The sequence below is a fragment of the Protomyctophum parallelum genome (assembly GCF_964188405.1).
Source record: "Protomyctophum parallelum genome assembly, chromosome: 2".
NCBI lineage: Eukaryota > Metazoa > Chordata > Actinopteri > Myctophiformes > Myctophidae > Protomyctophum > Protomyctophum parallelum.
In genome coordinates this window covers 18,223,692-18,367,870 of record NC_139699.1, presented here as the reverse complement: position 1 = coordinate 18,367,870, position 144,179 = coordinate 18,223,692, and the positions used below count along the sequence as shown (strand labels likewise).

At 44.3% G+C, this 144,179-nt stretch overlaps 5 protein-coding genes across 8 annotated transcripts; 3 read left to right on the top strand and 2 right to left on the bottom strand.

Moving 5' to 3' along the window:
* Positions 1-2,617: 2,617 nt before the first annotated feature.
* LOC310855145 (uncharacterized protein) lies at positions 2,618-10,923 on the bottom strand. Its single transcript, XM_083760039.1, has 3 exons — positions 10,835-10,923; positions 5,067-5,225; positions 2,618-2,898 (listed from the first exon to the last, which is right to left on the bottom strand). The coding sequence occupies exons 1-3, from the start codon at positions 10,835-10,837 to the stop codon at positions 2,686-2,688; spliced, it is 375 nt and encodes a 124-aa protein (XP_083616165.1). The 5' UTR covers positions 10,838-10,923; the 3' UTR covers positions 2,618-2,685.
* A 34,292-nt stretch (positions 10,924-45,215) lies between these two features.
* On the top strand, positions 45,216-57,623 carry LOC310855125 (uncharacterized protein). 3 transcript variants are annotated; one of them, XR_014568964.1, is made up of 13 exons: positions 45,216-45,333; positions 46,423-47,078; positions 47,282-47,680; positions 48,519-49,389; positions 51,093-51,177; positions 52,764-53,116; positions 53,680-53,718; positions 53,920-54,163; positions 54,617-54,732; positions 54,877-54,948; positions 55,989-56,125; positions 56,734-56,960; positions 56,996-57,623. XR_014568964.1 is itself a non-coding variant. In XM_083760015.1 (13 exons), the coding sequence occupies exons 2-13, from the start codon at positions 46,430-46,432 to the stop codon at positions 56,955-56,957; spliced, it is 3,102 nt and encodes a 1,033-aa protein (XP_083616141.1). In that variant the 5' UTR covers positions 45,216-45,333; positions 46,423-46,429; the 3' UTR covers positions 56,958-57,623. The 3 variants fall into 3 exon arrangements, 2 of the variants coding, with proteins under 2 accessions (XP_083616141.1, XP_083616140.1); XM_083760015.1 differs by having other exon boundaries at positions 56,734-56,864; positions 56,952-57,623; XM_083760014.1 differs by having other exon boundaries at positions 56,734-57,623.
* A 10,287-nt stretch (positions 57,624-67,910) lies between these two features.
* Positions 67,911-105,865, top strand: pisd (phosphatidylserine decarboxylase). Of its 2 annotated transcripts, none has more exons than XM_083760032.1 (9): positions 67,911-67,938; positions 73,636-73,688; positions 75,643-75,806; positions 90,407-90,541; positions 93,312-93,413; positions 93,846-93,987; positions 94,937-95,080; positions 95,895-96,055; positions 105,460-105,865. In XM_083760032.1, exons 3-9 carry the CDS (start codon positions 75,672-75,674, stop codon positions 105,682-105,684), a joined length of 1,044 nt encoding a protein of 347 aa, XP_083616158.1. In that variant the 5' UTR covers positions 67,911-67,938; positions 73,636-73,688; positions 75,643-75,671; the 3' UTR covers positions 105,685-105,865. The 2 variants fall into 2 exon arrangements, with proteins under 2 accessions (XP_083616158.1, XP_083616157.1); XM_083760031.1 differs by lacking the exons at positions 67,911-67,938; positions 73,636-73,688; positions 75,643-75,806 and adding exons at positions 86,087-86,178; positions 88,484-88,689; positions 89,633-89,756.
* Positions 105,866-111,949: 6,084 nt separating this feature from the next.
* rnf224 (ring finger protein 224) lies at positions 111,950-113,808 on the top strand (the record flags this gene model as incomplete). The annotated part of the gene is made up of 2 exons (XM_083759221.1): positions 111,950-112,183; positions 113,437-113,808. The coding sequence occupies 2 exons, from the start codon at positions 111,950-111,952 to the stop codon at positions 113,806-113,808; spliced, it is 606 nt and encodes a 201-aa protein (XP_083615347.1).
* Positions 113,809-120,285: 6,477 nt separating this feature from the next.
* LOC310876581 (uncharacterized protein) lies at positions 120,286-143,407 on the bottom strand. Its single transcript, XM_083790147.1, has 10 exons — positions 143,290-143,407; positions 141,618-141,906; positions 140,644-140,699; positions 139,791-140,005; positions 138,221-139,440; positions 136,535-136,750; positions 132,293-132,416; positions 129,828-130,061; positions 123,738-124,082; positions 120,286-122,192 (listed from the first exon to the last, which is right to left on the bottom strand). The coding sequence occupies exons 2-10, from the start codon at positions 141,897-141,899 to the stop codon at positions 121,759-121,761; spliced, it is 3,126 nt and encodes a 1,041-aa protein (XP_083646273.1). The 5' UTR covers positions 141,900-141,906; positions 143,290-143,407; the 3' UTR covers positions 120,286-121,758.
* Between the last annotated feature and the right edge of the window lie 772 nt (positions 143,408-144,179).

The following is a 144,179-nucleotide window of genomic DNA, read 5'->3' as shown; positions in this document are numbered from 1 at the left end:
CTGACCACAGTGTTGCAGATGCAGTTAGTATAGTGTAGCAAGCAACTCTGACAATAGTAGCCTACAGTATTACTGCAGACAGCTATACCATTTGGATAGATGCACCAACGCAAAGCCTAGTATAGCCATTTGCCTATTAGATGGGGGTAGCACCCGCAGTTTCATTAAAGAGGATATTTCCAGAGCACTTAACCTGCCAGTTATAGGTAAAGAAACGTTGAATATGTATGTGTTTGGTTCCAAAACACCACAGAGAATTACCTGCAGTGAAGGCTCGTTTGAGAAATATTAAGAACAATCAAAGCATTGATGTCCATTTATTGGATCTATGATCAATCTATGATTAAAGCGCCAAACGGAAAGATAAGGAGGGACTTGGAAGCAAAAGGAATGCCCATAGTATAGTAGATGTACCCATCATTCATAGGGATGGATGCAGTGGAATTAGGAGTCCTAATTGGCGGAGACCAAATTGGAAAATGGTCACAGGAAAAATGGAGAGACTGAATGAAGGACTATATTGCACTGGAAAGTGTATTTGGATGGCTGGTGCAACTTGCAAGGAGAAGTCACCACGTTAAATATCATAACTGAAGTTGTGGAAATTGAAGTGATGCACATCAGCGTCGGAGAGGAACAGGCACTGTCAGATCAGTTACGCAACTTTTGGGAAATCGAATCCCTTGGAATCCACATGAAAGAAATGCATTCTGAGAAGGAAGACATGGCAGTCTATCCCAAGCCGTGCATATCCACGGAATCCCAAACCGTGCATGGCATTGGTACCCCCCAAAATAATCATATTTGAACTGGGGAGTCGGGGACCCCCTGAAATGTGAGGCACTGGATTTATAGTTTGACTCGTTTCCACAGATAAATATTGTAAAATTAGCGTTGTGAGCTTGTTTGCCTCTTTCTTATATTATTTGACAATTTAAGTCAGAAAAGACTTGATGTAGCACAGTGGGCGCCGCTCACTTCACACAAGTGTGATTTCTAGAACACTAATCACGGTATAGGTCTGCTATTAGTGCCTGCGAAGGCATTCTTTGCATTCTTGGGGAGTGGAATAACTTTGGCTACTTTCCATCTTTGCAGACATATATGCCTCCTAGACTCATGTTATATGACAGATATTGCAGCAATGAACTTGGCAACATTCTTTAGTAGTTTACCATCTAGGTTGTCTATACCTGGTGGTTTGTCGTCATTGATTGCCAACAATAACTTCTACACCTCTTCTATGGTCACTTCACTCAACTCAAAAGTACAAGTTTACTTTTTCATTAATATGCATTCTCTAATATTCTTGTATGATGACTCACACCTATGCTTGGGCATCCCTTACCTAAGCTTCTCCACTTTATCCATGAATTAATTATTAAAATAATTTGCGATATTTAGTGGTTTGGTGATGTATGCCCCTTCTATAAAGGATGGTGTTGAGTTATTTTTCCTGCCCATAATATTATTCAAGGTAGCCCAGAGCTTTTTTCCATCATGCTTAATATCGTTTATCTCATAATACATTTTCTTCTTTTTCCTATTTAGTTTGGTCACACTGTTCCTTATTTTACAGTATGACTGCCACTCAGAATGATTGCCTGATTTCATTGCTGCCCCTTTCATTTTGTCTCTATCAGCCATACATTTGTTTAGCTCCTCATCAATCCATGGTGCATTTACTGATTTAACAGTTAACTTCTTGACAGGTGCATTTTTATCCATGACTGGTAACAACAACCCCATGAAAGCATCAAGTGCACCATTTGGGTCCTTCTCTTTGAAATCATCTGTCCAACATATACTTTTTACTTCATCCACATATGGTACAGATACAGCTTTTGAGCACAGTTCACTTGCATTAGTGTATATATGATCAATGCATTTTGATGTTGTTACTCCAGACCTGTTGGTAAACACCCTGGTTGGTTGATTGATCATCTGTTCTAGGTTACATGCACTTGTTGTCATCACTAATTTGTTTCTCAGTTAACAGTTGGAAGAAAAAAAGTCAATAAATCTCCCAGAAAGTATATATCCCTGTTTTCATCACATACCTTCTCAATCATTTCAGAAAACATATCAAGGTAATCGCTATCCGAGCTTGGTGGTAACAACATCCCATCAATAGGTTTTAAGTGGGGTAGGTGAACTTGAAGCCCTGCATACCGTGTTGATATTCATTCATCAACCAACACTCCCCACTGATAGGTAGTTATACCCCCCTTTTGATTTACATCAAAAGGGCATGTGAGCTCAAACCCACAATTTTGTATTCATCCTTAGGACCCCAAATCACACCTTGGAAAGCATGAGTGCCTATTTCAAACAAAGTGTTTTTTGACTGGGGGGTTATATTTTGACAGCAGGAATTGCCTGACACGATTTGACCCCCCAGTATTAGGATGTATTAGGATGTTGATATTCATTCATCAGCCAACACTCTCCACTCACAGGTAGTACCCATAGTAGCTTGTTTACTGGAATTTGGAAAACAGAATATATTGCTATACAGAAAACCTAGTTTTTGTCTTAGTTTGGAGACTAGATCAACAATAGCCCTAGAAAACAGCATACATTTTGTTTTACTTGAATTAAAGCCAATATCATGCATTTTTTGCAGAAGTAGTAGCACATGATTGACTGTGTCAAAGGCTTTAGAAAGGTCCACAAACAGGGACATTATGACTTGTGTGGAACTGTTGTGGGGATGCTTGTAGTTGTGTTGTCAGACTCGAAGGCCATCACAGGGCTGGAGGTGGACCTGGTCACCTCCATGATAATCACCACCCCGATGATGACCAGGAACAAGCCGATAACCACCGCGACCATCTTTCTGTTGTGACTGATGCGGTCCACGATCGACGGTCTCCGCCTCTTCACCGATGCTCGGCTCTGAAATGAAACGAAATGTTCCCTTTTCAACAACACCAAGTATATGCAAGTTTCCTGAGTGTGTGTGTGTGTGTGTGTGTGTGTGGCAGAGTGGCTCACAACCTCAGCCTGATGACCTAAAAGTCTAATATCAACCCCTAGCCGTAGGGAATTATAGTGGTTAAGATGTTAGCTTTCCACGTGGGAGAGTGGAGAGTGGAGACCCGGGTTCGAATCCTGGGGGCGTTACAACATGTGTGTGCATGTGTCTGTAGTTCAGGGATGTCCACACATAGACATCAAAGGGGCCTTCAGCCGCTGCCCTTTTACCCGTCTGTAAAAACATTACAACAGCCCTCTCCAGACCACGAATGCAGCATTTACTGTGGTGAAAGAAATGCAAATGCCACTCCTCTCCTTTCCATGCCATGCTGGAAGCTTGAACACAGCATTTTGCGTTGAACAAATTTGTTTAGAAATCCATGTCGTACACCTCATCTCCACTAGCTATAAAGAGTGCTGGGCTGTGCCCCGAAAATAGCTGATCTACAAGCTCTCAACACGTCACAGTGACTGGCTTGAAGATCTGCTATTTTTGTCCAAAAGTGCCCTCCGAATTTCAGCCCCTGCCTCTAACACTCTCTGCACGTCCCTGCTGTGGTTTCAAACTTGATGGGCAGCACAGAGGATCCGAGTGGGAAGTCGGGTCACGTGATGTCATCAGAATGACATCATCAATATAACTATACACTCTGGCGCCTGCTGGCCTAGTAGTCCAGGCACATGCCACATATAGGCTCGTGCCTGACAGCGCGTCGTGTGTTCGAGTCCCGTTCATGACGACCTTTGCTGCGTGTCTCTCCCTGTAAGGTACCAGAGGTACCTGAGGGAGTTCCAGGGGGTCCCCAGCTAAATGATAGTTTGTACCCAAATGGACCCGTATGGGTCTGTAACTCAGAGAGTGTACAAATGGAACCAAATGATTTGGTTCCATTTGTACACTCTCAGAGTTAAATTAACATTGATTTTACAATATATATTGGGGGTCCCAGAGATAGAAATGCCATTGAATGGGGTTCTGTAGATTAATATGCATGTCAAACTGGGGGTCCTTGAAATTAAAATGGTTGAGAGTCACTGCTAGAGCCGTAACAATATTCTCCTATGGGGGTTGATAGGTATTTTTCTTTTGTAGATCTGTTATTTTGGTGGAGGAGATTGTCATGGGGCCTCTGACCTGATATTCCATAGGTCTTGCCGAATTATGGATTATGAATTGCCCTGTGACTGACATTTGATGTCACGCTGTCCCACTGACTTTAAGATAGTAACACTTCTCCCCTAGCCAGCGTGAGATAAAGTATTGTTTTGATTTGACTGCTTCCCTCTGTGAAACAAGTAACAACATGTTATTTTAGCCTTGAGTGTGCCCGTGCCGACAGCCGGGCTCTGACAATTGGCCTTATCAGCCGGTTGCCATAGCAACCTGCCAGCCACTGTGCTTTCTCGGTCTAGGGTCTGCTGGGTTGCCAGTGACGATTTATGAACTACAAGTCATTCAAAACTACATATCCCACATATCTCCATTTTGAGTAAAAAGTATAAATACCCCGCTCCATTTTAGGACGGGGCTGGAGAGACCATTTTCCACCAGATCCTTTGGGGTCTGGGTGAATCTTATTGTAAATATATATATAATGCTGTATGTTGAATCTTAATTCTATCTCTCATGAATCAAATAATATAATGGCTAAAATCTAATGGCTCTGACTGGACTTCCCTTCTTTTGGTGGACTCTGTTTCTTCATCTTTGTATTTAAAAGGTAATTCTCCTAAAAGTACTCTTGTTAAATCTAAGCTATAAGTATCAACCTTTCATAGTCAAAAATGGTTTTAAACCCTTCTGTTAGGCACTCAGTTTGGTGCAGAGTATATATTGTAATTCGATTACTTTCTAAAAGTATTTTTGGAGTTCCGGAGCTCCCAGTCTCTAGCTCTCGCTATCGAAGCTAATTATAATCCATTTATACAGTCCTTATCCTAATACATATCTAGTGGATTTTTATATCCATCAGGAGTCCCTGGCATATATTTTCTAGTGGGGGTCCAAGGGCTAATGAGTGTAAATTTGGGGGTCCTTGACCTGAAAAGGTTTGGGAACCACTGGTCTAGACCGTATCTTAACTCACCGTATGTTTTGGTCGCTCCGTCTTCTTGTCTATCTTTGAGACATTATCTGAACGCTCCCCTGTCTTGTTCTCCGGTTTGTCTTTCATCAGGCTCTCCTTCTGCTCAGGCTCTCCTTCTGCCTGCTCCTGCACTGTGCTTAGACCAGCTTTACTGTCAGCCTGGACAAGAGGAGTGACATAACTGTTAACCCATTCTGGGCGGGAACCCTTTTTGGTGTTTTAAGCATCATTGAAATGAAATATTGAGCACCACTGATACAGAAACATAGGTATTTCAGAAAACTGTTAAGACATTTTTTAATTTCAACATCAGAGAGAGAGAGAGAGAGAGTTCTCGGATGTTCTCGGATGAATCACAGGTTATCACCTGTGATTCAGCCGATTCAGCCTTTGGCTCAACGCCGGCAAGACCAAGGAGATGGTTGTAGTACGGTAGCTTAGGGCCATATTTTAGAGAAATGTGGACACGGCTTACAAAAGCGCCAAATTTTTTCCACATGTTCTCCATAACCATACGTTTCATTTTGGAAGGGGGGCCACGTCATCAAGATGTCAGAAGGCGGCCATCTTGGCGTTCAAAGATGGCCGCCATGTAATATCTATAAGTGCAGCTATCTCAGCTTCTAAGCCACCTAAAAGGTCAAACTTGGTGTCAATATATACATTTTCCTTGTCAAGGAATGCAATATAACTATAGGGAATATCAATAAGTGACTAAATCTGCCAATAATAGATAATTTCGTTCATTCTGGCAATATATGTACACAATTATGGTTCGTTTTTGGACTTTACTTTGATGTATTCCTATTCTGTTTGGTTTTGGTGCTCATGTAAGTGATGGTGGACAGATTAAAGAGGGACCCGCGTCTGCCACCAACCTCTCTCGGGTCTCAAATCAACCAGGAGAAGAGCATGTTAACTCCGACACAGTCTAGACTTCATCGGTATAACACTATTAGTACAGCAGCTTAGCTCCACTATATCAATGAATCGTTCAGTTTGTGATAAAAGCATGAAATTTGGTACACTTATAGCCAAAGGCATTCTAAAAAGATTTGGATGTGGACCCAACTTGAATTTTCAACATGGCGCCCATAGCAGCCATTTTTCAAAATGGCCACCAGCAACAACCGTTTTCTTATGAGTGATGGATATAATATGATATTCGAGACATATTTGGACATATTTCCATGCATAGTACTTGGTAAATGTTTCTTTTGGATAATATAACATTTTCAATGAAAATTCAAAATGGCCGCCATTTTTCAGAATTATACAGTATTCTTGTGCAGAATTTGAATTAGGAACTTTGTAATTTCTAAGAAGCTTCCTTCTGTCTCACAATACTCATATTACTACAGTGGCTAACAGCCATATTGTGAGAGAAGATGGCGGCCATTAATTTCAAGATGGCCACCAATATTAGACTGATTTTGCATTTCAGCATATATTTGGCTATACCTTTGTGATGTACTGTACCATACTGTATAATACTGTACAGCACTGCAGGGCATCATACTGTACCATACTGTACCTTACTGTATGGTATCATACTGTTCTGTACTGTACTGTACTGTACTGTACTGTACTGTACTGTACTGTACTGTACCTTACTGTACGGTATCGTACTGTACTGAACTGTACGGTATCGTACTGTACTGTACTGTACTGTATCATACTGTACTATACTGTACTGTACTGTATCATACTGTACCATACTGTACTGTACTGTACTGTACTGTACTGTACCTTACTGTATGGTATCATACTGTACTGTACTGTACTGTACTGTACGGTATCATACTGTACCATACTGTACTGTACTGTACTGTACTGTACTGTACTGTACTGTACTGTACTGTACTGTACTGTACTGTACTGTACTGTACTGTACTGTATCATACTGTACCATACTGTACCGTACTGTACCTTACTGTACCGTACTGCACAGTACCATACTGTACCGTACTGTACCACACTGTACTGCACTGTACCGTACTGTACTGCATCGTACTGTACCATACTTTATGGTATCATACTGTACCATACTCTACTGTACTGTACAGTGCCGTACCGCACGTTACTGTACCATACTGTGCTGTACTTTACCATACTGTAGTGTACTGTACAGTACCGTGTGTGTGTGTGTGTGCACACGCAGGGAAAAGGGAGGGGTCGGTTAATGTGGAAATTGTAATGTAATTTGCGTCACAGTGAAATGTTGCGCAATAACAGTATGTCATACAAAAGCAATATTTGTACAGTAAATATGACATGGATGCAATGTAGTGCAGATGGTTTTCTGTGGCATGCATCATTTTTTGTGCATAGAGAGATGTGTGCTAACGGAGTGATTTGGTAGGAGAAGTCGGACGGATAAACAGACATATTGCTTTGCATCCCCTATAGTAGTAGGATCTAGGATGAGCATCAAAACTATATATTTTAAATACTTTTCATTAGCACATGCTTGAATTTTACATTCCATAGGGCTGGACCACACATGGACTCCATTTGGTTTTGTTTTCTGCATCTTCCTCTGTGACCTGCCACCTTCATGTCATCTCTCACAGCATCCTTAAACCTCGTCTTTGGCCATCCTCTTACCTGGCAGCTACATCTTCAGCATCCTTCTCCCAATGTACCCTCATCCCTCCTTTTCACATGTCTAAACCATCTCAACCTCACCTCTCTTGCTTTATCCCCAAACCTTCTAACCTGGGCTGATCCTCTAATTTAGTCATTTCTGATAATGTCCTTCCTTTTCACTCCTTTTCACAACCATAGCATCCTTAATTCTGCCACCTCCAACTGTGCCTCCTTTTCATCAGTGCCACCGTTTCCAACCGTACGGCATGGCTGGTCTCACTACCATCGTATACATCTTCCCTCTCACAAATAACTCCTGACACATATGTCCCATATTCTCAATACACTGGCTTCGCTTGCTAGAACATTTCCATCTCTATACTCACCGTAACCTGTTACACTACTGTCTACTGTCTGGTCAATTGGTACAAATCATTTTCTCCCTCCCTCACCATCTCTCTTTGCACTTACTGTACATCTCATATACTTTATCTTAGCCCTGACCACTTCTTAGCCCACACCACCTGACATCACATCTCTCTCTTCTTACCCATCATCTAAAGAAAACCCAATGGGCATTGCCCATTGACATATATTCAAGTCTGTGTGTGTCTGTACATCTGTAATCCACGTAACTCGAGAACCGTTTGCCCCACCGACTTCAAATTCGACACACACATTCCACACCCCCACAGGGAGTGCAGTGCCCGGTGTCGAGTCGGTCGGACCCACGGTTGTCCAGAACCACCACAAAAGGTGGCGGCCATCTTTGAACGCCAAGATGGCCGCCTTCTGACATCTTGATGACGTGGCCCCCCTTCCAAAATGAAATGTATGGTTATGGAGAACATGTGGAAAAAAAATTGCGCTTTTGTAAGCCGTGTCCACATTATTTTGCTAAGCTACCGTACTATTGTGGATTATCGCAGGAGCAAGATGGTCACTCTGGTCTCTAGTATCATTCGATGGGGAGACGGTGGAGATCATGGGCAGCTACAAGTCCCTGGGAGTGCACCTGAACAAACGACTGGACCTCTACACCAGTGGTTCCCAAACTTTTTCATGTCAAGGACCCCCGAATTGACACTAATGAGCCTGCAGAAACCCCATTTGAAAAGATATGCCAGGGACCCAGAGAATTATTTTACGGCTCTAGCAGTGATTCTCAACCTGTTTAATTTCAAGGACCCCCTGCAGTTTGACATGCATTAGGCTACAGACCCCCATTTAATGGCATTTCTAACTCTGGGACCTCAATTTATATGGTAAAATCAATGTTAATTTAACTCTGAGTGTTGCAGACACCGAAGGGAAGGGTCCTTTTGGTTTCAAACTATCATTTAGCTGGGAACCCCCTGGAACTCCCTCAATTTAGGACCCCACTTTGAGAACCACTGTGGTCTTTCTGAGGAGGCTGAGGTCCTTTGGTGTGTGTAACCTGATGCTGCAGATGTTCTATCAGTTCGTGATGGCTGGCTCTCTGGGTTACATTAATTCCCAGGGACACCTGAGGGAAGCTGACGGGTGGAGGAGGATGAAGATGCATATAGCAAAGAAAGCCGGATGCTATTAGACAACCCCTCTCTAATCACCTTCACTTGGAGACTGTGAGAGGTTTAGAAGCAAGAGTATAGGCCTAATGATATTGTAGATTAATCTTCCCCGTAGGCCTATAGACAACCAATGGTAATTTGTGCCGCTTGCTCGCTAGCTATGAAGATGTATGACGAGTCGCACTATGGTTGCTCTCAGCTCACAGCAACATTTCTCAGAATTTAGTGTTTTAATTACAGCAAGTACAGCATCTTGCAATGGGTCTGGTCCACAAGATTCGATACACGTGTACCTGTCTAAATACTTCCTTAATGTCTGAAGTCCACACCCACAACACCAGAGGGAGTTCAACAAACCATGTGCAACCCAGATTCGGCACAAAGAAGGGACTAAATTAATTTAGCTCCTATGCCACAAAAATGTGGAACGCCCTACCAACTGTCATTAAGACATGTGAATCCCTTGACTCCTTCAAAACCGCTCAAAACTGACCCCCTTAAAATCTGGGATACCCACCCCTTTTTACCTCCTGATTTCCATTTTTTACGGTATATAGAAATGTAAATTTGTACATCTCTAATTGTTATGATGAATTGTAAACGGTGGACCCTCTTGTAAACAAGTGTAATGCTTTATGGTGTCGTCCACTCACAGTTAACAGTTTTTGTATTGAGTTGTGCTTGAAATGTACTGTAATTCTGCAAACTGTTAATAAATACTTCATTCAATCAAAAAGAAACAAGCAGTTCAGTATGGTATGGTGGTACGGACACACATTATTATTAGACATATGTTTACATGTGCACTCCTTTGTTTTTTACTTTGTCTTGCACTATATGCTATATAGCAATGCTGAGAGGGTGTATAGTGTTTGTATGAATTGATATACAGTATATCATTATCTCTTTTTTTGTTAACTTACAGGTGTCTTTCTACCATGCTGTATATACACTAGCCCTGCCCAGTAACCTGTATTTGTAACTAGTGCTGTACTATCTTTGGCGACTTACGATCTTATCTTATAGTCTTATCTTACTACTACTGTTGTATTTCTACTGTTATTACCACTTCAACTTACAATTAGGGGAGCTTTACACTGCTTTCCTGCCTGTCAATTAAGAACTAATTTAAAAATGCTACTATTGGTTTAAAAGCTTTGAATACATTTCAGATCTTCTGCTACATTATGAACCATTCATACTTTTCAGGTCATCTGGGACAGTTTTGCTTTTTGAACCCAGAACTAAATATTATGTATGTACCGTATATCTGGAACAAAAACTGCATGTCTGCTACAATTAACTCTCATTTTGCCGTTGCCTTTTGTTGAGACTTTTGATTAATGTCTTGTGCTGCACACAGTGCACAGTATATTTATTTTGTCTTTTTGAGCTTGTATCCAAATGTTATTGTACAATGTGTTTCTTTTGTACTTTGCCTTAATGCTCTTAATGTTTTGTGTCTCGAAATGTGCTATAATTGACTTGCCTTACCTTAACACCGCTACAACTACTGTACCATGCCATCTAAAAACAATATAGTGGTTCATACATTTATACAATAACAATCTAAGATGGAACATATATATCTCTTTAACATGTCCAATAATAAAAGTCCGGACTCACCATGTTTAATAGACGGTTTCTTCAAGTCTCAGGTTAAAGTCCGAGAGAGAGAGAGAGAGAGAGAGAGAGAGAGAGAGAGAGAAAGAAAAGACTGTTTTGGCAACACGAGAGGCTTATTCCTACAGACAGTGGTGGTGGACAAAGTGCACAACCACCTTACTTGAGTCAAAGTACTAAAGTGTTCAAATTCAAATGTAGGCTACATTTTTCACTCTCTATAACCAACTGCCACATGAATTGCTTTACACAAAAGAAATGGCTGTAAAAACTTCAGCATTGAAAGGCAATAGAATTGACAAAAAGGACAGCCATTCATTGTCATCATTAAAAAAAGAGCATAATACAACACAACAGCACGCACACACGCGCGCACACACACACACACACACACACACACACACACACACACACACACACACACACACACACACACACACACACACACACACACACACACACACACACACACACACACACACACACACACACAACACAACACAACACAACACAACACAACACAACGCACACGCACACACAGTGTAGGAGGCTAGACAGTGGAACTGCTGTAGATGCAGATTCCTGATCAACCACACTATCTCAGTTACACTGTCCCATCATTTAACACTGATAAGTTAACTATAAAATACTGGATTAATTTCCAACCAAAAGCCTTCATACTGTACATATGGGAGCTAGGTCGGGTTTCGATCCCCGGCCATACCAATTAAAGACTGTAAAAATGGGACACAATGCCTCCCTGCTTGGTTACTCAGCAACAATGGGTTGGATTTGGGGGTCAAATCAACTAATCAAATGATTCTCGATGTGGTTCACCGCTTCGATGGGTCAAATGTGGAGAACAAATTTCACTGCGGTAACGAGTGTGACAAATCATACGACTTTGATTTTGACAATCAATATTTAATTTCGATCTGGTGTCATAAATTAAACTTAGTGTTGATATTGCACACTGATCCTATCAAGAAAATGGCACTTCATGAGAAAAAGGTTGCTGACGTGCTGTAGGCAAATACCAGACGAGTCGCCCCGGGGGTTGGGCGACAGCTGGCGGAACTGCGCGGCCTGCAGGTATTCCTAAAGTAACCCAAGTAAATGATGCTTAAACGGTTAAACCTAAACTTATTCCTAACCTTAACCTCAGTAAAACTATGCCTAAATCCAACCCTAACCCTATTCCTATACTATGCATAACCCTAAACTTTTGTCTAACTTTATTCTCAGTAAAACAACATAAAGAATACAAGAACTGAGCGGTCGGCATGAGGTCAGCGGAAAGATAGAGGGGCGAGATGGTTTAGGGGCGACGGTACCTGATACCCTATAGGCTACCTGGCTACTCTGTCCATCTAAAGACCTCGAGACAGACTGTTGACTCACATCAAAAGAAGGCACTGTTTGTTTTGCAGATGGGTATACCCACTACCCAGATTGCAAATGAGGTGACATCTAGGCACTGCAGGGTTACATGTTAATATTCTGTGGTCAAATGCATAAAATGAAAACATAAGAGACACAACTTGTGTCAAATTGATTGATTGATTGAAATATTTATTAACAGTTTGCAGAATTACAGTACATTTCAAGCACAACTCAATACAAAGACTGTTAACTGTGAGTGGACGACCCGCAATAAAGCATTACACTTGTTTACAAGAGGGTCCACAAATCATCAAAACATTTAGAGACGTACAAATAGACACTTCTATATAGCCAAAAAAAAGACAAACCAGGAATTCATCATAAAGGAGGTAAAAGGGAAAATAAACATATACAGTGAGGGGGAAAGGGGGGGGGGGGGTTCAGATTTTACGGGGGCCAGTTTTGAATTGCAGTGGTCCGTAGGTGCCCTTTGAGAGCAGTTTTGAAGGAGTCAAGGGATTTGCATGTCTTAATGTTGGTAGGGCGTTCCACATTTTGGTGGCATAGGAGCGAAAATAATTTAGTCCCTTGTTTGTGCCGAATCTGGGTTGCACATGGTTTGTTGCAATCCCTCTGGTGTTGTGGGTGTGGACTTTGTTAACATTAAGGAAGTATACAGGTATGGGTATTTTGGTGGTGTATCGAATCTTGTGGACCAGACCCATTGCAAGATGCTATACTCTGTCGTAGACCCTAAGCCATTCCAGCCTGTCAAAGTGGGCAGGGGTGAGGCCAAGTAGGAGCCTGACCAATTTGTTTTGGGTCTGAAGTCTGGAGCCTTGTTTTAAGGGCCTTTGAGGTGCTGTGGTATACCAAGAGGTGCATGCATAGTCAAAGAAACCTTGTACGAGGGCTCCTGTTAGGGTCTTCAGGGTGTTTTTGTTGACCAGCTAGATCCTGTAAAGGAATCTTTTGTTGACTTTTTCACCGGAAAGATTAGCCTCCAGGATGGAACCTAGGTAGGTAATTTCATCTTTTCGTGTGATAATATTGTCAATTTGTCACCCACACCCACTCTAACCAAGAAGCCATCTGCCTTGCTGAGATTACTATTTGATCCAAAGAGAAACAACCTAAGCAACCTTTCATAGAAATTGAGTCAAAAGTAGCCTACAATAGGCAAGTAAGAAGTAAAACATTACGGGAAAAAAAGAGTAAAACAAGACTTCTGAATCCTCAGTTTTATGTTGTATATAGCCCAAAGAGGTAGGTTGCGATCTACCAGTAGTTCACAAAGGCTGTGCAGGTAGACCACATGACATGCCCCTATAGGCCTATAGGCTATAATTAAAAAAACAAAAAAATATTTTTGGCATCTGCCACTTGAATTAATGTGACTTGATTGACATAAAAAGGGCCTGTCAGCTCAAACACACAATGAAATGCTTTTTTAAATTGTATTTCTTTACTGTTTTCACAATGCCAGTAGCATTACAAAGTTATACAAAAAACCCTACTAATTTCATTTCCACAGCAATGGGAATATTGTATTGGGATATATATAGATTTATATTGCCCCCCCCCCCCTCCCCCTGTCATTTTGAAAGTAGCTCTCAAGTCAAAAGTGTGGGCACCCCTGCTCAAGAGTCTTGTGTCAAATGAGCTTCAGTGTCCAAACGTTTGGAAACGTGTTATTATTATTATTATTATTATTATTATTATTATTATTATTATTATTGTTATTATTATTATACGAGTAGTAGTAGTAGTAGTAGTAGTAATAATTAGTAGCAGTAGTAATAGTAGACAGTGTTTGTAAACGCGCTTATAATAATATCCTATGATAACGTCACAGAACAGAACTAGGAAATTCGCAATTTTTAAAAATTGCAGAGTGTGGTTGCCGCAGTGGCTTACATATGCCCCTCCCACTAGTATTGCCAGCCAATTACAATTTCAAGTCACGCCTTAGATCATGCGTAAGTCATTCGGAGGGGATTTAACCCCCGAAATGTTTTTGCGACAAACGGTTACATTTCTCGCATTTGCGGCGCCCCCTATGGATGAAAATGGAATTACTTTTAGAACTTGGTTGATTGAACCACCCCGGACATGTGATTGAAATTTGGGATGGATTGGACATTCCGTTCGTGATTTATGGCATTTTTTGTGATATAGGCCCCTCCTACTAACTTCGGAAGACGATTACCGCCGAACGATACGCACTTTCAAAATTCTGCGGCTCATTGGATGGGTCCAGAGATCACGTGTGCCGATTTCTGTGAGATTTGGACAAAATCTGTAGGAGGAAAAGCAAAAAGTGTGTTTTGGACAAAATTCAAAATGGCGGAAAATCTATCATGGCGGAAATGGGCGTGGCCTATATGGGGAGATGCGTCATGACCCAAGGAATCCAGGGAAAAAATAATTTTTATTTTACGACCTACGGTTCAAGAGTTATAAGCCAAAAGGTAAAGTGGGCTGTTATAGCGCCACCATGAGGCCGACCGATAAAATTTTAGGGTTAAATAATTTTAGGGATAATGTTGAATTATCCCTAAAAGTTTTGTAACTATAGTGATTACAGTCTCCGAGGAACAAATACTTTTATGTGAATTTTTGCCTTTTCCCATTCATGTCAATGGGGAAATTTAATTCACTAATAAATTCATATCAATTAAACTATACAACATTTCTCTTAACAAAATACAAGCACACGATTCCCGATTTTTTCGGTCAATTTGACATATGGCTCAAGTGCGTACAGCGTACAGTGTGGGAGGTATAAAGCGTCAAAATAAAGACTACTCCCGTGAAATAATAACTAGAAAGAGGCAATTCTGGGAAATTGCAAAGTGTGGTTGCCCACATCGCACCCGTCGAAAATGGAATCGCTTTTGGCTCTGCGTTGATTAAGCTACCCTCGACATGTGATTCAGATTTGGGATGGATCGGACATTCCGTGCGTGAATTGTGGTGTGTTTTGTAAAGTAGGCCCCTCCCACTAACTTCGGAAGACGATTACGGCCGAACGATACAGAAGATCTAAATTCTGACTGTGCTGTTTTAATCGGATAGGTCCGGAGATCATGTGTACCGATTTTTGTGAAATTTGGACAAAATCTGTAGGAGGAGGAGCAAAAAGTGTGTTTTGAACAAAATTCAAAATGGCAGGAAATCTATCTAGACGCAAATGGGCGGGGCCTATATGGGGAGATGCGTCATGACCCAAGGAATCCAGGGAAAAAATATTTTTGATTTTACGACCTACGGTTCAAGAGTTATACCCCAAAAGGTAAAGTTGGCTGTTATAGCGCCACCATGAGGCAGAACGTTATACTTCTAAGGTAATTATTTTTAGTAATTATTATGAATCTCTCCTCCAAGTTTTGTAAGTATAGCCCTTACGGTCTCAGAGGAAAAAATACTTGAAAGTGAGTTTTTGCATTTTCCCATTCATGTCTATGGGGAAATTTAATGCACAAATTAATTCATATCAATTAAACTATCCAACAAATGTCTTATCCCAATACACGCACACGATTCCCGATGTAGCCCGTCGTTTTGACATATGGCTTGAGTGCGTGCGACAAAAACTGTGGGAGGTATAATGCGGCAAAATAAAGTTTATCTATAATAAAAACATAAACTAGAAAGAGGCAATTCTGGGAAATTGCAAAGTGTGGTTGCCCACATCGCACCCGTCGAAAATGGAATTGCTTTTGTCTCTGCGTTGATGAAACCAACCTCGACCTGTGATTCAAATTTGGGATGGATCGGACATTCCGTGCGTGAATTGTGGCGTTTTTTGTAAAATAGGCCCCTCCCACTAACTTTGGAAGACGTTTACGGCCGAACGATACAGAAGATCTAAATTCTGTCTGTGCTGTTTTAATGGGATAGGTCCCGAGATCATGTGTACCGATTTTTGTGAGATTTGGTCAAAATCTGTAGGAGGAGTAGCAAAAAGTGTGTTTTGAACAAAATTCAAAATGGCGGGAAATCTATCTAGACGCAAATGGGCGTGGCCTATATGGGGAGATGTGTCATGACCCAAGGAATCCAAGGAAAAAATATTTTTTATTTTACGAGCTACGGTTCAAGAGTTATACCCCAAAAGGTAAAGTTGGCTGTTATAGCGCCACCATGAGGCCGACCGATATACTTCTAAGGTAATTAATTTTAGTAATTATTATGAATCTCTCCTCCAAGTCTTGTATGTATAGCCCTTACGGTCTCAGAGGAAAAAATACTTGAAAGTGAGTTTTTGCATTTTCCCATTCATGTCTATGGGGAAATTTAATGCACTAATTAATTCATATCAATTAAACTATTCAACAAATGTCTTAGCAAAATACACGCACACGATTCCCGATGTAGCCCGTCGTTTTGACATATGGCTCGAGTGCGTGCGACAAAAACTGTGGGAGGTATAATGCGGCAAAATAAGTTTATCTATAATGAAAAGAATAAAAGGTCACTAAAACAATAGTATGGTTGCCTTCAGGCAACCACACTAACTAGAAAGAGGCAATTCTGGGAAATTGCAAAGTGTGGTTGCCCACATCGCACCCGTCGAAAATGGAATCGCTTTTGGCTCTGCGTTGATGAATCCACCCTCGACATGTGATTCAGATTTGGGATGGATCGGACATTCCGTGCGTGAATTGTGCCCCTCCCACTAACTTGGGAAGACGATTACGACCGAACGATACAGAAGATCTAAATTCTGACTGTGCTGTTTTAATCGGATAGGTTGGCTGATATAGGCCCCTCCCAGTAATTATACCAGCCAATTACAATGTCAAGTCATCCTTTGTGATCATGCATAAGTCATTCAAAGAGGATTTCCCCCCCAAAATCATGTTTTTGCAACAAAGGGGTATAGGCCCCTCCCAGTAATTTTGCCAGCCAATTACAATGTCAAGTCACCCTTTGTGATCATGCGTAAGTCATTCAAAGGGGATTTCCCCCCCAAAATCGTGTTTTTGCAACAAACGGGTAATTGTTTTTGCAATTGTAGCGCCCCCTATGGATTGAAATGGAATTGCTTTTGGCTCTGTGTTGAGTAGGCCATCCTAAACATGTGATTCAAATTTGGGGAGGATTGGACTTTCCGCTCGTGATTTGTGCATTTTTTTGTAAAATAGGCCCCTCCCACTAAATTTGGAAGCTGATTACGGACGAACGATATGGAATATCGAAATTCTGACTGTGCTGTTTTCATCGGATAGGTCCCGAGATCATGTGTACCGATTTCTGTGAGATTTGGACAAAATCTGTAGGAGGAGGAGCAAAAAGTGTGTTTTGAAGAAAATGCTAATTTGCTGCAAATTCGTTCTAGACGGAAATGGGCGTGGCCTATATGGGGAGATGCGTCATGACCCAAGGAATCCAGGGAAAAAATATTTTGATTTTACGACCTACGGTTCAAGAGTTATACCCAAAAATGTAAAGTTGGCTGTTATAGCGCCACCATGAGGCCGACCGATATACTTCTAAGGTAATTAATTTTAGTAATTATTATGAATCTCTCCTCCAAGTCTTGTAAGTATAGCCCTTACGGTCTCAGAGGAAAGAATACTTGAAAGTGAGTTTTTGCATTTTCCCATTCATGTCTATGGGGAAATTTAATGCACTAATTAATTTATATCAATTAAACTATCCAACAAATGTCTTATCCCAATACACGCACACGATTCCCGATGTAGCCCGTCGTTTTGACATATGGCTCGAGTGCGTGCGACAAAAACTGTGGGAGGTATAATGCGGCAAAATAAAGTTTATCTATAATAAAAAGAAGAATAATAATAAAAGGTCACAAAAACAATAGTATGGTTGCCTTCAGGCAACCACACTAACTAGAAAGAGGCAATTCTGGGAAATTGCAAAGTGTGGTTGCCCACATCGCACCCGTCGAAAATGGAATCGCTTTCGTCTCTGCGTTGATTAAGCCACCCTCGACATCTGATTCAGATTTGGGATGGATCGGACATTCCGTGCGTGAATTGTGGCGTATTTTGTAAAATAGGCCCCTCCCACTAACTTTGGAAGACGATTACGGCAGAAACGATACAGAATATCAAAATTCTGTCTGTGCTGTTTTAATGGGATAGGTCCCGAGATCATGTGTACTGATTTTTGTGAGATTTGGTCAAAATCTGTAGGAGGAGGAGCAAAAAGTGTGTTTTGAACAAAATTCAAAATGGCGGGAAATCTATCTAGACGCAAATGGGCGTGGCCTATATGGGGAGATGTGTCATGACCCAAGGAATCCAGGGAATTTTTTTATTTTATTTTACGACCTACGGTTCAAGAGTTATACCCCAAAAGGTAAAGTTGGCTGTTATAGCGCCACCATGAGGCCGACCGATATAGTTCTAAGGTAATTAATTTTAGTAATTATTATGAATCTCTCCTCCAAGTCTTGTAAGTATAGCCCTTATGGTCTCAGAGGAAAAAATACTTGAAAGTGAGTTTTTGCATTTTCCCATTCATGTCTATGGGGAAATTTAATGCACTAATTAATTCATATCAATTAAACTATCCAACATCCAATGTCTTATCCCAATACACGCACACGATTCCCGATGTAGCCCGTCGTTTTGACATATGGCTCGAGTGTGTGCGACAAAAACTGTGGGAGGTATAACGCGACAAAATAAAGTTTATCTATAATAATAAAAGGTCACAAAAACAATAGTATGGTTGCCTTCAGGCAACCACACTAATAATAAAGTGTTACAATTACTAGAGTCTGGTTGCCCATTCGGGCAACCACACTAATAACAGCAGGAAGGCATGGGCCACAATCCACCGTCTTGGCAAAGACCACACCACCCATAATTCACAACGGTCACAGCAAACTCTATTGCATCACAACTGGTGTAGTTATTGGATGGAGCCCGCACACCACCAAAAAAAGAAAAACAACATACTATAGTATGCCCTCCGTGACCATGGACTTTAGCCTTTCGCTTTTCTGCGATTTAACCTTTTTTCAAATCCTCAACAATGATGAAGAATCGTGCACTATAGCGTGCAACTTAATGACCTTGACCAATATCAATGACCTTGAGCAGTATAAATTACCTTCAATAAGACTAGTAAATGACCTTGACCAGTATAAATGACCTTGACAAGTACAAATGACCTTGACCAGTATAAATGACCTTCACCAGTAGAAATGACCGTGACCAGTATATGACTGTGACCAGTATACATGACCTTCATGAGACTAGTAAATGACCTTGACCAGTATAAATGACCTTTATAAGACTAGTAAATGATCTTCACCAGTATAAATGACCTTGACCAGTATGCGGTCCGTGACCATGGACTATAGCCTTTTGCTTTTCCTTGATTTTCACCTTTAAAAAATCCTCAACAATGATGAAGAATCGCGCACTATAGCGCGCCGCTCAATGACCTGAGACCATGGACCAATGAATGAAATACAACACATTGAGCAGGGCACTGCAGGGAGTTGAACCCCGTTCCGGTAAACCAGAAGTCCGACACCAGTGCCTTAGTTTTTGTGTTGTTGTTCATTTAAAGGTCCAGGTGTGCATATGCATGTGCGCCTGTGCGTGTGTAGGTGCATGTGTGCATGTGTGTGCACGCTTCAATGACCACTGTTGGACCCAATGGCGATCAAGGACCTCAGGGAGCCACCCATAATTCACAACGGTCACAGCAAACTCTGTTGCATCACAACTGGTGGCCAACAGTCGTAACCAACACCGCCACGACCCACAGGAGAATACCATCGCACAGTGGTATCAGACCAACCACAATCAGCCAGCCCTCAAACCAAACCCTTCGACCTAGAAGAACTCAAAACTGCAATGGGAAAGTTGAAACCCGGAAAAGCAGCAGGGATTGATGACATACTGGCAGAAATTATACAGCACCTGGAACCTAACGCAAAGACCTGGCTCGTGGGGATGCTGAACACATGCATGGCACAGAAAACCATCCCTTCTGTCTGGAGAAAAGCCAAAGTGGTTGCAATCCCCAAACCTGGCAAAGACCCATCATCCTCAAAGAGCTACCGACCCATTTCCCTCCTCTGCATCACCTACAAGAGAGGCTGCTACTCCAACGCCTCATACCACTCATAGACACCAAGCTGACTAAAGACCAAGCTGGTTTCCATCCCGTCCTGTGCTGGACAGAGCTCAACCTCACCCAACACATTGAGGATGGGTTTGAGGGAAAACAAATAACTGGAGCAGCAACTGGAGGGCGAAGAAAGCACGCAGGCAGCTTGTGCCTGCCTGCGTGCCTGCCTGCCTTCCTCATGTGGAAGCTGCATAGTTGAGTTTGTGTGTGTGTTTCTTTTTCTGTCTTTCTTTCTTAGGACGAAGATCAAGGTAGACACCGTTGGAAGGCTCAACACAAGCCGATGCCCCTAGAGATCCATCCCAAAGCTTCCCTCAGGGAGTCCAGCAAGCCAGCTAGCCAGCAAGCCCGCCCAGTCAGCCAACGCAGCCAGCCAGCTCCGCCAGTCAGCCAGTGTAGAAAGTCAGGCTGCCAAGCCAGCGCACATCAGCCCTTGCAGTCAACCATTGTAGCCATACCAGCCTTGCTCAGTCAGCTCAGCCAGGCCTCTCTCGAGGCCTGGCTCTCTGTCTGCCTGGCCCGGTCTGCCCCGCCCTGCCTTGCAGCAACAGAACCAGCCTTGCTGGCAAGCCAGCCAGCTCAGAATACGAGCTCAGCAAGCCAGCGCAGCTGGCAAGCACGCAGTTAGTCTAAACCAGTTTCAGACTGGCAGGCCAAGGCAGACAGACAGGAAGACCGAGGCGCCTAGGCAGGCAGACAGGCCAGGAAGGCAACAAAGTGCAGGCAGGGGGACTGTCCGGCCTAAGGCTGCGCTGCAAGGGTTGGAGCCTGGCCAGCTCCTGCTGGTCTAGACTGAGTGGCTGTGGCTGCACAGTAAGGCTGCGGTAACCTAGTCTGGGCTTGCTGCTGCACTGGCTTGCTCAGCTCGCATTCTGAGCTGGCTGGCTTTCCAGAAAGGCTGGTTCTGTTGCTGCAAGGCAGGGCAGGGCAGACCGGGCCAGGCAGACAGAGAGCCAGGCCTCAAGAGAGGCCTGGCTGAGCTGACTGAGCAAGGCTGGTATGGCTGCAATGGCTGACTGCAAGGGCTGATATGCTCTGGCTTGGCAGCCTGACTTTCTACACTGGCTGACTGGCGGAGCTGACTGGCTGCGTTGGCTGACTGGGCAGGCTTGCTGGCTAGCTGGCTTGCTGTGCTCCCTGAGGGAAGCTTTGGGATGGATCTCTAGGGGCATCGGCTAGTGTTGAGCCTTCCTATGGCGTCTACCTTGATCTCCGTCCTAAGAAAGAAAGACAGAAAAAGAAAGACACACAAACCCAACTATGCAGCTTCCACCTGAGGAACCGAGACGCGAGAAAAGAACTGAGCGTCACTTGGGATGGTCACAAACTCTCCAACCATAACCACCCCATGTATCTTGGAGTTACACTGGACAGGACACTCTTCTTCAAAAAAACACCTGGAGAACACAAAAGCCACGGTCAACACCCACAATAACATCCTGTGAAAACTAGTGAACTCCCAAGTGGGGCGCAGACCCACAAACAATCCGTGCAACTGCCATGGCCCTGTCTTTCTCTACAGCAGAGTATGCCTGCTCAAGCTGGAGCCGATCACGTCACACCAAATTGGTCGACACAGCCCTAAATGACACCTGTCGCATCATCACGGGATGGGTCAAGACAACACCTGTCCCGTCCGTGCCTTTATGCGCTAGCCGGCACCTCCCCCCGCACATCAGACGACTGTGTAACGCTCAAGATGAATGGAAAACACAGGAGATGGACAGTGAAGTCTGGAATGAAATGATAGAGAACACCTCACACACACAGTTTCCTTTCGTGGCCGTTTACATTCGAGGGTCGCCGGTCCTCTCGAACGGAACAGTTTAACGTCATGCCCAGGACGAAAAGATATAGAGAACACCATAATGACAAATAACAGCAGGAAGGCATGGGCCACAATCCACCGTCTTGGCAAAGACCACACCACCCATAATTCACAACGGTCACAGCAAACTCTGTTGCATCACAACTGGTGTAGGTATTGGATGGAGCCCGCACACCACAGGTATAAGAAAGACGTGATGCAGAGGAGGGAAATGGGTCGGTAGCTCTTCGGGGATAATGGGTCTTTGCCAGGTTTAGGGATTGCAACTACTCCAGCCTTTTTCCAAACAGAAGGGATGGTTTTCTGTGCTATGCATGTGTTCAGCATCCCCACAAGCCAGGTCCTTGCGATAGGTCCCAGGTGCTGTATCATTTCTGCCAGTAGGTCATCAATCCCTGCTGCTTTTCCGGGTTTCAACTTTCCCATTGCAGTTTCAAGTTCTTCTAGGTCGAAGGGTTTGGTTTGAGTGATGGCTGATTATGGTTGGTCTGATACCACTGTGTGATGGTATTCTATGTGGGTCGGTGGCGGTGTTGGTTACAACTGTTGGCCACCAGTTGTGACCAAGACCGCCACCAACCCACAGGAGAATACCATCGCACAGTGGTATCAGACCAACCACAATCAGCCAGCCTTCAAACCAAACCCTTCGACCTAGAAGAACGTGAAACTGCAATGGGAAAGTTGAAACCCGGAAAAGCAGCAGGGATTGATGACCTACTAGCAGAAATGATACAGCACCTGGGACCTAACGGAAAGACCTGGCTTGTGGGGATGCTGAACACATGCATAGCACAGAAAACCATCCCTTCTGTCTGGAAAAAGGCCAAAGTGGTTGCAATCCCTAAACCTGGCAAAGACCCATTATCCCCAAAGAGCTACCGACCCATTTCCCTCCTCTGCATCACCTACAAGCCTATCCCGTCACACCAAATTGGTCGACACAGCCCTAAATGACACCTGTGGCATCATCATAGGATGCATCAAGACAACACCTGACCCTGTCCCAACACCTGTTTACATTCGAGGGTCGCCGGTCCTCTCGAACGGAACAGTTTAACGTCATGCCCAGGACGAAAAGATATAGAGAACACCAACATGACAAATAACAGCAGGAAGGCATGGGCCACAATCCACCGTCTTGGCAAAGACCACACCACCCATAATTCACAACGGTCAAAGCAAACTCTATTGCATCACAACTGGTGTAGTTATTGGATGGAGCCCGCACACCACAAAAAAAAAGAAAAACAACATACTATAGTATGCCCTCCGTGACCATGGACTTTAGCCTTTCGCTTTTCTGCAATTTAACCTTTTTTCAAATCCTCAACAATGATGAAGAATCGCGCACTATAGCGTGCCACTTAATGACCTTGACCAATATCAATGACCTTGAGCAGTATAAATGACCTTCAATAAGACTAGTAAATGACCTTGACCAGTATAAATGACCTTGACAAGTACAAATGACCTTGACCAGTATAAATGACCTTCACCAGTAGAAATGACCGTGACCAGTATATGACTGTGACCAGTATAAATTACCTTCATGAGACTAGTAATTGACCTTGACCAGTATAAATGACCTTTAGAAGACTAGTAAATGATCTTCACCAGTATAAATGACCTTTAGAAGACTAGTAAATGATCTTCACCAGTATAAATGACCTTGACCAGTATGCGGTCCGTGACCATGGACTATAGCCTTTTGCTTTTCCTTGATTTTCACCTTTAAAAAATCCTCAACAATGATGAAGAATCGCACACTATAGCGCGCCGCTCAATGACCTGAGACCATGGACCAATGAATGAAATACAACACATTGAGCAGGGCACTGCAGGGAGTTGAACCCCGTTCCGGTAAACCAGAAGTCCGACACCAGTGCCTTAGTTTTTGTGTTGTTGTTCATTTAAAGGTCCAGGTGTGCATACGCATGTGCCCCTGTGTGTGTAGGTGCATGTGTGCATGTGTGTGCACGCTTCAATGACCACTGTTGGACCCAATGGCGATCAAGGACCTCAGGGAGCCACCCATAATTCACAACGGTCACAGCGAACTCTGTTGCATCACAACTGGTGGCCAACAGTCGTAACCAACACCGCCACGACCCACAGGAGAATACCATCGCACAGTGGTATCAGACCAACCACAATCAGCCAGCCCTCAAACCAAACCCTTCGACCTAGAAGAACTCAAAACTGCAATGGGAAAGTTGAAACCCGGAAAAGCAGCAGGGATTGATGACATACTGGCAGAAATTATACAGCACCTGGAACCTAACGCAAAGACCTGGCTCGTGGGGATGCTGAACACATGCATGGCACAGAAAACCATCCCTTCTGTCTGGAGAAAAGCCAAAGTGGTTGCAATCCCCAAACCTGGCAAAGACCCATCATCCTCAAAGAGCTACCGACCCATTTCCCTCCTCTGCATCACCTACAAGAGAGGCTGCTACTCCAACGCCTCATACCACTCATAGACACCAAGCTGACTAAAGACCAAGCTGGTTTCCATCCCGTCCTGTGCTGGACAGAGCTCAACCTCACCCAACACATTGAGGATGGGTTTGAGGGAAAACAAATAACTGGAGCAGCAACTGGAGGGCGAAGCAAGCACGCAGGCAGCTTGTGCCTGCCTGCGTGCCTGCCTGCCTTCCTCATGTGGAAGCTGCATAGTTGAGTTTGTGTGTGTGTTTCTTTTTCTGTCTTTCTTTCTTAGGACGAAGATCAAGGTAGACACCGTTGGAAGGCTCAACACAAGCCGATGCCCCTAGAGATCCATCCCAAAGCTTCCCTCAGGGAGTCCAGCAAGCCAGCTAGCCAGCAAGCCCGCCCAGTCAGCCAACGCAGCCAGCCAGCTCCGCCAGTCAGCCAGTGTAGAAAGTCAGGCTGCCAAGCCAGCGCACATCAGCCCTTGCAGTCAACCATTGTAGCCATACCAGCCTTGCTCAGTCAGCTCAGCCAGGCCTCTCTCGAGGCCTGGCTCTCTGTCTGCCTGGCCCGGTCTGCCCCGCCCTGCCTTGCAGCAACAGAACCAGCCTTGCTGGCAAGCCAGCCAGCTCAGAATACGAGCTCAGCAAGCCAGCGCAGCTGGCAAGCACGCAGTTAGTCTAAACCAGTTTCAGACTGGCAGGCCAAGGCAGACAGACAGGAAGACCGAGGCGCCTAGGCAGGCAGACAGGCCAGGAAGGCAACAAAGTGCAGGCAGGGGGACTGTCCGGCCTAAGGCTGCGCTGCAAGGGTTGGAGCCTGGCCAGCTCCTGCTGGTCTAGACTGAGTGGCTGTGGCTGCACAGTAAGGCTGCGGTAACCTAGTCTGGGCTTGCTGCTGCACTGGCTTGCTCAGCTCGCATTCTGAGCTGGCTGGCTTTCCAGAAAGGCTGGTTCTGTTGCTGCAAGGCAGGGCAGGGCAGACCGGGCCAGGCAGACAGAGAGCCAGGCCTCAAGAGAGGCCTGGCTGAGCTGACTGAGCAAGGCTGGTATGGCTGCAATGGCTGACTGCAAGGGCTGATATGCTCTGGCTTGGCAGCCTGACTTTCTACACTGGCTGACTGGCGGAGCTGACTGGCTGCGTTGGCTGACTGGGCAGGCTTGCTGGCTAGCTGGCTTGCTGTGCTCCCTGAGGGAAGCTTTGGGATGGATCTCTAGGGGCATCGGCTAGTGTTGAGCCTTCCTATGGCGTCTACCTTGATCTCCGTCCTAAGAAAGAAAGACAGAAAAAGAAAGACACACAAACCCAACTATGCAGCTTCCACCTGAGGAACCGAGACGCGAGAAAAGAACTGAGCGTCACTTGGGATGGTCACAAACTCTCCAACCATAACCACCCCATGTATCTTGGAGTTACACTGGACAGGACACTCTTCTTCAAAAAAACACCTGGAGAACACAAAAGCCACGGTCAACACCCACAATAACATCCTGTGAAAACTAGTGAACTCCCAAGTGGGGCGCAGACCCACAAACAATCCGTGCAACTGCCATGGCCCTGTCTTTCTCTACAGCAGAGTATGCCTGCTCAAGCTGGAGCCGATCACGTCACACCAAATTGGTCGACACAGCCCTAAATGACACCTGTCGCATCATCACGGGATGGGTCAAGACAACACCTGTCCCGTCCGTGCCTTTATGCGCTAGCCGGCACCTCCCCCCGCACATCAGACGACTGTGTAACGCTCAAGATGAATGGAAAACACAGGAGATGGACAGTGAAGTCTGGAATGAAATGATAGAGAACACCTCACACACACAGTTTCCTTTCGTGGCCGTTTACATTCGAGGGTCGCCGGTCCTCTCGAACGGAACAGTTTAACGTCATGCCCAGGACGAAAAGATATAGAGAACACCATAATGACAAATAACAGCAGGAAGGCATGGGCCACAATCCACCGTCTTGGCAAAGACCACACCACCCATAATTCACAACGGTCACAGCAAACTCTGTTGCATCACAACTGGTGTAGGTATTGGATGGAGCCCGCACACCACAGGTATAAGAAAGACGTGATGCAGAGGAGGGAAATGGGTCGGTAGCTCTTCGGGGATAATGGGTCTTTGCCAGGTTTAGGGATTGCAACTACTCCAGCCTTTTTCCAAACAGAAGGGATGGTTTTCTGTGCTATGCATGTGTTCAGCATCCCCACAAGCCAGGTCCTTGCGATAGGTCCCAGGTGCTGTATCATTTCTGCCAGTAGGTCATCAATCCCTGCTGCTTTTCCGGGTTTCAACTTTCCCATTGCAGTTTCAAGTTCTTCTAGGTCGAAGGGTTTGGTTTGAGTGATGGCTGATTATGGTTGGTCTGATACCACTGTGCGATGGTATTCTATGTGGGTCGGTGGCGGTGTTGGTTACAACTGTTGGCCACCAGTTGTGACCAAGACCGCCACCAACCCACAGGAGAATACCATCGCACAGTGGTATCAGACCAACCACAATCAGCCAGCCTTCAAACCAAACCCTTCGACCTAGAAGAACGTGAAACTGCAATGGGAAAGTTGAAACCCGGAAAAGCAGCAGGGATTGATGACCTACTAGCAGAAATGATACAGCACCTGGGACCTAACGGAAAGACCTGGCTTGTGGGGATGCTGAACACATGCATAGCACAGAAAACCATCCCTTCTGTCTGGAAAAAGGCCAAAGTGGTTGCAATCCCTAAACCTGGCAAAGACCCATTATCCCCAAAGAGCTACCGACCCATTTCCCTCCTCTGCATCACCTACAAGCCTATCCCGTCACACCAAATTGGTCGACACAGCCCTAAATGACACCTGTGGCATCATCATAGGATGCATCAAGACAACACCTGACCCTGTCCCAACACCTGTTTACATTCGAGGGTCGCCGGTCCTCTCGAACGGAACAGTTTAACGTCATGCCCAGGACGAAAAGATATAGAGAACACCAACATGACAAATAACAGCAGGAAGGCATGGGCCACAATCCACCGTCTTGGCAAAGACCACACCACCCATAATTCACAACGGTCACAGCAAACTCTATTGCATCACAACTGGTGTAGTTATTGGATGGAGCCCGCACACCACAAAAAAAAAGAAAAACAACATACTATAGTATGCCCTCCGTGACCATGGACTTTAGCCTTTCGCTTTTCTGCAATTTAACCTTTTTTCAAATCCTCAACAATGATGAAGAATCGCGCACTATAGCGTGCCACTTAATGACCTTGACCAATATCAATGACCTTGAGCAGTATAAATTACCTTCAATAAGACTAGTAAATGACCTTGACCAGTATAAATGACCTTGACAAGTACAAATGACCTTGACCAGTATAAATGACCTTCACCAGTAGAAATGACCGTGACCAGTATATGACTGTGACCAGTATAAATTACCTTCATGAGACTAGTAATTGACCTTGACCAGTATAAATGACCTTTAGAAGACTAGTAAATGATCTTCACCAGTATAAATGACCTTTAGAAGACTAGTAAATGATCTTCACCAGTATAAATGACCTTGACCAGTATGCGGTCCGTGACCATGGACTATAGCCTTTTGCTTTTCCTTGATTTTCACCTTTAAAAAATCCTCAACAATGATGAAGAATCGCACACTATAGCGCGCCGCTCAATGACCTGAGACCATGGACCAATGAATGAAATACAACACATTGAGCAGGGCACTGCAGGGAGTTGAACCCCGTTCCGGTAAACCAGAAGTCCGACACCAGTGCCTTAGTTTTTGTGTTGTTGTTCATTTAAAGGTCCAGGTGTGCATACGCATGTGCCCCTGTGTGTGTAGGTGCATGTGTGCATGTGTGTGCACGCTTCAATGACCACTGTTGGACCCAATGGCGATCAAGGACCTCAGGGAGCCACCCATAATTCACAACGGTCACAGCGAACTCTGTTGCATCACAACTGGTGGCCAACAGTCGTAACCAACACCGCCACGACCCACAGGAGAATACCATCGCACAGTGGTATCAGACCAACCACAATCAGCCAGCCCTCAAACCAAACCCTTCGACCTAGAAGAACTCAAAACTGCAATGGGAAAGTTGAAACCCGGAAAAGCAGCAGGGATTGATGACATACTGGCAGAAATTATACAGCACCTGGAACCTAACGCAAAGACCTGGCTCGTGGGGATGCTGAACACATGCATGGCACAGAAAACCATCCCTTCTGTCTGGAGAAAAGCCAAAGTGGTTGCAATCCCCAAACCTGGCAAAGACCCATCATCCTCAAAGAGCTACCGACCCATTTCCCTCCTCTGCATCACCTACAAGAGAGGCTGCTACTCCAACGCCTCATACCACTCATAGACACCAAGCTGACTAAAGACCAAGCTGGTTTCCGTCCCGTCCTGTGCTGGACAGAGCTCAACCTCACCCAACACATTGAGGATGGGTTTGAGAGAAAACAAATAACTGGAGCAGCAACTGGAGGGCGAAGCAAGCACGCAGGCAGCTTGTGCCTGCGTGCCTGCCTTCCTGCCTGCCTTCCTCATGTGGAAGCTGCATAGTTGACTTTGTGTGTGTCTTTCTTTTTCTGTCTGTCTTTCTTAGGATGAAGATCAAGGTAGACACCGTTGGAAGGCTCAACACAAGCCGATGCCCCTAGAGATCCATCCCAAAGCTTCCCTCAGGGAGTCCAGCAAGCCAGCTAGCCAGCAAGCCAACCCAGTCAGCCAACGCAGCCAGCCAGCTCCGCCAGTCAGCCAGTGTAGAAAGTCAGGCTGACAAGCCAGAGCATATCAGCCCTTGCAGTCCGCCATTGCAGCCATACCAGCCTTGCTCAGTCAGCTCAGCCAGGCCTCTCTCGAGGCCTGGCTCTCTGTCTGCCTGGCCCGGTCTGCCCTGCCCTGCCTTGCAGCAACAGAACCAGCCTTGCTAGCAAGCCAGCCAGCTCAGAATACGAGCTCAGCAAGCCAGCGCAGCTGGCAAGCACGCAGTTAGTCTTAACCAGTTTCAGACAGGCAGGCCAAGGCAGACAGACAGGAAGACCGAGGCGCCTAGGCAGGCAGACAGGCCAGGAAGGCAACAAAGTGCAGGCAGGGGGACTATCCGGCCTAAGGCTGCGCTGCAAGGGTTGGAGCCTGGCCAGCTCCTGCTGATCTCCGCTGAGTGGCTGTGGCTGCACAGTAAGGCTGCAGTAACCTAGTCTGGGCTTGTTGCTGCACTGGCTTGCTCAGCTCGCATTCTGAGCTGGCTGGCTTGACAGAAAGGCTGGTTCTGTTGCTGCAAGGCAGGGCGGGGCAGACCGGGCCAGGCAGACAGAGAGCCAGGCCTCGAGAGAGGCCTGGCTGAGCTGACTGAGCAAGGCTGGCATGGCTGCAGTGGCTGACTGCAAGGGCTGATATGCTCTGGCTTGGCAGCCTGACTATCTACACTGGCTGACTGGCGGAGCTGACTGGCTGCGTTCGCTGACTGGGCAGGCTTGCTGGCTAGCTGGCTTGCTGGGCTCCCTGAGGGAAGCTTTGGGATGGATCTCTAGGGGCACCGGCTTGTGTTGAGCCTTCCAACGGCGTCTACCTTGATCTCCGTCCTAAGAAAGAAAGACAGAAAAAGAAAGACACACAAACCCAACTATGCAGCTTCCACCTGAGGAACCGAGACGCGAAAAAAGAACTGAGCGTCACTTGGGATGGTCACAAACTCTCCAACCATACCCACCCCATGTATCTTGGAGTTACACTGGACAGGACACTCTTCTTCAAAAAACACCTGGAGAACACAAAAGCCACGGTCAACACCCACAATAACATCCTGTGAAAACTAGTGAAATCCAAGAGGGGCGCAGACCCACAAACAATCTGTGCAACTGCCATGGCCCTGTCTTTCTCTACAGCAGAGTATGCCTGCTCAAGCTGGAGCCGATCACGTCACACCAAATTGGTCGACACAGCCCTAAATGACACCTGTCGCATCAACACGGGATGCGTCAAGACAACACCTGTCCCGTGCCTTTATGCGCTAGCCGGCACCTCCCCCCGCACATCAGACGACTGTGTATCGCTCAAGATGAATGGAGAACACAGGAGATAGACAGTGAAGTTGGGAATGAACGAAGGAAAGTCTGGAATTAAATGATAGAGAACACCTCACACACACATAGTTTCCTTTTGTGGCTGTTTACATTCGAGGGTCGCCGGTCCTCTCGAACGGAACAGTTTAACGTCATGCCCAGGACGAAAAGATATAGAGAACACCAACATGACAAATAACAGCAGGAAGGCATGGGCCACAATCCACCGTCTTGGCAAAGACCACACCACCCATAATTCACAACGGTCACAGCAAACTCTATTGCGTCACAACTGGTGTAGTTATTGGATGGAGATGAAGAATCGCGCACTATAGCGCGCCGCTCAATGACCTGAGACCATGGACCAATGAATGAAATACAACACATTGAGCAGGGCACTGCAGGGAGTTGAACCCCGTTCCGGTAAACCAGAAGTCCGACACCAGCGCCTTAGTTTTTGTGTTGTTGTTCATTTAAAGGTCCATGTGTGCATGTGTGTGTGCACGCTTCAATGGCCACTGTTGGACCCCATGGGGCTCAAGGACCTCAGGGAGCCACCCATAATTCACAACGGTCACAGCGAACTCTGTTGCATCACAACTGGTGGCCAACAGTCGTAACCAACACCGCCGCCGACACACAGGAGATTACCATTGCACAGTGGCATCAGACCAACCACAATCAGCCAGCCCTCAAACCAAACCCTTCGACCTAGAAGAACTCGAAACCGCAATGGGAAAGTTGAAACCCGGAAAAGCAGCAGGGATTGATGACATACTGGCAGAAATTATACAGCACCTGGAACCTAACGCAAACACCTGGCTCGTAGGGATGCTGAATACATGCATGGCACAGAAAACCATCCCTTCTGTCTGGAGAAAGGCCAAAGTGGTTGCAATCCCCAAACCTGGCAAAGACCCATTATCCCCAAAGAGCTACCGACCCATTTCCCTCCTCTGCATCACCTACAAGAGAGGCTGCTACTCCTGTTTACATTTGAGGGTCGCCGGTCCTCTCGAACGGAACAGTTTAACGTCATGCCCAGGACGAAAAGATATAGAGAACACCAACATGACAAATAACAGCAGGAAGGCATGAGCCACAATCCACCGTCTTGGCAAAGACCACACCACCCATAATTCACAACAGTCACAGCAAACTATGTTGCAACACAACTGGTGTAGGTATTGGATGGAGCCCGCACATCACAGGTATAAAAAAAACGTTCTGTATTGAAATACTGACAACGTTTCAATCTATTTGATCTTCATCAGGTCATGTGTACACAAAACATACACTTTTATACTAAGGGAGTGCCCCCATCAACCAATCAAAACACCACATTTTGGTGCCCCTCCCATCACTGCAGGTGTGACACGTCAACCCTGAGTGAGTAGGTGGGGACCCAGACATATTGATGTAAATATAGTCTGTTCAGAAATGTTAGTGCCTCTCATAGAGCTTGTAGGTGATGCAGGAGGGAAATGGGTCGGTAGCTCTTCGGGGATAATGGGTCTTTGCCAGGTTTAGGGATTGCAACCACTTCGGCCTTTTTCCAAACAGAAGGGATGGTTTTCTGTGCTATGCATGTGTTCAGCATCCCCACAAGCCAGGTCCTTGCGTTAGGTCCCAGGTGCTGTATCATTTCTGCCAGTATGCCATCAATCCCTGCTGCTTTTCCGGGTTTCAACTTTCCCATTGCAGTTTCACGTTCTTCTAAGTCGAAGGGTTTGGTTTGAGGGCTGGCTGATTGTGGTTGGTCTGATACCACTGTGCGATGGTATTCTATGTGAGTCGGTGGCGGTGTTGGTTACAACTGTTGGCCACCAGTTGTGACCAAGACCGCCACCGACCCACAGGAGAATACCATCGCACAGTGGTATCAGACCAACCACAATCAGCCAGCCCTCAAACCAAACCCTTCGACCTAGAAGAACTTGAAACTGCAATGGGAAAGTTGAAACCCGGAAAAGCAGCAGGGATTGATGACCTACTGGCAGAAATGTTACAGCACCTGGGACCCAACGCAAAGACCTGGCTTGTGGGGATGCTGAACACATGCATAGCACAGAAAACCATCCCTTCTGTCTGGGAAAAGGCCAAAGTGGTTGCAATCCTTAAACCTGGCAAAGACCCATTATCCACAAAGAGCTACCAACCCATTTCCCTCTGCATCACCTACAAGGCTATATGAGAAGCTGCTACTCCAACGCCTCGTTGCCACTCATAGACACCAAGCTGACTAAAGACCAAGCTGGTTTCCGTCCTGGCCGCTCCTGTGCTGAACAGAGCTCAACCTCACCCAACACATTGAGGATGGGTTTGAGGGAAAACAAATAACTGGAGCAGCATTCAGAGATCTCTCTGCTGCCTACGACACTGTCCAACACCGCACAATGGTCAGGAAAAGCCTCCTCAACAACAGGCGCTTCTATGTCCAGTTAAATGACCAGAGGAGTAAATGGAAAGCCCAAAAGAACGGCCTACCACAAGGTAGCCTGCTCGCCCCCTCCTTTTCAATATCTACACAAACGTCCAGCCACTACCCAAAGTAGTAGTACTGGAATGAAATGATAGAGAACACCTCACACACACATAGTTTCCTTTCGTGGCTGTTTACATTCGAGGGTCGCCGGTCCTCTCGAACGGAACAGTTTAACGTCATGCCCAGGACGAAAAGATATAGAGAACACCAACATGACAAATAACAGCAGGAAGGCATTATAAATTACCTTCATGAGACTAGTAAATGACCTTGACCAGTATAAATGACCTTCATAAGACTAGTAAATGATCTTCACCAGTATAAATGACCTTGACCAGTATGTGGTCCGTGACCATGGACTATAGCCTTTTGCTTTTCCTTGATTTTCACCTTTTTTTTAAATCCTCAACAATGATGAAGAATCGCGCACTATAGCGCGCCGCTCAATGACCTCTGAGACCATGGACCAATGAATGAAATACAACACATTGAGCAGGGCACTGCAGGGAGTTGAACCCCGTTCCGGTAAACCAGAAGTCCGACACCAGTGCCTTAGTTTTTGTGTTGTTGTTCATTTAAAGGTCCAGGTGTGCATACGCATGTGCGCCTGTGCGTGTGTAGGTGCATGTGTGCGCACGCTTCAATGACCACTGTTGGACCCAATGGCGATCAAGGACCTCAGGGAGCCACCCATAATTCACAACGGTCACAGCGAACTCTGTTGCATCACAACTGGTGGCCAACAGTCGTAACCAACACCGCCGCCGACCCACAGGAGAATACCATCGCACAGTGGTATCAGACCAACCACAATCAGCCAGCCCTCAAACCAAACCCTTCGACCTAGAAGAACTCGAAACTGCAATGGGAAAGTTGAAACCCGGAAAAGCAGCAGAGATTGATGACATACTGGCAGAAATTATACAGCACCTGGAACCTAACGCAAAGACCTGGCTCGTGAGGATGCTGAATACATGCATGGCACAGAAAACCATCCCTTCTGTCTGGAGAAAGGCCAAAGTGGTTGCAATCCCCAAACCTGGCAAAGACCCATCATCCTCAAAGAGCTACCGACCCATTTCCCTCCTCTGCATCACCTACAAGAGAGGCTGCTACTCCTGTTTACATTCGAGGGTCGCCGGTCCTCTCGAACGGAACAGTTTAACGTCATGTCCAGGACGAAAAGATATAGAGAACACCAACATGACAAATAACAGCAGGAAGGCATGAGCCACAATCCACCGTCTTGGCAAAGACCACACCACCCATAATTCACAACGGTCACAGCAAACTCTGTTGCATCACAACTGGTGTAGGTATTGGATGGAGCCCGCACATCACAGGTATAAAAAAAACGTTCTGTATTGAAATACTGACAACGTTTCGATCTATTTGATCTTCATCAGGTCATGTGTACACAAAACATACACTTTTATACTAAGGGAGTGCCCCCATCAACCAATCAAAACACCACATTTTGGTGCCCCTCCCATCACTGCAGGTGTGACACGTCAACCCTGAGTGAGTAGGTGGGGACCCAGACATATTGATGTAAATATAGTCTGTTCAGAAATGTTAGTGCCTCTCATAGAGCTTGTAGGTGATGCAGGAGGGAAATGGGTCGGTAGCTCTTCGGGGATAATGGGTCTTTGCCAGGTTTAGGGATTGCAACCACTTCGGCCTTTTTCCAAACAGAAGGGATGGTTTTCTGTGCTATGCATGTGTTCAGCATCCCCACAAGCCAGGTCCTTGCGTTAGGTCCCAGGTGCTGTATCATTTCTGCCAGTATGCCATCAATCCCTGCTGCTTTTCCGGGTTTCAACTTTCCCATTGCAGTTTCACGTTCTTCTAAGTCGAAGGGTTTGGTTTGAGGGCTGGCTGATTGTGGTTGGTCTGATACCACTGTGCGATGGTATTCTATGTGAGTCGGTGGCGGTGTTGGTTACAACTGTTGGCCACCAGTTGTGACCAAGACCGCCACCGAGCCACAGGAGAATACCATTGCACAGTGGTATCAGACCAAGCACAATCAGCCAGCCCTCAAACCAAACCCTTCGACCTAGAAGAACTTGAAACTGCAATGGGAAAGTTGAAACCCGGAAAAGCAGCAGAGATTGATGACCTACTGGCAGAAATGTTACAGCACCTGGGACCCAACACAAAGACCTGGCTTGTGGGGATGCTGAACACATGCATAGCACAGAAAACCATCCCTTCTGTCTGGGAAAAGGCCAAAGTGGTTGCAATCCTTAAACCTGGCAAAGACCCATTATCCACAAAGAGCTACCGACCCATTTCCCTCTGCATCACCTACAAGGCTATATGAGAAGCTGCTACTCCAACGCCTCGTTGCCACTCATAGATACCAAGCTGACTAAAGACCAAGCTGGTTTCCGTCCCAGCCGCTCCTGTGCTGGACAGAGCTCAACCTCACCCAACACATTGAGGATGGGTTTTAGGGGAAACAAATAACTGGAGCAGCATTCAGAGATCTCTCTGCTGCCTACGACACTGTCCAACACCGCACAATGGTCAGGAAAAGCCTCCTCAACAACAGGCGCTTCTATGTCCAGTTAAATGACCAGAGGAGTAAATGGAAAGCCCAAAAGAACGGCCTCCCACACAAGGTAGCGTGCTCGCCCCCCTCCTTTTCAATATCTACACAAACGACCAGCCACTACCCAATGCCTAATGCCAGCATTTCATCTACGCCGACAACCTCTGCATTACGACCCAACAAGCAGACTTCCAGAAGATTGAGTCTGTCCTTGAAAGTGCCCTCCAAGAAATGTCAAGCTACTACAATACAACCACCTGAAACCCAACCCATAGAGAACACCTCACACACACATAATTTCCTTTCGTGGCTGTTTACATTCGAGGGTCGCTGGTACTCTCGAACGGAACAGTTTAACGTCATGCCCAGGACGAAAAGATATAGAGAACACCAACATGACAAATAACAGCAGGAAGGCATGAGCCACAATCCACCGTCTTGGCAAAAACCACACCACCCATAATTCACAACGGTCACAGCAAACTCTGTTGCATCACAACTGGTGTAGGTATTGGATGGAGCCCGCACTTCACAGGTATAAAAAAAACGTTCTGTATTGAAATACTGACAACGTTTCGATCTATTTGATCTTCATCAGGTCATGTGTACACAAAACATACACTTTTATACTAAGGGAGTGCCCCCATCAACCAATCAAAACACCACATTTTGGTACCCCTCCCATCACTGCAGGTGTGACACGTCAACCCTGAGTGAGTAGGTGGGGACCCAGACATATTGATGTAAATATAGTCTGTTCAGAAATGTTAGTGCCTCTCATAGAGCTTGTAGGTGATGCAGGAGGGAAATGGGTCGGTAGCTCTTCGGGGATAATGGGTCTTTGCCAGGTTTAGGGATTGCAACCACTTCGGCCTTTTTCCAAACAGAAGGGATGGTTTTCTGTGCTATGCATGTGTTCAGCATCCCCACAAGCCAGGTCATTGCGTTAGGTCCCAGGTGCTGTATCATTTCTGCCAGTATGCCATCATTCCCTGCTGCTTTTCCGGGTTTCAACTTTCCCATTGCAGTTTCACGTTCTTCTAAGTCGAAGGGTTTGGTTTGAGGGCTGGCTGATTGTGGTTGGTCTGATACCACTGTGCGATGGTATTCTATGTGAGTCGGTGGCGGTGTTGGTTACAACTGTTGGCCACCAGTTGTGACCAAGACCGCCACCGACCCACAGGAGAATACCATTGCGCAGTGGTATCAGACCAAGCACAATCAGCCAGCCCTCAAACCAAACCCTTCGACCTAGAAGAACTTGAAACTGCAATGGGAAAGTTGAAACCCGGAAAAGCAGCAGGGATTGATGACCTACTGGCAGAAATGTTACAGCACCTGGGACCCAACGCAAAGACCTGGCTTGTGGGGATGCTGAACACATGCATAGCACAGAAAACCATCCCTTCTGTCTGGGAAAAGGCCAAAGTGGTTGCAATCCTTAAACCTGGCAAAGACCCATTATCCACAAAGAGCTACCGACCCATTTCCCTCTGCATCACCTACAAGGCTATATGAGAAGCTGCTACTCCAACGCCTCGTTGCCACTCATAGATACCAAGCTGACTAAAGACCAAGCTGGTTTCCGTCCCAGCCGCTCCTGTGCTGGACAGAGCTCAACCTCACCCAACACATTGAGGATGGGTTTGAGGGGAAACAAATAACTGGAGCAGCATTCAGAGATCTCTCTGCTGCCTACGACACTGTCCAACACCGCACAATGGTCAGGAAAAGCCTCCTCAACAACAGGCGCTTCTATGTCCAGTTAAATGACCAGAGGAGTAAATGGAAAGCCCAAAAGAACGGCCTCCCACAAGGTAGCGTGCTCGCCCCCCTCCTTTTCAATATCTACACAAACGACCAGCCACTACCCAATGCCTAATGCCAGCATTTCATCTACGCCGACAACCTCTGCATTACGACCCAACAAGCAGACTTCCAGAAGATTGAGTCTGTCCTTGAAAGTGCCCTCCAAGAAATGTCAAGCTACTACAATACAACCACCTGAAACCCAACCCATAGAGAACACCTCACACACACATAATTTCCTTTCGTGGCTGTTTACATTCGAGGGTCGCTGGTACTCTCGAACGGAACAGTTTAAAGTCATGCCCAGGACGAAAAGATATAGAGAACACCAACATGACAAATAACAGCAGGAAGGCATGAGCCACAATCCACCGTCTTGGCAAAAACCACACCACCCATAATTCACAACGGTCACAGCAAACTCTGTTGCATCACAACTGGTGTAGGTATTGGATGGAGCCCGCACTTCACAGGTATAAAAAAAACGTTCTGTATTGAAATACTGACAACGTTTCGATCTATTTGATCTTCATCAGGTCATGTGTACACAAAACATACACTTTTATACTAAGGGAGTGCCCCCATCAACCAATCAAAACACCACATTTTGGTACCCCTCCCATCACTGCAGGTGTGACACGTCAACCCTGAGTGAGTAGGTGGGGACCCAGACATATTGATGTAAATATAGTCTGTTCAGAAATGTTAGTGCCTCTCATAGAGCTTGTAGGTGATGCAGGAGGGAAATGGGTCGGTAGCTCTTCGGGGATAATGGGTCTTTGCCAGGTTTAGGGATTGCAACCACTTCGGCCTTTTTCCAAACAGAAGGGATGGTTTTCTGTGCTATGCATGTGTTCAGCATCCCCACAAGCCAGGTCCTTGCGTTAGGTCCCAGGTGCTGTATCATTTCTGCCAGTATGCCATCAATCCCTGCTGCTTTTCCGGGTTTCAACTTTCCCATTGCAGTTTCACGTTCTTCTAAGTCGAAGGGTTTGGTTTGAGGGCTGGCTGATTGTGGTTGGTCTGATACCACTGTGCGATGGTATTCTATGTGAGTCGGTGGCGGTGTTGGTTACAACTGTTGGCCACCAGTTGTGACCAAGACCGCCACCGACCCACAGGAGAATACCATTGCGCAGTGGTATCAGACCAAGCACAATCAGCCAGCCCTCAAACCAAACCCTTCGACCTAGAAGAACTTGAAACTGCAATGGGAAAGTTGAAACCCGGAAAAGCAGCAGGGATTGATGACCTACTGGCAGAAATGTTACAGCACCTGGGACCCAACGCAAAGACCTGGCTTGTGTGGATGCTGAACACATGCATAGCACAGAAAACCATCCCTTCTGTCTGGGAAAAGGCCAAAGTGGTTGCAATCCTTAAACCTGGCAAAGACCCATTATCCACAAAGAGCTACCGACCCATTTCCCTCCTCTGCATCACCTAGAAGAGAGGCTGCTACTCCAACGCCTCTTGCCACTCATAGACACCAAGCTGACTAAAGACCAAGGTGGTTTCCGTCCTGGCCGCTCCTGTGCTGGACAGAGCTCAACCTCAACCAACACATTGAGGATGGGTTTGAGGGAAAACAATTAACTGGAGCAGCATTCAGAGATCTCTCTGCTGCCTACGACACTGTCCAACACCGCACAATGGTCAGGAAAAGCCTCCTCAACAACAGGCGCTTCTATGTCCAGTTAAATGACCAGAGGAGTAAATGGAAAGCCCAAAAGAACGGCCTACCACAAGGTAGCCTGCTCGCCCCCTCCTTTTCAATATCTACACAAACGTCCAGCCACTACCCAAAGTAGTAGTACTGGAATGAAATGATAGAGAACACCTCACACACACATAGTTTCCTTTCGTGGCTGTTTACATTCGAGGGTCGCCGGTCCTCTCGAACGGAACAGTTTAACGTCATGCCCAGGACGAAAAGATATAGAGAACACCAACATGACAAATAACAGCAGGAAGGCATGGGCCACAATCCACCGTCTTGGGGAAAAAATAGCTGATCAATAAGCCCCAAACGCGTTCCACTGCGACGCGTTTTGAGCTTGTACATCGGCTATTTTTGCTACAACAGTAATATGCAACGTGGCCCTCTGGAGTGAGAGTGGAAATATAGTGGACTGTGGAAATATAGTCTCTATCGTCAAAGTTGCCCACCCCCATTCTAAACACTACAACATGCAGAGGAGAAGTCATAACAGAACCATCTAAACACTACAGCATGCAGAGGAGAAGTCATAACAGAACCATCTAAACACTACAACATGCAGAGGAGAAGTCATAACAGAACCATCTAAACACTACAACATGCAGAGGAGAAGTCATAACAGAACCATCTAAACACTACAGCATGCAGAGGAGAAGTCATAACAGAACCATCTAAACACTACAGCATGCAGAGGAGAAGTCATAACAGAACCATCTAAACACTAAAACATGCAGAGGAGAAGTCATAGCAGAACCATCTAAACACTACAGCATGCAGAGGAGAAGTCATAACAGAACCATCTAAACACTACAGCATGCAGAGGAGAAGTCATAACAGAACCATCTAAATACTACAACATGCAGAGAAGTCATAACAGAACCATCTAAATACTACAGCATGCAGAGGAGAAGTCATAACAGAACCATCTAAACACTACAGCATGCAGAGGGGAAGTCATAACAGAACCATCTAAATACTACAGCATGCAGAGGAGAAGTCATAACAGAACCATCTAAATACTACAGCATGCAGAGGAGAAGTCATAACAGAACCATCTAAACACTACAACATGCAGAGGGGAAGTCATAACAGAACCATCTAAATACTACGACATGCAGTCATAACAGAACCATCTAAACACTACAGCATGCAGAGGAGAAGTCATAACAGAACCATCTAAACACTACAACATGCAGAGGGGAAGTCATAACAGAACCATCTAAATACTACAACATTCAGTCATAACAGAACCATCTAAACACTACAGCATGCAGTCATAACAGAACCATCTAAATACTACAGCATGCAGAGGAGAAGTCATAACAGAACCATCTAAATACTACAGCATGCAGAGGAGAAGTCATAACAGAACCATCTAAATACTACAACATGCAGAGGGGAAGTCATAACAGAACCATCTAAATAGTAATACTACGACATGCAGTCATAACAGAACCATCTAAACACTACAGCATGCAGAGGAGAAGTCATAACAGAACCATCTAAACACTACAACATGCAGAGGGGAAGTCATAACAGAACCATCTAAATACTACAACATTCAGTCATAACAGAACCATCTAAACACTACAGCATGCAGTCATAACAGAACCATCTAAACACTACTCTGTTCACCTCTAGTCGATTATTTATTCAGCCACGGACCACCATTGTGAGCATAGAGTATATTATGAATAGAGAAGGCACCCAGAGGAAACCCTGAGGCGAAATGGACATAGTGGCCGAATGAAGGTATTGCAGCCTGGCCCCAAACACATGAACGCGCTGGTCCGTTGACTATCATTGTGCACGTTCACGACGGCAGCACGCTAGCTAGCTAACGAACTAGCGTGCATCCCAGAATGCTCTGTTCCTACTGTGTTGTGTTCATATATGTTACTACTACTACTTTATAAAACCATGATCCAGTAGCCGAATGGTTAAGCCGATGGTATGTGAACATCCGGGCCCGGGTTCACTTACCAGTCGATGACCGAGTTTATTTTCTTCTTAACAAACACAACACTGTTTGTTTGCATCAAGTCGAGGTCCTTTATTCATTCCGTATCTGAGCCACGGGACCACCATTTTTAGGCTCAAATACTGAATGAATAATGGACCTCGACGAGAAAAGCTAAAACAATTGTGCTAGTTTGGTAAGAATGAAGCTAACTCTCAGTCCTCGATGGGGACTCGAACCCGGGCCCTGTTGTCTACAAGGCGCCGAGAGTAACCATTAGGCTACTGGAACACGGCTTTACAGAGTGGCACGAACATAATATATAAACATCACAACAAGTTAACATATAAAGTGATCACAGATGTTTGAACAACAACAACGTTAAGTATTAAATAACATTGAACGTACCTGCTTGCTGCGGACACGACGACGACCGACATGGTGACGTGGCAAAACAACACTGAGCAAAACCCCCTCCACGCGTCTCTTCCGTATTTGAGGGGGGGCGGCACTTCCTTCCGGGTATGACGTGAGGCCACGCCCGCGAGGACGTGGAGCTTTCTTGATTTGAGGGGGGGCGGCACTTCCTTCCGGGTATGACGTGAGGCCACGCCCGCGAGGACGTGGAGCTTTCTTGATTTGAGGGGGGGCGGCACTTCCTTCCGGGTATGACGTGAGGCCACGCCCGCGAGGACGTGGAGCTTTCTTGAGTAAGACCCGGAAGCGGGTTACGTCACGGCTTATAAATAGTCAATACAGACATGAGTCCCCTTCCTGGCAGCGTCCTCAGTGGTCTAGCGGTTTAGACACCCGACTTTGAATTAAACTTTATATAACTTCACGGGTTCAAACCCCTCTGATGTTTTTCTCAATCATTGATTCACAATACCAGAATGCACGTTTAATCATAGTACATAAAGCAGACAGCCCTGTGATTAAACCTTCAGCATTACACTGCAACCCCACTGTGGCTAATACCTTTTTATTCACAATGCCAAGTTAAATTGTACTCCTAATAATATATCATGGTGTAGTCTAGCTCTGGTTTGATTGATTGATTGAAATATTTATTAACAGTTTGTAGAATTACAGTACATTTCAAGCACAAACTCAATACAAAGACTTAACTGTGAGTGGACGACCCAATTAAGAAATACACTTGTTTTAGAGGGTCCACATTGTTCAATTCATCAAAAGTCCACATTGTTCAATTCATCAAAAAACAACATTATTACAAACCTACATTATGTGGGATCCTTTAGCTTACAAACGGAGTGACATTTCTGGCCACAACGTGGGTGTCGCTGGGCTGTGGCGCTGCCAACTGACTTTTGTGTTTCCCTCTGCTTCATGATCACCTTTTAGTTCCTTTATTACAGCGAATCAAAGGTGTGTGAAATACTTCTGTAATTAATGACTTGCTGACTATCTCGCGATTTTAGCCTGACTCCAGCAGCAGAACTGACAGGTAGGCTACAGTACCAAAAAAAAGCCCTATCTTGACCACAGAAACGCCCCTAAAAGACACGGTATCCTACCGTCGGTATACGTGTAACATAGTGTGTATAAATTGGCAGATTTTATTTTTTATTTTGCACGTCACTTTCTGACTTTCCAAAGGAAACGTTTTAATGCCTTATTGCTGTGTTGTTGGTGATTTGTGGATTAGTTTTAGATCAATCAGGGATCTGTTAATAACTTAATACTGTACTGCAGTCTGCAGTTGTTCCCAAATCCACATTTGTTGAGCCCCCATTAGACCCCCATTAGACACTACTTGATATGTATCAAACAAATTTGGCTAATAATAAATTAATTAACATAATTTCAAACATTAAACCATTTAAACTTCTTCACCTGAACTGACCAGCTCGGTGAAATAACTCAGTACTCAAAACATGTTAATTTATATCAATTTTATTTATAACTGCCAATGTCATGTAAATGTACAACGCACAAAATGTATGTCACCATAACCAAACATGTATTTCTACTTGATAAACCTTATTTATTGGAAGACGGAGCACTTGCAGCATGTATAGATTTTGAGTCTATAATTTTGTTCTAAATACCTGCAAATTGACAAATTGTACATAACTCCTGTACTGGACGCTTTATCGTATAAAGTAAAGAAAATAAAGAACCAGACCATGTGATTAGACAAAAAGTCTCTGCAAAAAAAAAAACAGTTTCTTACCCAAACTTACAAGTGAAACTTCAGTAGTATTTAACCCATTCTGACCTGAGATCAGATTCATACGAGGTTTCCACATGGACACACACTGGTCTGATTAACCCATTCTGACCTGAGATCAGATTCATACGAGGTTTCCACATGGACACACACTGGTCTGATTAACACGGTTCTGAATGTGAAAATCTGACATAACATTTCTATGTTCCGCATCTAGAGCCATACTGTAAAATAGATTCCAGCCTCACAAGAACTATGCATACATTTCACCTGGGCTGGTGGTGATTCACATTAAATGCCGGCAAAGCCATCCATCCTTTAATCACTTGAAACATGTGAAATTATCCTTTACAAATGTTCAAAAACAGCCTCACAATGCTGTGTTGTGAGTTTGTAGATCAGCCATTTTTACAATTGAACATTGTTGTGCGACTAAGTGTATATATTATGTAGGACTTAAGAGGTTAATTACAAAATGATGTAACAATAAGTGTGGTTGCCGCAGTGGCTTACATATGCCCCTCCCACTAGTATTGCCAGCCAATTACAATTTCAAGTCACGCCTTAGATCATGCGTAAGTAATTCGGAGGGGATTTAACCCCCGAAATTCATGTTTTTGCGACAAACGGTTACATTTCTCGCATTTGCGGCGCCCCCTATGGATGAAAATGGAATTGCTTTTAGAACTTGGTTGATTGAACCACCCCGGACATGTGATTGAAATGTGGGATGGATTGGACATTCCGTTCGTGATTTATGGCATTTTTTGTGATATAGGCCCCTCCTACTAACTTCGGAAGACGATTACGGCCGAACACGCACTTTCAAAATTCTGCAGTTCAGTTTTAATTGGATGGGTCCAGAGATCACGTGTGCCGATTTCTGTGAGATTTGGACAAAATCTGTAGGAGGAAAAGCAAAAAGTGTGTTTTGGACAAAATTCAAAATGGCGGAAAATCTATCATGGCGGAAATGGGCGTGGCCTATATGGGGAGATGCGTCATGACCCAAGGAATCCAGGGAAAAAATATTTTTTATTTTACGACCTATGGTTCAAGAGTTATAAGCCAAAAGGTAAAGTGGGCTGTTATAGCGCCACCATGAGGCCGACCGATAAATTTTTAAGGTTAAATAATTTTAGGGATAATGTTGAATTATCCCTAAAAGTTTTGTAACTATAGTGATTACAGTCTCCGAGGAACAAATACTTGAATGTGAATTTTTGCCTTTTCCCATTCATGTCAATGGGGAAATTTAATTCACTAATAAATTCATATCAATTAAACTATACAACATTTCTCTTAACAAAATACAAGCACACGATTCCCGATTTTTCCGGTCAATTTGACATATGGCTCAAGTGCGTACAGCGTACAGTGTGGGAGGTATAAAGCGTCAAAATAAAGACTACTCCAGTGAAATAATAAAGTGTCACAGTTACAAGAGTCTGGTTGCCCATTCGGGCAACCACACTAATTACTGGTAACTTAGCAACAGGCCACCGTAAACCGTTAATACTGCTGAAAAGTGTCGTGGTAAACATTATTTTCGGCATGGGTCCCAAACCGGAAGCAATCCAACGTAAAGTTATTTCACAATAACATGTTTGTTTGATAGTATGTGTAGGGATGCGAAGCTTATTATAATAAACAAAAACTAAAAATATAATTTCGTTTTTTTTGCTGTTGCTGTTTTGGTTTTTTTATTTCGTGGAATTACCCTTTTCAATGGAATAGTTCCTTTTCAATTTGACATTTTTCGTGCACAAATCAAGAGAATAAAACGACACAAGCTCTTCATGAGAAATGAATGAGTTTTATTTTGAAAACAAGCACAGGACGCTCTGAGGAGAACAAGCAGAAGAATGGTGAAGATGTCCCAGAAAATGACGCTTCTTTGATTTATTATCGGAGCTATCATCATCATCTCGCCGCCATAACAGAGGTGTGTATTGTTTCATCGCCACTGTTCGTTGCTCCTTTTAATTCGTGTGTTAGTTTGTGTGTGTCTGCGTGCGCGCCGGGCTAGTGAGTGTTTGTGTTTGTGTGTGTGTGTGTGTGTGTGTGTGTGTGTGTGCGCCAGTGTGCGTGCGTGTGTGTTCGTGTGCAGATTTACTGACTGCTACTAGCGTTTTCTAAAGGCAAACGTTGTGCTTGAAATGTACTGTAATTCTGCAAACTGTTAATAAATACTTCAATCATTAAATACTTCAATCAATCAATCAATCAATCAATCAATCAATCCTATTTATATATGTCCACTATCACACTCCACTAATACTTGTATTTAAAGACCCGAGGTGTTTGTCTGACTCTGATCCAGGATCAGCCTGGCGTACAAAGTGCTTTTTGTGGTGGTACAATGTGCTTTGTTAAAGCATAGAATATCGTGATAACAACAACATGGTGGGATTGGGACGGAAAGCTTTGTCTCATGTTAGTGTGCTCCTGCTGCTAACAACAACAAGCTGTACAGTACAGTACAGTACAGTACAGTACAGTACAGTACAGTACAGTACAGTACAGTATGGACAGCTCTCAGTGGCAACTGGTACATAATCTATAGTGGTGAGCTGAGCTCCCATGCAGTGGACACTGGGCTGGCAGTCTTGTTTTTGGCTGCAAACTTCTATTTTAGTTTCAGTCATAGTCTCTTGGATAGTTTTCATTTAGTTTTAGTCACCTGGAATAGTCTCGTTTTAGTCGACTAAATACCATAAGATTTTTAGTCGACCTACAGAGTCGATTTAGTCGAATGTGATTTTGATGAGTGTCGTAATGACAGATTTTTTACTTGCTGAAAATAGCCGATCAACGCGTCGCAGCGCGACATGTTGTGACCTTGTATATCTGCTATTTTCAGCATGCAACCAAGTGTAAAATTACTTATACTGGATCTCTTGTCCTTGTCATGATAGCTTAGTTTTCATTTAGTTTTCGTCAGGCAAAAAAGGGAGTCTTGGTTTTAGTCGAGGAAAACAACACTTCTTCTCATTCCGTTTTTCCCCCCTCCTCCAATCTGTCTGTCCTCCAGTATCTCCATGCTGTCTCCATCATCAACAGAGTCCGGAGGAGTCCCAAAGGGACTGGACCCCCTACCTCACCCTGCCGCACCTCCCCCACAGATGCACCGAGTGCCACCACCACCACCCACTGTCGTCCGGAGCGACCCTACCTCGCAGGTGTCTTGTGGGACGACACTGCTTTGTCTCCGCAAAGAGTTCCAGGTTCAAGGCTCGGCTCGGCCAAATCTAGTGGAGACCCCGAGACGCCCGGCCGCATCGCAGCCCGCTGCTTGGTCCAGTGAGAAGCCCAAGGTCAAGGACTTCCCACAGTCCAACTCTCGCTATCATCCTTGCACGTCGGAGGCGGTTCCCAGCGGTTCCCACCGGAAACAGCCGGGGACGTCTTCCCTTGATGCTTATGCTCAGACCAAACGTCGGGAAGTGTTCCATAATTTGCCATCGCCCCCCCACGTTCACCATCACCACCTCCTCCTCGCTCCCCACAAAACGCCCACCCAGCGACAAGAACACAGTCGGCTCGGAAGCACTCCGTTGATCCAAAACACCAATTCGTTTTCGGTCCCGGTGGAGGGCAGGTTGCCGCTTGCTGGTCAGAGTGGCCAAGCGGCAAGACAGTCACCCGGTCATTCAGGCAACCAGAAGATGCCAATGTTGGACAGTCAAGGTAAGTGACAGTTCTATACTTGGGGACAACATGATTTAAAATCATGTAGGCTACGTATGATTTACAAAAAATATATTAGATTTACATTTAGGAATAGATTCACGTGCAAAATCAGCCAAATGGCTGTTTAAAGTGTTAGTTATTTAGCTAACGGTACTCTCTCTTCTCCTACCCTTTCCTCCTCTCGTCCCATGTCCTTCCAGGGAAATTAACCGAAGCTCCTCCATGGAATTTCACCTCCTCCTCCTTCTCTCCTCCTTTAACCACCTCATCCCCTCCTTTCCCCTCACCCTCCGCACCTCCTGTCCAGCCTCCTCCTCTGTTGTCCCCCTTCCGTCCTACTTCGCCTCCCTCCTCCCCCTCCCTCCATCAGTTCCTCGCAGCGCAACAGGCCGAGTTCAAGCAGTTCCTGGCGGACGCGCTCGCTCCGCTGTCCCATCGTCTGGAGGCGCTGGACCGCCGCGTGGAGCGCTTGTGCGAACAGGGCGTGGCCCAGGGCAAAGACCTGGCCCAGCTGTCTGACCAGGTGGAGCGTCTGTGCAGCAGCAGCAGTACCCGAGTGAAAACCAAGCGCACGCGTTCCCCTCCTGGACCGGAGAGAGGTGAGCCCATTTAAAGAGACCCGACCGCAGGGTGCTGTACCGCTAATTCCCAGAGTTATCCAATGGAGTTTTCTTTCATAAATGGTATTATTATCATTAATTATGCAACTTATCTCTCTCACACACAAACGCATACACGCACGTGTCACAAACACGTGAGAGAGCGATACATTATTTAACCAAATGGACCCGTTAGACCTAACGGGTCCATTTGGTTCCTAACTATCATTTAGCTGGGGACCCCCTGGAACTCCCTCAAGACGACTCCACTTTGGGAACCACTGCCCTAGGCTATTACTACTACTGCAACTCAACAATACAACAGTGCACATGAATTTGTTAGGTGTCAAGCCGCCATTTTAGGTGCACAGCCAGAGCTTCCTTGTTGTATTACAAGACTTTTGCAGACTCCTGGAGCAACTGGCAGGTATTTGAACAGCAGAGTATACTGTGTACCGTAAAAAAAAAAAACTTGAAACACCAGATTCTCCACACAGAGCAGTCGTTCGTTACAGCTCAACACCGCCAGTAGCAACTCTTCGATCACGCTTCAGTTGTCATCATCAGTTAGATCAAGGATCCTGACAGCTTTGTGACGCCTTGATCACAGCGCTACAGCACCACAAACAGGCAGTTGAACAGAAACAGCAAATGTTATTCCAAACTTCTTTTGATATGCCGTGACCGTGCAAAAACGGAAAAAAATAAAATGTAAAGATATTTTGCATGAACGTGATGCATACATTCAGACAGTAAACTATAGTATACATTAGATCGCATCTGTTCAGATTGAGAACTGCTATATTCCTAATAGTTTTTTGTTTTTGTTGGTGAACAGGCCACCAGGACAATTTGGCCGTGAGTCCAAGCTCCACCCCCTCCTCACACAGTGATCTCGCTCCTTCTGCCGCCGCCGACAAGTTACGCCCGTTTCCTCACCTGGCGGCCCCACGTACTTCCACTCCCTCCCGTGGTGCGGCAGAGGGCAAAGGTCGCTTGGGGGCGGCGTCGTACGCCCCGGAGCGGAAGGGGCGGGGCTTCTCCCCGGTGACGGACAGCGACGAGGACGATGGACGCATGGGGGACGCCCTGGCCTCGCTGGTCCGATCTGTGCTGAGCGACACTGAGTCCTCCTGCGGCTCCTCTGCCTCCTCTGGCGTCGAGGAGCCGAGAGTGGTGACTCCTCCTCCTCCTCCCGTCTCCTGCGCTTTGCCCCTCGCTCCTTCGCTCCCTCAAACCCAGGCGGGAGGAGGTAGTGGGCAACGGGACGACGTACCGCGATCCAGTGAACCACAAGACGGCGGCATCTCGAGAAGGGAAATAATAAGCAGAGGGAGTGGAGGAGGAGGAGAGTGTCCGATCGGGGGAGAAGGGCAGAGGTTTGTGCGATGTATGGGGGTGTCGCTCCCGAGTGGAGGCGGAGGAGACGAGGGCTGGGCCTGCGCTACGCAACGTCTGACCCTACGCAACCTCCAAGGGGAGGAACCAACGCGTACGGCATGTGGCAGCCAATCGTCTTCGGGCAGGGCTCTAGGTGTTTTCGGCCAATTGGAAGGCTCCAAGCTGATGGTCGGCGAGAAGAACGGTTCCTCCAAGAACCTCCTGGTGACGGTGGGGTTGGATTACCCAGAAGGCCACGCTGCACTGCTGCTGCAGTTGGCGAAGACTGCTAGTCGTGTGGTGGGATGCAAGAGCCCGACGCACAGCAGGTACAGCAAAACAAAGCTAGACTAGCTTAACCCATTTAGGCCTGACAAAATGTCTTCTAAATCCTGACAGTTTTCTGAAATACCTATGTTTCTATATCGGTGGTGCTCACTGCTCTGCTCAATATTTCATGTCAAGGACCCCAACAATTATATGTAATTGGCCACCGACCCCCCCCCCCATCTGAAAATATGTTATTCCAGGAACCCCTCAGAAGCAAAGATTTGAGTTAAAAACGTTCGCTCTGAAAGAATATATATTCAAAGATTTGCACCACATTTTCACGACTTTTCAAAAATAGCAGATCTACAAGCTCGTAGATGCGCTATGAGCTTGTAGATCTGCTATTTTTCAATAGCTAAAGTGTAACATAATGCTTAAAACACCAAAAGGGGTTCCCGTCCTGAATAGAGAGACTAGTGCCAAGTCATAGACATAGAAAGGTACATGCCTCTTGAGGCTCTGGGGCGAATGCTCTCAAGCGCAGGGCAAGCTTCCGTGTTGGTACCAAGGAACGTAATTAAAGGAAGGAACGTGAATCACGTGACTGGATGCCACTGACAGTCATGACCATATAACTCTATGGGCACACTTCCATCTATAGGCCAAATGATCAGAGATCTCTGCCTACTGATTACAGCAGTAACAAAGCTACCTGTGAAGGCCTCATAGTCATTGCTTTACCCAGTTTTAGACCATTATCACTGAATTTAAGAAATGTAAGAAAACCTGAATGTAAGAAAACAAAGCAAAGAATCTACTTCCTTCGCCGTCTAAAATCCTTCGGTGCTAGTAGATGGATTCTTCTTTTGTTCTTCACTTTTGTTATTATGAGTGTTCTTCAGTACTGTAGTACCACCTGGTATGGATGTTTGTCTGCAGCCCTAAAGTCACAACTGCTGCAACAACTGAACTTTTTTTTCAAAGAGTTTTGGACAACCACTTAAGAAACTTTATACATCCACGTATACAGCATCCTAAGGTTAGCATTAGCAAGGAATATCACCTATAATACTAAGTATGTGTTGTATGGAGAATATAGGTTGCTATCTTCAGGAAGGAGATATGGTGTACCAGCATACAATAAAGTCAGACTAAAGAGGTCCTTTGTCCACCAGTCGACTTTGTGGCTTAATCAGGAGTTGTAGTAGCCACGGGGTAATCTAGGCGGTGGACATTGCTCTCGTTTCATGTCTTTATGTATGTAAATGGTCTTGTTCTTTGTGTTCTTTGTTGTCAAATGTGTGTATATGTGTTCTGCATACTTGGCTGCTGGATCGCAAGACACATTTCAGTGTGAACTGACAAGGTACTATATCTTATGTCGGCGACATATTTAGATGTCGCCGACCAGACGTATCAGTCAGTCAGCATTAAGGGCTTTGCAAATGTGAAGCGAGGAACGCAGGCGTTGTTGCCTGGATCAACACAGGTCTCCTCCAGGTCTGTTGAAGAGGGGCGCAACAACGCAAGTGTAAAAAAAAAGATAAACAGAATCCAGGTCTGGTGATTTGCGGGCGTGTGCACGTAATGAGCACGCGCACAACAAATTCACGAGTCCGCGCCCACGTAAATACGCTTGCGTTGTCACACCGCGACTTCTCAGAGCAAAAACGCAGGTCTCATTGAAAATGAACTGTAGGCACGTTTTATCGCTCCCTGTTTGCAAGGCCCTTTACTCTTCTTGTTTCCTCTCTCTTTTCAGGTCTCCCTCTGATAGTCTCGTCTACCCTCTGCCCTACAGGAAGAGTCTGTTAAAAGGGAGGTGTCTGGGATTCAGCAGCCTCAAGGTCAGAGTTTAAAAACTGCTTTTCTTTTCAATTTCTTTGTTTTCCACTACTCACTACACCTTCACTGTTTTGTTACTGTGAGCTGCTCAGTACAACCGCAGTCTAATACTGTTTTGTTACTGTAAGCTGCTCAGTACAACCGCAGTCTTCTACTGTTTTGTTACTGTGAGCTGCTCAGTACAACTGCAGTCTTCTACTGTTTTGTTACTGTAAGCTGCTCAGTACAACCGCAGTCTTCTACTGTTTTGTTTTTGTTTGGGAGTGCGATCCCCGTGTGACCCAATGCAAATGTTACGGGTGTGGGCGGTATTTAAATGCCTGCGGTCAGGAACAGGTGGTCAAGATAAAACCAGCAGGCCTCGCAAAATCTCACAGATCCTCCCGCAATTAACCAGATGCAGAGCTTATATACACTTTAGCAAGATATCAATGAGGAGAACGTAATTTCCCCTACTGTGCTGGACATTGCATGTGGAGTTAGTCTCTCTCGTTGAGTCGTTCTCACACTGCACCCTGTGCGCAGCACGTCGAGGCATAATATTTATAATATATTAGCCTGGGTTCCAGCCTGATTCGCTGCGTTCTGCAGATCTAAAAAGGTCACTGCACTACTCAGTCTGAACAGAGGCTGCTCGACTCGCATTTCATAACGTCAACTGTTATGTAGCCACGTTGTTGCTGATACGTCATCAGACAGCGCCACTCTGTCCATGCTTCTAACCGTTGAAAAAAATAGAGCCGTTTGTGACTTGAGAGTAAAAAACGATGCAGTAGTACAAAAAACTGACTGTGTGGGTTGAGTTTGGTGAATGATAAGGGGACGTTGCAGGACAACAGCAGTAGCTGTGTGGGGTGAGTTTAGTGAATGATAAGGGGACGTTGCAGGACAACAGCAGTAGCTGTGTGGGGTGAGTTTAGTGAATGATAAGGGGACGTTGCAGGACAACAGCAGTAGCTGTGTGGGGTGAGTTTAGTGAATGATAAGGGGACGTTGCAGGACAACAGCAGTAGCTGTGTGGTGTGAGGATTTAGTTGACACAATGAAATAAAATGGCGATTATTCATTATTCTTGTTTCCCGGGGGGGGGTTCAAACATTTTCTCTTTGACGCAATTGGTCAGAGCTACTGTCAGTCAAAGGTCTCAAGCAGTGAACCTCACTTTACCAAAGCCCGCCCATATTGCATACCGTGTCCTGGAAAGCGGTAAAATGAGACTTTCGTGGTTGTTTTCGTCTCAGATTTAGTCTGACGGAGCGACGCAGTATAACTCTGTGGGGACACAAAAGCGACACAAATTGGGACCTGGAAGTATCTCTGGAGGGGGCGCTCACGTCACAGCTAAAATACTGAATAGTCACCAATGTACACAGTTTTTAAATGTACAAATATATATATATATATTTTTTTTTTTACATATTTTTTTTTTTACATAATGGGTAGTTATAAGTGAATGCCCTAGTTGCAGCCCTCTAGTGCACAGGTTCAGAGGAAAAGTTATAGAACCGCTCTTTTAGTGCCTCTAGTGAGAGTTTCCCAGCACAACCACATTGGGTGTTATAATGTTGGTTCCTCTCTCTTGTTATAGTCTCTTGGCAACATGGACCAGCTGGCGACCTCCATCCACCAATTCCACACCTCCAGAACTGTCAACAGCCAATGGGAATTGTCCGACCTGTTGAGCGGCAGTTGGAAAGCCTCCTCCTCGCCAGGGCGTCGAGGAGGGGCTTCCATCAAGTTGCGGTCCCTGAAGGCCATGCCGGCGCTCTCTTCCAAGTCCAGGGCGTCCCGCCTCTGGCTCCACCCCATGCTCTTGCGGCTCTCTTTCGTTGCCGTAGAGACGCTGAGGTGTCGCGTCGTGGCGGGGTGTGCGTCGTGGCCGAAGCCCTTCCGCCCTCTCAAAGATTACACGGCTCCACCTGGATTGGACAACGACCACAGGTGTGTGCATTATGTGTATCATAACTAGTGCCTACTACTGCGTTGTCTCTTACTGACCCCTAGATATTTTGGGTTTGAACTTGAACCCATTTTTAGACCTGAGAACTGATTCTTACAGATGTCTTCTAAATCATGTGAGTTTTCAGAAAAAAAAACTATTTCTCTGTATCTGTGGTTCTCAAACTATTTCTAATATGTCAATTATATGTAATTGGCAGGGAACCCCAATTTCAAAATATGTTGTCCCAGGCACCCCAGAATCAAATATTTGAGTTAAAAAAGTTCGATCTAAAAGAATATATATTCAAAGATTTGCGCCACAATTTAAAATGGCACATCTACAAGCTCATACATAGTACATAGTAGCTTGTAGATGCGAGCTTGTAGATCTGCTATTTTTCAATAGCTAAAGTATAACATAATGCTTAAAACACAAAGGGGTTCTCATCCTGAATGGGTTAAAAAACTTGGTTGTTGTTGGAGTTGGTGCAGTTATCATAATAATACAAATGGTAATAATAACAATAATCATGATAATACTGTTGGTTTGTATTCTTTTCTAGATACAACCGGCCGATTGGACAAGAGCCTTCCACAACCAGGTGAGCTTAGTTTGGTCTTCAAATGAATTTAGATTATGAAGTTTATATAGATTAACAGTGTTGATAGGAATATTTCAGATCTATAGGTCCTACAAGAATTAGACTGCCTGCCCTGCAGTGTCACTATTAGCCAGGAGGTGTGTTTGTTGCACATGCATATGAAAAGAAACCAACGACCACTCTTATCCCTGTGTCTCTCAGCTCTGCTGCTCAGTCCCTGACGTCCCGGCGACGACACAGAACCCGTAGTGTGACTCATGAACGGGCCATGAGTCGCAGCAGTCCGGCGGGGAGCGGCAGCATGTCTCCGTCCCATTACAGCACCAAGGCCCTGGTCCAGCTGGAGAGGCTGGAGACGCGGCCCGTTTTTGCGCTGGCCAACACCAAGTACCCTGGACTCCATGGGCGTGGCAGCGCCAGCATGCGCGGCGGCTCTGGAAGAGAGGTACGTGTACCGTACCGTACCGTCAGTGGTGGGGGGGAAAGTACTTACGTTTTTTACTTAACCTATTCTGAACAGGAACCTTTTTTGGTGTTTTAAGCATCGTGTTATACTTTAGCAAAAAAAAAAATTATCGTGAAAACGTGTCGCAAATCATTGAATATATATTCTTTCACAGTGTATATTCTTTACTCTAATATTAGCTTCTGGGGGGTCCCTGAAACAACATATTTTCAGATGGGGGTCCGCGGCCAAATTCAGATAATTCTGGGGGTCCTTGACATGAAAAAGGTTGAGCACCACTGATATAGAAACATAGGCTTTTCAGAAAACTATCATGAGGAAGACATTTGTAGAATCGACCGCAGGTCTAAATGCTCTCTCACTCTCTCTCTCTCTCTCTCTCTCTCTCTCTCTCTCTCTCTCTCTCTCTCTCTCTCTCTCTCTCTCTCTCAGCACAAGCAGCCTGGTTTGATTGACAGCTCGAAGTGCGTATCACAGATCAGGATAAGGAAGGAGGTTCCAAAACCTGACAACAACTTGACACCCATGGGCCTTCCCAAACCCAAAAGGTTTGACACCAACACACAATTTGATTTTCTTTATTGTGTTTTTAATATACTTTAAATATTATTAGACAATAGAATATAAAGCTTGAGACAACAGTATAATATAATATACATTTGCCACAACAGCATTTGTTTTTCTTTCTCCAGATTGAAGAAAAAAGTATTCAGTCTGGAAGAGATTTACACCAACAAGAACTACAAATCCCCAGCGTCCAACAGGTCAGCAAAAAACTACAATGACCAAACTTGGGAAGTCATCAAAGTAATCGTCATTCCATAATGCTGTTTTAGTGTAGGTTTGTTAAGAGTAGACCGACGTGCGATTCATGAAAGTCTATGTAGAGGGTATGTATCAGATGATGAATTCCACCTCTACTCATCAAATTAGCAGTGGAGAAAGAAACCAACTGGAGAAAGAAAGTGCTCCGTAGCCCGATACTTCCAACGGTTTCCTTCGGTCAAAAAGAACAGATCTGCAAGCTCGCAACGTTTCACATCGCAACACTTTGACGGCTTGTAGATCTGGTTTATTTGGCAAGTGAGTGCAGTGCTTCAGGCAATGGATCAGTTGAATGTAGGAATTAATTTAACGTTTTATGTAATAGAATACCAAATATATATCAATAGGCTAATAAAGAATGCCAGGATATTTAAGCCATTTCTAATAAACAGTTGCTCACCTTGGCTGAGCAACTGATGATGCAGGAAAGCAGGACAAGATACACATGTTAGGATAATGAAACTTGCAGGACACTGCCAGAGGCACCAAGAGCTCCCAGCCAGCAGACTGGTGCTGTGGGAACCAACACATGGACACCGGTCACGAGGACGTCCCATACTAACATATGTGGATGTACTCAAGAGAGATGCAAGGAGCGCAAAGCACCAACGAGCTGGCCGGATGTATGGAGAACCGGAATGACTGGAAGCGACGATGGAGGGCTCGTCTGAGGACGACCTAGAGAGAGGACACAGTGGAACACCACTACCCAATAGATTATTATTAACATGCCTTGTTTTTTATCAAAAATCTGAAAAGACTGAATTTGCTTCATACTTCAATCATGCATCCTCACTTCAACAACAATCAATAGATTCTTTAACAGACATTACTATTATTATTATATATATTTTTTTATGTTTGACTTTTGATGTGTTGGGCATATAAATATTTAGTGTATGCGCTTTAGTAAAACTGAGCATACAGTATGCACACTTTGTGAATGAGGCCCATTGGGCCATTGTCTCCTTTTTCTCAGGAGTCTGGAGACCATCTTTGAGGAGCCAAGAGAGAGAAACGGTTCTTTAATCTGCATCGGGCATCAGAAGAGGAAGCGTGTTCTAGATTTCCCGGACTTCACTCTGCCCAGGAAGAGGAAAGCCCGCGCCACCCAAGGCATGCTGGGATTTGTTGTTTAGCACTTACTGTGTCACTAGCCTCGGAGACCGAGGCTAGTGACATAGAAAATAAAACTCATGCCTATGCCATAGAACAGTGGTTCCCAATCCTTTTCATTTCAAGGACCCCCAAATTGACACTTATTAACCCGCGGACCCCCATTTGAAAAGATGCGGCAGGGAACCCCCATAAGAGAAGGTTTTTGCGGCTCTAGCAGTGATTCTCAACCAGCTAAATTTCAAGGACCCCCAGTTTGACATGCAGTAGGCTACGGACTCCTATTTAATGACATTTCTGTCTCTGGGACTCCAAGTTATATTGTAAAATCAATGTTAACAACAAAGAATGATATCAACTCTTAACGGGTCCATTTGCTTCCATTTGTACACTCGGTTACATACCGATAAGGGTCTATTTGGTTCCTAATAATAATTTAGCTGGGGACCCCCTGCAACTCTCTCGGACCCCTAGGTGTCCCCAGACCCCACTTTGCCATAGAAAGCATAGGTCTCTTTCAGACTACTAAGTCACTGACAATGAATGGTTGGGGTGAATAATTGTGTATATATATTTTTTTTCTTTTTACGTGACTTTTCTCTCTCCAGGTATCACTCGAGTGTTGGGCCCTCGGAACCGAGGGGCCCGCAGGTGCCGAGGTGATGAGGTGGACCTCGACGTGATGCTGATCGAACGACTCAGCGAACTGGAAGATTTCCTCCATACGCAGGGCCTGGAGGTCTGACTGGTGCACCAGGGGACCACTGGACCAGGGTCTTGAGGTCTGACTGGTGCACCAGGGGGATCACTGGACCAGGGCCTGGAGGTCTGACTGGTGGACCAGGGGGACCACTGGACCAGGGCCTGGAGGTCTGACTGGTGGACCAGGGGACCACTGGACCAGGGCTTTGAGGTCTGACTGGTGGACCAGGGGACCACTGGACCGGCGAAAGTGAAACTAGATCCCAGTCCAGCGGAGGTTGTTGCCCACATGCCACCAAATGATGATGATGATGATAGTTTCTTGGAAATGACTTGAGGGGCTTTTATCTTTAAGGGGGCTCGAACCGGAAACCCTGTCCGCGATCATTCTTATTGAGCTGTGTCCCCTCTTTCTTTTTTTGCACAAGACAGGACCAGAGCCTATAGTAACATTATACAATCAACCACTTAGTAAGGAGCACAAGGACCAGATCCTATTAGTGGAAATGCAATATTCACGTTTTTAGATGGTTAGATTCCTTGAAAGTATGGAAGGAGAAATGTACAGAACTAGAATAGAAATGAGCGATAATAAGAAAGTAGGAGATCTCCCCACTGTTCCCCCCAAACACTAACTCCTCCTACTGGTTGTGTTGCCTGTTCAGCACAAGGTTAATTAAATAAGGTTAGGAAGCAAGACCGTACGGTGAACTCCATGTTGCTCCCTGGAAGGAAAGATACATGCGCAATTGAGACCAAGATACTGTAGCTGAACGCGGAAGTGTTGGCTGCATATAGCCCCTTGCGCATGTTTCTTTCCTTCTAGGGAGCAACATGGAGTCCACTGTACTGTCTTCGCTTCTTGTCCTCTTTTAATAGTCCTTGGTTCAGCACAGGAAGGGTGACCTCTGACCTGTGATTGATAGCCAGGACCTCAGAGTGAAACAAAACCTATGTATTATACAGTATTTCACTGCTGCTACACTCCGTTAACTAACTGTGATGATGGTACCCTGTGTCCCAATTCCATACTATATACAGTATATATAATTGACCTATAGCTAAGCCCCTCCCCAAACTGCTATGGGCCAATCACAGCTAAGCATAACATGGGTTAGTTAGACAAACCTCTCCAATAGTTTTCCTATATGATGAAACATTGTTTGAAAAAAAAAAAGAAATGCCACGCACATATTTTTCCAGTGCATATGGCAGACCTTGTTGACGGATTTGGAAGAGATTTTGAAGGTCTGTTTCCAAAGATGAACCAGTATTTAATGTGTAATATCCATGATATTTACATTGGAATGAATGAGCCTGGCTGGAAAGTGGGAGTGTCTAAGGGGGAGAGGGCGGGGCTTAGCTAAAAGTGAATTTACTGTATACTAATCCTAGAATTCTATTTTGGACAGGTAATATGAAATGGGTAAATTCAGCTGCTGACAGATACGCATTATGGAGTTTTTCATTATCTGGACTTATTAGCCAATTGCCAACATGGAATTTTAAACGTTTCCTTTGCCTACTCAAAACACGCTTAGTATAAAGTATGGTGTCGGGACACACACAGGTATTGTCCACCTAGCTGGATAGTCCTAGCCTCAAGTAGCGAGACTTGTATCACTGCGTGGATATTAGTCTCGTCCCTCTCAGTGTTTGAGTTTTTTCCTGCAATGTCCCACCCCATATTTGAATACTGGGCCCTGGTTGGTTATAGCCTGATCCTCCCACAATTGAGAGGGGCCAGATTTAATCTGCCTGGGGCAATATGCATTGCAAAGGCACATGAACGCTGGCTATGCGAGGCTAGGTTAGTCCTACATTCAGATTCAGCCTCTGTGCTGAAATGTAGCTGGCTAGCTAACGCCTACAATAAAGATGGCAAGGATGGACCAGCTGACATTGCAAACAATCTAGGCAATCTACATGACAAATCCTCTGTATCTTTAGTCTAAGCTAATGCCAAATTCACTTGATTGGTCCTCTGCCATTTTGCCTTTTTTTTGTTCTGATTGAGAAGGCCGCGTAAGGCTCGCCCATTGATGGCTGTGACGTCGGACCCGACTCTGAGCCACAGAGAACTTTTTCAGGGCAGGACAACTGTGATTTGACGCGCACCTTTACAAGGAATGCTTGGGATTGGGACCAGAATCCGTCAGTATGTGAAACTTTGGTAGATCCTCGGGTTGCAACTCTACCTGGCCAAGACAGAAGTCAAATTGTCTTTTTAGTACCCAATGCTTCTGCGCTCCTTGATGGAGAAACTTGCCTCTCATCCTTTTTAGCACAAACCGAAGTGAATTCTAATGTACATAAAGTATTTTGCCTATATTGCCAGGAATGGCACACTTGCATTACACATTATATTGGTGGCCAATCGACAGAAGCATCAGCTATTTGGACTAGTGATTTGGCCAGATAGCGACGCAGCCCAAGGTTGCTTGGTCTGAGGCAGACCAACAATCAGATGTAAATAAATGTGTGGAATCGGATGCTTTCTCTTCTCACTGAGAACCAAATAACTGTTTGTGTGCGTGTGCGTGTGCGTGTGCGTGTGTGTGTGTGTGTGTGTGTGTTGCCGCCCACCCTCCTTTGGACCTAATTAAAGATAGTATACTCTCCCAAACTAGACACACCAAGTATAGCTTTTCTTCACGTGACTCACAACCAAGAGCCTCTTATCCTACCAGGACCCCTCGTAGGCCCTACTGCTGGTTTCCTATCCTATACTCTTGTAGAACAGTGGTTCTCAAACTTCATGTCAAGTACATTATAGCCCACGGACCCCTATTATATATATATATATATGCCAGGGACCCCCATAAGAGAAGGTTTTTACAGCTCTAGCAGTGATTCTCAACTTGTTTAATTTCAAGGACCCACCCAGGTTGACACGCATTAGTCTACGGACCCCCATTTAATGGCATTTCTATCTCTGGTTTCTTTGGTTCCATTTGTACACTCAGAGTTACAGACCCATAAGTGAAAGATATTCTGACAGGTAAAGTGAGGCTGCTGGCTATAATGTATATACACTCCTATCTGTCAAAGCATGCAATGGCCACAGACCAGGCAGTTCAAGAGTCACAGCAATTTATTCAGTCTTCAGATGTAATGGTTTTGAGGCATGACAATTATGAAATGGTGGATGATGATTTTAACGATTCCTGGAGGCTGGTGGGTGTAGTACTGCTGGGGGGCCCAGGTATGTGTCACTGGATGAGGAGCTGCTAGAGCCCATGGCTACTGCTGCGCTGATGGTGGCGCCAGCTGGGGAGGGGCGGTCTGTGGTCCATATCTGGTGGCGGGGTGTTCCGTGCTCGAAGGACCTGGTGCCGTGAATGATGGATGATGTATGATGTGCATGAAGGCTCTCTAGCACAGGAGCTGAGCTGCCATTTCGGATAGTTTTTTTTCCCCGATGGCTTCCTCTTGTTGTTGAGCTTTTGCTGTAGATTCTTGGATCATGGACTCCTTCTGGGCAGTTTGGTCTTGAGAGGCTTGGTGAGTCTCACCAAGACCTTGGTGAGTCTCTCTCCACATGGTCTGTAGCGTACACCTCCACATGGTCTGTAGTGTACACCTCCACATGGTCTGTAGCGTACACCACATCCTACTGCAACACCTCAAGCTCTATCTGATTGGATGCCACTTTCCTCTCTGCCGCTTCATGCAGAGAGGAAGGTGCATTTTGGCACACTTTAAGCTCCTCCCTTTCTGAGCAGGCAGCATTGAACTTAAGCTGTGATTTCGCTGATGTCTCCCAACAGAGGAGCACGGTTCTGGTCCTTATGGCTCAGCTCGGTACGGAGGTCTCTTAGTTTGGTTGATCAGATCCAACGCAACATCTTTGTCTTGGATCAATTGTCTGCTGTAATCTGTTTTATATTTCCATTGGTAGCTGCCAGATTTAGCTCTGTAGTTTTTTGGGATTGGGATGGAGGTCTGCTGTTGAATTTGCGTTGTTAGATCAGATACTTGTTTTCTTAGCTGCTTGTTCTTCCTCCATAGTCTCAATAAGTTCTTTGGATGACTGGGAGGTTATAGTCTACTTGCCAGCCCATAGAGCCCCATTGTGAACCCGGCCATGTTGAGTCAACATGTCCGGGTTAATATTCTGGCTAGTGGACTATTAGGTTTCTGGTATTCTCCCTTTCAGCCTGTAAGGCATTTCTCAGCTCTGTAATACGTGCCTGCTGGTGAGCAGCAAGCTCCTGCTGTCTGTTTTCTAGCTGCTGTCTGGCCTCGTCAGCCTCAAACTTTGCCTCGGCCTGCAGCTGGTCGAAAGAGTCTTGCAGGGTTCTATGTTCCTCCAGAAATTGCTCCCACTCCAACTGGACTGTCAAGTTGGAGTGGGAGCGCTACACTTCCTCTGCCAACCTGAGGGGGCAGCGGACTGACCTTATGCTTCCTTCTGTGCATGAGGAGTCAAGCTGCTTCTTTTCACCTGACGGGGGAGTTTCCCCAGTCGGACGTAGCACGTGGAAGGAACACGTTATTCCGACCAGTTCCTTTCCCCTCCATCAGGCGCCCCGGCTGGCCAGGGGGAGGCAGTTTAGAGACCAGGATTACTGCATGTTTTTTGTGAGGGTACCTACCCTAGGGACACAGGGAGAACATGCAAACTCCACACAGAAAGGCCCTTTTGCCAACCCCACCTCGGGTATGGGCACTGATGACGCGGAGGAGGGCACACGCCCACAGCTCACCCTCCCTTCATTCTCTCCAAGCAAGAGATGTGGCCGTCGCCGAACTTGATGATCATGCGGCTGGAGTGGATGAACTTCTCCTTCTGTCTCAAGGCCTCCTCCAGCTGAGCCACCTTCTGCAGCAGCACGGTCTTCTCCTCGCCATGTTGCCTCCAGGTTACAACATACAAGTAAGGATAAGACGGATAAAAAAAAAGTACTGTAGTATACAGGAGAAACGAGGCAGAAGGAAAAGCCAGGTACATCAAGACATTTATTAGCTGGCTGACAAACGAGGGCCTGGGCAAGTTGTTCTTTCAGCTTTTTCACCTCAGCCTGCAACTGCCTCAAATTTCCCTGTGTCATTGATCATGGCCTTATTCTTGATTCAGCTTTGCTCTCTGGGCAAACTGCAGAGTAGATGGTGTTTCTCCGAAACACTTTGAGCCAGGATGTATGTTGGCTATGATATAATGCCTTATAGAGAGTCCCTTAGTAAGAAGGTGAGTTTGGATTCCCTGTAGCAGATATGTCTGTTCTTCCCATTGGAAATGTCAACAAGTGCCATGATCACCTGACCGAGGCTCATAAGGGAGCGATTGATGCTGCTGGCCTCCTTCAGTCTTGAACCGTCACTGTGTGTGTGTGTGTGTGTGTGTCTCTCTGCCATCTCCAAATCTCCAGATCCACCAAGTTCAGCTGAGATGTTCACCACCTCATGTATGGACTCCACTGTCATGGTGAACACAGCGTGGGATCTTGTACTCTCGGTTCATGGATGTGGAGGCCACCCTTTGCTTACGCCAGCCCATTGACAGTACCTGATAAGCTTCCACAGCTGATGTGACAAACCTTTCCACAGCACCGTCAACAAACTCGCCCTTCTTGATGGCCTCCCTATAAGGAAAAGCATGGCTGAGGCACTGTCCAGGAGATCATAGATCTGCTCATTGTAGATCTCAATGAATGAACATTTGAGAGCCGGGATTCGAACCGCCGACCCAGGGATCATTGGACGACCTGCTCTACCTCCTGAGCCACAGCCGCCCTTAAGTGCAAGTGGATGTTGTTGGGTGAGGTAACCGTGAGACACAGACTCTGAACTGCATCTGTGGTCAGCCTGGTGCCGTGGGTCAGGGTTGTTGGAAACCAGCAATGAATCGGCAGATGCTTAAATTCCAATTTGCAGCCATCAGAAGTCGCTTTGTTGTAGTTCTACCTCAGACAGGGCATAATCTGAACAGACAAACAAGGCACAAACTAATTTAGGCATAAACTAGAAAAAGTGCCCTTCTGGGCACAGGTCTCCACCAGGATTTCTTCCTCAGCCTAGTGGGAATATGCGTGCACAGTTTCATCGCAATCGGACGCTGCGTTGAGGAGTTGTGGCGATTTGTACAAAGCGGGCTACTCCTGAAAACTGTAGGAGCCAATCGTGGCCAATCAGGATGGAATATGAGAAATCAAACAAACCTGCCTTGATCACATGACTATGGAGATCATGTGTACCGATTTGCGTGAAATTTGGATAAAATCTGAAGGAGTAATAATAGAAAATGTGTTTTACATATGTCGGCCTCCTGGTGGCGCTATAAAGAGCAGATGTGAAAAATTCCAGGCAAAGGTTTTTCCTTGGCCTCTAGGGAGTTGGCATACAAAGTTATCCACAGATCGTGCAGTTAGAGGTAAAAATACTTTTCAGCCAGTTATAGCGCCACCTTGAGGCTGAGTTGAAATTGTTGATGTGCCATTTTGTCCTTGGCCTAGTGGGAATGTGGGTGCACAATTTCACGGAAATCACGCGATGTGTTCATGATTTGCAGCATTTTGTTTGAAACTGAGCACTCCTGTGAACTTTGGAAGCCAATCTTAACCAATCAGGATAGAGTGTGAGAAATCTGAAAGACCGGTTTCGTTGAATGGCTCTAGAGAGACTGTGTACCAATTTGCGTGATGTTTGGACAAAATCTGTAGGTGTACTGTGCAAAAACTTGTTTTGCACAAAGCGGCCTCCTGGTGGCGCTATAACAGGCCGTTCTGGAAAGTTTGGGGCAGAGGTTCATCGTTGGCATCCAGGGAGTGTGTGCAAAATTTGGCATCGACCGGGTTAACGGTGGCCGAGATTAGCTGCTCACGGACGGACGGACACACACACGGACGGACGGACGGACGGACGGACACACGGACGGACGGACGGACGGAGTGCAAAACATACTCTCCCCACATGCCTTCGGCCTGGTGGAGACAACAAGTCAAAGCCTAAATACAAGGACATTCTAACTATAAACTTACTTATAATGCATCCCCCCCAGCACCTCTCCAGTGAGACGACAGGCAAATGTTTGTGGCGCCTACTTGTGTATTATTATAACTAATATATATATATTAGTAAGTGTATTACCTATTATTATTACTTATTATAATGTATATGTGGCGCCTACTTTCTGTGCTGAATTAGTAGCTCCGCCCACCAAATTGACAAGGGCAATTTGCTTACCACCACCACCACTGGTTTTCTACAATAAGGGTCCATTTTGTTTTGTTTCAAACTATCATTTAGCTGGGGACCCCCTGGAACTCCCTTTCCCTCATTTAGCTGGGGACCCCCTGGAACTCCCTTTTCCCCGGACCCCACTTTGGGAACCACTGTTGTAGAGGAATATATATTTTTTGTTTTGATTTCTGAGCAAAATGTGACAAATGTAAACTTTATATCATAATTATATGCAATTTTGATTTAGTTTTGTTTTAGTTTGGTGAGACATATTATACATGTTTTTTTGCAGGTTTTAGAATGGAACTTAGATCTGTTTTTTAAATACTTTACCTCACATTGACTCCTTTGTGTCACATGATGTCATGTTTGTGAATTCTAGTCATTTGAACTGTAATATTTATATTTTTGGATGAATAAAAAATGGTGTTGAAACTAAGTCAACTGAATGCGTGGTTCTGTCCCGCGGACCCCCATTTGAAAATGTATGCCAGGGACCCCCATAAGAGAAGATAAGAGAAGAAGGGGGGGGAATAGATATAGAATAGATGTGATATATCTGTTCTCCATTATTAACCAATGTTGGGTATATTATTGAATTTAAACAATCACTACTTTGTATCCCACTTCACCACTTTTCAATATCTTCATATAATTGGTCCTCACTAATAATCATGATAAAATGACACATTTTTCCAAGATAATAGAAACTGCAGGCTTTCCATAGAGCACCGAAGTCTGATTTTCATTAGAGGGCGCCAGTAGCCTACACGGGTTCATGTATTTTTTTTATTTGCATTAAAATTAAAAAATTTAGGTCGCTTCATATAAGAACTGTGTTTGAAAAATAAACCGAATAACCGATCATCCCGGCCTTTCTGTCAGGGGGGTGGCTGTGCGTCGTTAATGATGTTGATCCAAAAACATTACATCACCTTTGAGGGCACACACACACACACACACACACACACACACTGTATTGTTAATTAAATTAAATTATAATTAATGTATAATTTATATAAATGGTACAATTTTGAGGTATTCTTTTTACTTTATCCTACTTCTTGTCCACTACATTCCGTAGGCAAATATTGTACTTTACTTTTACTAGGGGAGACGGGGGTAATGTGAGACACTTTTTACATTTGCTCCCCTGTAGGCGAGCTAAAATGATATATCAGTCAAATTTACATATTTCCCATTCATTTGGGATGTTTCCTAAAAATGGAAATGATTAGAATGAATCCAAGACAAAGGGCAGTGAACATATGATTGTTTTTAAAAAAGTGGTCAGGTGTCTCACTTTACCCCAGGGCTGGGGTAAAGTGAGACAGACCATCAAAATCAATGGGGTAAAGTGAACCACTTATTCTTTTCACTTTAAAACTACCATAAAAACACTTGTTTTAACAGTTAGAACACTGACAGCTAGCTTGACAACCACACATTCCAAAACTAATGTCAGACTAGTAACAGAATCATGGGAATTGGTCATTAACCACATTTTCTTTCTAAACACTTGAAAGTAAGTCTGAACAGAATCAAAGACAACATTCTGTAATTCAAAATGTTTTAATTAACATTCAAATGATTAGAACACAACACACACGCACACACTTCACATCTCTACAAAAAGCAACACTTGCTAAAAGAGATAAACGTTTCTCTCGGTCGAAGTTTCCCCCCATTTAACCCATTAAGACCGGGAATGTATCTGTGTCACTTTAGCATAGTAGACAGCAATTGGGTTCGGAACACTTGACCCTTAGAGCAGGCTAGTAGGGGCTCAGCACCATCAGAACCAGATAGAACAGCTACAGCTACAACTAGGTCTACTCTACATTCCAGCCAAGGTTACAGTTTGTAAATACATCAACGATGTGATTATAATCCATTTCTAATGGATGAAGCCTTGGCCTGGAAGAGAGGTTATCAGGTGGTCTCCAAACGTCTTACAACTACACTCTCCAGTTGGCGGGTCAGCAGTGATTTGGCCAAGTCACTGCCCCTCCTCCAGGCCCCCAGCTATAGACAAATCTGTGGAGGGGCGCCCCGGGCACAGCCATCACCGAGGTGAAACCAGCTATAGCATTGGCCACACCCGGCCAACAGGGAACGCAGTGACCTGCTGGCCAGGTGCAGCAAACCAGTGCTGACCACACCCCAGCGACCAGCTCGCCCAGGGAACCCCCCGAAGATCCGCCCACTGTCCTTTCTGTCATGCCTGAACCAACAGGAGGCTCCCTCGGCCTTGTGTGTTCTTGGGGGACTGCAGGCACTGAGGTCTCTAGGACTATGGTTTGCCTCATGCCTAGGGTTCTCCTACATCTCACCAGACTGTTCGTCTGTGCGGTGTGCATGTGTCCATCCTTGTCCAGTGTCCACACTTAGCCTTACTCTGGTGTATTTGAGTCAAAGAAGCCTTCTCTGAGTCGGTGTCACTTGTTGTTGTCGTTGAATCTGTCCTATCGAGTCTCCCTTCCTCCCCTCCTCTCGGGAGACTCTGGGGTATTGCTTATTTGTACGTTCTGTAGCTTGCTTGGTGCCCTCTTGCGAGTGCTGCGACAGGGGTTGCTGGCCCCTGTTACCCCGCCAGTCTTTCCGGGAGGTCAGCTGTCTCTCCAGCGTCACTGACCTTCCTCGGTTGCCATCCAGACTTTCCTGGAAGTCACTGGTTTCTAAAGGTGAGGATTTGCTCTCTCTGTGTGGTTCCTCCACGCTGTTTAGGTTGTGGCAGCTTCTTCGCCACATCACATTTCAGAACATGTGCCACATCGTTTTCCTTTATAGCAAATGTGGGTCTCTCCCATGCTTTCGTGTTTCCCAGGATTCTTCTGATAATTTGTGCAATTGTGCATATATTTCTGGTGAATTATCTTCTTTTCTGCCTTGCTCTCAGCGGCTGCCTTCTCCATCTCTACAAGGGCGGTTCCACCCCAGGTTGTCTTTCTGGTGTATCTTGGCATTTTCTACAATGTTTATGACATAGAAAATAAAACATATGCAATGTAATATTAGATTAAAATATGTTTAAAACTGAACTTAACTTGTGCCTCATGGTGGGGTAATGTGAGACAGTGTCTCGCTTTACCCCAGAGCATTTGTCTCACTTTACCCCACACCCACATTTTGGTAAACAGGACCTCTTTTAGCAATTCAGGCTAATCTTCAGCTAGCAGCAATCTCATGGATGTATATGATGGTAGTTCATCAACGTGTATGATTTAAGTTTTTCTACCTGAATTAATTTGCTTTGACACAACAGCTGATTATGTTGACGACAAGAAAATTTACTTTTACATGCAAAAAACATATTTTTGTGAAAAAAACATGCTTACCACAGCACAATAAGGTCCTCTCCTCCATGGCAGGTAGGAAATGGGAGGGGCTTCAACATATAATGGTCACATGACACAAATGTCTTGTGGTCATGTGATACAGGGGGTGTCTCACATTACCCAGTGTCTCACATTACCCCCGTCTCCCCTACACTACATTTATTAGAAACCTAATCCGGGGACCCCTAGGGTTCCTTGAGGGAATTCCAGGGGGTCCCCACTCCCCAATAGGAACCAAATGGACCCTTATCGGTCTGTATAAGTTTGTGGTTACATTTGTACACTCTCAGTCTCATAAATTAACTTTGATTTTACAATATAACTTCACTGCTAGAGCCGTAAAACTCTTCTCTTATGGGGGTCCCTGGCATATCTTTTCAAATGGGGCGTCTGGGGGTCCTTGACGTGAAAAGGTTTGGGACTTTTTCCACCACTGTACTCAACCATGACGACAACGCAACGACAACGAGCGCTCCTTTTTTCGTCACGTGTCGCTGCGGCTGATTGGCTGCGTCCCACGTGCGTGTTGTCGCATCCCCGGAAGTACACATTGGCTTCAAAGATGGCGGCGTCCTTCGGGAAGGTGTGGAGGTACGTAGGAGCGGTTTTGTGTTCATTTGAATCATTATTTGTGACATTTACGAATCACAATTCACTCGACTCGAAAAGACGGCAACTTTGGGAGCCGATATATGTAAATGTGATTCATTTTGAAAGTTCTCGAGGACGTCTGGGGTCGCAGTAGACAGGCAGAGAAGACAGAGAATTGCATCATTGATTTGCCACCATGGACCTGTCAATGTGAATGCAGTTGACTCTCTAGCCCTGAAATATGATTCATAATCAGTATAGCGTTGTGTGAACCATGGCTAGTGATTCTCATGCATTTTACTTTTCATGCCAGTGCCACGGACCCCCAAATAATGTGTTTTGGCCGATCAGGACCACCTTTTTTGAAAATATTTTGTGCCAGAAACTATAAAGACCCCAATAAGAGGGAGAGAGAGAAAAATCAGACCGGTCTGAACTGAGTGGTACTGTACTGTACTGTACTGTACTGTACTGTACTGTACTGTACTGTACTGTACTGTACTGTACTGTACTGTACTGTACAAGCTCTCCTCCCTGGCGTGTGTGACTCGAATGTGGCTGCACAACAGTGACACTTGGTGGTCAACAAACGCTATTTCCAGTTAGCACCACTCGAGAACAGCTGATCTACAAGCTCACAACAGTCGCAACATAATGCTGCCTTCAGTGCATCAACAATATACATTTTGGGTTTTATGTCCTCACATCATTTTGAGATGTTTCTTTAAGATGATGAGATAGATAATAATAATAATAATAATAAAACTTTATTTGTATAGCACCTTTCATGACATGAAATGCAGCTCAAAGTGCTTTACAGAACAATGGAGAATAAAAGAAAAGCAAGGCAACGACAAAAAACAAGTGCAATACAGTGAGGACATGAATAACAAAAAATAAAAATAAAATAAAAGATCAATTAAAAGCAATGTTGTAGAAGTGGGTCTTGAGCTGAGCTTTAAAAATGTCTACAGAGGCTGCCTGACGAAGGTACAGTGGGAGCTTGTTCCATGCCGACGGCCCGTAGAAGCAAAAAGCTGCTTCCCCGTATTTTTTTGTTGCCATTTTTTTAGGCAAAGCGAGCAGGCCAGCAGTGGAAGACCTTAGGGGGCGGTTTGGGACATATTTAGGCAGGCAGTCATGTAGGTAGGAAGGTGCGAGACCATTGAGAGCTTTATAGACAAGTAAAATAATTTTAAAATCAATCCTAAAAACAACCGGAAGCCAGTGCAGTGATGCCAAAACTGGAGTAATATGTTCTCTCATCTTAGTTCTAGTTAAAACTCTGGCTGCTGCATTTTGGACAAGTTGTAATCCGTCAGTTGTTTTCTTAGGCAGTCCTGAAAAATGAGCATTGCAGTAATCAAGCCGAGAAAAAACAAAGGCGTGGATTAGCGTTTTTGCATCGTCCAAGGACACATCTGATTCACAGCTCTGATTCGTGCAATATTTCTAAGGTGAAAAAAGGCAATCTTGGTAACATGATTAATGTGTGAATTAAAATTCAATTCAGAATCAATAATAACCCCCAGGTTCTTTACTGTACTGTTACTTTCTACAGTCAGGTTGCCAAGTCTGCTTAATATTGATTCTTTCTGTTCACTAGAACCGATTATGAGAACTTCTGTCTTATCCTCATTTAGCTTGAGAAAGTTCTCACTCATCCGACATTTGATGCTAGACAGACAGGTAACCAGCGGGTCTAAAGCACAGGGATCATCTGGAGCCACAGAAAGATATAGTTGGGTATCATCTAGGGATACTGATTTCGATACATGTGAGTCCAGTATCTGCCGATACAGAGTACCGATCCGATACCCTATGTCTAATGTATAATGTAATGTATTTAATACATTATTATATATATTATATTATATATAATAATATAATATATATTATTAACACGTGGATTAATAATATTGGTCAACCACGGCGATTTCTGAGGGTTTAACATTCTAAGTACTAATAAAAGCTGTGCAGTATTATGCACTTTCATAGTTTTTAAAATGTTTATTATTTTTATTATTATTAGGCCTATAATTATTATTATAATAATAATTATTATTTTAGGTTTATAATCCATAGTTACTATGCATAATAATATTATGCCTATAATTATTATAATAATAATTATTATTATTTTAGGTTTATAATCCATAGTTACTATGTATATTATTATTATTATTATTATTATACATAGTAACTATGGATTATAGACCATCTAGGCCTACACATAAAAGGAAAGTTGTAAAGCACAACCACAATTTAATTTATTTCTGACGATAGTCAACCACATCATTTTGGTTTCTATTCCTTATTATTTTATAACTCTAGTTAATGTTCTATTCAGATATTATTCAATGCATCATGGCCAGCATTAGCCCCATATGTTCCCTCTCCCTACGTCAATTCTGTAGCTACTAGCTACTGTGGGCCAGCATACTCAAACTACTATTATTATTTTAATATTCGGAATCCCCACACACACACACACACACACACACACACACACACACACACACACACACACACACACACCGCAACGATCCAGTTGCTGCAACGTTAGCTTGCTAGCCTAGCAATGTTGTGTTTAGGCTACTGTTGATAGCTTTAGCAGCTATCTCTAACATGAGGAACAGCAACAACAAGTAGGATGTAATTGAATGGGGGCTTTGGCAACTGTCCTCTTTGGCTCTCCGTGTTCATCGGATTCTTTATCTTACATAAAGAAATACGAGCGACCTGTTAAAGAAGTTAAGAACACAGCGGGGGGACACCTGGGACAGAAGTGACAGAACGAGACAGACTAGTGTAGTGCGCAGTGAGCGGTGACTGAGCGCAGCCCCTCCTCTCCTTCAAGGCTCAGGAGGGAGAGGGCTGAGGGAGGGGGCTGTTTGACTGTGTGTGCGCACTGGGCAGGAGCATGTCAAGTTCCAACGGGAGAACGGAGCGGCATCTGGATCGGATAATGGATCGGCCCATTTGCCACCGATACCCGATCTAGAATTTTAGCCTGGATCGGCGCCGATCTCCGATACGAGTATCGGATCGGCGCATCCCTAGTATCATCAGCATAGAAATGAAAATTGACTCCGTGATTGGCAATGAGTTCGCCCAATGGCAGTATGTACAAGGAGAAAAGCAGAGGGCCAAGAATCGAGCCCTGTGGAATACCAGAACTGATGTCGTGTTTGTCTGAGTCAAACTCGGCTAGATTGACAAAGTAACTTCTATTTGATAGGTAGGAGGAAAACCAGGACAGGGCCGTACCAGACAGGCCTATCCAGTGCTCCAGACTCTGTATTAAAATTGAATGATCAATCGTGTCAAATGCAGCCGTTAGATCTAGAAGTAAGAGAACGGATACATGTTTCTTGTCAGCAGACACCCTAAGATCATTCATTACTTTTACAAGTGCTGTTTCTGTACTGTGACCTTTCCTAAAGCCAGATTGGAATTTGTTGTGCACATTATTGTTCTGTAGAAACGCATCCAATTGATTCTAAAACCTTGCCCAGAAAGGGTAGATTTGAAATGGGTCGATTAGTTACCCAAAACAGAGGGATCAAGATTGTGTTTCTTGAGAAGGGGCTTAACTACAGCAGTCTTCAGTGAGTCTGGGAAGACGCCTGATTGTAGAGAGCTGTTTACAATTTTTAGGATATCTCCAATCACACTGTCTAAGGCAGGTGACGAGAGAACTCGTCGGCTGCAGAAGAGCTAAAATAACGCTTTTTTATGGTATATTCAGTGATGTTTTTCTCTAGATCAGAGACAGTCATATTAAAACACAGCAGATAGTGGTCTGATAGCTCAGGCCTTTCAATAGTCCTTTCCACAGTGATGTTCAGCCCTCTAGAAATCACCAGGTCCAGAGTGTGCCCATGTTTATGTGTAGGCCCAACAACATGTTAGATAAATTCAAAGGAGTGCAATAACTCTAAGAAACCCATAGCCATAGCATCTGTAGCATCATCCAGGTGAAGATTAAGATCACCTGAGATAAGAGTTCTGTCATAGTTAGTGGAGCAGATAGATAAAAGTTCTGATATTTCTGTTAGAAATATTGCTTTACTGCATTTTGGCAGGCGATAAATGCTAATCATTGGCATAGAGGCTTGACCATGTAGTATAGTGGCCTGGTATTCAAAGGATGTAAAGCTGCCAAGGGTCAGAGCCTTGAATTTTAACGTGTCTGAAAAAATAATTGCCAGTCCACCTCCTTTCTTAGCCTCGCGAACAGAGTGAATGAAACTGTAGTTTGCGGGACAGGCTGGCGCTAGGAGAACAGCTCCATCTGAGCCAAGCCATGTCTCTGTTAGAAAGATTATATCTAGCTTCTCTTTACAGATTATATCATTTACAGAGGAGGACTTATTTGTTAGTGACCTGATGTTAAACAAGGCAAGGTTAAGCTTGTTATCACATTTTTGGGGGCTGTGATGCCTGTGAGGTACAGTAACCAAACAGCATTCTCTCTCCAGACCACTCTATTTGAAATAACAGTAGAAATGTTGTGGACCTCAACCTGTGCAGTGATTGAAACACCAGGCTTTCTAGAAGCATGGGGTCCATACATGTTTGTTGCTGCGCATAATGGACCCTGTTCATATCAGTATCAGATGACATTATTGTTAAGCTCTACTCTAATAGGGCTGGGACTCTAATTAGAGGCCTTATAATTAATTCATCTCAATTAATCACATTTTAATCGCATATCAATATTCAATATAACAGTGAGAAACATTTCTTTCAAAGGTATGCCAGTGAATCAATGAATAGTGACTAAAACAGATTATTAAAACATTGTTTTTGAGGGGCGGCTGGGCACTAGCCACTAGCTTTTGTTTTTGCCTCTAGTTGTTTTTGAGGGGCGCTAGCTGGTAACTCCTATACTAGCCATGGTTCACATGGCTTGTTCACAGTCATGTTTCAGGGCTACTCCTATACTTGGAGTCGGGACTCGGGACTAACATTAGCCCCACTAAAGGAGCTCTAATGTAGCAGCTTCAGGGAGAGGTTCCATGGGCTGGACTGGCGTCAGCCTCCACGCTGACTGCCTCATGTCTCGCACTGAACACAGCTTTGCGCTGCGGTCCTCGTCGTGATTTGATACATGTCGAAGCAGCCAGCCAATGGGTGCTGCTACACTATCAAAAGAGCCGCGCACGTTTTCGGCTGTGCACAGCTTCAAAACCGTGTTTTTAGACAGCTGGTGGATGGAAAAGAAGCTCCACTTCCGCGGACGACTTGCGCGACGGCCAGATTCCCGGAAACGCTCTCCTCCGCGTCAAACGTCCGCGGAGGTGGAACTTAATTCCCATCCACCAGCTGTCTACAAACCAGCTGCGCACACGCATCACAGCTTATTCTGTCCACAGCGCAAAACCGTTTTGCGCTTAGGTCTGGAAACGGGGATAGCGTGGAGGCCAGCGCCAGTCCAGACTCCAGGCAGACCCTGAGAGACCCTGATAGACACAATTGTAAAGATACATTGTAAAGCCGGTAGAAGAAAACAAGCACTAGAGGTCCTCGTAGGTAGATAAAAACCAGCAGTACTAGAGGTCCTCGTAGGATAGAAAACCTAGAGTACTAGAGTTCTATAGTAGAAAACCAGCAGTGCTAGACTAGTATTGTTTTGGTAGAAATCTGCTAATCTGAAGATGAATGATCTTTTTGTCCCATCTGTCCATACAGCTCTCTGACAACTTTACGGTTGCTACGGGGACCGCTGCGTCACTTCTCTGCTGGTGAGTCATTTATTTTAAGCCAGTGGTTTTGAACCCTTTTCATGTCAAGGCCCATTTATTTATTCAGCATTTGAGCCATCATGCACGGACCACCATTTGATGACATTTAGCCTCTCAGACCCCAAACTAAAGAATATTTTGTTATCGTTGGATTGATTGATTACTTTATTGAAAATGCATTCAAAATGATAGAGTGACAAGAAAGCCGTTAGGCTTGTTTCTGTTGTGGTCCTCTTGGGGAAAGGGGATGTGGAGCAACAATACAAAACAGACACAAATAAAATACCTTTGTATTTTGCCCTGCCCCCCTTCCTTTTGGGAAAAGTGGGCAGGAGACAAGAAAATCATGAAACAAAAACACAAACAATTTTGTTCCTCATTTTGTTATTCATCTATTCTACACTAAAAGGTCAGTATACATGGATTAAAAAATGTTGTTGTTGTTTAATATCAGCTACAGTTCAGCTACTGAACTGAGTATAGCAATGATGCTTTTTCCCATATTGCTGTGAAAATGTCAGGGTTTAAAATCAGTAGTGCCTGTGAGTATCACTAACCTTTGAAAAATAGTCACAGAAATATTTGGGCGCTACATTATTTCTAATCCTGTGAACTAGACACATTTAAAACCGGGATACTCTCTCCTCCACTTTAAGCCATCCCAGACTGGTGAAGTGGACAGGGAGAAGATGAGTTCTAGGATGCAACTTAAGGATCACTCTAGCCAATTTATTTTGGGAGGTCTGAAGTTTCTTCTTAAGGGTCATAGAAATGCCTGTATACCAAGATGTACAGGCATAGTCAAAGTGACATTGTACAAGAGAGGATACGTTTCTGTCCACAATTCCATGCTGTATTGATGTTGGTACCATTAGGAGAGATAACATGCTGTATTGATGTTGGTACCATTAGGAGAGATAACATGCTGTATTGATGTTGGTACCATTAGGAGAGATAACATGCTGTATTGATGTTGGTACCATTAGGAGAGATAACATGCTGTATTGATGTTGGTACCATTAGGATAGATAACATGCTGTATTGATGTTGGTACCATAAACCATTAGGAGAGATAACATGCTGTATTGATGTTTGTACGATTAGGAGAGATAACAGGCACACCATCAAAATAACAATAATCTTTAGGGATGCACTGATCGACATATACGTCACCATCGAAAGCCGATTAATCCACATCTTCTTTACGTCATCATTGAGAGCTAGTTATACCAGTTATACCTGACGTCATATGCTGCTACGATACATACGCATACGCAAAGTAACCACAGTATACCGCTATTTCAACTTACAAATTACATATACATATACATAGAGGCATTTCTTTAATCCACCCGACACTGATCGACATATACATCGAAAGCCGTCTCTTACCATACTTAACAATACTACCTTTTTACCACCAAAAACTAGGTACGTAGCAAATAGCTAAACCTAATAATTCAATATTTCAAACGTTCTTTCACAGAGAAGCTGAGATTTGACAGTTTGTAGCGGTCGATAGTACTTGTGCACTCTGCTTGCGCACTAGTAGGCCATTTATGGCCTACTTGTACTTGTACTTGCAAGTAGGCACTCGACAGAGTACAGTTCTAGTTATTATTATTATTATTATTATTATTATTATACAGTAGTATTTCATAAAGTCTCAATGGAGCTGCTTTCAACATTTTACGAACTAGAAACCAGTAGTTTCTAGGTTTTGCCTGTAGGGGGCAGTGTTGTCATGACTAATCTCTGTTTTATGCTATTGCAGTGGTTTTCAACCCTTTTCATATCAAGGTCCATTTTTTATTCAGCATTGACATTTAGCCTCTCACACCCAGAACTAAGGCAATGCTTGGGCAATGGAAGTCAGAGAAGCCCCCCCCGGCTTCTCTGACTTCCATTGCCCAAGTATCAACCTACGATCCCTCTCCCCTTTGTATGTTTCCAGGGGGTGGACGGTTTGGCCTCCAGGCCCGCATGAGGCCCCTGCCCCTCCTGCTGGCCACGGGTGGAGGCAGTTACCTGGGTTACGACCAGTACGGGCGGTACCGGGACCGCCGGCTGGAGGAGTTGGGCATCGAAGTGCCGCCGCACCTGGCCAGCAACTCACAGGTAGGAACTAGTAGGGGGAGGCTGTCCTGTCATCAGGTACTCAACTCACAGGTAGGAACTAGTAGGGGAGGCTGTCCTGTCATCAGGTACTCAACTCACAGGTAGGTACTAGTAGGGGGAGGCTGTCCTGTCATCAGGTACTCAACTCACAGGTAGGTACTAGTAGGGGGGAGGCTGTCCTGTCATCAGGTAATCAACTCACAGGTAGGAACTAGTAGGGGGGAGGCTGTCCTGTCATCAGGTAATCAACTCACAGGTAGAAACTAGTAGGGGGGAGGCTGTCCTGTCATCGTGGCTACCGACCAGTGCCGACCGCAAACGCTTCCCTCAATGCCTCTGGATGTATGTGTGTGTGTGTGTGTGTGTGTTGTTGGTCATACATGCCAGTGTGCTTCTCAAACCTTTTCAAGTCAAGGACCCCCAAATTGATCATGTATTTGGCCGGCGGACTATCCCCCATATGGAAAGTCAATGCATACATACAGGACAGTAAATAAGTATACAAATTAGTGCTGTCAGGCGATTAAAAAATGTAATCGCGATTAATCGCATGATTTGTGTAGTTAATTGCGCGATTAATCGCAATTAATCGCAAAACCTTTTTTGCTCTAAATTCAATGATGAACTGAAAGAACACGCTGTATTGTAGAGATGCTCCGATCAGGTTTGACAACATTTATGTTACTTTTTTTATTTACCTTTTTTCCACATGACATATGAAAAGACAAGTGCAATGTGCATTATTTTATGGCTTGCCCATTTTCTCTCTTTTGAATAATTCTGTCCAATTAGCACATTCAACACAAACAACTGTTTCCATAAAACAAACTAACATAGGCTACTTCTCTATAAGCAGAATCATGAATAGGCCCATTTAATTTATACAAAAGGAGAAGAGAGAGAGCAATGTGTTTGTGGCTCAAACTTTGTCTAATATTGTTTTAGAGCAGTGGTTCTCAAACATTTTCATGCCAAGAGCAAAGGACCCCCAATATTTTTTCAATCTACAAAAATAATCCCAAAATCGCTTATAAATTAAATTAAATTACTTACTAATCACTTATTTGGCAACACTGGCCAAAAACGACCAGTGTTGCTTCTTTTTGTCTTATTTTGTATAGACCTAGGTGGCTTGTTTCTGCCATAGTTATACTGGCAACACCTCTGGCTTCTAGCTAGCTGGTGCGTCTGGCTGCTGCTGCTCGACTCGTCTCTGTACTGTGTACTGTCAGTCCCAGCTCCGTGACTGGGAGATGGGACTGTGGATAGCCTGGATAGAACTTTCTGTTACAGTTAAATCCATAAACAAGTACCACACAACTGAAAAGTATCGCGACTGTGACCGCAAGTTAGAAACGTGTGTGGCTATAACGAGGCACAGCTGTTTACAATGCGATGCAGAATTAACAGCAGGGTTTTGCTTTAGGTCTGGATGGATGAATTGCACAGGTTTCTCAAGCTTTTTTGGACTGGAACGTACGATACGAGCAAAACCTTTGTGAAATGTAAATGGAAGGCTGTTACTCCACTTAAAACATCCTAACAAGGGGTCTGGGAAGGGAGTGCATTGCAGGAACCAGTATTTCTCAACATCCCGCCTGCCAATCGCTGTGTTTTTTTTTGTTGCGTTAATGCGATAAAGAATTAGTGCTGCGTTAATGCATTAATAACGCGTTAACTTTGACAGCATTAATACAAATACAATAAAACACCCAGCAAAGTACTAGTAAAATCATTCTAAAGCTATTTAAAATAAAGCAAAGTCTCTCTCCACACCATTAATCACTCATAGTGTGTGTGTGTGTGTGTGTGTGTGTGTGTGTGTGTGTGTGTGTGTGTGTGTGTGTGTGTGTGTGTGTGTGTGTGTGTGTGTGTGTGTGTGTGTGTGTGTGTGTGTGTGTGTGTGTGTGTGTGTGTGTGCATTATCAGCGCTCAGTCCAGTTCATCTGCTTTTGTGTGTGTGTGTGTGTGTGTGTGTGTGTGTGTGTGTGTGTGTGTGTGTGCGCGTGCGCGCGCGAATGCGCGTGCCAGGGGCACTGGCAAGCAGGTCCAGTTGAGGTGAATCAGGTATTGGGGGTTTGTGTTTGTTAAGGAGCCTAATGGCAGAGAGGATGAAACTGGCACTGCCCTTTGCCTTCTTGAATCTCGATGCAGTGTATCTCATACCCGAGGGCAGGTGCTGAGGTTATGAGTTGTGTCTCTGAGGGCAGGACCTTGAAGCAGGTGCTGAGGTTATGAGTTGTGTCTCTGAGGGCAGGACCTTGAAGCAGGTGCTGAGGTTATGAGTTGTGTCTCTGAGGGAAGGACCTTGAAGCAGGTGCTGAGGTTATGAGTTATTGGGTCTCTCGCGATCTTTCCTACTTTCTTCACTGTCCTCTGGTCGTAGAGATGCCGAAGGGCAGAGCTTTAGACCCGTGGGTTACCCTCCGGCCTCCGCAGCTTAGCCTTGTTGGACTCTGAGAGCCCTCCATACTAAGCCAGGAAAGAAAAGGTAAGGAGGCTCTTTATATGGCAGATGAGAGTAAAGGAGTAAAGGAGGGGAAACTAGTGGCGGCACACGCAGTTGCTGCGGCTCAGTGCACTCCCCAGCACATCGACATTCCGTCGTACTTGTACCTGTTACAATGACAATAAAGATCTATCTATCTAGTGCTCAGAAACTACAAGCAGACATACAGGTAGTGAACTAAATTAACTTAGACAAAGACAACTTCGCCCAAGCACAATGTTGATGTGAAAAAATACAGTATCAAGTTCTTGTAACTTGACAAGTGGCACTGGGTATTATTTTGAGTATGTGAAGGAGGGACAAGAGCATTGTATTTTGACTGTACGCCTCGGTGCCTGTTTGGGAATGGGCAGGTTGTGGAGAACCGTTTTGTCCTGTTGATTTAGTTCAGACCAGTGTTGTTTTTTGGCAGCAAATTTTGATTTTAGTTTTAGTCATTGTCTCTTGAATAGTTTTCATTTCGTTTTAGTCTCATTTTAGTCACCTGGAATGTTTTAGTGTTAGTCTAGTTTTAGTCGACTAAATATCATCTAAAATGTATTTTGGCGGGCCTTGATGCCGTCGCAATGACTGTTTTTACACTTGCTGAAAATAGCAGATCTACAAGCTCACAACGTGTCACACTGTGACGCATTGTGAGCTTGTAGATCTGCTATTTTCAGCAAGCAACCAAGTGTAAAATGACTTATAGTGGATCTCTTGTCCACTAGTCCCTTCCTAACATTTTAGTCTAGTTTTTATTTGTTGACAAAATTGTCAGTATATTTAGTCTCAGTTTTAGTCATCATAGCTTAGTTTTCATTTAGTTTCCATTTATTTTTCGTCAGTGGCAAAAAGGTAGTCGACGAACATTCTTCGTCTTAGTTTTAGTCTGCAAAATCAACACTGTACAGCAGCACGCCCTTTGGCCCTTGGCAATGTGCCTGTTCAGAGCGGGCCGCTTCTAGAGAATGGCTGGAGAGATGCAAAGGACACAGACAGACATTCGCATTAGAGATGCTCCGATAATCGGCCAGCGATCAGTGATCGGCCATATCGGCCGTTATTCACTCTAATCGGTAATCGGCATTTACCCTATCTGTGACGTTGGTTTTGACATTTGACATTTTTTGGAAATATTAAAATTTGCAACATTTCACAAGATCAGTATCAGTATCGGACCTATCGGTATATTGGCTGATCATGAGAAAATCTGTATCGGTCCCAAAAAAGATATACAGAGATTCTTTGATTGACATATTTATTTACTGACAAAATGCACAACATTATTTGTACTGTATCTGTCAAAACACAAGAACTATCGAGAGCTTATTTCCTTTGTGGCCCTTATATATATATATATATGAGGACACGCGCACACCGCACACAGTCACACACGTTGCATTACAAGAGTCCAACCTAGTAATACGATGTCTACAATGTTGGACTCTTGTAATGTAATGTGTGTGAGAGAGAGAGAGAGAGAGAGGTTCAAAGTGTTTCATGAATCATGACATGATGTGACAAAGTGAACACCTGACCTTCACCAGGTGAATGTAAACGTGTCCCTGGGTGGACAGCTGTGTGCACAACTTTCTGACACCAGGCAGCGACCGTCAGATGTGCACAAACCAGCTCTTTGAACATCATGGTGTGACACAGTGTCATCGACACTCGCTCGCTGTGATTGGCCGGTGGGGGATGATGAGAGGGTCGCCACTCGCCACAATATTCCGCCTGCATGTCGGTTAACCCATTTAGTACTGAGGCCGATTCTCTTCTAACTCAGTTTCTAACAGTTTTCTGAAATACCTCTGTTTCTATGTCAGTGGTTCTCAACCTTTTTCATGTCAAGGACCCCCAGAATTATCGGTATTTGGCCGCGGACCCCCATCTGAAAATATGTTTTTTAAGGGACCCTCCCCAGAAGCAAAGATTTGAGTTGAAACCGTTCCCTCTGAAAGAATATATATTCAAAGATTTGCGCCACATTTTCAAGATTTTTCAAAGAGTGCTGCGCCATGAACTTGTAGATATCATAATGCTAATAAAGTATATCATAATGCCAGGGTTGGGAGGGTTACTTTTAAAAAGGAATCCCCTACAGTTACAAGTTACTTGCTAAAAAATGTAGTCAGTAACGTAATCCCGATTACTCCATTTAAAATGTAACTACAAGTTACTTTCAGTTACTTTTGTATTACTTTTAAGTAAAACTCAATTTAATTAGATAATACAAGTTTTACCATTGATAGACAAGAATGTTGAGCTTATGAAATTGAAAATGAAAATTAAGGACAACTGAAATATGGTTAAGGTCATTTAATTAAGAATTTGACCTCTCTGAACAGTTACATTACTGTAGAGTCATTGTGTCAACTTATAACAGATCATAAGAAAAATGCATCTTGACCTACAGAACCATTTTTATTGTTTGATTGACAACAACCAACAACTTTGACAACCAACAACTCCATCCATGTGTGGTCAAAGTGGCAAATAAAAACTATTTTTGACATTCCTGGCTGACACTCATTTAGATAGACATGGCATGAGTTTAAAACATTGACTAGACAGTAAAGACTCATTTATATAGTCTACAAAGAACTCAGCCCTATACAATTATATTTATACCCCGTAGGCTACTCTTTAAATAAAAAGCCTCATTGTATTTGACCTAAAAGAGAATACTGCGCTACCCATTATTTATCCCCAATCCAATATATCATATATGCTCTCCTATCTAGTATCTCTGCAGTGTTGCCTGGTCTGATTATTATAAGCCACATTGGGCTTATTTTCCTGAAGTTGCTTATAAATAATGGTAGAACGGTTGTGAGCTTGTAGATCGTCTTATTTTCAAATAGCCAACAATATGCACATTGTTTAATGGACGATATATATAGCTTTGAAGTGCTCGTGTGGCCTTTTATAGTCGCTTCTTTTGGGCTTGTTTTCATAGACCTGGTTGCTTATTTCTCTCGCAAATTGGCAACACCGCCCTGACACCGCAGCAGCCTCCACTGTGAGGAGTCAGAGAGGTGCGCACTGCGCTCAACTTTTTTTTTACTTGTTTTTTACTTGTTTGTAAAAATTAATGAGGGGAAGGGGAGAATGTAATCCTCATGTAACCCCCGTTACAACACCCCTGTTACTGTAATCCAGATTACACATTTTAAAATGTACTCTAAGACGTTACAGTTACGTTTTTTTTTTACTCTGATTACAGTAACGGATTACATGTAATCCGTTACTTCCCAACCCTGCATAATGCTTAAAATGGGGTTCCCGTCCTTAATGGTTTAAGACGGGTACGAGGGCATTGTTGTTGTGGTTACCGTGGTTGCAAAGGGGCTCGAGTGGCCTTGAATCAAAGACGAACTGTGTGAATTTAATCTCATTAACCCGTTTAGCCCTGAGACCTGATTCTGCAAATGTCTTCAATCTAAATCATGACAGTTATCTGAAAAAAACTATGTTTATGTGTCAGTGGTATGTGTCAAGGACCCCCAGAATGATATGTATTTGGACCGGGCTGTGAAAGAATATATATTGAAAGATTTGCACACGTTTTCACGCTTGAAAAATAAATTAAAAAAATAGCAGATCTACAAGCTCGTAGCGTGGCTCGCTGCCGTGCTATGAGCTTGTAGCAAAAGTTTAAAATAACGGTTAAAAAGTGGTTAAAAGCTATGAGGCGACACAGATGCGTCCTCACTCCTCAGGCCTAATTAGGTTAACCCTGGGCAGGCTCCCTGTCATTAGTTTGTAAACAAAAGGCACATGGTCGTTCGTACAGGTCATCTAGTGGACAGCATGTGTTTTTCTGGGGAAAATCACTTAATTGTTGACTCTGTTGAGTTGTGGACAGAAATGGAGCAACAGTAGTGTGTTGTGATTGTAGCTGCCGTTGTTGTGGCTTTGGCGTTCCAACCAAATCCCATGGGCCGGTGGTGGCTCGGGGGTAGAGTGGCCGGATGGGAACCGCAAGGTTCCCCAGAGTTAGTGTCCAAGTGTCCTTGAGACTCTAAACCCCTAATTGCTCCCGATGTGCAGGTTGGTGCCTTGCATGGTTTCCTCCGGCATCAGTGTGTGAATGTGTACGTGAATGGGTGAATGTAATGCACAATCTGTGTAAAGGTGTATGAATGTGTGTGTGAATGGGTGAATGTAATGCACAATCTGTGTAAAGTGCCTTGGATAAAGGCGCTTTATTAATGCACCATTTACCATTTAAATAAGAACAGTGGAAACGGTATGAGCACATCTCATCTCAAGCAGGGTTATTTTATTATAGTTTTTCTTAAATGTTTTGTGTGTGTGTGTGTGTGTGTGTGTGTGTGTGTGTGTGTGTGTGTGTGTGTGTGTGTGTGTGTGTGTGTGTGTGTGTGTGTGTGTGTGTGTGTGTGTGTGTGTGTGTGTGTGTGTGTGTGTGTGTGTGTGTGTGTGTGTGTGTGTGTGTGTGCACGCGCGCGCGTGCGCGAGCACAATAGGTGCTGTGTCGTCTGTGAATGTAGGACGAATGGGTTCAGAATGGCAATGAGGACACACACACACACTAGGAAAGCCCCAGCATGCGTACACAAAACGCTGTGATCCTTGTACCCCTTACTGTAGGTTGTCTGCTGTTATATACAGTATGTAGATAACAAGCAGTTGCATCATTGTCTGAACCCGGAGAACTGGAGACAGCTGCGGGCACGATAATGCCTACGGGCTGGCACCTATAGAGCGTCGTAGTACCGCCCCCTTTCATGACGACGCCAGGCCCAGGAAATAGTTTCCAATGCATTTTTCCCATAGACATTTCAAAACGTATTTATTTAAAGACCTTATAAGCTACAAAGCCAACTCTTGTTGTGACAAATCATGACAACAAACACAATATTTTGGACCAAACAAATAATTACAAAGAAGAAAAACTAAAAAAAAACTGCCGTTTTCTTCTTTCTAATTATTTGTTTAGCCCGAAAAAAATTGTTTGTTGTCATGATTTGTCACGACAAGAGTTGGCTTTGTCCGCGGTGTAAACATCTTTAAATAAATACTTTCTGAAAAGTCTATGAGGAAAATGAACGGGGATTTATTTTCCGGGTCTCTTGAGGGGGCGGGACTGCGACGCTCTATAGTTTAGACTTTATAGCACAGTTTGCCGCCGTAAGCGTCAGTGAAAAAAGTTTAACCTTCAAATGTTTTGCACAGCTTTTGGCTGTGGCTCCATCTCCTGCCACAGTGAGGTTGCACCTCACTTTGAGGTTGCATAGATGGACATCGCATGATGGAACCACGTGCCTTTCTCAGAATGCAAAATATCGCTGTTGGTTTGTAATGTATTTATCAATTTATGTATATATAGATGTCTTCTAGCATCAATATCATGGAAGATCTGTTGGCGTTGAGTGTTCCACTTCTTGTGCTTGTGCTAGTTGCAGGTGGAATAGATGTATCATGGATGTCATATGGAGTTATGTACAGTATGGCTATTATAGATGCATTCATTGACCAGGAGAAATAATAGCAAGAACAATAACCCATTTCGACCTGAGGACAATTCTACAAATATCTTCTAAATCAGAAGTTTTATGAAAAATCTATTTTTCCGTGTCAGTGGTTCTCAAACATATTCATGTCAAGGACCCCCAAAAATATAGGTAATTGGCCACCGACCCCCATCTGAAAATACTTTGTTCCAGTGACCCTCCCAGAAGCAAAGATTTGAGTTAAAAAAGATATTCAAAGATTTGTGCCACATTTTCACGATAAAAAAAAAATAGCAGACCTACAAGCTCATAGCGCGGCACCGCAATATGAGCTTTAGCTATTTTTGAGTGGTGCAACCACTCCTACAACCAGCAATGTCCGTGTACCTGTGTGTGTACCTGTATAAGTGAGCACGAGTATGTGACTTATTTATACCAGTAGGGGGCACCAGAAACAGAGAGATGTTTGTGCCTGCTAATGAGAGAGAGAGAGAGAGAGAGAGAGAGAGAGAGAGAGAGAGAGAGAGAGAGAGTGAGGGGGGGGGGGGGGGGGGAATTGCACCACTCAGTTCACACGGGTGTGATTTTTAAATAGCTAAAGCATAACATAATGCTTACAACACCAAAAAGGGTTCCCGCCCAAAATGGGATAAGCAAGAGAGAATTGACAGCGAGTCATTGTTGAGAAATAAACCCTGACATTCGAAGCAGAGGGCTTTAATTATCATACTGAAGTGGATATACTGTATGTCAACTATGTAAGCCATATAATCCCCTTATTTCATCATAGCATAGGACGAATAGAGAAAATATGTATTTCTTCTAGTTTGGGCTATAATGACATTCCCAGAATAGGGATGCCAGGCCCAGGGTGGTTAATGCTTCTGATGAAAGTAAAAGTATCGAGTGGCAGATCGTCGTAACGGCCGATGACTACAAATGCTGGAATTGTTCAAAACAAAACTAGCTGCTGAAAACCTCGGCAGGGAAGACCATTTGAAAGAGGGCAACAACCTTGGCAGGGAATGAATAAGCACTACCCATCAATAGAGACAGGGTGTGTGTGGGGGCGGTGAGCCCTGTGTGTGTGGCTGTACCACTACCCATCAATAGAGTCAGGGTGTGTGTGGGGGCGGTGAGCCCTGTGTGTGGGGCTGTACCACTACCCATCAATAGGGTCAGGGTGTGTGTGTGACTGTGGGGGCGGTGAGCCCTGTGTGTGGGGCTGTACCACTACCCATCAATAGGGTCAGGGTGTGTGTGTGGGCGCTGTGAGCCCTGTGTGTGGGGCTGTAGCACTACCCATCAATAGGGTCAGGGTGTGTGTGTGACTGTGGGGGCGGTGAGCCCTGTGTGTGGGGCTGTACCACTACCCATCAATAGGGTCAGGGTGTGTATGGGGGCTGTGAGCCCTGTGTGTGGGGCTGTAGCACTACCCATCAATAGGGTCAGGGTGTGTGTGTGACTGTGGGGGCGGTGAGCCCTGTGTGTGGGGCTGTACCACTACCCATCAATAGGGTCAGGGTGTGTATGGGGGCTGTGAGCCCTGTGTGTGGGGCTGTAGCACTACCCATCATTTCAGAACAACAAGTGGCCCAGGAAATGAATCCCAATGCATTTTTCCCATAGGCATTTCTTAATTATTTAATTTAAAGACCTTTTAAGCGTCGTACGAAGCCAACTCTTGTTGTGACAAATCATGACAACAAACAAAAAAATTCGGCCAAACAAAGAATTAGAAAGTAGAAAAAAACGGCAGGTTACAACACTTTTTTGTTGTTTTTCTTCTTTGTAATTATTTGTTTGGTCCAAAATACTGCAGCATACACGCGTGAATACCGTGCGAACTGCGAAGCCACAATGTGTCCCTTCGCACCACATTGCGAGCTTGCAGATCTGCTACTTTTAACTACTGAATGTTTTACTTTTATTTAATTTTATGTAAATTATTTGATTTGTTTATGCACTTTTGGATTGTTTTTTAATTGAAAAGTTGTGATTATTTTGTCCAAACTACTATATATATATATATATATATATATATATATATATTGTAGCAAATGGAAAAAAAGGAGCTAAAAACTGGTGGGTTCGGGGACTTCTCCCAGCTGTCATTTACAGCAGTCGACTCCCTCTTATCTTTGATTATTTGCCCTCCCAATGACTGGAAGCCTCTTTTAAAGGGGAGGCTCTCTGTGTGACAGGCTTCATTGTGTGAGCAACTTAAAGGGGAGGCGATTGGGTCTGGCAGACTTCATTGTGCGAGCAGCTCAGCCAGGGGAAACATCTCCAAGAGGTTCTATTGGAGTTCTATTCCAAGCAGCTCAGCCAGGGGAAACGTTGCTTCGCCTTTAAGGCTTTGCTTTGTTTGTGTGTGTTTTTAAAAGGATTATTGAAAGGAAAGGTAAAGTTGTGTTTTTACTTTCATTATTAGTTAGTGTTATTACTTATTATACTAGTATTGCATTAGGCAGTAGTAGTGTACTGTTACTTAGTATGTATGTACTAGTGTAATGGTATTGTAGTATAGGCAGTAGTAGTATCATTTCGTGGTACTTGTCATTGTAATAATATTGTAGTACAGGCAGTTCGAGTATTGCTTGTTTGTGTTTATGACCTTCGGGGTGAAATTACCATTTGTTTAGTTAGAAATAGAGGAAGAGAGTCAAGTCAAGTCATGCACAGGAAGAAAGCCAGTGATGTCAGAATGACTGAGTGTCTTACCGGCAGCCTTCCACACAGAAGGACAGCTCTAGCGCAGTGCTTCTCAAACATTTTAATGTTAACTTAAGGACCCTCACAGTAATATGTATTTGGCAGAAAATATTTCAGCTGGGACCATCTTATTAAGATGTTTCAAAACACATTACAATTTTAAGTTTAGTTTTTTCTTTGTATTTTTAGACTGAATTTGTAGAACGTAGATCTATTTTCACATATCCAATAGGGCTAAAGTGGTATTTCTGGGTGGGAACCTCTTTTGGTGTTAGCATCATGTTATGCTTTAGCTATTGAAAAATAGCAGATCTACAAGCTCATAGGTCTACGAGCTTGTAGGTCTGCTATTTTTTTTAAATCGAAGAACGACTGACATACTGTAGAAACATAGCTTTTTCAGAAAACTGTCAGGATGTAGAAGACATTTTTTTAATCTGATCTCAGGTCAAAATCACCCTCAGGGACCCCCTGGGGTGTCTCCAGAGTCCAGACCCACTGCTCTAGTGGGTCTGTCTGTCCTGTATATCTGTCTTGCCTTTTCACTAACCACCAGTCTAAAGGTGGTTGCACACTGGGCGAGTTTTTCGGAAAACCGACTGAAAAACGTTGCTAAAAATCCTAAAAACAACAGCAGTGTGCAGGGACCTTTACAAATTATTTCATCAAGGGGGCGTGGCATGGAGGTGATCAGCCTGTGGCACATTTGTATTGTTGAGTTTGTATTGTTGAGTTGTCTCTGTATGTCTCACACCTGGTCAGTTAAGCACAGTAATACCATGGTCAGTACACCAGTTACTACCGGTAATTGTTTTGGCACTGTGGGCAGGTGCCAAATCGAGCTGGAAAGGAAAATTAGCATCTCCATGAAGCTTTCAACCTACTGAAGCACAATGTACTCTAAAAAGATGGCTGTGTTGAAACCATTGTTAAGTTGTCACTGTCTGTGGATCAACACCAGCCGATAACATGGCCTAAATCATCACTGTGTTTTGTCAAGTCCAGAGTCTTAACACAACCATCTATTATATTTTACAGCACTGTGTGCCTCCGTACATTGACAAGCTTTATGTTGATGCTGATCTTCCTTTTCAGGCAGCACGTGGCACCTGCCCACAGAGCCAAAACTACTAGTAACTGGTGTACTGACCATGGTATTACTGTGCTTAACTGACCAGCCAACTGGCCTGAACAGAGGCTCACAGAGAATCTAGGTTGTATTGTCAAGAGGAAGGTGTGAGACATGAGACTGAACAATACAAATTATTAACGGCTGTTATCAAAGCAAACCTGGGCTTCCATAACACCTCAACAGTGCCACAGGCTGATCACCTCCATGCCACGCCCCATTGATGAAATAATTTGTTCAAAAGTAGGCCAGACCAAGTACTGACTGCATACATTAATATACTTTTCTGATTGTCGACATTTCTTGTTTTAAAAAGTCCTTTTTAGTGGTAAATACTTCACTTAATGCACAATTAATTGAGAATTTATGAAAGTTTCACTTTTTGAATTATATCACGGAAGAAAATTTACTTTTTCACAATATTCGAATTCATTGAGATGGACCTGAATATTCGGCATCTTCTGAGCCACGGACCACCATTTGATGACCTTTTAGCCTCTCAGATCCAATACTAAAGAAAATGTTTTGTCCACAATTCCATTTTGTATTGATGTGGTACTGTACCATATTTAGGAGAGATAACAGGCAAACGTTGATCAAAATAACAATTCCTCTACATTCTCAATTTGTGTAGATTTCTTGTAAATTCAGTATATGCAGATGTTTAACAATAATTTAACTCAAGAGTAAAAGTATCTATATAAGGGTCCATTTGGTTACCAACTGTCCATTATTTAGCTGGGGGACCACCTGAAACCCCTACAAGGACCACTGGTTGAAAACCACTGCATTCTAGCATTATGTGGCTACAGTGTTGGCTAAACCAGGCTTTCTCTCTCCCCTCCATCCCTCCATCTGGAAGCAGAGACGAGAGAAGACGGGACAAAGCAGGCGAAACTAACTAAGTGGGCGTGGTTTCAGTAGAGAGGGTGGTGGGGCATCTCCTCGCTCTCTCCATCACTCTGTGAAGACAGAGAGGAGAAGACAAGAAGGATAGAAGTGGATAAACGAGAACAGAAGATTGGCGGCCATGTGCAAGAGACCAAGAAGTGTGTGGAGAGCAGGGAGATGGTGAGATATGCCACCGCCGGGCGGCTTTGCTTCCTCTAGTGTGTTGGAGGTGGAGGCCAGTTTGCTGGCTTTGGGTGCCATGCTCTCAGTATAGCACGTCCGTATATTGTGAGAGTGTTTTTGGCAGGCGTAAAAGTAGAAATGTGTCGTAACACCTAGAACGCCCGGGGGTATTTGTAACCATTAAATCAGGGCGCCCAGCGATTTTTTTTCTTCAGGGCCAAAACACCCCTGAGGCGGGAAGTATGATTACTTCTAACACGACAAGCGACGGTACCGCGATGGGCCGTCAAAAACATAATCTTTGGTTAGAATTGAACGGATTGATTTAGATCAAGAGTTATTCACGTTAGAAGATTTTTCCTCTCATCCACTAAAATGGAGGGGGACCACTTTGGATGACGTCTCAACCGGAAATGACATTGAATGTTGTCCAACAGGCGCTCCCAGCCTGTGGAGCGGTGCGCTCGGTTATGATAGGCCTAAGGCCGATTCTAAAAACACCAGCAGCATCAAAAAAATTACATTTTTGAATACTGTACATACTACATACTGTACAGAACCCAAATATGGGTTCCCGGCCTGAGGGGGTAAGACACCAAAAGGGGTTCCCGCCCAGAATGGGTTAATGCCTTTGGGCATCGGTTTCCCCAGTAGCTTATTTGGGGTGCCAGGCAGGCGTGTACCTACCAAAGAGGAACTTAGCCCTCTCCTCTTTTTTGTGTAGCCAGCCAGGTGGTGTACAGGCTGATGTTAACCACTTTCTCTAGCAGGATCTACGATTTGATCCTTGTACTACTTACTTTTGCTTGGCTGTCATGTCGCTCATCTAGGATCGTTTCTACCCTTTTAGAGAGTGGTCAAATCAAATACAACATATAGTAGCATGTGTGTGTGTGTGCGCGTGCGTGCATGCATGTAACATTGGTCCATCCCATTTCAGGCTCCAGTTACCTCAGTTCTCTCTGCGGAGGCGACTGGGTGAGATCAGTTGTGTCTCGCGACCATCCGGCAGCCTTTCCTTCCTCTATTACTTCCTGTCAGCTGTGGCGCTCCGTCCCTCTAGGGTACGTAGTACGTACTTGTATAGTAGAATACAGGGTGTGTGTATACCTGCCGTAGATTTACAGTGAGCACTCCATAGCAGAATACAATATAAACATAGGTGTGTGTGTGTGTGTGTGTGTGTGTGTGTGTGTGTGTGTGTGTGTGTGTGTGTGTGTGTGTGTGTGTGAGAGCATCCAGAGGTACTTTGCTATAAACTAATTAATCATTTAAAAAGAAAAGATGTGGTCGTTCCTCAGAGGCGGACTGTCTAAAAAAGGGTCTGTCTGGGTCTCACAAATAATCTCACAACTAATCTCACAAACCGCTGGACTGATCAGCGCAAAATGTCTTGAGCACACTGTCAGCAGGCCACAGAAGAATGTCCACTAATATCTTATACTTTATAAATACTTTTTGATGAATTCAGCGTGGGGCTGACAGTGAGCGAAGTGACCATTTAAGGACTTTTGAGACCTTTTTAATACCTAAAAAAATAGAAAGAAAGAACCCCTACAATTCCAAGGGGGGGTCCCAGTTCAAATGTGATTATTTTGGGGGTCCCAGGCGGTTGAGAACCGCTGTCATATAGAGATGTCACCGGTCAGCCACACAATGTCCCCGGTGATCCTCATCGGAGGATCGTTCTCTCTGTCCTCCTCCCCTCCACCAGGTGGCGCTGTACAAGTCCATTCCTACCAGGTTGTTGTCGAGGACGTGGGGCCGTCTGAACGCCGTGGAGCTGCCCACCTGGTTGAGGAAACCCATTTACCAGCTCTACATCTGGACCTTCGGTGTCAACATGCAGGTACGTTAGAGCAGCATGCCCTGATTGATTAGGAGTAGGGGTGTGACGATATAGTAACTGTATCGAAATATACATTTTAATAAAAAATCAAAAATCAAAGTATATCGAAATGTAAACAGCAAATATCGTATTGTAACCTTTGAGAGGGTACGGTGCCCAACAATGAAAATCACACCCGTGTGAAGTAAGTGGTGTAACTCCGTCTGGCGGTCCCGGGGGGGGGGGGTTGCACCACTCAGTGAACTGAGTGGTGCAACCCCCCCCCCCCCCCCTCTCTCTCATTAGCAGCAACAGTGCAACACTATCTCTCTCTCTCTCTCTGTTTCTGGCACAACAGCGCCACTTTTGCCCCTACTGGTACTCTAAACTCTAATCACTTAAGGAAGTGGTTTACACCACTTAAAAAGGAACAAACCGCACACTGTCTTCAAATGCAGTGAACCAACTTTGAATAGGGAAACAGTAACGTATCGGCCTATGCAGCCTTCATCAGGCTATCTTTATGAGTTGGTTCACTGCATTTGAAGACAGTGTGCGGGTGTTTGTTCCTTTATCCTATCGTTTTGAAATGGAGATAATCGGTATCGAATCGTTTTGCAATAAAAAAATCAATTTGATCAATGCAAAGTTTGTGCATTGTATTTAGCAATTTTAAGAATAAAAAAATAAAAAAGATGGGTTTAATTACCTTTCCATTCCATATAGCTACAATTGTTAAATATGTACATTCCCTGTGTTCATGTCAAGGCGTGGGTTTGTCCATTATGTGTTCAAATACAATGTCCATCTTTTTGCCAGAGAATCGCACTGTTTACTCATTTATATCCATAATAATAAATATTTCCCTTAAAAAAACTCACAAGTTTCACACATATTTAATGTATTTGCTAAATAGTTACTGTATCAATTTAAAATCATTGAATCGTATCGTATCGCCATAATGAACCAATATCGTCCATGTATCGTATCGTCAACCATGTATCGCAATACCTATCGTATCGCTGTTAAAATGTATCGTTACACCCTAATTAGGAGCATGCAACGGTTCACTCAACTCACCATACGATACCAATCACCAATCATGGGGGCGCATCGGTGTGTGAAAATGTGTGTATGTATGAATGGGTGAATGTAATGCACAATCTCTATGTATAGCGCCTTGGATAAAGGCACTATATAAATACGCCATTTACCATTTACAATCACCATACTAGCTAGATTCACAAATCACAATACGATTCTTTTTTTAAACAAATTTATTTTCCAGACAAATTACTGAAAAACCTTGATATATTTCTCTTAAAAAAGATTATTTTCGATCAAAATTATTTCACTGTACCCGTAATTCCTCTTATCCTCTTTTCAATACTATGAAATTAAATTATGCCTATGTATTTGTGAGGTACATACATTTACTGTAAAGTACACATTAAGTGTTAACTTTTTTTCTTTGTAAAATAATAACTTTAAATCTATTTTATCAGAGATTACATTTTATAAAGAAAACCTCTTCAAATAACCAAACTAAGGCTTAGCTGTTGTTCTGTTCCAAGCTTGGGATTTACATTTATATTTGGTCAAACTCCTTTCAATACCGTTTATCTGATATATAGCGTATTTCATTGATTGATTACTCAATCAGTTAGGGTTAGGTTCCTAATCTCTCATTTGGAGTACCCCAGTGCCCTGCAGAGTTTAAATCGGACATTTTGACCTCTCAGTAAACTATATAGTTTGGTCCATTCGTCACTGAAATGACCATGTTTTGGACTCCATGCGATGCACATTTCCCTCTTAATGCAGCGCCTAGGTGTCTAAGCAGCGCCAGCGCCTAGTTGTTTAGATTCCATAGTCTGAGAGGACTTTGGCCGGATGAATGCCTATTGCACAAACTGCCAGAACGCAGGCAGAAATGTCCAACTAGATTGCACCTCTGAAGTTTCCATCGTGATACATTTTTGAGTGGTCCAACCACTCCCTTACGGAGCTATGTGTGTCGCTGGGTGGGTGGGTGCCTGGGTCTGAGCACGAAAATAGCATGGTTGTTTTTCACCACCTGTGCAATTTACAATTTACAATTTAGGCATTTAGCAGACGCTCTTAATCCAGAGCGATTTACATTAAGCAAGAACAAAAGCATGGGAATACATCACATAAAAGCATTTATCATGAAACATGCATAAGCTAAGAAAGTAACAGTGGAATATCTATATAATGAAACTATACATATATACTACTATGCTATACATATGTACTATGGCGTGCTATGACTATATTCAATGCAATTATAGTGCTGTCTACATAACATGCTATACGTCTGTATCAAATGCTATCTAAGTCTACGGAAGTGCAGTCTGGGACGTGTGTCCCGGCGTTTTTAGTGAGGGTACTTCCAGCTTCCCTGCGTTGGCTGATCTGAGTGCGCGGGAGGGTTTGTAGGGTTCAATCATACTTGCAAGATATGGGGGAGCCATACCTTTGGTTGCTTTGAATGCCAGCATCAGAGTTTTATATTCTGTGCGGGCAGCGACCGGGAGCCAGTGGAGGGAGCGGAGCAGGGGGGAGACGTGCGCAACCTAACACACACACAAACACACACGCACATATTAACTGTTATGATAATTTAATCCCGGCACGGATTGTGTTAATCTTCTCACGATACCTCGTTAAATGCCTAATTGATTGATTGATTGTTGGATGGATGGGTAGTCAGATATAGGTAGATGATATAGATGGACAAGTAACATACTGAAAACTCCTCCTTCCACAGGAGGCAGAAGTAGAGGACCTGCATCACTACAGGAACCTGGGAGAATTCTTCAGACGGAGATTGAAACCTCAAGTCAGACCAGTGTGTGATTCCAGCTGCGTGGTACGCACAGACAGACAGACGGACGGACAGACAGACAGACAGACAGACAGACACTTAATCTATTATTCTCTTCTATATTCTGTTCTATTTTACCCTATTCTTTGTTCTATCTATCTACTATGGGACATTAAACTATTTTCTCTTCTATCCTTCTGCATTATGTTATGAATATGACACATTCTGCTATATTCTCTTATATACTACTCTCTTTATACTACTCTATTCTATTTTCATCCTATTTCGCTTGTCTATTCTACTGTATTCTGTGGTTTCTTATTGCATTCTCTACCTGCTGTTTTACGCTAAAGATCTTCCACTCTGTGAGTCTGTGTATGTTATCTCAATCATGTTCTACTCTACTATGTACTGTAGTCTTCACTGTCTTCACTGTCTACTCTGTTGTCCTCCTCTTATGTGTGCCATGTTGTCCAGATCAGCCCAGCGGACGGTAAAATCCTTCATTTCGGGCGAGTTCGTAACTGTGAGGTGGAACAAGTCAAAGGTGTCACCTACAGTCTGGAGTCCTTCCTTGGACCTCTGACGTGGGCCGACGACGGGCTGGACATGAACAAGAGTGAGGACGTGAAAGTCTTACATTTAAACCCATTTAGACCTGAGACCAGATTCTACAAAATGCCTTCTAAATCCTGAGAGCTTTCTGAAACCTCATGTTTCTATGTCAGTCGTCACTCAAACATTTTCATGTCAAGGACCCCCAAAAATATATGTGATTGGCCACCGACCCCCCATCTGAATATATGTAGTTACAGGAACCCCCCCTACCAGAAGCAAAGATTTGAATTAAAAACGTTCGCTCTGAAAGAATATTCAAAGATATCCACCACATTTTCTCGATTTTTCAAAAATAGGATCTGCAATTTTTCAATAGCTAAAGTATAACATGATGCTTAAAACACCAAAAGGGGTTCCCGTCCAAACCCCAAGACCGCAAAACCTGATGTTTACTTCTCTTTCATTTCTCTAATTCTCATAGAGTAAAGTTCTCGTTCGCAAAGACATGATTTCAGTCATTCATTTCGCTTCCATAGCTTCCAGCGTGTCTTCTATATGGAAGCATGCCACAAGCTAATGACTGAAAATATCCTGAACAATGTTACTATAAATGTATTACTAAAACATCCTATTTAGACCTGGTGTAAACTATACGTTGTTTTACCTCAAATGTGTGTCACATACACTTCTGTGTCTCGTATAGCAACAACATAATTTTAGGACATGGTCTTAAGCCCTATCCACACCAAAGGGTCACCATGCAACTCCTTGGGTCCAAACGGTTGCAAGGAGTTAAAGCCAAAACCGTCTCGACCCTTTGGTGTGGTTTTGGCCATTGAATTCCACATGTTAAATCACTAGGGTCAACGTGGGTCAACGTGCAACAAGACATACTGTATCACACCGCTAAACGCTAAAACCGTCTTGACCATTTGGTGTGGTTAGGGCATTAGAAGCATTTTCAGTTGTTTTCAGATTTCATTAATCCGTGTATTATTTTCTCCGCTCAGACGAGACGGGTTCATTCCAGGAGCTGCTGGTGACCCAGCCAGGCAACGAGCTGTACCATTGCGTGGTGTACCTGGCTCCTGGAGACTACCACTGCTTCCATTCGCCTACCGACTGGACCGTGTCACACAGGAGACACTTCCCGGGTTAGTAGTGTACCCCATTTTAATTTACCCATTCAGGAAGGGAACCCGTTTTGGTGTTTTAATCCATTTAGACCCGAGGACGATTCTACAAATGCCTTCTAAACCCTTAGTTTTCTGAAAAACCCATGTTTCTATGTCAGTGGTTCTCAAACTATTTCATGTCAAGGACCCCAAATATTATATGTAATTGGCCACCGACCCCCATCTGAAAAGATGTTTTTACTGGCACCCCCCAAAACAAAGATTTGAGTTAAAAATGTTCGCTCTGAAAGAATATATGTATGCAAAGACTTGCACCACATTTTCAAGAGTTTAAAAAAAAATAGCAGATCTACAAGTGTGTGTGTGAAATACTTTCAAGATTTTGTATTTAATATTATTGATGATTGTGTTAGATTAGACCTTCATCAGGACAGATGAATCGACCGAAACGTCGACCTAATAAAGAGCAACATTTTGGCAAGTGTCTGACAGTGTGCTGGACCTTTTCTTTGTTTTTCAAAGATACCTTTTTAATACTCTATTGCCCTACGCACCGGTCACTAGCCTTCTGAGGTGTGCATCGGCCTTTTGCTAAAAAATAATTTTATTCCGTAGCAATTTCAACTGTTTGTTTACTGCAATCAAGCAGAGGAGGATAATTCAAAATTGCCAATCAGTAATGGAAATGTGACGAATTGAGAGCCTCATGGCTCAAAACTGAATCATGAGGTTACAGGCGATTAGTAGTAATCTTTTTTTTATCCCTGCGCGCTCTCTCTCTCTCTCTCTCTCTCTCTCTCTCTTTATTTTCTAATCTCATTCTCTCCTCTAGGTTCTCTAATGTCGGTCAACCCAGGAATTGCTCGGTGGATCAAGGCGTTATTCTGTCACAACGAGCGGGTGGTGCTGAGCGGCGCCTGGCGTCACGGATTCTTCTCGCTCACCGCCGTCGGAGCGACCAACGTGGGATCCATACGGGTTTACTGTGATGAGGTAACACCATACTGTACATACAGGTTTACTGTGATGAGGTAACACCATACTGTACATACAGGTTTACTGTGATGAGGTAACACCATACAGTTGGGGGTCATTGACCTTGTCCCACTCAAAAATAGCAGATCTACAAGCTCAAAATGTTTTGAGCTTGTAGATCGGCTATGCAATGTGGCCCTCTGGAGTGAGTGTGGAACTATCGTGGCCCTCTGGAGTGAGTGTGGAACTCTAGTGGCCCTCTGGAGTGAGTGTGGAACTATAGTGGCCCTCTGGAGTGATTGTGGAACTATAGTGGCCCTCTGGAGTGAGTGTGGAACTATAGTGGCCCTCTGGAGTGAGTGTGGAACTCTAATGGCTCTCTGGAGTGAGTGTGGAACTATAGTGGCCCTCTGGAGTGAGTGTGGAACTATAGTGGCCCTCTGGAGTGAGTGTGGAACTCTAGTGGCTCTCTGGAGTGAGTGTGGAACTATAGTGGCCCTCTGGAGTGACTGTGTAACTATAGTGGCCCTCTGGAGTGAGTGTGGAACTATAGTGGCCCTCTGGAGTGAGTGTGGAACTATAGTGGCCCTCTGGAGTGAGTGTGGAACTATAGTGGCCCTCTGGAGTGAGTGTGGAACTATAGTGGCCCTCTGGAGTGAGTGTGGAACTATAGTGGCCCTCTGGAGTGAGTGTGGAACTATAGTGGCCCTCTGGAGTGAGTGTGGAACTCTAGTGGCCCTCTGGAGTGAGTGTGGAACTATTGTGGCCCTCTGGAGTGAGTGTGGAACTATAGTGGCCCTCTGGAGTGAATGTGGAACTCTAGTGGCCCTCTGGAGTGACTGTGGAACTATAGTGGCCCTCTGGAGTGAGTGTGGAACTATAGTGGCCCTCTGGAGTGAGTGTGGAACTATAGTGGCCCTCTGGAGTGACTGTGGAACTATAGTGGCCCTGTGGAGTGACTGTGGAACTATAGTGGCCCTCTGGAGTGAGTGTGGAACTATAGTGGCCCTCTGGAGTGAGTGTGGAACTATAGTGACCTTCTCCATCATCAAAGTTGCCCGCCCCTGAGGTACACAGTCTAGGTTTCTCATTCTAGTTTCTTTGTTTGCTAGTTGCTTGCGTCTCCTCCAGACCAAGAAAACTTGTTCAGACTAGTCAAAGACTACTTAAAACTGTCAGATTGCAACAGACTAGCATTTTTTAATCAGCACAAAACCAGTCGCCCGACCAAACATTATTTTTCCCCATGCAAATTGCAAAAAGCAGCCTGCAGCGCAGTTTGAAGTGTTGCCAGTTCTGCTTATTATCAGCGACTTTGGGCTAGTTTTCCTGTAACATAGCTTAATATTCATAGTTGCCCGTTGCTTTAGTTTGGGCATATTTCTGAAGTGTAGTTGCTTATTTGGGCTTGCTTTCATGATTCTTTTGGAAAATAGCGGATGTAATACGACTCAAGTGGTGAAACAGGTTGCTTCTTTTGGGCTTGTTTTCATAGACCTGGTCGCTTGTTTCACTCACAGAATCGGTCAACCCCCGGAGCCTCTGCAATGCATCCGGCAACAAAACAAAACACACAGCATTTGTTTCGCTAGCTTCGCTTTGGAGTTGATCAATTGGTAATATTGGTATATGAGAGTTGAGAATAATGATGGTATCATCTAGTTCACAAACATGACGAGCAGACTAGAGATCCACTCTACAGCAGTGTTGTTTTTGGAAAAGCAAAATTTGATTTTAGTTTTAGTCATAGTCTTTTGAATAGTTTTAATTTAGTTTTAGTCACATTTTAGTCATTTTGTCGTGCCTTGATGCCGTCGTAATGGCTGATTTTACGCTTGGTGAAAATAGCCGATCTACAAGCTCACAACGCATCACAACGTGTTTGTAGAGCTTGTAGATCTGCTATTTTCAGCATGCAACCAAGTGTAAAATGACTTGTCTTTTACTTATACTGGATCTCTTGTCCACTAGCCCCTTCCTAACATTTTACTCTAGTTTATATCTGTTGATAGTTTTAGTCATCATAGCTTAGTTTTCATTTAGTTTCCATGTAATTTTTGTCAGTGAAAAAAGCCTTGGTTTTAGTCGATGAAAACGACACTGCTCTACAGTGGAGTATTTACCATCACTCATCACTACAACATGGATAGCGTCGGCTAACGATGGTCGCCAGCTGACCGAACATGTTCGGTTCTTCATCAACGGGCTCTGACGCGTTGGCAAGGCGATGTGGACGGCAAGCGACGGGAGCTCGTCATCGGGAGTCTCCTGCCGACAAGCTCGCGACACTTTCAAAGTGGCTTACAGCCGACGGTCTGTGCTACTGAATACCAATGTTATGCTGAAACTGGTGACCTACCAAAGTCCCACTTCATCAGCAGTCATCATGAACACACAGTGACCTTTGGGGTCACATAGTTCAATAGGTTAAGTCAAGTAACCTTTGGGGTCACATAGTTCAATAGGTTAAGTCAAGCTCTTCTACTGACTGTCTCCCTCTAAGATTTCCTACTTGATCTCTGTTGCTCGTTGACATAGGTCCATTTATCTGAAATCCATTTTAGTTTCTGAGTCAGGGTTCCACTTATTGTATGTAGCACGCGCACACACACACATTTGAAATGTTTATTTATGTCCACATAATGAGAAGTACAGGAATACCTTGTACAAAGGACATAAACACTGCCAGTGCAGTTTGACAGTGGGAGAGCAGCCAGTTACAACGTGCATGGACGGCAAAGCATCGTTACACACACACACACACACACACACACACACACACACACACACACACACACACACACACACACACACACACACGCATACCCTCTATTGTCAAATTACAGCATGGCTTTGAAAGTATACAATTATAATCCTTAGATTTAGAGAACTACCGGTAGTCCTTACCCGTTGTATGGACAATAACCCCCCCCCCCCTAAATATATTTAATTGCTCTTCATTTTAACTTGTATAATATATTTGTATACACACAGATGTAACAAATATACGTGGAGACATTTGAAAGGTGAAGATGCCAGTGGAGCCCCCCATAAATATATTTAATTGCTCTTAATTTTAACTTGTATAATATATTTGTATACACACAGATGTAACAAATATACGTGGAGACATTTGAAAGGTGAAGATGCCCGTGGAGCCCCCCATTGAATGGCATTTGTATGTCTGTTAAATGTGAGAGTGTAAATGGGTCAATTGTATATGCTGTCTCTGAGTTACATGAGACCCCCATTACTATTGTAAAAGCAGTAGCGAAACACACACACACACACGTGCGTTGCGAAAGTATAGCTGCGTGCATGTAGCTCATGTGTACGGCACGGCGAAGGAGGTGGTGAGGAGGGAGCGGACAGTGTGGTGTCGAAACAGATGTTGCGCGGAAAACTGTGTCCCAGTATTAATGAGTGATTGTCCCAAAATGCAATTCACTTGTGACACTGGTGACACGTGATTTCCGGGGAGAGGAGCTTTGCCGCCCTGTGGCCGCGGGGGGTACTGCGACCTGGGTGCGTTTTCGCATTTTTAATTCACTAATAAATTCATTATTAAAGGTATATTCAGTGATTTCACTCAAAAAACGAAACCTAAGGTTTTTTGACCCCCAGGGGTTAACTGGGGACAGGGAGGAACTCCTTATATGGCCAGCACACTCTATAGTAGGGAGGATTATCACAACAAAACAAAAAAATAAGTTATATTTGAATTAAGTGAAATCACTGAATATACCTTTAATCATTAATGTGTCAAATCGAAAAAAGGGCTCCGTTAAGACCTCCATATTATTATGGTCAATGCCTGTGTGAAAAGTGGGAGCTATTGGTGCAGACAGTAAGGAGCTACGGCCTTGTTTCTGACACACACACACAGACAGACACACACACAGACTTTGGCTGAATTATAGTATGATGATATGATGATGATATATATATAAACTTTATTACAGGCTCATGGCCCACAGGGTAAAACATACAATACATACAATACATAGAAAAAGGTAAAATAAAAAAAATAAGTTATCCAGCCCCTCAGGGAACAAATCAAAAGAGGCACTCGTGCCAGCGTCCTCTGATGGTGGATGTGAACCTGACAGAGCTACAGAGAGGGTCTGTCATCAGCCGTATTAATCCATTCATGATATGATAGTATGATATGATAGTATGATAAGTATCTTCCAAGTAAAGATTAACATTTAAAATGAAGATTATTTTCAAGTCATTAGATGGCGGCAGAACATAATGAAAGCTAATTTAACTAAGAAATAGATTGATATAATAGTTGCTTGTGTGATTAGTTTGTAGTGGCTCAGGAGGCAGAGCAGTGGCTTGGTAACCGGAAGGTTCCTGGTTAAATCCCTGGCTCCTCCTGGCTTGTCCTTGAGGCGAACCCGCTTTCATCCCCAAAGAAAGAAAAGTCCAGTGTGTCGAGTGTCTGTTTGTATGCAAAGTGCTCTTGGTGGAGAGAAAAATGTGTGGCAACGGTCACTTTTACTGGTGGTCATAATGACATGGTCTTTGTATACAGACTGTGGCAACGGTCACTTTTACTGGTGGTCACATGGTCTTTGTATACAAACTGTGGCAACGGTCACTTTGACACTTCCTGCTTACTGGTTGTCATAATGACACACAGACACAAGAATAAACATAATAAAAGAAAAGAAAAACAGCCCAGGCACAACACTATTGTAAATAAATAAAAATGAAGTATCCATGGCAAGAACAATGAGCAATAATGACAACAAATGACATGATTTTTTAATCACACCCGTGTGAAGTGAGATAGGTGAGGGGTATTGACAGAGAGGGAGGGGGGGGGAGGGATGGAGACATCATATCACATACAGTTGCATTGTGTAGGCACGGAACTTGGGAGGGGGGGTGGGGGGTTGGATTTTTGGATCTGCAACAAATAAAAAAAACTCTGATCTTCACACAACGCCTCAGTGGGAGGGGCTGTCTGAAGGCAGGAAAAAAATTGTTTACACCCGGGCCTAGGCTGCAGGGGGGGGGTGGTGGGGGGGGGGGGGGGTAGAAGGCGGCTGTGTGTAAAGACATGTGTGTCCATGAGAACAGTTCGGTGGAAAGTTCATTTCCCATGTGTTTGTGTAAGTGTGTTCCTGGCATATCTCCCCAAGGTCATGTCACGTTGCCTCATTGTCCTGCGTTATCATGGCGGGTTCAGTGGAGACGAACACGGCCCAGACGAAGTCACAACAGGTGTCAGGGAGGGTGGGGGTTGAGGTGGGGGGGGGGGGGGGCAGAGGATCTTGTCTTACGCTGTCTCTTCTTGTGGAGATTGTCAATTGGGGGGGGAAATCCAGATTCATGTTTAGAGCGAGGGATAGCAATATGGCTATTTCTCCTCTATGTCCGTTATGGCTCTCTGTCAGTCATGACACTCGGGCGTTGACCTGTTCCAAGATCGTGTCCATCTTCTGATGCATCTACAGGGCGCTGGCCTGTTCCAAGATCGTGTCCATCTTCTGATGCATCTCCCCAAGTGCCCTGCCCAACAATCTCTGCTTCAAGGCAACGAGTCTATCATGGCAGGCAGCATAGGGGCTCTGTTCAGCGTTGCCATTTTTCCAATTCTTCGGTACGCAAGACCAATGCACAGCCCAATCAGCAGAAATCTTGTCACCATAAATCCAAATAATGCCTCTTCTACGCTGATAGTCGGGGGAAGATCCATCAGGGTATTGAGCAGGCTCTCCAGAACCCAATTTACATGAGAAAAAAATGTTGTCCATCACGTACAGAGACCAGCACACTAATTCCATGATTAGTTCCATGTTTTGATAGTTTCAGGGGTTTCGAAGAGACAGTGTAGAAGAGACGCTCTGAGCAGGGAGTACAGACAGGGAGGGAGAGAGAAATAGAGCGACCGCCCTCTACAAAAGGCAAGCAAGAATGATCTAATGATCTAAATAAGGATCCCAGATTTTGTAGAAAGTGTCCGATTTTGAATGCAACGACTTTCCTTTTTAATAAACTATTCGGTTAGATATTATCCCCCATGTTTTTATTAGGGTTTTTTTTAGACCCATTTATTTAGCCTATAGATGGTTTTCATGCAAAAGCTTTTTTTCTGCACTGTTGAACATAAAGATTTTTTTTTTCAAATACAATATAAAAGTACAATATAATTAAAAGTGTATTATTATAATTATTATTAGACACACACACAGGTTGCCCTGGCGAAGGCCACTCTCTTCATTATTGTTTTCTCCCTTGGACAGGCCTGTGTGCCTTGGACCCACCAAACACATGTTTTGTAGACAATGTAATGATTCAAACGTCTTAAAGATTATAGTGTTGATGTTGAAAAAAGGGCATTCAAAGAGGACCACAAAGAGAACAATGTGTTCATCCCTCCAGGTTTCATCAATGCACTGGTTTTCAACCCTTTTCATGTCAAGGTCCGTTATTTATTCGGCATTTGAGCCACGGACCAGCATTTGATGAGATTTAGCCTCTCAGACCCATTTGAGCCACGGACCACCATTTGATGACATTTAGCCTCTCAGACCCATTTGAGCCACGGACCACCATTTGATGAGATTTAGCCTCTCAGACCCATTTGAGCCACGGACCACCATTTGATGACATTTAGCCTCTCAGACCCATTTGAGCCACGGACCACCATTTGATGACATTTAGCCTCTCAGACCCATTTGAGCCACGGACCACCATTTGATGAGATTTAGCCTCTCAGACCCATTTGAGCCACAGACGACCATTTGATGACATTTAGCCTCTTAGACCCATTTGAGCCACGGACCACCATTTGATGACATTTAGCCTCTCAGACCCATTTGAGCCACGGACCACCATTTGATGACATTTAGCCTCTCAGACCCATTTGAGCCACGGACCACAATTTGATGAGATTTAGCCTCTCAGACCCATTTGAGCCACGGACCAGCATTTGATGAGATTTAGCCTCTCAGACCCATTTGAGCCACGGACCACCATTTGATGAGATTTAGCCTCTCAGACCCATTTGAGCCACGGACCACCATTTGATGAGATTTAGCCTCTCAGACCCATTTGAGCCACGGACCAGCATTTGGCTTAGAATATTTTGTTCACAATTCCATGCTGAATTGATGTTGGTACCATAGGAGAGATAACAGGCAAACATTGATTTAAAAAAAACAATTCTACATTCTCTAATTGTGTAGACTTTTAAATTAAGTAATGCAGATAATGTAACAATAATTTAACTCTTGAGAGCATAAATGTACGGGTTTGGTTTCATTTTACACTCTCAAGAGTTAAAGATCTGGACCACCTGGAACCCCCTCAAGGACCACTGGTGGTCCCCGGACCATTGGTTGAAAACCACTGGTCTACATTATCTAAGTAATGCAGATGTTTGACAATAATTATAAAAAGAGTTAAATAACTCAAAATGAGTTAAAGATCTATTAATGGTCCATTTGGTTACCAAGTTTCCATCATTTAGCTGCTGGGGACCAGTACCACCTGGAACCCTCTCAAGGATCACTGGTTGAAAACCAAACTGCACTATGAGGGCATTCAGCAGCACCACAGTGCCCCCTGCTGCCTCTTTTGTGAAGTGCGTCTCATTTAGTCTGATGTCAATTGTCTGTCTGTGTCTATAGAGCGGTGCAGTCCCTCCCCCTTTCAGAACAACAAACGTCCCAGGAAATGAAAACGCAATGCATTTCCCCATAGGCAGTTTTTATTTAATTTATTAAAGAATTAGAAAGTAGAAAAAGCAGGCAGGTTACAACACTTTCTTTTGTTGTTTTTCTTCTTTGTAATTATTTGTTTGGTCCAAGATATTGTGTGTGTGGTCATGATTTGTCACGACAAGAGTTGGCTTCGTACGACGCTTAAAAGGTCTTTAAATAAATTAAATAAAAACTGCCTATGGGGAAATGCATTGCGTTTTCATTTCCTGGGCCGTTCGTTGTTCTGAAAGGGGGAGGGACTGCGCCGCTCTATTATCTAATGTAATCCTGCGCGCTACACTTCCTCTGCAAACCTGGGGGGGCAGCGGACAAACATCATGCTTCCTTCTATGCATGAGGAGTCCAAGCTGCTTATTTTCACCTGACGGGGGCGTTTCTCCGGCCGGACGTAGCGCGTGGAAGGAACACGTTATTCGCCCCGGCTGGCCAGGGGGAGGTAGTTTAGAGACCAGGATTACTACATGTTTTTTGTGAGGGTCCCTACCCTAGGGAACACAGGGAGAACATGCAAACTCCACACAGAAAGGCCCTTTCGCCAACAGAGTTGTATGATTCTGATCAGTGAGTTCAGTGAGATTTAGAGCAGTGGTTTTTGACCAGTGGTCCCTGAGGGGGTTTCCAGGCAGTGTTGTTTTTGGCAGTTTTAGTCATAGTCTCTTGAATAGTTTTCATTTAGTTTTAGTCACATTTTAGTCACCTGGAATGTTTTAGTGTTAGTCTAGTTTTAGTCGACTAAATATCATAATATTTTAGTCTACTAAATCTACAGTTGATTTAGTCGACTAAAATGTATTTTGACGGGCCTTGATGCCATCGTAATGACTTATCTTTAGCTTGTTTATCTTTAGCTTGTAGATGGTCTATTTTCAGCATGCAACCATGTGTAAAATGACTTATACTGGATCTCTTGTCCAGTGTCCACTAGTCCCTTCCTAACATTTTAGTCTAGTTTTTATTTGTTCCCATTTCGTTTTTGTCAGTGAAAAAAAGGTAGTCGACGAACATTTTTCGTCTCGGTTTTAGTCGACAAAAACAACCAAACAACCAAACCAAATGGACCCGTACGGGTCCATTTGGTTTGTTTCATTGTACGCTCTCAAGAGTTAAGTTATTGTTAAAAATCTGCATTACTTAATTTACAAGAAGTCTACACAAATAGAGAATGTAGAAGAATTGTTATTTTTTTTATCAACGTTTGCCTGTTTTCTCTCATTATGGACAAAATCTTATCCAATGATAACAAAATAATCAAAGTCTTGACGTCCGAGAGGCTATAATCTCATGAAATGGTGGTCCGTGGCTGAAATGCCAAATAAATAATGGGCCTTGCTTTGATATGAAAAGGGTAGAGGTTTTGGTAACTCATTTTGGGTGGGAACCCTTTTTAGTGTTTTAAAGCATTATGTTATACTTTAGTTATTGAAAAATAGCAGACCTACAAGTTCATAGTACGGCACTCTGTGCCACGCTATGAACTTGTAGGTCTGCTATTTTTGAAAAAAATGAACTCAAATCTTTGCTTCTGGGGAGGTCCCTGGAACAACATATTTTCAGATGTGGGGCGGAGCCATATTACATATATTTTTGGGGTCCTTGACATGAAATATTGAGCACCACTGATACAGAAACATAAGGTTTTTCTAAATGGGTTAATTGATAATTTCTCTCCTCCTTCCCCACCAGGAGCTGAGGACCAACGTGGCGGCGCGCTACCACAAGGGCTCGTACAACGACCTCCGCTATGTCGCCGGTGGCAAAGAGGGCGTGGCCATGTGCAAGGGGGAGGAGCTAGGCGAGTTCAACCTGGGCTCCACCATCGTGCTGCTGTTCGAGGCTCCGCAGGGATTTGCCTTCAACCTGGAGGCGGGCCAACGGATCCGCTTCGGGGAGCCAATGGGAACGCTGTGACAAAACGGATGGGTGGAGAGAGACTCGCAAAGGAGAGAGAAACAGCGTTTCCAGACCTGAGCCGACAGCCGCGGCCGTTTTCTCTGTCGGCCAGCGTCTCTTCCGGGTTTTTAGACAGCTGGTGGATGGAAAAGAAGCTCCACCCCTACGGCTGAATGCAGCGACGGCCAGATTCTCGGAAACGCTCGCCCCCGCGGCAATCAGCCGTGGGGGTGGAGCTTAATTTCCATCCACCAGTTGTCTAAAAACCTGGAAAAGACGCTGGCCGACAGAGAAAACGGCCGTGCCTGTCTGGTAGGTCTGGCTACGGCTAAAGAGAGAGAGAGAGCGAGAGTGCGGATGCAGACTCGCGCTCAAACGGACACTTTTTTTTTTTTTTACCTCGATGTGTTTGGTGTTGTTGGGCTGACGTTCCGTTTGAATCCACAAAACCGAAACGCTGCCCGAGGTTTGTGGGAAAAAAAAACGTTTTGCCACTATAGGCGGGTTAACGTTTGCGAATGTGAAAACCACAACCCTTCCACTTTTCCACCACCTTGGAGTCACAATCATTGTTGTTCGCCCACGTTCACGACAAAATATCTTCCTTTGATTTAGGAAGACGTGAATCCAGTCGATAGTGTAATAGACGGTGCGGGCTGCTGTGCTTGACTGCCAGTGGCATCATGGGACTCTTCATGGCCCGGAAGGGAGAGAAAGAGGAGCTGTAGCCGTGTCTCTATAGAATAATGATAACCATGTGGCCTGATGCCTTTACTTCTGATGATGGAGAGGTGGGTGTGGCTTGATGACGGAAAGGCCGTCGTTTCAAGCCCTGCTGTGCTCCACGTGTCCCGTCCATGTGCCCTTGAGCAAGACGTTGAGGCTGCTAATTGTCTCCGGATGTTCATCGTAAAGCTAGCCGTCCCTTGCAACTAGCCTTGTTGCTTTTTTTAAAATAAATGAACACACGCACACAGTACACACAGTATACACATATTAAATGTACTTGAGTCCACACTGTAACGAACTGTTAAAATATTTTTAAATTAGCAATCTGCTGTTTTGTAATTTGAGCTTTTGCGATGTATGTTTGACATCAAATCTACATGTCAAAGTTTGGAAATCAATGAATGGGTCGCTATTGATTATTAAAGTTTTGTCCTTTTTTCATTTTTGAACCAGTCTGTCTACTTTTAACCACAGTATAGTGTGAAGCTTGTTATACATGCTGTATGAGTGCAGTGGTTCTCAAACCTTTTCAAGTCAAGGACACCACAACAATGTATATGCATTTGCCTGCGGACCCCCATCTGAAAACGTTTCTTTCCCCCGGGACCCCCAGAATAGATTTATGTCTAAAGAAACATTTGATATTTTTCAAAAGAAATACAAAAATTTAAATTAAAACTAGCAGATGTAGCCTACAAGCATTTACAAATGGATAAAGTGGTTAAAATCATTGTCATGTTATATTAACTACTCTTTCTGGGGACCAAGTGTTGGTCCAAGGACCCTTGAGACCAGCTGGGGACCAGTGTTGTTTTTGACAGCCATTTTTTATTTTAGTTTTAGTCATAGTCTCTTGAATAGTCACATTTTAGTCACCTGGAATGTTTAGTGTTAGTCTAGTTATAGTTGACTAAATCTACAGTTGATTTAGTCGAACAAAATGTATTTCGACAGGCCTTGATTCCGTCGTAATGGCTGATTTTACACTTGCTGAAAATAGCTGATCTACAAGCTTGTGATTTTGTAGATCTGCTATTTATCAGCAGGCAACCAAGTTTAAAATGACATATCTCTTGTCAACTAGTCCCTTCCTAACTGTGGTTAGTCTAGTTTGTATTTGTTGACGAAATTGTCAATATATTTAGTTTTAGTCATCATAGCTTAGTTTTCATCTAGTTTCCATTTAGTTTTCCTCACTGAAAAAAGGTAGTCGACGAACATTTTTCGTCTTAGTTTTAGTCGACAAAATCAACACTGCTGGGGGGCCCCCCCGCCCCCTGGCCCCACCCTCTCAGGGCCCCTGAAAGCAGACTTGTAGAACCAAAGGCCTATAAGGACTGTCCTCTGTAAGCCGATACGTCGGTCTTGCAGCTAACGGGGAACGTGAGACCAACAGGTGTCCACTTTCAGACGTGCAGCAGCAGGGCTTGGAGAGGAACAGAATCTTAACGGGGGTTACAACAACTCCCAACATTGGACAGAATACAAACTCAACACAGACCTCCATCCAGCTCATCCTTCAGTTTTATCGATCGGCACAATAACAAAAGAAGTACAGTCTGGATACCACTTGTGACCTCCTTGAATGCTTCCAGTTCCAACCCCTACGTTGTGACCCAATGACCTCGGCCAGGAGCACTTCCATCCCAGCAGCTCAATCACTAGGATGTAAGTTAAACCTTTTGACAGTTTTGAACACTTAAAAGACCTATATTGATTGATTCAATGCTTTTAACAGTTTGCAAAAAGTACACAGTTATTCAATAATGCAAAAAAAAGGGATAACACAAAAAGCCCCGAGGGCTTGTTTCCATGGTGGTCCTGTGTATTCAATTCATCAAGACGTATAAAGATATCCAATACTATAAAAGTGTACTATAATATAGTGTACTTTGTCGTACAATGAAGTAAGTGTCCTCCTCTCGTGGTGATTGTGGTTTTATTGTAGCTATGATTATAATGGAGCCCCTTTCATGACGACGAGCGGCCCGGAAGATAATTTCCCATTCATTTTCCCCATAGACGTTTCAGAAATCATTTTTTAAAGACCTGTCAGCCTTGGACAAAGCCAACTCGGATCGTGACAAATCATGACAATAAACACAATTATTTGGGCCGAACAAATGATTAGAAGAAAAACAACAACAAAAGGTGTTGTACCCTGCCCTTTTTTTCTTCTCTGTAATTTATTTGTTCTGCAAATAAATTGCAAATAGGCCATACATGGCCTACTTGTGCGCAAGCAGAACACGCAAGTACTGCCGACCACTTACAGTCAGCCCCTCTATAAAATATACAGTATATACCTACCTTGAAGCATACCTTAGTTACGTCACCAGCCAATAAGGGACCACCGTTCTTTCTTACCGATATACATACATACATACACATACATGTATTCATACTGTACATATGTTACCCACCCAACATTGAAACATACCTTAATTACGTCACCATCAACAACCAATTATAACCATACATAGTCGCATACCATACATACCACTTTTGATCCAGCCGACCACAGTACATGCACGCTCTGCTTGCAAGTAATGAATAGGTAGTTCTCTTCCGGGCTGCTCGTTATATGCTATATTGTCAGGCAGAGCAACACATTTCCAACACATTTCCACTGACTAGACAATGAAGACTTTTAACTTGAGCCTGACTTCCATCAGCACTTTTAACAGTCCAAATCCAGGATTGTTGTGAAAATGTAAATTAGAAATAGAATAGAAACAAGTCTCCACTCCACCGCTATGTCTTTATTCTTGCTGGTTGAGGCTTTGTTTACGCTTGGACCACTGATTGGGTCTTTAAAACCAATTAACCTTAAGTCTATGTGAAAGTGGATGCTTATTTGATTGTGCCTCTGTATTCTTGTTAATTTGAAAGGTTGTTTTTGGCGAAGGAAAGCTTGTCATTTGGCAAAGAATTACAAAAACGTACTAAGCACATGACCCTATAGTGTCCCAGACACTTGTACATCGGCTGTTTTCTGCGAAGAGAAAATAGAGGGGGAAAAGGAGCGGGCCTATTCTAAAGCCCTGGGGGAACGCGGTTAACGAAGTAAAGGCCTAGAGGGTTTGTAACGGGTTAAGTCACAGGTTCACAATAGAACTGGATCTCTGACTGTGTGTCTCTTTGGTGGCATGCATTTTTAAAGAGAGGCGAGGAGAAAGTTATTCCAAAGTGTTTGATTTTCATCTGGTTAACCTGTGTGTGTGTGTGTGTGTGTGTGTGTGTGTGTGTGTGTGTGTGTGTGTGTGTGTGTGTGTGTGCACGTGTCGTGTGTGTGTGTGTGTGTGTGTGTGTGTGTGTGTGTGTGTGTGTGTGTGTGTGTGTGTGTGTGTGCACGCCCCCCGACAAGGACGGCTGTGGTCCATTGAAGAGTGTGGCTCAGGAAACGGCCTTGGCTCTAGTCTCTCGTCACAGTGACTTCAGAAACCATGGCAACGACGACAACATTCCACTGGAGTTATGAAAAAAAATAACTGGTGGGCATTTTTATTTTATTTATTTCGCATTTTAAATAATTAGCTGGATATAGTATTATTACATCAACCAATACTAATTCCTTCTAGGATCAGATCCGTGGTATTGTATTCAAGCAGCAGTAGGAGTATCAGTAATAAGGATATAATTAGTATAATACATTCATATAATACATTGTTGCTATATTGTGACCGGTGTTGGGCAACTAGTTACTAGTAATATATTACAGTAATATTAGTACTATTTACTTTGTTAAATTCACACATATGATATTACATAACTGTTTTGCTTTTTGTTTTGTTGGCTGTTGGCTTGAAAATATTTAATTTAAAAGGTTGAAAAGGTTAAAAGCTTTATTTTATAGCATTTTAAGGTGATTTGTGACTCTTCTTCTTCTTATTCAAAACTTGGATTCAGTTCTAAAATAATCTGACTAAACAGATTGTGTTGTACATCCCTTTTTTGGGGGTGTGGGGGGCGCAAAAGTAATATGTAATATTATATAATATGTAATATATTAGTTTTGATTCCAAGTAATAGTAATGTAATATTATTACTTTTCCTAAGGAGTAATAAGTAACAATTTACTACTGATAATACTGATTGTGACACGTATAAACCTCTTATACTTACAATTGTAGCCTACTTATACAGCATCACAACGCGGTTTGAGCTTGTAGATCTGCTAGGTTTGACACTTTTGTAACAGTTTTGGACATGTGAGGTTTCTATACCCGACAGCCGATATATATATTTAAAATGAATCTTCATAATATAATTTGACACAGTATGTAGATCTATATATCTACCTTACATGTATGACAGTATAGCATTTGACGGATCAGTTCATATATTCTGCATGATGGTTTTGGGCCACTCTATTGTTAAGTCACCATAGGTTGCCCGTGGTTACATTTACACACATAGTTATCAAATATTCATGCAGGGAAAGTAGAGTATTGGTTTACACAGCATGCAGCACTCTGCCCACTACGACCAGTCTAAACTGGTCCATGCCCACTCTGCCCCATGCAGAGTGTTAGAGGGCCAGGGGCTGAAATCCCGTAAGAGGGCACTTTTAGACAAAAATAGCAGATCTACAAGCTCACAACGCCAAGTGTAAATTGACTCATACTGGATCTCTTGTCTAGTTTTTATTCGTTGACGAAATTGTCAATATATTTAGTCTTAGTTTTAGGCTTAGTTTTCATTTAGTTTCCATGTTGTAGACTAGAGGAAAGGTCATGATGAGGTCATCATTATCAGTAGGTTTCACTTGAAGGGACTCAGTAAATTCCACGACAAGCTAGCGACTATTTAATAACATTAAAATAATGATTGTGTCGTGTAAGGTAGGATTTAGAAGCTTACAATGCTAGTGCTAATACATGAATCAGGGGCTCCAAATATGTTTCAGCTCGAGAGCCAAAAGAGAAATGTGGCATCTCCTCTGTACCCAAACTCACACACCTTAGGAATGAGGTTGTGTACGTTGTATTTTGGTCAGATAAATGTTAATTATAGCTCTAAATTCTGAGTGCTAACGGGGGTCTCTCCCCGTCTCGCCAGCGCTTTAGTAAGCAGAAGATTGAAACACTCAGTCCAAAACAGTGTTGATTTCGACAGATTTTAGTTTTTTAGTCTCTTGAATAGTTTTCATTTAGTTTTAGTCACATTTTAGTCACCCGGAATGTTTTAGTGTTAGTCTAGTTTTAGTCGACTAAATATCATACGATTTATTTAGTCGACTAAAATGTATTTTGGCAGGCCTTGATGCCGTCATAATGACTGATTTTACACTTGCTGAAAATAGCCGATCTACAAGCGTTGTGAGCTTGTTGATCTGCTATTTTCAGCATGCAACCAAGTATGAAATGACTTATACTGGATCTCTTGTCCATTAGTCCCTTCCTAACATTTAGTTTAGTTTTCATTTAGTTTCCATTTAGTTTTCGTCAGTGGAAAAAAAGGTATTTGAGGAACATTCTTTTGTCATAGTATTAGTCGACAAAATTAACACTGGTCCAAAGCAACTTCTCCGTTGATGTTTTCCGTCAGAAAGATGGCGGAAGAGGATGAGCCCAACCCGTTCAGCGGCCTGGCAGCCCAGCCTGGGAGCTCGGTGACGTTGGAGGCACCTCTGGCGCGGCTGCCTGGAGACAGTCCTCCCAAGCTGGACTGCATCGTGTGTTTCGCCGGTTTCAACCTGAGTGACCGCCTGCCCCTGCGACTGTACTGCGGCCATACCTTCTGCCAGGCATGTCTGAAACGACTGGATACGGTCATCAACGATCAGGTTGGTGGAGGAGGAGGAGGGCAAGTTTGAATTTGGGGGGCGGCAGAATCCATGCATCTGTTTTTGATATTCCCCTCTATAGACATATCTGCAGACGTCTACATTAATTTATTACATGGCTTGGTTGAATGCTTGATTCTGATTGGTCAATCGCTGAATTCAGCGGTGAGTTATGTCTTGATAATGACCGCTCCGCTCTATAACAGACCGCTGCCTCATCAAACCCTCTTAGCACCAGCTGCGTGGCGGCACCCCGCTTGATTTACAACATGACAGCCATGTAAACACACACACACACACTACTAGTGACACGCAATGTCATTTACAGCTAAACATTACTCTCAAAAATGTTTTTGAAAACATTTGAGCGAGAAATAGACAAAGCAGTAGGCCTTCAACTCACTTCCTTGTTTTCCGACAGTGCTCCAGCCCTGCAGCTGGGCAGACGCAGCCAGCACGAACTTATGGAATACTTTTTTTGTTGTGTTCTGGTTCAATTTATTCATTTATGTTAGGTAGCCATGTAATAAGCGGGATAATATTTGGCTAGGTGGTCATTGTCGGGATATAATTCACCTTCAGGGTGAATTATAAACTCCCTCTGTGAATTATCTCCCGACAATGACCCTTACCTGTTAGATGTCTTTAGCAGTGGTTCTGAAAATATTTTAAAGAATGTGAGTGAAACAGTTTAACAAATCTTGTATGGGGGTCTTTTATAAAAAAAAATACTTTTCAGGATTCCAAATTTAAAAAAGCAAAAAAATATTCAGGATTTCAATTCAAATATAGCAAAAACAGCTGATCTACAAGCTCAAAACGCGACATTTAGTAGCCCTCTCCATCGTCAAAGTTTCCCACCCCTGCATGGTGTAGATATGTTGTATAATCTTCAGAGGTCTGTCGTCGAATAGACGTCTACACCTCATATGTCCAAAACCTTTACCTTTCGGGATTCAAATCCGAAAATAGCGAAAGTAGTACAAATACAAAATGTGTCCCGCTTGTAGATGATCTGCTACTAGTTTATCTGTTCTTATCTTTGTACCACTGCTTTCTCCTGATTTGACACTGCGTTATTGTCCTATTGTTTTAAATGCATGCCTGTTTTAATGCTGTTTTGTTTTGCTTTTGTTTTTATTATCTTTTTTGCTCTGTAAAGCACTTTGAGCTACATTTATGTATGAAAGGTGCTATATAAATAAAGTTTATTATTACTGTTCACACCGTTGTGTCTGTGTCATTTCTCCTAGATGTGGATCCCCTGTCCTCAGTGCCGTCAGAACACGCCTCTGCCCAGAGTGGGAACCAGCGGCCTGGACCTGGACTTGGCTTACTTCCTGGCCGTCAAAGCGGAGCTGGATCCCTGTCCCTCCCAGGCGTCCCCTGGGAGGTCCAGACGAGCGGGACAGGGCGGGGGGACGCTGTCCTCCGCTGGACTTCCTGCCTGCTGGGATGATGAGAAGCTGTGGTCGGGGAAGTCCGGCATGGTGGACATTCCACCGTCCGAATCGGCCGCCTGGCCACGCGTGGGATTGGCCGAACCGAGGTTCCATCGCTATAGCAACTGTTGCCCGGCGTCCCTGTGGTTCTGTTGCATGTTCTGTTGCCCGGGCCGATGCTAGGTGTTTTTGAGGGCGCTGCTAGCCCCTCCTATATTCAGCTATTAGCGTAGATCTTTGTCGTACACAAACATTAAATTCCCATTGACAATGAATGGAGAATTGACGTCATATGTGGACGAGCAAAACGGCTATTTTTGTCCTACACAAAGCAAATCGGCTTAGTGTCTGTTTTTGGGCACACAAACATTATATTCATATTGACAATGAATGGAGAATTTTACGTCATAGTGTCTATTTTACGTCATGATGATGTACGATGTTAAGAGCTATTATACTGTATGTATGACATCATCACCATGATGTCCCGCCCTTATGGCGCTTGCAATAGTAAACCACAATGCTGCAAATATACCTAGAATAATACATTGGCTTAAATGGATATTTCACTATCAGGCTTATGTGAACACCCCAGACAGTTTTTAAGTTGCTCGATTCAATATTTAGATATTTGATATTATTTTCAGCTGCCCCACCCCCTTCGTATTGAAACTTCAAACTCCACTTTAACCATGATATATTCATCGAAAACACCCAACCTTTTTTTTCCTGGTGACTGATATTGTCCTTCTAATATGTTATTTACTGTTTTAATTTTTTTGTAATAATTTTCTTTGGATTTTCTTTGTCTCCTCCGTCCTCCGGCGCTTATTTTCCAAAACAATTATTAAAGAAAGATGAAGCTTATGAAAGAAAGATGGCAAAATATGCAGACCTGGTTGCGGAGTGCAGGGAAAGTGGATGGAGTGCCAGGACGTACCCGGTGGAGGTGGGAGTTAGAGGCTTTGTTGGTAGCTCCACGTCACGCCTGCTCAAGGACGTGGGTCTACGGGGAGCCAGGCTAAGCAAGGCCACCAAAGAACTGTCAGAGGAAGCAGAGAAAGCAAGCTACTGGCTCTGGCTGAGACGACGAGACAAGTCTTGGGAGGGATCAAAATAAGTTGCGCTGCAGGGGGTGTCAGGGAGACGTCCCTGATCACTGCCCCGCCACCAGGAGATGTTCTGGATAAGGGGCGAAACATCCATGAATGGTGGTCCCTAGCTGATGACCCTGCAGCAAAACTTACCTTTCTAGTATGCGGTCAGGCTTAGGCTTGGCTCAGGGAAGAGGACGCCCCTGCCATGCATAGTCCTCCATGGCACCGTTGGAGGTGCAACAAAGAAAGCAGGAAGACCATCCTTCTGTATTAAATAATATTTACTGTTTTAATTTTTTTGTAATATATATTTATTTTTATTTTTGTCTCCTCCTCCTCCTCCTCCTCCTGCTGTAGGCGCTTATTTTCCAAAACGATTATTACAAATAAATGGAAAAAGTAATTAAAACAATACGGCCCCTAAAGGACAATATCAGTCATCAGAAAAAAGGACGGGTGTTTTCGATTAATCTACAGTATCATGAGTTTCAAGTTATAATGGGTTTGTATATAAAGAGCCGCCCCCAGCTACAATGAATATCAAATAACTAAATACTGAATCAAGCAACTTAAAAACTCTCTGGGGTGTTCACATAAGACTGAGTAGACGATAAAATGACCACATTCTTTTTAAGTGAAATATCCCTTTAAGGGAGGACGGCTGGGACGGCTGGGCGTCGGTGACGACTACATCGTCACCGACGTCACGCTCTTGTCACCATGACTCAGCCATAACCATATAAGGACTTCTCATAGCAGCTACATCCAAATATGGAGTGTGTTGTCTATAACCTCAGTGTGTCATCGCGGTGTCAGGAATAAAAGGGGGCATGCCCATGATGATAGCATGAAGGACTCACAGTTACAGAGATCTATCTCCATATATGGGCATATCAGTCGGAACGACCTAGGTGTTAGGGCCACGTAGTGGCCCAAACCTCTAGTTATACAAAATGATACGTTGTATTAAGTATTTGAATGACAATAGCTTTACTTTTGTTTACATAATTCATGATCAGTTCTAACTTCCAACACCATTGCTTTTCCCCCCTGAAAATGTTAATTGGTTTGCTTTTCATGGAGGGGAATCTAAAAAGAAGACAAATGTTGTTTGCCACCGTACGTGATTTGTTAGACTGTCAATATTGGTATACTGTACATGAGCTATAATCCTCTACCAGTCTAGGGTGTCATTCCAATGAATAATCTATCACGCATCCTCTTGCACTCCCTTATTTCCTTGTGTCAGACTGTCAGTATTGTCATCTGTCACCCATTCAAATGGACCCATTCATATCCAGATGTACATTTGGTTTCTTGTTATGCTATTGAATCCTGAAAAGCAACAGTTGTTTGGGAGTCATATGATGTTTCCACCTGACAGAGACGATGTATCGCAACATAATTATATTTTTTTCCCCTGAAAACTTAGGTTGGATTTAGAAGGTGTTTTTAGAATCAGCCTCAGGTATAAAAGGGTTGTCACAATACTATACCAGCCTTGCCCATGGTGTCTATGGTTGTGAGTTAAAGCACTGGGTGGTGCAGAATAAACATGTAATAATTCCTACTCATGCACTGTGCTGTGTGATTTAGAGATGCATGATTTTCAAGGACTGACTGACTGACAAGAGACAACAGTAAAAAAAAGTATTTACTGTTTTTGTACATTATGTACTCTAACAGTAATTATGTGCCACCTCTTAAACAATATCTGTACTCAAGGAAATTAAAATGTCTGACAAAATGTGATATATGTTTTTGAAATCTCTGGATTAAGCGTCTGTCCAGTACGTGATCCAGACATTGTGGGTTAAAATCCCACTATGCTCTGTACTCTGAAACTTTACTTTGAAGAAAGAAGAAGATAAAAGCGCACGGAAATCTAACCCAGTCTTGCAAAGGTAGTGAAAGTGATGGTGGAGCGGATGAGTCACTGATACCTTGATGTTTGCACTGCAGCGCTCGCAGGTTCAGACCTCAAGATTGGAGTTTTTTGATTGAAAGTGTTTTTTTTACGTGCCAAAATCTGCCATTTCTGCCAAAGTTGAAAGCACCTTATTTCTAAAACTATGAAATATTTCAGAGATTCCTTTTCAGGCCACCGTAAGATGAACCTAAATAGGTTTGAATGGGGTTTCTAGGTGTAAGTCCTACATACATACACCTAGCAACCCCATTCTGGGGTTATTCAGCTTACTGTGGAGACACATGCTGGAACTTTTTACTTTGAAATGTTTTGTAGTTTCTGAGTTATTTAACTTAAACGGCCAATGCTTTCTCTATGGCAATAGCACAAACTTTGGCATGCTACTAGTCCTACATACTTACACCTAGCAACCCCATTCTAGCCTACTTAGGTTCATCTTATGGTGGACATGTTTGCCTGAAAAGGAATCTTTGAAATGTTTCATAGTTTTAGAAATATAGTGCTTTTAAATTTACAATGGGGCTCAATGGCAGACATTGGCACGTCAAAAAAGCACTTTCACCTAGAAACTCCATTCACACTTTTTATTATTCAGCTTATTGTGGAGACACATACTGGAACTTTTTACTTTGAAATGGTTTGTAGTTTCTGAGTTATTTAACTTAAACGGCCAATGCATTCTCTATGGCTATTCTCTGGCTAAGAAGCTACAAAAGAATAATGTAAATGACTTCTGGAAGGAAATAAGAAATATAAATAATTGTAAAACATGTCTCCCATCTAATATAGATGGGGTAAGTGGCTCTGATGCAATTTCACAGTTATGGCAGAAACAATATTCAGAACTGTTCAACTGTGTGAAAAGTAATCAGTTTGTAGTGGATAATGCAGAGTTGAATGATGATGTCATAGTCACTCCTGGGGAGATTTATGAAACTGTTCTGAAGCTAGGTGACAACAAGGCCTGTGGCCCTGACAATCTAACAGCTGAACATCTTAAATGTGCCAGTGAGAAACTGTGTCCTATAATTGCAATGTGCTTTACAGGCTTCTTTGTTCACGGGATTTTACCTAAATCTATGCTCTGGCGGTGTTAGTGCCAGTCATCAAAGACAAAGTAGGCAAGCTGAGCAGCTCAGACAACTATAGGCCTATAGCCCTGGCCAGCGTCTTGTCCAAAGTTTTGGAAACAGTTATTCTTAGTAGACTTGAGAAATACATTGTGTCTACAGATAACCAATTTGGATTTAAACGTAAGCATGGCACAGACATGTGTATTTTTGCACCTAAAGACATTTTAGATAAATATAATGGACACAATTCCACTATGTTTATGTGTTTTATTGATGCATCGAGAGCTTTTGATCGCATTAATCATGAGAAACTTTTTTATAAATTATCGCAAAGAGGGGTCCCTAACTTCCTAGTCAGAATCCTAGTTTTCTGGTATGCTCACCAGACGATGAGGGTTAAATGGGGGAGGTCAACCTCTGCTCCTTTTGGGGTAAACAATGGCGTCAGGCAGGGCGGGATTTTATCCCCTTTTCTCTTCAATGTCTATATGGATGATTTATCCACGGAATTAAATGCTTGTGGTACAGGGTGTAGGGTTGGAAACCTGCTAATTAATCACCTCATGTACGCTGATGATTTGGTCATCTTTAGTCCTTATAGTGCTGGCCTTCAACAGCTGCTGAGTGCATGCTCACAATACGGTGCTGACTTTGATATCAAATATAATGCAAAAAAGAGCAAGATTATGATTGTCCGTAGCAGGGAAGACAGACATTTAACCTTTCCTGACTTTCATCTCTCTGGCTCTATCCTTAGTGTCTGCAGTGAGATTAAATATTTGGGCCACATCATCTCGGATGACCTCTCTGATGACAAGGATATATTTAGACAGCGTCGGATGCTGTATGCACAAGGAAACATGCTGTGTAGAAAATTTAGCATGTGCTCAGTACCAGTGAAGACCTCACTTTTTAAATCCTTCTGTACACCTCTGTACACCGCCCACCTGTGGTGCCGCTACAAGCAGGCCAGTATAAGACGATTGACAGTGGCATACAATGACTGTATGAGGCTGCTTCTGAGAGCTCCAAGAAGCTCCAGTGCAAGCCAAATGTTTGTCAGTGTTGGGGTTCCCACCTGCTCTCCTGTACTACGAAATCTTATGTACAAATTCATGTGTAGGGTATCTGAGTCAGTAAATGACATCATTAATGTCATCACTAACACAATACGTAGTTCTGTCAGGTTCTCCTCCAGACTATGGAACCATTGGCGAACTTGTCTGTATGTTCGAAACTGAATATGATTGAACTCTTTTTATTGTATATTTCTTTCTACTTTTTATTATTCTTTTTATCTATTGTGTTGTTGTACTGTACTGTGATATGGATTCCCCTGAGTCTGCAATAAATAATCAATCAATCAATCTATGGCAATAGCACAAACTTTGGCATTCTACTAGTCCTACATACTTACACCTAGCAACCCCATTCTATCCTACTTAGGTTCATCTTATGGTGGACATGTTTGCCTGAAAAGGAATCTCGTCTGAACCTGAAACCTTTTCATGTCAAGCTGGACCCCCAATTGACACTTATTAGCCCGCGGACCCCCATTTAAAAACACATGTCAGGGACCCTCCATAAGAGAACATTTTTACGGCTCTATAGCAGTTTAATTTCAAGGACCCCCAGTTTGACTTGAATTAGTCTACGGACCCCCATTTAATGGCATTTCTATCTCTAGGAGACCAATATAAATATTGTAAAATCAATATTAATTTAACTCTGAGATTGTAGAAATGGAACCAAATGGACCCGCATTTGTACACTCTCAGAGTTACAGACCCATAAGGGTCCATTTGGTTGCAAACTATCATTTAGCTGGGGACCCCCTCGAACTTCCTCGGCCGGGGAACCCCCAACCTCCCAGTCTCAGGGCGGACACTCTACCCACAAGGCCACTGAGCTGGTATATATACATATTAACATATACATATATATTAACTGTATATGATGATTTCAGGTTTCAGGATTACAGGGACTCCCTGAGGACCCCCACATGGTAACTGTCATTTCTCAACCGTTTGGGACACGGGGCGGCTCGCCGGAACCGGGCCGGCACCCTGGGTGCGTTCCTGTGGGTCTGGAAGCTCCGGGGACCCCCACACGGAGTTGCACCACTTACTTCACACGGGTGCGATTTTTTCTTCTCCTTCTTCCATGAACGCTGATCATCTTTTACAGTACCTTCCCTCGAACTAGCACCACAGGATTCCTTTTAGTACTTACAAAATATGCAAACATCTCCTGGTATATAGGACTATCTTTGAATGCAAAAAGCTTGCCTGTGTTATTAGCAGGATATCTGGAGCGATTATCAACAGCTTTGCACAAAACTTTGTTGAAAGGTTGGTCCTGAAGGAAGGAAGGAAGAAAGAAAGAAAGAAAGAAAGAAAGAAAGAAAGAAAGAAAGAAAGAAAGAAAGAAAGATTGGTCCTGAACCAGGGAAGAACTGATTTACTTTTATTACCAGTATAACACCACAATACTCACCCATGAAGAACTGACTGCATGATCAAAATGACCAGACCATGAGCAACATTTATTTTTCTTGCCATATCATTATTAGTATAAGGTTATTATCAGCTACATTATCTCACTCGAGCAAATCCATATTGAATACTATAATACCTTTGAAGAAGCAACAAACCATTAAAATAAAGTAAAACATCCCATCAACAGTGGGTCACTTGGTGAGAGCGCGTACCAAATAAATAAAGCCTGAGTTATTTGTTTGCACCCGAAAATAGCTGATCTACACAAAGTCGATTGATCGACTATTTTCATATGTCGGGTGGAAACCTCATACTGTATGTCCAACTGTATGTAATTCAAATTCAAAAATGGCAAAAGTAGCAGAACTACAAGCTCAAAATGCTTTGCGCCGTGTCTTGAGCTTGCAGATCTGCTACTTTTGGCACTTTTGTGTAGTCTCACGTTGCCAGACTGTTGCCTCTCGCAATATCCAAATGCTTCCGTCATACAGTCTGGAGCAATGGAAAAGCTATCATGAGTCAAATATAAAGCGGAAGTGGAGCCTCCTCCCCACTTCCGTTTCGTCTTTACAGTCGCTAATATAAATAGAAAACATCTAAGCATACATAGCTTGTTGCTTAGCAGAACAGGATTTTATTTTATTTTATGTAAAGATATTTTAAAATATATTTTCGTGAACGAAAATAGCAGCTTCCTTACTCGTAGTGGCGTAGTTCCAGACTCTATATAGCATTCGGAGATTGTGGAATAGTTGTCTGGCTACGCGAGACTAACTTTTGTGTGCTGCTGTAGTATGATCATTGTGAAATCCATGATCCCGACCATGGTCGAAAAATGATGATGATTAATTAGGGTGTAAATTTTAAGAAAAAATAAAAAACACAAAATGTTAAAAAATTGAGGTTTGTGCCCAACAGCAACAGTATTTAGAATAAGTATAAATAAGATACAGTATAAGGCTAAACTCCTTCCTGTAGTTGGCCCAAGTTAGAATGCGACATTAAGGCTCTTTGCTGCATGTCATCAGCCTCTCTCCTGCCTCTCTCTGTTGCTCTAAAAACAAAAAGTAGAATCTAAAAAAGAAAAAAAACACATGAAGTCATCATCACCATGACACGAACACAGTAATAACTTTCAGTATCAGTAATAGCGTTCTAGTTCAGGCCTTCTTTCACTTTTTCAGATGCAATGAACATTTTTAAGCTCTTGCTTTGGATCGGTTGAAACACGAAGCCTGAGTTGTTGCCTGGCTGTGCATCGTGGCACGCATCAAAAATCTACAAGCTTGAAGCCAGGCTATTTCATTTTTCAGTGGTGCAACATAGACAGCTATGTGTGTGTCCCTGTGTGCACTGTGTCTGAGCACGGAAATAGCGTTTGTTCACCACCAAGTGTCACTGTTGCACAGCCTAACACGCAGACACAGACAGGCCAGGGAGGGCTTGTACAGTACAGTACAGTACAGTACAGTACAGTACAGTACAGTACAGTACAGTACAGTACAGTACAGTACAGTACAGCTCACTTCAGACTTTTATCCGGTCTCTATCTCCACAGTCTCGGCCACAGAGCATAGTTCACCGTCTCCATGTAGGATCACCACCTCCCCGACTTGCTGCTGCTGCTGCTGGCTGCTGCCGCCACGGACCACAATGCACTGCTCTCCGTCCTCGGACATGACCACCTCCACCATCTCCTCCCCCCCAACCTGAAGAGGGCTCCCAGAGGAGGCCATGACCAGAGGGGAGGCGGAGGAGGAGCTCGGTGTGTGATGATCGCCGACCACAGTCTGGACGTAGACCACAGTGTGCTCTGCCATGATCGCTCCTCCTCCTCCTCCTCCGAACGTGCTCTCGATGGCCCGCTGTGTGTGAAGCCTCCTCTTGGACATCCTCTGCTCCTGCACTCTCCTTCCATGTGACCTCTTCTTCTCCGCCGTGATCCCGAGCCTCTCTCCTCCTCCTCGAGCTGTCACACCATTATGACATTTTAATACTTTAGTTTGTGGATCGGCTATTTCCAAATATTTTTGAAAATGTTGTGAAAGTATACAAAACCTTTTCTACATGGAAATGATGATTATGCAAAAAAGAAAGAAAATAAAAATGCGATTATCTCAAAGATCGACGTGCGATTAGGTTGACTATTTCAGTGGTTCCCAAACCTTTTAGTATGTGACCCGAAAGAGAGATTTAATGTCACTACTACCTTAACATTTGTTTTGTTTTCTTTGATTTCTTCATGAAATTACCAAAACAAAATCAATGAATTTGTTTTTAGTTAATGTAGCTGTCCCAGTTATGGGTATGCTGTAATATTTTATTTAGCTTATTTTTCTGAAAATGCATATGGTAAATTGTATTTTTGTTTTGGGCAACAAACTTTATATTTCGGTATTTGTATGGTAAATGCATGGTGAGATAGTGCCATCTACTGTGCTCTGTATTTGTGGTCTGTTTGTCTGTTTCATGGGCAGGTTTAAGCAGCTAATCACCTCATTTCAATCACCTGTTGGGTTTGGGCATGTTTGGGCAGAACAAACAGAACAGAGGTGAAGAGAGGAGCAGGTCTTTCATGTCAGAGTCTCCACAAAAGATAAGAAAGAAAATAATATAAAAAAGAACAAGAACTTAACTGAACTCCTAAAAGTCTGTGCAGAAGGCGCATACGGTATGTTCCCAGTTGTTTTGTTTGGTGTCTGTAAAAGTTATATTGCCATTGTATCGTGTATTTGTTTGTGACATATGGACATTTCATTGTGAGAATATGGACAATTCATGGTCATTTAAAAAGACAGCATGACTGACTGACAAGGGCATTCATAATTTCATGTGGTAATAATTCATTGTGGTTAAAAAATATTATGTGATTTCTTTGCAGTTTTTCACGTTGTCGCTTGGGATAAATAAAAAGCCAAAAGGCCCTCGTGATATCAGTTGGGACGTTGTCTTATTTCTGCACCAGATGAAGATGGTTTAGGAGCAGTTACAGTTAATAAAAAAAAAGTGGGTGGGGGGGTGACTTTTTGAAAATGTTTTGAAATAAATACCAGTAATAATTAAAAACAAAATGTAGGAATTGAACCACAAATAAAGGGACCCATAATAATGTGTCCGCGACCCGCATGTGGTCCCGATCGACCCACTGTTTGGGAAACGGTGAACTATACAACAATGTTGATTTTGGCAAATTTTAGTTTAGTCTCATTTTAGTCACCTGGAATGTCTTAGTGTTAGTCTAGTTTTAGTTGACTAAATCTGCAGTTGATTTAGTCGACTAAAATGTATTTTGGTGGGCCTTGATGCCGTCGTAATGACTGATATTACACTTCCTGAAAATAGCCGCGCTGTGACACGTTGTGACACGTTGTAAGCTTGTAGATCTGCTATTTTCAGCATGCAAACAAGTGTAAAATGGCTTGTCTTTTACTTATACTGGTTCTCTTGTCCACTAGTCCCTTCCTAACATTTTAGTCTAGTTTTTATTTGTTGACAAAATTGTCACAGGTCTTACCCGCTCCTGTTTCCTCCTCATCTCTCACTCTCTCTTCTCCTTCCTCCTTCACAACGGCCGCCGGTGGCGGTGGTTTCCTTCTAGGTCTGCCTCTCAGCGGCCTCGAGTGGCTGTTCTCCAGAGCCGCCAAGGCCTCCAGAACCTCGCTTCCTCCCCTCTCCTCCCCCTGCTCCTCCTCTTGCTCCTCCTCCTCCTTGGCCCCTCCTCCTCCTCCTCCGTGCTGAGCCTGGTGTCTGAGCAGGCTCTGCCTCAGCGTGTAGGAGGCCCCGCAGTGGCAGCTGTGTGGCTTCTCCACCAGGTGAGACGACTTCATGTGTCTCCGCAGCTTGGTGGCCAGGATGTAGCCTGGGGGGGGGGGGCAGAGTAATATAGTAAGAGAGTGGCCACACTATAGCGTTGACTCCCATTGTAACAGTGGAATGCGGAAGTGCTCATTCTATCTTAATGGGATAGTTCCAGCCATAGGAGAAATGTTTGGAACTATAGTTGAGTCACAGACTAAGGTTCTGTGACCATCCTCTGGCAAGGATGTTTTGATGATTGATTTGACCTCTATGGACCCTTTATAAAAGATTTAGCTCCCAGGTCCCTCGCAAAAATCCCGGCATTTTTTGCTAGAGGGCCAAATTCAAAATGGCGTCCGGCGCCATAGCCAAAAATGAACTTTTGATCTAGAATCATGTATGAAGACACTTTTCCATACAAGTCAACCATGAGGATTCCAAATTTGACACAATTTTAATCATAAGACCTCGTTTTGTTCCCGGAATTCAAGATGGCCGCCATCCAGTGGAGTGAAAACATTACTTTTGAATAGGAAAGCAATCTATTTGGGGGTTGTAATTTTTACAGACACATGTGTCAGATAGCATTCTGTCACTGGTTTCTGAATCATCAGATTCAGGTGGCTCCACCCTCCTCCTCTGTGCATCATCCTCCTCCTCATCCTCCACCTCCTCACTCTCAACTTCCTCGTCATCTTCAACTGGTAGGTGTGTTGGGAGAGCAGGCCGCAGGTGGCAGACAGGACGACAGCGACCACCCACCAACTCTCAATCTGTCTGAGTGGTGCTTCAGTGTGGGGTGGAGCACTAGATACACCAAGTATTTGGTGTGGAGGCAGTGTTGGCGTAGGCTATCTCCATCTGGAGGGAGACCGATTCATTATTTTTTCTTCATTATCTTCTACTTGGCAGCACAGGCTTCTTGTTTCCATAGATTACCTGTCCCGTATATGCAAAGAACTATTGTTCTACCTCCTTCTCAAGGTCAAGGCTATCTCCACACCGTGAGAGCTGCTGCTGTGCCACAGAGATCTTTACCACCTTGTCATACACTGATGATTTTCCTTTGCCATAGAAGCCTGAGTTGGCATCACAGCCTGCATAAACAGTGAAGAGGATGGTGTCAGCTTCAGACTGCTCAATGCTGTAGTCTTCCATCGGTTGTTGTGTTGACAAGTTGATGCAATGTGGGCCAACAGCATAGAGTTGACAATCGCTGCATTCACATTCATTTTTGCAACCACTCATTGTTACTGACACTACACAGTAGTGTTTTGAATGCTTTGGCAGAGGGAAAGGTGTCATTCAATTTCATGTACGTGTTGTTAATGTGACAGGATGGTCTGAATTAACCTATAGCCAACTACGCCACCTGGGGAGTTGCGCCCCAGGAGATATTTACTAGAATATAATACTGAACATCCGGAGCACTGAATGACTCCCCAACACAGATTTGTTATACAATGGATAAAGGGCAGGCAGAAACGTGGTTACAAAGGTACAAAAATGGTTTAATTAGCAATTCATTCATTACACATTTCAGCAATAATATTAAGAATGGATAAAAGGTAGGATTAAGACAACAATGAGGTTCAGATTTAATGCTTGTATTCCATTCCACACTTCATAGTGGAATATATTAAAATCATATCACTCCCCGGGGGTTATATGCCTGATGAGCCTTCCAATAACTTAAACACAACTAAATAATAATAATAATAATATAATAAATCAAGCAATACTGTCGACCCCCTGGTGGCCTATCCAGCCAGTGGCTGTGTGGTCGATTCCCGACCGGGCCGTTGTGGAAGGAGTGGGGAGGGACTGTGTGGAACAGGGAAGCTTGTGGATTTTCCCCATAAATAATCCCCAGCAAAGCAGCAGGTGTGGTGCTGGCCCTAAAAGCACAAACGGCCATGTTAAACTAACACTTAAAACTACAATTCACAGAGGCAAGAACAGTGGAACCTACCACGTTAATGAGGGACAATGCGCACCGACGTAGTGCCTCACGCAGCGGAAGCCGGTAGGGAAACCACTGGAATAACAACAACAACAGCCCATGTTTACATTCCCGTGGCGTCAAAGACACCAAATGAAATACTGCAGAGGAGGAGGATAAACCACGTACCTGGGTGGCGTGGTGAAGCTACACCGCACACCCAGCACAAGACTCCAACAGGAGTGAGTGCCTGCAGAGCGTAGCCCAAAGCTAAAGAGACAAGCGGTCATAGTCAAGTTCATGGTCAAACTATCAAATGCCAGATATCGGTTAAACAATAAGATAAACATACCTGCACCAATATGCACAACCCCACGCTGTAGCCCGACGGGCCAGCAAGTTAGGCGTCAACTGTGTGGACACACCAGCTCAACCAGCAAGGTGTGGCAGCCACAAACCAGCAGCAGAGACAACCAGCTGACTAGCAAAGGAACCGCACTGCCTTTATAACGTTACCAATCAGCCCACTAATAAGTGGGCGGAGGATGGCTGTGACTCTGATCCATCCACCAACAAGGATGGGAGATGGGCCGTGTCATTGCACGTCCATCCTGCCACATTAACATGTGCCTTACACTTACACACAGGTCTCGCTCAGCATCTTTAGTTGAGTATGCTGCATGGTATGGGTCATTCACACATGATACGGTGAGCATCACAAGGATGATGGATTACACCTTGTGGACATAGTCCAACCACTTGTATGGGTTGCCTTCTTGATCTCGATCTTCCGCTGATGGAGTTGCCATCCTCCAGATCATGCCCATTTGGGCCACTTTCCGTGTGCTTCCTCTTGGCTTCTTTTCGGGTGTTGTGTTCCGCTCTTATGTGGGCCAAATTTTTAACATTTCTGGAGTGCACCAGCAGCTGCTTTTTGAGGATGGAGAGCCAGCCTGACTTAATTTTGCTGCCCTTGTTCATTGTACATTCAATCCACATGTCCTAGGCCATATTGGAATAATGGTTACCTGTGATGGACTGAGTGAAATTTGTACGAAGGAAGGCAACATGTTCAGCAGGAAGAGCTGTCAGCATCATCCCAGAAGTCAGGCAGCCACCTCCAATACTTATTGTTGTTGTATGCTACCATCCATGGCTGCATAGCACGCAGAGAGCTGCGTGCGCATGCACATTCTGCATTAGCTGTCATGAACAGGAAGTCCCTCCAGTAGTCTGCCATCTCACTGACCTAATTATCTAATTGGGAGAAAAGGTTGCTGATGAGATTCTTGAGATCTGCATCATCCACCAGTGCTGCATGAGCAGCAGCAAGGGCTTCCTGGGAGAGACTTGTATTCCTCAGAATATCAAGATTCTCTCATCTCCTCTGTTAGGTTGGATATCAGCCTCTCCTTGGCCAGCTGACTCATAAGTGCCTCATACATCAGCCTCAAGCAACGCAGCCCCTCTTATAATCTTGCCTTTCAGCGCACAATCAACAGATCCCTCAGCAATGACTCCTCCCGCGACAAGTAGATCTCCTAGCTCACTCCCCTTGTCAGAAGCAGTGAGTGCATTCTACGGCAATGAGACGTGGCGCTGCCGGGGGGAGGGCTGACAGCTGCCGGGGGTAGGTGGATGGATTATGACAGGTCCGTTCTGCTGCACTGTCGGTACATTCGGCAGCCGTGCTCCAGATGCTGCAACTGCCGGTAAACTGCTGGTAACAGCCGTGGCGCTGCCGGGGGGAGGGGCGGCATCTGCCGGGGAAACTGGGATTATGACACTCAACTGCCGCTCACTTCCGTGGCTGTGCGTTGGTCCAACATGCGTTGCGTCGTGCTTGCGGTTAGGGTAAGGGGTAGAGTGTTGGACTGATGAGAGAAACACTGTCGCCTGCCGTGGGTGTTCCGCGGCTGATGCCATGCGTTGCGTCATGCTTGTGGTTAGGGTTAGATTTAGGAATTGGGGTAGAGTGTCGGCCTGATGCCACCGAGAAACACTACTGTACCTCCTGCCGCGGGTGTTCCGCGGCTAATGCCGCTGCCAGAAAATGCACTCGCTCTCTCTCCCCCTTGTAGTGCTTGTTGATGGCACTCATCATCACACACTGTGTATGGAAAGGACCAAGAAAGGACAAGACGTCATGGTACTTGTCTGGGTTCTCTGCCTTGATCAGAGTGATGAGGACACAGGATGATCTCCCAGTAAAAATGCAAAGAGCATGCGTTTTGTGATACCTGCAACAGGGCCAGTTGAAGAGGACGAGGTTGAGAGTGAGGAGGAGGATGAGGTGGAGGAGGAGGATGATGCACAGAGGAGGGTGGAGTCATCTGAATCTGATGATTCAGAAACCAGTGACACAGAATGCTCTGACACATGTGTTTTGTGTCTGTAAAAATTACAGGCCCCAAATAGATTGCTTTCCTATTCAAAAGTAATGTTTTCACTACACTGGATGGCGGCTAGGGCTGGGTGCAATAACCGCAATACCGCCATACCGCCGGTATGTAACGCATACCGCGGTATCGGGTTCATTACCGCGGTTTAAAAAAGAAAACAAAAACATTTATTTTTTTTTTAATGAAATGAAAAGTGTATCATAATAAACAGTGACGCTCAGTCAGTCTAATCATGCCAGCAACACAACAACACCAGAGGGAGTTCAAAAAACCATGTGCAACCCAGATTCGGCACAAACAAGGATTGATTGATTGATTGATTAAAATATTTATTAACAGTTTGCAGAATTACACTACATTTCAAGCACAACTCAATACAAAGACTGTTAACTGTGAGTGGACACTTGTTTACAAGAGGGTCCACCTAAATTCATTTCACTCCTATGCCACAAAAATGTGGAACGCCCTACCAACTGTCATTAAGATGTAAATCCCTTGACTCCACCCACCCCTTTCCCCCCTCACTGTATACGTTTTTCCCCTTTTTACCTCCTTTATGATGATTTCCTGTTTTTGGCTTTATAGAAGTGCATAGTGTACAAAATGATATGATGAATTGAAAATGGTGGACCCTCTTGTAAACAAGTGTAATGCTTTATGGCAGGGGTGGGGGTAATAACCGCCATACCGGCGGTATGGGGGCCGGCAATAACCGCGGTAATAAAAATCCCATACCGCCCCAGCCCTAATGGTGTCAGATTTGGAATCCTCATGCTTGACTTGTATGGAAAAGTGTCTTCATACATGATTCTAGGTCATCTAGATCAAAAGTTCATTTTTGGCTATGGCACCGGACGCCATTTTGAATTTGGCCCTCTAGCAAAAAATGCCGGGATTTTTGCGAGGGACCTGGGGGCTAAATCTTTTATAAAGGGTCCATAGAGGTCAAATCAATCATCAAAACATCCTTGCCAGAGGATGGTCACAGAACCTTAGTCTGTGACTCAACTACTAGGGCGTTCATTAAAAAATCGATGCATCGAAGTCGAAGTGCGACACACTTGTGTGTGTGCCTGCACTGTTTAATATTGATTTAGTATTACATTTTTATGTTTTGATAATCAGCACTTTGCCATATAGATACATGTACTGTGCCATATTGCAGAGGCCACTGTGTATTTGAGCGCACGCACCTCCACCCCCCCCCCCCCCCCCCCCATCATAAAACGATACATCGACTCAACTTCGACTTTACTGTCTGACAAGTCGACTTGGAAAAATCTCAACTCGTTAATGCCCTATTTAGAACTATAGCCCATAGGCACCCGCTTTGCGGCCAGATCAAAGCATGTCGCTTGCTTTGATTGAATAATTGATTGAACACGTATTTGTATCAGACTATCCAGCATGTATCTTCCACCTCCCAAATCCATATAAATTTGGGCATCCTTGACTTGCTCACCCTTCCCACAGACACTGCAGCGGTGTGGCCTGTCGTCGCTGTGCAGTCTCTCGTGGGCCCTCAGGGTGTGCGGGTCCCTCAGTGCCTTCCCACAGTAGCTGCAGAGGAACACCTCCCCCGTGTGGGAGAGCAGGTGTCTGTGAAGCTCGGGCTTCTGGGAGAAACTCTGGTCACAGTGGGTGCAAGGGTAGGGTTTCTCCCCGCTGTGGATTCTAAGGTGGCCCTGCAGGTTGCCTGACGGATAATACACAAGACAGACATTTAGTAGAGTGCTTAAAAGACAGGCTACAGACATACATACTAGAGATGCTCCCAAATATTTCCAAAAGTAGTGAAAGTTTTATAACTACAAGCAAAAAAAAAGAAAACAAGAAATGATGACATAGTCATATTTGTCAGGTGAAACAAACACTGTCTCTGTTGTGCATCTGTCCCCCTTTTTAGTTTTCCTGCTCTCCAGTTAGCTCATAACATTAGCCGCTGTTATCAGGCGCTCCGCTCCGTGTTGCAGTGTGGTCTGGGTGCAGACTTCCGCGTGCACATGTCATAGTGTAGGAGGCAGCCAATCATAACTAGGTCGCTATACTACACGATTGGCTGGCAGCGTTTCAGAGTATGGGGTCAGACTCCCATTGGCTTAGGCGGCGTTGGGGGCAGCCAATCATTACGACTATGTCAGGTTTCACCTGACAAACTTGCTGATCTGCTACTTTGATGCTTTTGTGTGACGCTGTAGCATGATCAAGTAGGACGTTGGTTTTAGGAAAAACACAAAGAGTTAAAATATGCTCATCTGTTTTTTGTTTGTTTCTCCTCTCATTCTAATAAAGTTTATTAACAGGGCTGCACATAAGTGGTGCGCCACCGCGCATGCGTCGTCAAAATTCAAAATGCGCTGTCAATCAAGCGCCGGGAAGCGCTTCTGCGTACCAACAGCCGGGGCCGCCTAGAATGATTATTATGGCCAGAATACTAGTACATTCTGTGGCGAGAGCATTTCCCACCGACTGCCACTCAAAGTGGCTACTGGCCAATCACAGCGCGTCCTTACTCAAAAGGGGGAGGATTCCATGCTGCTTTCTGCTGGGAGCCTGGGAGGAGGCGGAGGGCGGTTGACAGGAAAACCTGACACAAATAGTTTCGTCTTCTCCGTTTCAGATAGCAAACTACTGTAGTCCCCGGTGTAAAAGGGCATGCTTTGGATGCTTTGCACTCTTCCCATTTGCCGCTGTGCTTGTGTTTGTTTTCCGGCTGCTGGAGCAGCATGGTTGCTCGTGTGCGATGCCGTCTCAGAACCCGAATCCGAGGAAACCATATTAGCGTCTCTCACAGCCTAGGCACCGGCCACCGACTTTTTACGGGTACTAAGGTTTTAGTTCCGACATAGTGGAGTGGGAAGAGTTTAAAGCATTGCGGACTGGCACTGCTGCTGCCCAACATGAACACCGTGTCTCGACATACTGTCCCTTATTATCGTAAAGTCGGGTAGTGTACACTGTTTATTTTTGCACCGAGGAGCCATGTGTGTCTGACTGTCTGACTGTACGTCGCCTCGGCTGAAAACAAAAGGGAACTAGGGAAGCCTGATGTATGCTTCGCCGTACGATGTGTCGCATGTTAAAAAAAAAGCTGATCTGCAAGCTCACAACGTGTTGCGACACGTTGTGAGCTTGCAGATCAGCTTTTTTCAGCTAGTAGATCGGTTATTTAAATACAAAATAAGAAAAAATCTAAATATTGCTTTGATGCTCATATTATCCTTAGGAAGTGTTAAGTTGTTTTTATTATAATATGCATTCCATAGGGCTGGACCACACATGGACCTAGAATTTAGCAAATTTAGATTTTTTTAATAATGGGATGAATCTACAACAAGAGCCATTCTAGGGCTAAATCTAGAGTTGCAATACCCTCCATTGACTCCCCACTCATCCAATAAATATTGTTTTGCTATAAGTTATTCATCCCTCTTTTATCCATCCGGCGAGACGGGTCGCCGCATTTTAGGAGCACCAAGAAACTCCTCCAGGTGCTCCTCTGAGTACTAGACCAAAAATGTTGTGTGCAGCCCTGTTTATTAATTATTTCCGTGAACATAACCATGTGATCCCTTTCTTTATGTACCCAATCTATTGGGTTTTATATCTGTATGTTGTTTGTATGTCTGGCCTCGTGGGGAAAGATGTATGGGGAGGATTGGGAAGGGAGTTGTGGGAGAAAATATAAAAACAACGTATTTTATTTTATTTTATTTTTGTGAAACTTGCATATGATGTCATGCTCACACTCAAAATATGGAGATAATTGGTCTCTGCCCCGACAGCAATGACATATGTTGGCGGAAACTCTGTGTCAGACTGAAAGCCACGGAGTATTCAGCATTGTGTCATTCTGATATATATTTCATTGATATCGAATGTTAACACCTTTAAGGATCGGTCAGACTGATAATACTGCTGGTATACCTCTCTGCCTGAAGGCTTTGTCACAGTGTGGACAGACGTGGGGTTTCTCTCCCGTATGGAGCTTCATGTGGTTCCGCAGAGAGCCTGAGTTAGCCAGCAGCTTGGAACACACTGGACACTGCATCTATAGAAGGAGAGAGAGTCTGAGTTAGCCAGCAGCTTGGAACACACTGGACACTGCATCTATAGAAGGAGAGAGAGTCTGAGTTAGCCAGCAGCTTGGAACACACTGGACACTGCATCTATAGAAGGAGAGAGAGTCTGAGTTAGCCAGCAGCTTGGAACACACTGGACACTGCATCTATAGAAGGAGAGAGAGACTGGGTTAGCCAGCAGCTTGGAACACACTAGACACTGCATCTATAGAAGGAGAGAAGAGAGCCTGAGTTAGCCAGCAGCTTGGGACACACTGGACACTGCATCTATAGAGAGAGAGAGCCTGAGTTAGCTAGCAGCTTGGAACACACTGGACACTGCATCTATAGAGAGAGCCTGAGTTAGCCAGCAGCTTGGAACACACTAGACACTGCATCTATAGAGAGAGAGATCCTGAGTTAGCCAGCAGCTTGGGACACACTGGACACTGCATCTATAGAGAGAGAGAGAGAGAGAGAGAGAGCCTGAGTTAGCCAGCAGCTTGGGACACTGGACACTACATCTATAGAGATAGTCCGACTTAGCCAGCAGCTTGGAACACACTGGGCACTGCATCTATAGAGCTTTGCAGTTCCACCCCCTTTCATGACAACGCCAGGCCCAGGAAATAATTCCCAATGCATTTTTCCCACAACAAACACAATATTTTGGACTAAACAAATAATTACAAAGGAGAAAAACAACAAAAAAAGTGCTGTTTCTTTTTTCTTCTTTCTAACACTTATCCCGCTAGCATTTATTGAAAAATTAGGATCTAATTCACGCCAGCATTTTTCCCAGTTGAGCTCTTATTTTGAAAAGCCACATTTCCATACTACCGGAAGTGAACATAACCTAGTAAGTGGAACAGGTCCTGGACAGGCCTTGTTTACAAGATGGGTCTATGCCGGGGCACTGGAGGGCTCCACATCGCCGGCTCTGTGCCATCAAAGAAACGTTGTTTTGACCAAAAATGCATTCTGGGACAAGGAATAGGAGATACAGGCGATTGAAAGAAACAGATAGAATGGATTATTATGGCGAGGATGATCTAAGATGGCCATGGGCGATACATTATCATGACAACCACAGGTAGCTACCCGATGCTAACGCAAGTAGCCTCATGGCTTGATCGATCGAAAGCGCTATAAAGCACAATTGCCATTGATCTACGCCAATGGCGGTAAGCGTAGTATTAAATAATAGGCTTCAATTGACCTAGATCTACCTAGATCTATTCCTGGGCCTCATGGTGTCGTCATGAAAGGGGGCGGGACTGCAACGCTCTATAGGAGACAACACAAGACAAGACCGACATCATGGGATGTGTTGCATTCTGTAGTCCAGTCGGTTCGCAAACTTCTTTTCATTTCAGGAACCATGGTTACATGGTTTGACCAAACATGTTTTGTCTGATGGGCGGAACACAGCCATCGAACACAAGTGTTTGGTCAAGCTAAAATCTAAATTGCCAAAAACATTGCCTAAACTAGACAAAGTGCCAATCGGCACAGGTCTCCACCAGGGCAGGTCAGGTTGTGGCCTCATGGTGGCGCTATAACAGGCTGTTGAGGAAGATTTGGGCCGGAGGTTCGTGTTGGAGGGATGCAGGTACAATGTTTTTCCATGTGTGCATACATAAGTTGTATACAGATCGATGCAGTTATAGCTAAAAACAGGAATTGGCCTGTTATAGCGCCACCGTGAGGCTGATTTTGAGGGAAAAATTGTGGCATGTCGTCCTCGGCCTAGTGAAAATGTGCGTGTATAATTTAACGGAAATTGCACACTGTGTTTGTGATTTGTGGCCTTTTTTCGAAATGGACGAATCGTGTGAGCTTTGGAAGCCAATCTTAGCCAATCAGGATGGAAGATGGGAAATGGTGGCGCTCCGTGTTGATCACATGACTATGGAGATAGTGTATACCGATTTGCGTGAAATTTGGATAAAATCTGAAGGAGTAATAATAGAAAATGTGTTTTACATATGTCGGCCTCCTGGTGGCGCTATAAAGAGCAGATGTGAAAAATTCCAGGCAAAGGTTTTTCCTTGGCCTCTAGGGAGTTGGCATACAAAGTTATCCACAGATCCGTGCAGTTAGAGGTAAAAACACTTTTCGGCCAGTTATAGCGCCACCTTGAGGCTGAGTTGAAATTGTTCATGTGGCATTTCGTCCTCGGCCTAGTGGGAATGTGGGTGCACAATTTCATGGAAATCACGCGATGTGTTCATGATTTGCAGCATTTTGTTTGAAACTGAGCACTCCTGTGAACTTTGGAAGCCAATCTAAACCAATCAGGATGGAGTCTGAGAAATCTGAAAGACCCGTTTCGTTGAATGGCTCTAGAGAGACTGTGTACCAATTTGCGTGATGTTTGGACAAAATCTGTAGGTGTACTGTGCAAAAACTTGTTTTGCACAAAGCGGCCTCCTGGTGGCGCTATAACAGGCCGTTCTGGAAAGTTTGGGGCAGAGGTTCATCGTTGGCATCCAGGGAGTGTGTGTGCAAAATGTGGCATCGACCGGGTTAACGGTGGCCGAGATTAGCTGCTCACGGACACACGGACGGACGGACGGACACACGGACGGACACACACACACACGGACGGACACACGGACGGACGGAGTGCAAAACATACTCTCCCCACATGCCTTCGGCCTGGTGGAGACAACAAACGATAACAATATTCAGTATCAATATTCTGAAAAGCTATTTAAGTCCTCTTGAAGGGGGAGCTAAAATGAAATGCATTTACCGTAGTTAACTAAGGAAACGTACGTACTAGAAGTCCAGTCTATGGATTGTTAAGACGTTTGTTTAGGGCATTAAATGTGGCCGTCGCTGTGACTGGTTTCGTTTCATACAATAACACTGGATTCATGTCTCCTATAACGTATACAGTAGCAGTGTATACTGTGTGATTTCAATGTCCGTGTCAACCGTGTGTTCATGTATGTTTGTTTGTTTGTTTGTGACTATGAGCACCAGTACCAATGAGTACCAAAAGTGGCGCTGTTGTGCCAGAAACAGAGAGAGAGAGATAGTGCTGCACTGTTGCCTGCTAATGAGAGAGAGAGAAGGGAGGGGGGGGGGGGATTGCAACACTCAGTTCACACAGGTGTGATTTTACAGCGAAGATGGTAGATCAAGCTTGTAAATCGGCAATTTTCGCTATTTGTTGTATCGTCTCTGTTGGGGGGAAACCTCACACGTCACAGTGTTGTTTTTGGCAGCAAATTTTGATTTTAATTTTAGTCGTAGTCTCTTGAATAGTTTAAATATAGTTTTAGTCACATTTTAGTCACCTGGAATGTTTTAGTGTTAGTCTAGTTTTAGTCGACTAAATATCATAAGATTTTAGTCGATTAACTCTACAGTTAGTAGAATAAAATGTATTTTGGCGGACCTTGATGCCGTCGTAATGACTGTTTTTACACTTGCTGAAAATAGCCAATCTACAAGCTCACAACGCGTTGCAACGCATTGTGAGCTTGTAGATCTGCTATTTTCCAAGTGTATTACTTATACTGGATCTCTTGTCCACTAGTCCTTTCCTAACAATTAGTCTTGTTTCTATCTGTTGACAAACTTAGTTTTAGTCATCATAGCTTAGTTTTCATATAGTTTCCATTTAGTTTTCGGAGTGGAAAAAGGTAGTCGACGAACATTTTTCGTCTTAGTTTCGGTCGACAAAAACAACACTGATGCGTAGGGTAGGGTTAGGCCTTACCTTTGGGAGTTGCTCGTGTGCTTCCTTCTTGCAGTAGTTCAGGCGGTGGATGCCTAGTATAGGGTTAGGCCTTACCTTGGGGAGTTGCTCGTGTGCTTCCTTCTTGCAGTAGTTCAGGCGGTGGATGCCTAGTATAGGGTTAGGCCTTACCTTTGGGAGTTGCTCGTGTGCTTCCTTCTTGCAGTAGTTCAGGCGGTGGATGCCTAGTATAGGGTTAGGCCTTACCTTGGGGAGTTGCTCGTGTGCTTCCTTCTTGCAGTGGTTGAGGCGGTGGATGCCTAGTATAGGGTTAGGCCTTACCTTTGGGAGTTGCTCGTGTGCTTCCTTCTTGCAGTAGTTCAGGCGGTGGATGCCTAGTATAGGGTTAGGCCTTACCTTGGGGAGTTGCTCGTGTGCTTCCTTCTTGCAGTGGTTGAGGCGGTGGATGCGCAGGGAGGGCCGCCGTGCGAAGGCCTTGCCACACAGCTCGCACACGTAGGGCTTCTCTCCGGTGTGCAGCACCATGTGCTCCTTGAGGTCCCTCTTCAGCCCGTAGCTCTTCTGGCAGAAGGCCCAGGGGCAGGAGAACGGACGCTCGCCTCGGTGGCTCAGCTGGGAACATTCAGTATTATTATTATTACAGTGCACTGCAGTGTTGTTTTCGTTGACTAAAACTTTTTTCTCTGACGAAAACTAAATGGAAACTAAATAAAAACTAAGCTATGGTGACTAAAACTAAGACTAAATATACTGACAATTTCTTCAACAAATAAAAACTAGACTAGAACGTTAGGAAGGGACTAGTGGACAAGAGATCCAGTATAAGTCATTTTACAATTTGTTGCATGCTGAAAATAGCAGATCTATGCGCTGTGACGCGTTGTGGGCTTGTAGATCGGCTATTTTCAGCAAGTGTAAAAACAGCCATTACGACGGCATCAAGGCCCGCCAGAATACATTTTAGTAGACTAAATCAACTATAGATTTAGTTGACTAAAATCTTATGATATTTAGTCGACTAAAACTAGACTAACACTAAAACATTCCAGGTGACTAAAATGTGACTAAACTAAGTGAAAACTATTTAAGAGACTAATGACTAAAACTAAAATCAAAATCTGCTGCCAAAAACAACACTATTACGGTATTAGGGTAACTGGATCCAAACTGTTCATTTGAGAGACAGAACAGAAGTGTGTTGCTTGTGTGGGACAAGTCGGACGTAGGTTAGAAACCTAAAATGCCATGCTCTTAATCCATTTAGACCTGAGGACCATTCTACAAATGCCTTCTAAAGTGTTCTGAAAAACCCTATGTTTCTATGTCAGTCGTTCTCAAACATCATCATGTTTATTTTAACAGGCTTAAAGAACATCTTGCTGGAAAATTTGACAATGAAGAAAAGAGACAATTTAAATGAGAAAGCTAACTATTAGGGAATTTGACACAATGTGGGTGGGTCTCAATTTGTGGGACGCCTGAAAAGTCTTGCAAATGTAGGGCAAAGGGGACGTCTGGTCATCCTAATTTATTTATTTATTATTGAACTGTACTGTACAGCATACTTTTGAGTACATACAGTACATAAAACTGATAATGTACTATATGTTAGGAAAGTGCCCCATCTGGTGACAAAGCAGAGGTACTACATGTTCCCATTTCATCTGCGTGTGTGTGTCAGTATATTTAGTCTTAGTTTTTTCAGTCATCATAGCTTAGTTTTCATTTAGTTTCCGTCAGTGGAAAAAGGTAGTCGCCGAATATTTTTTGTCATAGTTTTAGTCGACAAAATCAACACTGTTGTGTTGTCGTCCCAGCTACTGCATAATCTGCATTGCATTGTGGGATGTTCATAGCAGCGTAGTGTGTCCACTGCTGCATACTGTATTATTTCCAGTATTTAGAGTGCATTTCATGTACTAATGAATAGCTACTAAGCTTCTGGACATGCAAAAAAAATTCACATACTAATTTGGGAATACTGATGAATAGTATAATTGTGTTGGTACGGAATTTCCGACAAAGCCTAGCATCATTCAAGCAAAGAAGCAAACAAACAACAAGCCAAGCGGTTTACCGTACCTGGTGGGCTTTGTAGTTCTCAGCAGAGCTGTAGTTCTTCCCGCAGTGCTCACAGCTGTAGGGTTTCCGGTCCGTGTGGGTGAACCGGTGTTTCTTTAAGTGACACAACTGGTAGAAGCTTTTGCCACAGTCGGAGCACTGGTACCGTCGCTCCCTGGCGACCGCCTCGGGTTCCGATTCCTCCGATCGCCTGGCGACGACGCCTTCCGCGGACAAGCGCCCCCTCGTGTCGGCACGATCGCACGTTTCTGCGGAAACGCCGTCATCCCCGGTACCGGGCACCACAACAGCGGCCTCTGGTGCGTGGTTGTTGCTGCTGCTGCTGGCACGCTGTCCGTTTGTCTGTCTGTGTGTCGGCGGCGGCGAGGACGCGTGCCGCCGTTTTGCTTGGGGGGAGAGTTGGCCAATCAGCAGGTGACGTCGACGGGGTTTCAATGCCAGACGGGAACTGTGTCTGACGGGAGGAGGAGGAGGAAGAGGAGGGGTGGAGGAGGTGTAGGAGTCCTGGTGGTCAGTCTGTCTACACTTTGCTGGGGCGCAGTCTGTCTGTCTGTCTGCCGCGGCGCAGTCTGTCTGTCTGTCTGCTGGGGCGCAGTCTGTCTGTCTGTCTGCCGCGGCGCAGTCTGTCTGTCTGTCTGCTGGGGCGCAGTCTGTCTGTCTGTCTGCCGCAGCGTAGTATGTCTGTCTGTCTGCCGGAGCGCAGTCTGTCTGTCTGTCTGCGGCGATGGCGCTCTGTGGGTGGGTCACTGCGCACGCCGACTGTGCTCCTGGCGTCTGTGAGCGTGCGTCTGAATGGTCGACTCTGTCACAGAGCAGCGTGGCGGTTGAGGTGTGCGTTTGGGTCGCGGCGTTGCCCTGTGGGCCGTGCGCGGCGTTGCCCTGTGGGCCGTGCGCGGCCATGCCCTGTGGGCCGTGCGCGGCCATGCCCTGTGGGCCGTGCGCGGCCTTGCCCTGTGGGCCGTGCTTGCGCGGCGGCTCTGTTGTCGTCGTTCCTGAGCCCCGCCTCATCGTCCTGCACGTGGACAGTTGACTCCTCCTCCTCTTGGACAGTTGACTCTTCCTCCTCTTGATGATGCGTTTCCTGGAGTCGCCATTCTTCTCCGTTTCCTGCCAGCGGCTGCTCCTCCTCCTTTGCGTTTGCTCCTCCTCCTCCTCCTGGTCTGCGAGCGTGTCGGTGAAAACCACGCTCTGTTCTGAAGGGTTTGTCGTCGTCTCGCAACCTGGAGCGAGGCGACAGGCAATCACACGTCAACCCATTAACTAGCAATAACTAGTAATTGGCCGCCGACCCCCATCTGAAAATGTGTTGTTCCAGGGACCCCCCCCCCCCCCCCCAGAAGCAAAGCTTCCATTTTCAGATGGGGGTCTGCGGCCAATTACATATAATTTCTGGGGTCCTTGACATGAAAGTTTTTAGAACCACTCATAATATAGAAACATGGGAAAACTGTCATGATTTAGAAGACATTTTGTAGAATCAACCTCAGGTCTAAATGGGCTAGGCAGCTCACTCTAACTTCTAATAACTTAATTGCGACTATATCCACAACTTCAGTAACCTATGGTGCACCTTGGTCTTGTCCAGTCCCAGCGTGGAGTGGTTGGGGTTTGGCAGTTGGACCTTCCCCTCCGCGGACACCGTACAACAGCAACTCGGTTCCTGAGTGGATGTCTTGAGACACGTGAAGACACACATCCACGCAGCCCGCCTTACACACCTCTCCTCCACACACACACTGCACTGCCACATTCTGCTGCCCTGCGCTCTGCACATGGCAGGCAAAGCTGGACACACACACACACACACACACACACACACAGAGGGGGGGGGGGAGAGAGAGAGAGTCAGAGGATTTAATACAATCTGAGAATACATTTCTTACCAAGACTGTTCTTCACCAATGTGTTTGTAAAGGTGTCTACTAACATATCCCACAATTGGTTTCTATTCAACCACCCTATGGGAATTTTTGACAGCTGCTGAAAGTTGGGGTACCATCAACAACCATTATAAGGCAAAATGTTCTAGATTTCCGTATGCTTTAAGTAGCATGTCATATGTCAAACTAGGGTTTTTTCATGATTCTGAAATCTGAATCCATTCCAAGCATTAGTTTTGCACAAAAAACACTTTTACTGACTGTAAAAACAGTCATAGCCGTCATCACAAAATGTGATGAGGTCAGCACATTTAGGCACATTTGGGCAAGTGGCTATGGCCAAACTAGGGGGTCTATGGCCAAACTAGGGGGCAAACTATGGCGTTTTCATGATTCTGAACCCATTCCAAGCATTAGCTTTGCCCAAAAAACAATCTAAATTACGATACTGGGGATTTTGCTGTGCACTAATAGTTTACTTCACATCTTGCGTGCGTGCGTGCGTGCGTGCGTGCATGCGTGTGTGTGTGTGTGTGTACTCACCTGATCCAAATGGGTTTGTTCAGTAGAGCTATGTCCGGCTCCATCCCCATCACTGCCTACAAGTACAGCACAACACTTTATCTTACACCGACACCGTTGCCTTTTCAGTTCCATAACAACAACAACGGTAATAATAACCACTGCTGCATATTGTTCTTCCAGAAGTTTCAGGTGCTTTAAATTATATTACAGTTTGATATGTGTATTTGTGTGAAAACATAGTTGTTTAAGTTTTTTGGCCATTTCTGTCTCATTAGTGTTGGGTCCTCCTCATGATACATCCATCCATCCATCCATCTTCAACCGCTTATCCGTAGTCGGGTCGCAGAGAGCTCCAGACTTCCCTATCCAGAGCAACATTAGTAACTTCCTCCTGGGAGATCCCGCAGCATTCCTAAGGCCAGTGAGTCGATGTGATTCCTCCATCTGGTCCTTGGTCTGCCCCGGGGTCTCCTCCCAGTGGAGATATAATCCATCTGGTCCTTGGTCTGCCCCGGGGTCTCCTCCCAGTGGAGATATAATCCATCTGGTCCTTGGTCTGCCCCGGGGTCTCGGGGTCTCCTCCCAGTGGAGATATAATCCATCTGGTCCTTGGTCTGCCCCGGGGTCTCCTCCCAGTGGAGATATAATCCATCTGATCCTTGGTCTGCCCCGGGGTCTCCTCCCAGTGGAGATATAATCCATCTGGTCCTTGGTCTGCCCCGGGGTCTCCTCCCAGTGGGACGTGAGGACCTCCCTAGGGAGACGCCCGAGACACGTCTGTGATGTACTGTAAACAAAGTCTGTCTGGAGCGGTGGACGATCATCCTTTCTTTCACTCGGAAAATGAAATTTGCAAACGCGATCGTCGGTTTCTTTAGTTCTGGGCCGTTGAATAAAGCTTGTTTTGACCAGAAAGAACGCAACGTGGGAAAAGAATGTGAGAGATACATGTATAGTATTTGTGTAAATCAGGTCAGTGTTATTCTGTTCACCTGTTCTGTCTCCATGCCGTGTGTCGGACATTGTCTGGACCCTGGTTCAGAGGCCATGATGAGGTCACCACCACCATCGGGGTCAGCGCGTTCCAGCCAGACCCGTTCCCGGTCTGTCTCCTTCCCTAGGAGCACGCCGGCCCGCAGGGAGCGGCCCACCCACCACAGCCCCAGCCTGCCCTCGCAGCATCGGGACGGACCCACAGCACAGCCCTCGGGGAGCAGGCTGGACAGCAGGGACATGAGAGGAGACAGGCTGGGAGGTGGAGGGAGGCTGGCCATGACCACCCTGTCATGGAGAGAGGAACATAGAAGGATTCAAGGGGGAACAAGAGAGGAATCTGTCAGAGATAGGGCTTTAAGCAACTATTCAACTAGTTGTTGGTACTATACTGTTCACTAGTTGATAAGAAAAAAAGGCGTTTTTTTCTCCTGTTTTTGTAGGCATCAAGATGATATCACCAATGTATACAGTTTTTACATGTACAAATATTATAATACAAGTTTTTTTTTTTTTACACAATAGGTATAGTTAAACGACTAGTTGACTAGTAAACTAGGCAACTTGTAGGAGTTGAGTCATTATATTTAGTTTGACGATGGTTCCACGGTTAATATTGTGAAAAAAATAGCCGCACGACAATAGCTGAAGAATAGCCACCTAGTCCGGCTATTCTCACAATGTTTGCCTCTTTTGACAAAGTCATTCAAAATGTGTAACTTTAGAAATGTGCAAATTACGCTTTATAAACTATAAAGTTTGTATAAGCTATAACACCCATCATTGCATACTGTACAATAAGGTTGGATGGCCCTCCTTGCGACAAGGTGAGACCAACACTGTTTTTTATTTGTCTATAAAGCTCTAATTAGGAATTCACCTTCTTATTTAAACTATTTCTTATCATACACACTTATTATTTGATGCTTGAGACCATACCTCCACTACATCTGGAAAATCTGCTTTCAAGTGCGCTGCCGCTGCCCCACACACTTGGAACACCTTACAGACTTCACTAAAGTCTTGTCTCCCAACGTCATTAAAATAAGATCTGATTGCAAAAGGGGTGAAGTGTCCCTTTAATAAACAGAACAGTCTGGCATGGTGAGGAATGGATAGACCAAAAGAAGCTGGTGAGATCATATTGGATGAATGACATGGGAGAAGAGAACAGGCAGAGGTGAGACCTTGACTTGATGCTTGCTTGACATATCACATGATTAAGACAATTCATTAAGGTATTAGTATGTAGACCGACCAGCATTTGCTTAGAGACTCATTCTGATCTTGCTGATTAAAACATTCTCGTTCAGTATGTGTTCATAAAGCTGAACCAGGGTGTGATTGATGTCACCACCATCTGTATCTAACGCAGGGAAAACACTTTCTGGCCAACAATCATCCCCACCGAGTCGGAATGTCGGACATGAGAGGAAAGAGAAATACTACATAACTAACCGGCGAGCTGTTTAAACAACTAACTTAACACACAACGAGATGGTTGTCGTCAAACATCATATTATCTGTTATTGCGCTGTCACTGAACATTTGTTGTTTCCAGGCACAGTTAGCACACTAGCTAACCAACGCAAATAAGTGCCTGTAAGTCATACGAGTAGCCTACAGGTAAAGACATTAAAGATAGTTAATTAAAATGAACAGTGTACTGACTTGGAGCGTGCTTAATGTCGTGGATATAGTTTTCTACAGTTTATTCCACTGTAAACTCTGGGAAAGCCATCGTTCTCCAGCGAAAAACATCATAACAGGAAATACTACTCCGACTCCGGTCCGCTGAATAAAAGGTCCGATGAGGAACATGGATTTGGAATGTTTGGTGTGTGTGTGTGTGTGTGTGTGTGTGTGTGTGTGTGTGTGTGTGTGTGTGTGTGTGTGTGTGTGTGTGTGTGTGTGTGTGTGTGTGTGTGTGTGTGTGTGTGTGTGTGTGTGTGTGTGTGTGTGTGTGTGTGTGTGTGTGTGTGTGTGTGTGTGTGTGTGTGTGTGTGTGTGTGTGTGTGTGTGTGTGTGTGTGTGTGTGTGTGTGTGCATTGCTAAAAACAAATGCAAAAAGCTGGCTAAATACTGTTCTGTCTCAGCTACTATGGGCAGTCTGTCTGTCTGTAGAAGGCGTTGTTTCATTTATCCCTAGGTGGCTTAAAAAACCCAAAACAAACATCCTGTCTAGTAGTGTCAAGTAAGTGTCAATGTATGTCAATGTAGTGTCAATGTATAACCTAATTCTGATCAGTGTTTGGGTCTATTGTATTACGCCTTTTGTGCAGATCCAAATAAAATAAATCAAATGTGTGTGTGTGTGTGTGTGTGTGTGTGTGTGTGTGTGTGTGTGTGTGTGTGTGTGTGTGTGTGTGTGTGTGTGTGTGTGTGTGTGTGTGTGTGTGTGTGTGTGCGCGCGTGCCTAATCCCTAATGTTGCCTACCCCTGCTGCTTGATATTGATATTTTGGTTATAACCAAAACCCGTCTTAACCGGCCACGTAGGTCACTAGCCCTAACCTCAGTCTTAACCGGCCACGTAGGTCACTAACCCTAACCTCAGTCTTA

Bases quoted from the DNA above. Each gene is read 5' to 3' on its own strand.
- LOC310855145 (XM_083760039.1), bottom strand. The intron at 2,899-5,066 runs GTGAGTTAAGAT...GTTTCATTTCAG, and splicing joins CGGAGCGACCAAAACATACG to AGCCGAGCATCGGTGAAGAG.
- LOC310855125 (XM_083760015.1), top strand. From the start codon at position 46,430: ATGCTGTCTCCATCATCAACAGAGTCCGGAGGAGTCCCAAAGGGACTG. The intron at 51,178-52,763 runs GTCAGAGTTTAA...CTCTTGTTATAG, and splicing joins TGGGATTCAGCAGCCTCAAG to TCTCTTGGCAACATGGACCA. The intron at 54,164-54,616 runs GTACGTGTACCG...TCTCTCTCTCAG, and splicing joins GCGGCGGCTCTGGAAGAGAG to CACAAGCAGCCTGGTTTGAT.
- pisd (XM_083760031.1), top strand. From the start codon at position 88,649: ATGTGCAAGAGACCAAGAAGTGTGTGGAGAGCAGGGAGATG. The intron at 88,690-89,632 runs GTGAGATATGCC...ATCCCATTTCAG, and splicing joins GTGTGGAGAGCAGGGAGATG to GCTCCAGTTACCTCAGTTCT. The intron at 90,542-93,311 runs GTACGTTAGAGC...CTCCTTCCACAG, and splicing joins CCTTCGGTGTCAACATGCAG to GAGGCAGAAGTAGAGGACCT.
- LOC310876581 (XM_083790147.1), bottom strand. From the start codon at position 141,899: ATGGCCAGCCTCCCTCCACCTCCCAGCCTGTCTCCTCTCATGTCCCTG. The intron at 136,751-138,220 runs GTACGGTAAACC...GAATGTTCCCAG, and splicing joins AGAACTACAAAGCCCACCAG to CTGAGCCACCGAGGCGAGCG. The intron at 130,062-132,292 runs GTATACCAGCAG...ATTATCCGTCAG, and splicing joins CAAAGCCTTCAGGCAGAGAG to GCAACCTGCAGGGCCACCTT.